Source organism: Pagrus pagrus, assembly GCF_965226575.1.
Source record: "Pagrus pagrus genome assembly, chromosome: 14".
Classification (NCBI taxonomy): Eukaryota; Metazoa; Chordata; class Actinopteri; order Spariformes; family Sparidae; genus Pagrus; species Pagrus pagrus.
In genome coordinates, this window is record NC_140198.1 from 28807231 (window position 1) to 28923962 (window position 116732).

The window sequence follows — 116732 nt, forward strand, 5'->3', positions numbered from 1 at the left end:
CTGGAGTGCAATAGGTCTGTAGCTGCCTGGGTCTGTTTCCTCCCTGCCCTTCTTCAGAATGAGGGAGATATTGGCCTCATAAAGTGTTTTTGGTAAGATTTTGTCTCTCTTAGAACTCACCATCATCCTGAGCAAAAGTGGAGCAAGAATGCCACTGAACTTCTTATAAAATTCGCAGCCGAAGCCGTCAGGCCCGGACGCTTTGCCTGATGGGAAGGACTTAATGGCAGAGACTATTTCTTCCAGTGTAAAATCGGAGTCTAGGTCTTCCTTGGCCGCATCACTAAGTTTAGGTGTTTCAAGAGAGTCAAAAAAGTTGGCCAGGCCAGAGTGGGTGGCATCACATTTAGAAGAGTACAGCTTACTGTAAAATTCTTTGAAACGATCATTTATCTCTTTAGGGTCGGTCAACAGGGTGCCTGCCTCAGATTTGATATTGTGAATCGTCCTGGAAGCCTGCACACCTCTCAGCTGCCGCGACAGGAGCCCCACGGGCTTTTCCCCCAGTTCAAAATGTTTTTGCCTCAGTTTCAGAAGAAGGCTGTTGGTTTGTCCTCCTAGAATGCAGTTATACTCATATTTGAGCTTAACTATCTTATTGTAGTCTTCAGAAGACATTGAGGTTCGATATGTCGCTTCATAGGTGGGGAGAGTATTCCTGATTTCTAACAAACGCTTCTCTCTCTCTTTTTTAATGGCAGATTCATAGGAAATTATGTCTCCACGAATAACGGCCTTTAGAGTTTCCCAAAGAGTAGAATCCGACACCTCACCGTTGTCATTGATTTCTATAAAGGTTTTTAGTTTGGTAGTAATAGCTTCCACAAAGTTACCATCGGAGAGCAGCAAAGGGTTAAAGCGCCAGGAGTAGTTTTGTTTAGGGAGAGAAAGGTTTAAGGACATCGACAGGGGACTGATCCAAAATTAGTATATTGTGGTATTTAGTATTAGTGACAGAAGGAATTAGACGTGAGTCAATCAAGAAATAGTCTATCCTGCTGTAAGATTTGTGGACATGTGAATAAAATGAGTAGTCCCTGTCCGTAGGATGCTGAATCCTCCAAATATCCACTGCATTCCTAGACTTAATCAAATTGTTCAGGACCTGCACTGACGTAATGTTTGGAGGTGGACGTGACGACATTCTGTCCAAATAAGGATCTAAATAACAATTCAGATCACCTCCAATTATTATATTAGAGTTGGTGGCATCTGGCAACAAATCAAAAACTTTTTTGAAAAAATTAGGATCGTCTACATTCGGACCGTAGATATTCAAAAATATTAATGGAAATGAATAAATAGTCCCAGAAACCATAATGTACCTGCCGTTGGGATCTGTATTGAGGGAGGTAAGTTGAAACGGAATATTTTTCTTGAAAAGAATAGCCACCCCACGAGCGTGAGAGGTAAACGACGACAGATAAACCTGAGATATCCAGCTGCACCGAAATCTACGTTGCTCAGTTGCTCTTATATGAGTCTCTTGCAGGAAAATTACATCTGCAGATAAAGATTTAAGATGTCGGAAAACCTTGTCCCTCTTAGTAACATGACCCAGCCCCTTAACATTCCACGAAACCACCGTGACATCCCTGCCTCCTACTGCTACTCTATCTTGGGCCCCCTGCATACATGAGTAATGAAAGGGATGACATAAACGAGCAAAAGCATATTAACCATTGTAACTTGACTGGCTGAATTAGAGAAAAATCACACAGAAAAACAACTAACACTGACATGTCTGAGCCATATACAAAAACATATCCCCCCCACCCCCACCCCGCCTCGTGCCTACCTGAACCTGGCACGTAGCATCCTACCTTCATCCTAACGGGAGCTGCTGGCGAGTACAGTAGACACTACTAACTGTGTTACCGCCATCTCCGCTCTCCGCAACATTATATAAACAACCAACTGTATAATACCGCAATAATTAAGTTATTAGAACAAGGAATATGACTTAAACTAGCACCCCAGAGTGAGAGAACATGACATCACTTTAAATGGGCCTTCGTAATGGCAGATACATGTAAACAATGTACATAGAGAAGTCCCAGTGTTGTGAGCGGTCAAACAGCCGCTTTGAAAAAACAGTTGCCTCACCCCGATGCGGTCATGAGTTGAGTGAAAGATGTTAATGTGGGCTCACTCCCCCTGGCCTGGGTTAGTCCTTCCCAGGGACCGCGCTGCCTCGTCCGGGTCCGCGAAGATCGTGGGCGCCTCACCATCCCGGGAGTAAACGAAGAGCTTGGCCGGGTACCGCAGGGTGTGTTTCACACCTCCGTCACGCAGAGCCTGCATCACATCTCGGAAGGCGCGACGCTGGGTCATCACCTCGCTGGTATAATCCGGAAAGATCAGCACCTTACATCCTTTATACTCCAGTGGCTGCTGTCTGCCACGGCGGAGGATTAGTTCTTTATCCTGAAAATGATGGATACGTGCCAGGATGGTGCGCGGTTTAGCTCCGGTGGCCGGCTTCGGTAGAAGGGAGCGGTGCGCCTGGTCAACTTTAACTGGGTGCGGGAAGTGATCAGCGCCAAGCAGCTTGGGAATTAGCCTGGAGACGAACTCGGTGGGTTTACCCTCTTCTTCGCCCTCTCGTATCCCCACGATTTTGATGTTATGTCTCCGGGAGCGGGCCTCCAGATCCTGCACTTTAGCATGAAGCTGAGTGTTACGCCAGCTCAGAGTGTCTGGCCTCAAGTGTTAGCATGCGTGCATCAAGCTCAGTAACAGCCTCCTCCTGACTAGCCACACGAGCCTGTAGCTCCGCCTGTGAGGCTGCGAGTGCATGGAACTTGGTCTCGAAAGCATCGAAACGCTCGTTAATGCAGCGCAGGACCGATTCGGACATCTCCCTACACATAGCATAAATCTTGTCTGGTGGTGCGTCCGGCTGGATGGGGGAGTCTTTGCTGGCCTCGATGTCAGCACTAGCACTAGCACTAGCTCTCGTTGCGGCGGTTTGTCCCTCCGTGATTTTGGGTCTGCTGGGAATGCTCAGTTTCGGCATGCTGCGTTTTCAGCTCAATAAAGTTCTTAAGGAAACATATATATTCACTTTCACAGCTTGTAAGCAAAAAGATGCGGTATTAAAATAGTTTTTCAAAGTAGCGGTAAGGAGCACATGCGAAACACGTCTACATCCTCCACATGCGCACTAGCGCCCCGCTGCTTTTTTCTTGCCATAATACAAATTCTAACAGTCTATTCAGTAGGACTATCAGCTGTGTATCCACCTGACTTCTGCACAACACAACTGATGGTCCCAACCCCATTTATAAGGCAAGAAATCCCACATATTAAACCTGACAGGGCACACCTGTGAAGTGAAAACCATTTCAGGTGACTACCTCTTGAAGCTCATCAAGAGAATGCAGAGTGTGTGCAAAGCAGTAATCAGAGCAAAAGGTGGCTACTTTGAAGAAACTAGAATATAAGGCGTATTTTCAGTTGTTTTACACTTTTTTGTTAAGTACATATTTCCACATGTGTTAATTCATAGTTTTGATGCCTTCAGTGTGAATCTACAATGTCAATAGTCATGAAAAGAAAGGAAACTCATTGAATGAGAAGGTGTGTCCAAACTTTTGGTCTGTACTGTATATTTCCTATGCACTGTGGAAACGAACTTATAGCTGCTGGCTTCACATTGCTTACTCCATCTGCTACTCTGCTGCTTCAACACTGGCCAGCTACAGCAACCCCAATGGGTCAAAGCTCAAACACAAATTCCCAATGAGTTTAAAAATACAGTCACCACTAGGTGGAGACATTACGTGCCAGGAGAGGGCAGCACAGTATCTTTATGTCCTGTAAATACATTTAGTTCTCCATCCTTATCCAGTTTTCTGTAATTATTATAATTTTTAGCAAAGATGATGACTTTTCAGTCACAGGAGTTGAGGAGTTGGACAAGTAATGTTGTAAAGTAATTTGATATTTCAGGGTCCTTGAAAAGCTGTATTTACTGTCAGATAAGTAATTGTGCTATTCTTTCTACAGGACAATCACTGCTGAAACAGTAGAGGATTGAGGCATCAACAGCCTAACCTGTTGGCCAACACTGTTTATAATCAGTCAAGAAACCTGTGGATGTCCTTCCTGTATATAGTTGTTTATGCTAATTGTACTGTATATTGTCTAAATGATAAAAGGTAGTGTTATTTATTTACATGTGTTCTAAAAGATTCAATAAACAAAAGTCTTTCCTAATTCAGTTGTTATTATTAGTGCATCACGTAAAGTGAAAGAACTGTAATGGGATGGTTGTTTATGCTGGAAGTGTAAAGAAAAGGCATTTATCATTTTCAAGACTTTATTCAAACAAGTTAGAGATAATGCACAACAAGGAGTAAATACAGAACAAGAAGCTCCAAACGTAGTCCTCAAGTTCTGGCCTGTAAAGCAATAGATGAGCAACATGATTAGATATTTTTATGGAATGGCGCTTGACTGTCCTTAAAGATAGGGTGAGGAGTTCAGACATCCGTGGGGAGCTGCTTTGCTTCAACAGGAACCAGCTGAGGTGGTTCGGGCATCTGGTAAGGATGCCTCCTGGGCACCTCCCCTTGGAAGTTTACTAGGCACGACCAACTGAGAGGAGACCTCAGGGCAGACCCAGAACCCACTTGAGGAATTATACTTCTCATCTGGCCTGGGAATGCTTCGGGATCCCCCAGGAGGAACTGGAAAGCATTGCTGGGCAGAAGGATGTCTAGAATGAGCCTGAAGATCCAGGGTGTCACCCGCACAAGGGTGCCAGAACTAGGGAGTCAGGTAGCAAGAAAGTGGCCATTGGCGCCCCATTTTAAGCCCTGGCCAAGATTTGTTGTTTTAAAGCAAGATTAAGAAGTAATTCGTATTTTGTGCAATTTGGTGGCCTGCACAGTTTCTGAGTGCAACACAACTGTTGTAAATATAAATCCGAGGTTTCTGTAACAATTTTCCACATGTAATTAAGCCTGCTAACTACAAACAAAACTCAGGACGCCATAAAATATTTGTCTTGAGATAAACATGCATGCTCAGGCATTTTTTACCAAGTGGCAGTTAATGTTTGTGCAAGCACTGCACAAAACTCTGAACAGTAATAGCATACCAAGCTAACAAAAGATTGCCAAGAGATATTAACAGCTGGCTGTAACATGATATCAGCTAAACTTCAGTCAAAATAGGCTGACATGACTTATGTTCAAAAAGTAGAGAGTTTACAACTTTGCTAACACAGCCAAATGTCAGGCAATGAAGTCAGGGAGAAAAAGAATTATATTATCAACTTAGTAATTTTACTGGGAAAAAGGTTCATTTATAACGCATCCAATACTGAGCTCTAAGATATAAATTAACTAGAAAAAATGTAATTCCTGCAAAAATACAGTGTGAATGCTGACAGCAACTGGTTTTGAAAAAATAGCTGAATATGCAAAAATGTGAAATCAGTTGCAAGGAATATGATAAAACTAAAATGCATTACACTACACTGCAGACAAATCCGACAAATCCTCTAGTCAAAATGCATTACCTTACGAAGGTAAGAGATGAAAAAGCTTTGATAGAAAAGCTGGGAGGTAAATGTAAATGTAATACCGTCAAAGCTAAAGTAGTAGTAGTAGTAGTACAAGTAGTCGTGGTAGAAGAAGTAGTAGCAGTAGTAGTGATAGAAGAAAATAGAAAGGAGTAATAGGAAGAAAAGGTGTTTTTTCCTATTAAGCTGTTTTACCGCTGGATTGGGGGCCAACTCAGAGCCGAGTGGAACCAAGTGGAGACAAGGGGTCTCTTAAGGTTATCACTGCTGGTTGGCTGCTTTTTTTCAGAAATTGTAGCGTAAACAAACTGAATTCACGGTGACAACCGGGTCTTAAGAATAAATATAAAGTGCACTGGGACGAGTGACAAGTAGAACAATGGGAGGTAGCACTTTGAGTTGCCTTGTGTCTGAATTGTGCTATATAAATAAACTTGCCTTGCCTTGCCTTGCCTAGAAGTAGGAGTTGTAGTAGTAGAAGTAGTTGTAGTAGTCGTAGTACAAGTAGCAATAGTAGTAGAAGTAATATAAGTAGTAGTAATAACAGTAGTACTAGTAGTAGTAACAGTAGTAGTAGTAGAAGTAGTAGCAGTTATAGTACAAGTAGTACAATTAGTAGTAGTAACAGTAGTAGTAGTAGAAGTAGTAGCAGTGATAGTACAAGTAGTACAATTAGTAGTAGTAGAAGTAGAATAAGTACTAGTGCTAGTTGCAGTAGTAGTAGAAGTAGTAGTACAAGTAGAAGTAGTAGTAGTAGTAGTAGAAGTAGTAGTACAAGTAGAAGTAGTAGTAGTAGTAGTAGTAGTAGTACAAGTGGTAGTAGTAGTAGTAGTAGTACTAGAAGTAGTAGTACAAGCAGAAGTAGTAGTGGTAGTAGTAGTAAAATGAATAAGATAAAAATGAGTGGAGAAGGAGGAAGAAATGTGTTTGTGAGAGAGAGAGAGACAGACAGAGAGAGAGTTTAAACCTGACAGTTAAGCTCAACAGAAAGAGCAGAACAGACAAACACTGATTGGACGATCAGTCTAACCCATAAATTCCACCAGATCCGTGTTCGGGCCGTCTCCGCTCTGCCACGGCAGCGGAGCTGATAGGTATTACTCTAGTCTATGTGTGTACTTCCACTGGCACCTCTGCGTTGCGTATCTACTCCGTTGCGTATCTACTCCGTTGCAGCCCTTCCATAGCAGATATGCATGGCTTGTATTTCTGCCGGATGCCGGAGCATGGCAAATCAATTCAGCCAAAGTCAGCACAGAGCAGACAGGAAGTCAGACATCTGCAACAACAACATAACATCCAGTTAATTTTCAGAATAAATTTTCAGTTGACACCAACACAAAAATCTCAAAAAAGATTATTTCTTCTGCAGACCTGATTGTCCATTGCAGGCTGTTCCTGTCCTGTTCAGTTACAGATCTGGACCAGACGGTGATGGAGGTGCGGAGCTTCCTGAGTCGATGCAGAAGTGCAACCTATGCTGTGCCTTTTTCCGGACAGTGTCTATGTAGGAGGACCACTTTAGGTCCTGGGAGATTGTGGTTCCCAGGGGTCCAGGGCGGCATTCCGAAGGGCCGCCATCCCGAACATTCACTTTCATGTTTCGGAATGCCAGCCCTTAATTATTTTTGAAAAAAGGTTGCCATTCCGAACCTGAAACCCTAACCTTAACCATAACCCGGTCGGAATGGCGGCCCATTAGAATGGCGGTCCTTCGGAACGGGGGTCGCCCCCTGGTTCCCAGAAACCTGAAGGTGCCCACAGTAGACACTGTGCTGTTGAGGATTGTGAGGGGGAGGGAGCGTAGGGGAGTTTCTACTTAAGTCCACTGTCATCTCCATGGTCTTGACGTGTTCAGCGTCCCAGATGGTTCTGACCACACCAGAGGGCCAGCTGTTCCACCTCCCGTCTGTATGCAGTCTCATACTGGCCAGTGGTGCAGGAAAATGGGTGAGGGGTGTGAAAGATTTCCTTTGTAAATGAAGGAAAAGAGTTGAAAAATGTATGTCATTTATAAAACAATTGTTTGTTTGTTTGTTTTTCTGCTGATAATCATGTGTGGCCTATCATCTTACAGGTCACCATGGTGGAGAGGACTTTGTGTGGTTTGGGCACCACTCGGCCATGCCTCAGCCTGCTCAGTCATCCTTCTGGATCCACATTCTTCACTTATATTTTATAAAATCCACTTGTAACAGATTTTCAGTTAATGAAATTTGTAAGAAAGGTTAATGTCAGAACTGTACCCATGAGGCTAGAATACATGGGTAGGCATTGCTTTTCATGTTGTCATTCATAAATATCTTAGTTATAATTAATTCTCATGGGTTAGTTACAGTTTCATCTGTAAAACAATTTTTTGTGGTCTTATACATGAAGTATAAGACCACAGGTTTGTTCATGAACAGTTAATATTAGCCTGATCGTTCTTCATTCAGTTCAGCATTTGGTACTGAGAATTAGTTTAACATAATTCAGCACTATGTGTTTAATGTTTTGATTCAATTGCCCAATTTGTGGCCCTTTTGCTTAAATGTTTTAGGTCAGTATGGCCCTCTGGAAAAAATGTTGCTAACCCCTGTTTTAGATCAAGGTATGTTTCAGCACAATAATGTTGAAGTAACCTTTTCCAAATCCTGCCTGGGTTTCCATAAGAACTGATGAGTTTGTCCAGACAACCAGGCATTGTGATTACTGTCCTTATTCAACCAATGAACCATAATTATTAAAAACATTAATTTTCCAGTATTAAGTGTGTTACTCCAGGGTGAATGTATTATTATATTTCCTTGACTATTCCTAAATCTATTTTAACAGATGCTGTCAATACTTCAATACTAATTTGACATACAAAGTGGGTGTTTCAGCTCTTTAAATTTAGTCATTAAAAGGGAATGGGCAGTTTGAATCAAATGACTGTACTAGAATTTGAATGAAAGCTACATGCATAAATGTGAGCATTTCTGAGTGTTTCTCGAGTGTTTTGTAATAAAAATTACACTAGAAAAACTCAGTAACAGATCAGGTACTATATACTGTGTCAGCATCAATCCACGGGAGGGCTTACATGTACCACTGGTGAGGAATGTGTGTTCTCTTTATTAGAGCACAAAATGTAAGTGGCATACTGTGTCCGGTATCCTTTCTGAAATGCATCAGAGAATACTGTAAGTAGCAAAAGATAGTTGTTTCAATGTAAAAAGCCATCCTCTGAAACTAATGATTATAGATCTTCACAGTCTTATATTAGCCTCAAGATAGTTATTGCTTGTACGGTAAAACATTTTCATAATTTCAGTCCATGATATGATTATTATTAAGATATTAACCTCACCCTAATCCTAAATCCACATCATATTGTCTTACATGGTCCAAGTTCAAATTAGATAAGAATACCACTGAAAACAAACACTTTATTTAAATATTTAGGCTATTTTGTTACATCAAAATACCCCTGCCTTAGAGTAACCATTTCTAGAATGTTGAAATATTATAACTAGTGACCACAGAAATGCATGGGTAACCATGGTAACCAGTTCTAGAATATTGAAATGTTATAACAAGCGTAACCATGGAAACGCCTGGGCAACCATGGTAACCAGTTCTAGAATGTGGAAATGAAATAACAGGAGTAACCATGGAAATGCGTGGGTAACCATGGTAACCAGTACTGGAATGTTGAAATGTTATAACAATAATAACCATGGAAACGTGTGGGTAACCATGGTAATCAGTTCTAGAATGTTGAAATGTAATAACAATAATAACCATGAAAACGCGTGGGTAACCATGGTAATCAGTTCTAGAATGTTGAAATGTTATAACAAGAGTAACCATGGAAACGTGTGGGTAACCATGGTAACCAGTTCTAGAATGGTGAAATGTTATAACCAGAGTAACCATGTAAACGCGTCAGTACCATGGTTAGCGTCTGGTTACCATGGTTACTGTCTGGTTATGAATTAAATAATTCATTTTGAGCGTCTCTCCGCAACACAAGCGTCTTTTTGCACAGGGAAGCGGATTAAGCTGTATTTCACTGAAAAAAAGGTTTTTCAAGGAAGTTTCCTACCCTGGAATGGATGAAGTTGGATTAATATTGAGGCAAACATGGTTTCAGTTAATTAAAACTTTCCCTTTTGATAAAACTAATAGTTAGGGCCTGCACTGGCTCTTAGCTATGCTGCCATAGGCTTAGACGACTGGGGGATTTCCCATGATGCACTGAGCTCCTCTCTCTTCCTCTCTATGTGTTCACATTCATGTCTCATTACTAACCTGGCTTCTTCCCTGGAGTCTCTGTGCTTTCTCATCTAGCAGGTTCCCATGGATGGTGGTTGGCCCTGTATTTATTCCCTTTCTCTCTCAACCCAGCTGGTTGAGGCAGATGACCGCCCACAATTGAGTCCGGTTCTGCTCTTAGGTTTCTGCCTGTTAAAAGGCAGTTTCTTCTCGCCATTGTTGCAATGTGCTTGCTCATGTGGGAAATGTCGGGTCTCTGTTCATAAACTAATCACAGAGTATGGTTTAGACCTGCTCAATTTGGAAAGTGTCATGAGATAATTTTGTTGTGAATTGGCGCTATACAAATAAAGATTGATTGATTGTGAGGTGGAAACATTGTGCGTATTTGGGTATGTTCTTGTCCGCTGTGCGCTCATTGGCCTTTTAAAGTATGTCTTTTGTGTTACGCTTGGTTGGTAGAGTGTGGACCCAAAAGCGGACAATGAGGCTGGAAGTAGGGTAAGAAGTTATTTATTGATTTTACACGTGGTGAGTTGAGACTCTGGTGAGCACAGGGTAAGGCAGCTGGCTGCAGCGGGGTGGTAGCTCGTGATGGCGCTGGTGGTAGCGTGGTGAGTTGGGACTCAGGTGAGCACAGAGAAAGGCAGCTGGCTGCAGAGGTGTGAAGGGCTGGACGGCTGGAGCTGGAAACACTGGAAGCCAGCGTGCTGGTGAACACTGGTCGTAAAGAGAACACAAGTTTAGATTATAGCTGCTGCGCAGCGATGGGTCGGGTCCGGGCTATTTTTGGCAAATTTAGGCAATTCTGAGCCACAAACAGGAGAATATGAAGACAAGACAGTTGACAACAATGTTCATTTTGGCCCACTTGAGGCTTGAACCCACAACTTCTGGAAGCAAAGACTGTCATCTATCGCTCTGAGCTAATTGGCAAGTAGCAATACAACAGTGGCTTCACAAATTGAGTAAGCCATTCACTGTTGTGCAGGCAGATTTGAAATCACTGTAAAAAATTCAGTTATCAAGACAAAAATCTGAAAATACACATATTGCATCTAGACAGCATGGAGATGTTGGTAATTTTAAAAATGATTGATTTGCTCCATAAGTGAATAACTGATGTTTAGCTATGTCATTATTGCATTGACTCCAATTGTTCACATGAAAGAAAAATTTAAAATGCTGTGAAAAATTCAGTTTTTGAGGCTCAATTTTTGATAAATCAAAGGAGGAGAGAGGAAATAGGTTTAAGAAGTTTTACAGTTTTTGAAAAAAAAACTGAGTGATGTACTTCATAATTTTTAATAGGTTTAAATGTACAAAAGTTTCTTCAACATTGAGGCTACAGTTTGATGAAAGTTCTGAAGCTGTAGCAAGTATGGGTGATTTGTTATGAATTTTCAAAGTTTTGAACTTTAGACGCTTGCTGTAGCACCACCATCAGGACTATTGGCTTGGTTTTACAGCTGAGGTAATCTGGCAAGAGACTGGACCTTTGTGCAAAATTTGGTTAGCTTTCGTCCATGGTCCAGTCCAAGCTATTTGTTTTTATTTAATTTAGAGGCTTGCTGTGATGCCACCATCAGGACAATTGTCTTGTGATTCATGTTGAGAACATCTGACATTTTGATCTGTCGTCGTCGTCGTCGTCATCATCATCATCATCCTTGCTGGGTCTTGAGCCCACAACCCCTGACACCAAGCACCAGCTCCTAACTCACTGAGCTAATTGACTGGAAGTGAGATCTGCTGTGTAGCTTCCTTTGTCGACTCAGGGAGTCACTGTCCGGGCAGCTGTTGTCAAGGCAGATTTCAAAAATGGTCAAAATGTCAGAAATTCTGTTACCTGAACAAAAATCTGATAATACATAAATTGCATCTTGACAGCATGGAAATGTTGGTGATTTGTTTTAACTTAAAGTGTTTTGCTTCATTAGAGAAAATCTGATGTTTAAAAATGCCACTCTTACATTGACTCCAGTTGTTCCCATGAGAGCAGAATTCAAAATGTTCTCAAAAATTCAGTTTTTGAGTTAAAATTCTGATATTTGCCAAACTCCATCAACCATGACTCCAAAATATTCTCAATATTTTCAGGAAGATTGAAAATGTATTTAGCAAGAATTTGATAGTATATGTTTACAGTACTGTTTACAGTCAATCATTTTGATGCACTGTAGGCTTAATTTTTGATAAATCAAAAATCCGAGAAACAAGTTTTGTGGAGGACGGTCTGAAGATGCTCTCTAGCAAGTTTGGTGACAATTGAGCAAAAATTGTGGGAGGAGATAGGTTTTATAAGTTTTACAGGTTTTGAAAAAACCTGAGTGATGGACTTCATAATTTGTAATGAGTTTAAGTGGACTAAAGTTTCAGCAGTATTGGGGCTACAGTTTGGTGAAAGTTTCAAAACTGTAGCATGTACTGTTGATTTTGTAGGTATTTTTAAAGTTTTTAAATTTAAACGCTTATTGTGCCCCCCCCAGGAGGAATGTTGACATGTCCTTGGAATTAAGTAAATCTGGCATGGGGCCGGACATTTCTGTAAAGTTTGGTGAGTTTTCGCCCTTGGGAAGTATGACTTCCTCGGAAGAAAGAAAGAAGAAGAAAGAAAGAATTCCTAGGACTACAACCCTATTTAGATTTCCAACAGAGCAAAGCGAGACAACTAGAAGTCATAGAAAACGACCATCTAACTGGAGCCGTGTACCACATTGAACTGATGAAATCATCTGGCAGCAGGTAGCGTGGAGAGCAGGGTTTTATCAGAAGGCGCTGATTGCCAACCTGCTGCAGATGAGCGTGTGACAGCAGCTCCGGTAGTGGGAAGCTCCGCCCAGCTTCTCCATGCACCTCTGTAAACACAAAAGAAAAAGAAACCACACAAAGCACCAAAATCTCCACCACAGAATCTGACAGGACATGACATTTTGTATGTTTTGATGGATGGTTTGCTGTGTACAATGGGGCCTGGTGGCATACATTTGATTCTTATCATAGTAGCCTATGTTATATGAGAATGTCACATTATGAATGGAATTTTCACAACATAAACCTTCACTAAGACTCATTAAAATCAAGGTATATGTAAGATTAGCCTATTCATTGTGAGCGTACACCCAAAAAAGCACTTAAAACCTCTTCCCATGGCTCTGGTGTGCTCCACAGTCACCAAGAGCCCAAATGCATTTATTCATGGGAAGGCGGCCCTCGAGATCTCCTCTGGTGGAAATGAAGGCAGGTTAATGATTTATGACTATGCAAATGTGTTCATGGCTGATGTTGTGTGCCTCGTGAATTGTGTTATGTAGCCACTGTAGACATATTTCTTTGCTTATATACTGTCTTAGCTTTTTAACCATACAATTAGCCTGTATTCATCCATCACATTATTCAGCCAGTATCATGATGTCTTAAAGTGCCTTTGATAAATCAGATCATGCAGGCATAGAAAAGATTACATGGTACCTAGAAACATAATGAGTGCAAAGGATTCATACATAGATATGGAGACATGCATGTAAACACACAAACCCAGAACGCTGGCTACCACACAGCTAAACTCTGTATAGACAACTCATGACAAATGTGCTTACCATGTGCAAGCATGCAATGTTTTCCTGTGGACAACACCAAAACAGTGGACCTGCAAGTGTGCAGAATGTGAGCAGGTGCAGAGTGGAGTAACGCTGCATTGGAGAAATGGGTCATTGGGAAAAGGCAAAGCGTACCAACATGGGTAGGGGGAGAGTTAGGTGAGTGTAGGTGCTGGAACAGCCAGAGGACAAGGAAAAGAGGGAGGTGCAGAGAAAGGCTAATGAAGGTTTGGAGGCAGGAAAAAGGAGCTGTGACTTCAAGAAGCAGGAGAAGACATCTATGGGTTCGATTTGGCATTGGCCTCTGCTGGCCCTTCTGTTCTCCTTCCAGTGGGCTTATGAAGTGAAATTGTATTGTATAATAAATGGGTCACAATGATGATCCAGAGTCGTGTGGTTTTCAAGCAGGGCTGTCATGTGCGTGTGCATGACTGTGTGTACATCTACTCTGAGGAGGGTTGGTCTCCCACAGGGTCAGGTAAGTGTCCACACTGCTTGTGTATGTCAATGATATTAACAGCAGAACTCTTTGTTCTCATTGGTTGCTGCATTCAACTTTTAGGAAGTTTAACTGTTTCCATTCTGTTTGTTTGGATAATGTTAATGGCACTAAACAAGAGTGTTGTGCCCTGTATTGGTTTTGTCAGTCTAGTTTTTGACAGACTGCTTCTGCTTCACTGAAGACATGTATTGCAGTTTATTGCAGTACATATGAATGAAGTTTATTCTGATTAGTTTGTTTCTGGCTACTGTCTGATTTTGTGCTTCCCACTTGGAATAATCCTGTAAATGTATGTCTCAAGTTTTTTTGTATGTTGGATTGTCAGAGTAGACAATTACAGTGGGAAAGATTTTACTTGCATCAAAAAGGCGAACCTAGGCTACTACACAGTCAACAACATGTACAAACTCAGCATAAAATGCACAGTCTTGACTGCATAGGAAACAGACATCATGCATACCCTTTTAATGAGGGAGCAACAAAAACTTCATGAGTCAAGTTCAACCAATCATGACTCATTCTGAGCATGAACTTTGAATATCAATATGATAGAACATGAATTAACCTGGAGCAGGGATTACATTTTTTCTTTGTCCATATTAATTTTAAAACAAACTCAAATCATTGGTTTGATTTCTGTTTTCCACACATTCAATTCATACATTTTACACAACTCAAATACTCAAACTTGATTAAACTCAAATACCACCCCTGTAAGTCTCCTCCACTAATTATAGAGTACAGCCTCTAACTACATAATTAAAAGAAAAGTGCAGTTAAAATGTTTAGAGAATGTGGGACCTTCAAGAGGAAGAATGGAGGAAACATTAAAAACTACTATTTTAGCAAGATGCACTCTGCTGAACATCACTATCTTATTATGTTTTGAAAAATCTAGCAAATAAGACACAGTGATCTTAATATGCTTGCAAACCTGAGGCTAATCAAGCTAGCTAGCTACATTTTGACTTTACAGTATGTGCTGATCACATCAATTATCTAAAGTATCTAATTAACAATAACAGTTTCTCTGCACATGTAGGCTAATGCATAGCCGAAGTTTATAGTGGACTGTACATATTTGGTCCTGTGTTAAAATCGTGTTCCTGAACCAGCAGCAGCCAGTTTCAGTTGCAGTTTCATCCAAGGTTGTTTTTTTCAAAAACAAATTTCTCTTTTAAAAAGTGATGGGGACAAAACTAGCCATGTCAGAAAGTGGTGGGGACATGGCCCCAGGGTCCCCAGAGCAAATGACACCGATAGGTACATGTATGTCATTTTTTCTTTGTGTCTCTTTGTTCTCTTAAGATATTGACATAAGGAAGACTGCCTGTTAAGTGGAAGATGGCATTCATTTTACCATTTGCCGAACCTGATTACCTTTTTTGTGGTAATAAGTAAAGTAATGCGCTAGTTCTGCAATTCAGGTAATCTGTTATTTTAGATGGAATGGATTCACTGGAATAAATCGTATTTTCCTTTTGTGGCCACAAAAAAAAAATAGCTCCCTGAAGCATTGTCAGCAACAGTTGTGTCAGTGCGTATACGTAGCTAGCTAATTCAATGTAGCGGTATGGCAGAGAGAACAGCTTTAACGTCATGGTAATATTCACATTATTTTGAATTTTTGGGCTAAAAGGACAAGAACAACATCATGGTGAAATGCAAGTTAAATTGTTTGTGTTTAGGAACTTGTTTAGAAAAAAAAGCCCATGCAATTTCATAGTATTTGTGATTTTTATGGTTTCTACAGCCCTTTTCACACAGAGACTCCCATTATCACCGCAAAGAAGGCTCGCCTTTACGCTGTCTGTGTTTGTTCACACAGTACCAAGCAGCTCCTGCATGAAGCTGCTCCAGTGTGTCACTTCATACAGCACACCAGCGCTGCAGAACCAAAAGAGGCGCGATGGTACATATTATGACGTTGACGTCTGCATGGTTTAACGTGTTTCCCCCGGTGTCCGCCTGTTAATCTAAACATGTCCCCGCTGACTGTTTATAAAAATGTGGATAATGTGTTGTGATTGAGATCCTGACCCACCAAACATCCTGGAAAGTGTCAAAGTTATGTTTTTTGCTCTAAATTAGACATAATTACATAATCAACATCAGTAAACAGCGGATTCAGTCTGACTCACGGGGAGGGAGGCTGTTTTCCGGGGACAGTTCACTGAAGTCTCGGTCGGGTGGGCTGACAATGCATGGTGGGTCAGGATCTCAGTCACAACACATTATAACAGCATCCATATGATTGAAATTGAAAAAAAAAAACACACGGATGTCAACGTCATGATGTATATTGTCACGCCTCTTTTTTAGTTCTGCTTGGTTCAGTGTGAATAAAAAATAGTGATGGAAAGGCGAGTCTTCGTGGCGGTAATAATGTGGAATCTCTGTGTTAAGGGGCTTCTGATACTACCTCCAGAGGCGGACCAGAGCCACAGCGAAACTGTCCCCACACTCCGCATCTGAAACTTTCACACAGATGCCGAGGCAAGTATTGGTGCATGATTCCCACACTGAAAGGGCAGTGTGAATGGGGCTTATGTCAGAACTCATAGTTTAGCTACGGGTTAATTTGTGACAACTTTTAACATCATATACTTAGGTGTTAGAGCTGTGTTGTATTGTTTTCATGTAAACAGCTCTGCCTATACTGCCTCTACCCAGTTCACTGTCAGATTGTTAGCTAAATAAAGAGCTGTAAATGTCTGTCATTCTTATTATTAGGCTGTAGAGTTACGGCCTGTGGGCTGTAAAGAAGACTACAAAAACATTAGAGTCAATACATTTAAAGGTACATGTCGGTTGGCTACTTAGATCACCAACATGTGCCAACGAGTCACAAAGGGGTCTTCTGTAAGTTTTTGGAAACTCTAAGGTACTCTACTTGACCCATGCTACACTCTAGTCAATAATTACAAGCAAATACAGAACAAATAGTTAGATACTGGCCATCTGTCTGCTTGCTTTATTTTTAAAGCAGTAAGGATACAGCTAAACTCAAGGACGGAAACTTACAAATGAGGACATTGCTATGGAGCCTTAGTGGGGAAATTCAGGTATATACTTACATGACAAGTAGGATAATGAAATTAGGAAATACCCCTAAAGTGCAAATGAATTACACTTCATGCACGGGCTTAGGACCTCCCATATTTCACCAGGTACTGTATCGGCCTACACTTATATTCCAAGCATTTTAGAGTCTAGCAAGGATTGTAGCCATTTTTTCCTACGACACATGGGTCACAGACCCTTGAATTTAAAAATTAGTCATTGAAAAAGGTTAATTTAACCATTATAGTGCTTTATATCCAGAAAAACCAAATGCACAGGTATTTGTTTACAGGCGAGTCTTGCCCAGTCCAGTATGATGGTGACATTGATGTACAACACAGCGGCCAATGACGATGTACAGTATGTCTATGTCCCTATGCCTCTGACCTATCTGATCTGATCCAGTAGAGGAGAGAATGACATGGAGGGACACAAAAAGAAAACAGTTGCAAAATGTGAGAAGATCACTAAAGTCTTACAGTGTCTGGTAGGAATGGATCTACAGAGCAATCATAAGATCCATAATAAATTATGGATGTATGGCACATGGGCCAGCAGCTCAATCTGTGCTCAAAGAACTGGATGTGGTGCCGGCCGAAGCGCTCAGCATATGTGGCGGGGCTTCTAGAACTACACCCATAAGGGCCATTTGATTGGAATGGGGGAAAGAAGGAGCAAACTGCCCCTGAACTACTGGGATCAGCTACAGAGCTGTGGGCCTCTAACTCCTGCTGCATGTTGGGGCAGCACTGGGAATTACAGGGAAAGGGTGGAAAAGTGAGGAAGGAGAGTCTAGACTAGTACACTCCATGGGGGACAGAGCAGGGGAGGTGGGAATAACAGATGTGTCAGTGGGCCCTGTGGTGTGTTGGCCACCTGTTCCACCATGGCTCCTACCAGAACCGGACATAGATGTTTCCATATTAGATGGAATACAGAATAAGATGCAGGTGACTTAGTTACTTCAGTTGGTAAACATCTGAAAGACAAATGGGCAGGTTTAATGCAGATTTACACTGATGGCTCCAAGAATCTGAATAATGGAAAGGCAATAGGGGTGAGCATACCACATCTACAGATACAGCATGGAAAGTGGATATCAGATTGGGTGGGTAGAGGAAGTCAGACCCAAAGATGTGGTTATATGTTCCGATTCTGCAGCAGCACTCAGGCACAGAAGACTGGGGCCAGACCAGATTTAATAGTAAAAACCCAGATTGTGTTTAACCGAATAATTAAACTGGGTAACACTGTTGGGTGTGTCTGGGTACCAGCGCAGCTAGGAGTACAGGGGAATGAAGAAGCTGACATGGCAACAAAAAGAGCATTCAACAGGAAGAAGTTAGATGTAGAAGTGTGGTATGGAGGAGCTGAATGTTAGTTTAATACGGCAAGGAAAGACAAAGATGTGGAAAAAAGAGAAACAAAGGCAGGTTTTACTTTTCAATACAGACAACAATTAAATATGCATCAAGTATAAGAATGGGAAGGAGGGACAGTGTGGTAATCACTAGGCTGAGACGGGTCACTGTGTGCTAAATCATGTGCTGGCAATGTTGGTAAGTACCCTGATGGAAGATGCACCTGTGGAGAGGCAGAGGCAGTGATTCATGCTTTGACTGCATGCACCAACTATCACACAGAGAATCCTCATGCCAGCAGAACTGGCAGAAACTGGAGTCTGGGACCAGTCAATGAAATCAACTGTCAGCAGGGAGCACTGTGAACCAACAACATGGCACTGGGCTGTATGTAAGGATCTGAAAATAACTTCTGTTAATGACCTGTGGAGGGCAGCAACACACCTTGGCTGCGTCTAGTGTGCCGGAAACATAAAGGAAGAAGAAGAGGACGCTCGCGCCACTATCCGCGCCTGCCCTCCGCGACATAGGCGGCGGTAATGCGCATTAGCCTTTGTAACTACCCGCAATTAAAAAGAAAGATGAAAAGCCTTAGCAGTTAGCTTTAAAGCTAAGTGTGACAGGAGCGTTGTGTCCGCTGTGACACTGTCGGTCTACATGGCAGGAACAGCCGTGATGCCCACCTTCTCGTCTGCTGGTTAAGATGTTAATAACGCTGTGCTACGTCTACTTGTGGGTGCGCTTTCACAAGTGCTACTCGATGCTGATCCGCAACAGCCTGTCCAGACTGAGCAGCAGCAGCTTCGGCTTCAGCTTCAGGGTTTGCTCCAGCTCGGCCTCAGCAGCAGCCACATCACCGCCAACAGGACCCACAGCCGCTCGCAGGCAGCCCTGCCCCGTCCCGCCCGAGGACACCGTCTTCCTCCAGCTGGGAGACAAGGCCGTCTATGTGACAGAGCCTCAGGTTGGATACTGGAGCTAACGTTTAGCATGTTAACATAGTGATATAACATTCATACAGTCACAGCCCTGTTTACATGTGTCGTTTAGCAGCAGATGTAGCCTGCTCTCCAGAGTCAGGTACCAAGAACAAGTCTCAGAGTCTGAGTCTGGTTTCATATGAAAACAGCTCTGGGTAGCTGGAGTGACACACACACACACACACACACACACACACACACACATACACACACATTCTGACTCCATTCACCAACAGTGTTTGAGAAAGTGTGCAGGTCACACATGAGGCAGGAGCAGCAGCTTAGTCTAACATGTAAGGATAACACACACAGCCAAATCTAGACATGACCACTACTAACTGAGCCATATACACACATGAGAACACACTCAATACATACATTATCATAACTGACATTGTTACATGTCAACAACATATGAGCCATATAGAAGTGGGACTGTTTCACTTATGACTTGACAAAAAATGACAAATGCAGCGCAAAATATCATTAAATAACTGGATGAAGATTATTTCATAGCCCCTGCTCATAAAGAATACAGAAAATACTAGTACTGAATGACCAGAACAGAACCACCTGAATGCAGTGTTGGAGTTTGCTGGTGGTTCAACTCCATTTACATTTGCATAGTGATTAAATTACCACTTTGGCTATTTTTTGTGTAGTTAGAACTGGGCCGAATGATTCTAGAGAAAAATAGTTGATCGTTGAATCTCATCCCCACGTCGTGAAATACCAACGACCTTGGGATGACACTTCAATGACACAATCAACTATCTTTCCCCAGAATCACAAACTGCACCTTTAACTACTGAAACTACAAACAATTTTAGGCTACAAGGAAAGGGACGATTTATTTATTTATTTTTACCATTGCCTTTCTACTGTTACGAACCCCCTTTGATCCCTTTAATACTTTCCATACTACATGTACATTGTTAATTTGATCCTTCTTTTTTACACAGTAGTTTGAACTATCTCTATCTCACTAAACCTGTACTTTCACAGTAGCTTCCCCCAAATTGTCATTGTAGCTTGTGTGGCTGCCTGGCTTGACTGAATGACTTTGTGCTCTAGCTGTGACTTTGAGTTTGAGCAGTGTTGTTTATTTCACCCCCACTCATACACTGCCCGGCCAAAAAAAAAAAGTCACACACTAACATTTTGTTGGACTGCATTCAGATTTGATTACACCACACCGCCAGGCATCATTTTGATAAGCTTATGCAATGTCACAACATTAATTTCTGTCCAGAGTTACGTACATTTTTTGCCAAGATCGTGTATTAATGATGGGAGAGTCGGGCTGCTGTCTAAAATCTTCTCCAGCACATCCCAAAGATTGTCAGAGGGGTTCAGGTCTGGACTCTGTGGTGGCCAATCCATGTGTGAAAACGATGTCTCATGCTCCCTGAACCACTCTTTCACAGTTTGAGCCCGATGAATCGTGGCGTTGTCATCTTGAACTATGCCTGCGCCATCAGGGAAGAAAAAATCCATTGATGGAAAAACCTGGTCATTCAGTATATTCACGTAGTCAGCTGACCTAATTTTTTGGGCACATAATGTTGCTGAACCTGGACCTGACCAACTGAATCAACCCCAGATCATAACACTGCCCCCACAGGCTTGTACAGTAGGCACAAGGCATGCTGGGTGCATCACTTTATCAGCCTCTCTTCTTACCCTGATGCGCCTATCACTCTGGAACATGGTAAATCTGGACTCATCAGACCACATGACTTTTTTCCATTGCTCCAGAGTCCAATCTTTATGCTCCCTAGCAAATGGAAGCCTTTTTTTTTCCAGATCCTCCTCACTGATAACTGGTTTTCTTAAGGCTATACAGCTGTTTGGTCCCAATCCCTGGAGTTCTCTTCACATTGCGTGTGTGGAAATGCTCTTACTTTAACTATTGAACAGCCGTGAGTCCTGCTGTTGATTTTTTTTTTTTTACCATTTGATTTCACCAAACATTTAAGTGATGTTTGATCACGATCATTTGAGATTTTTTCTGACCACATTTCTTCCTCGAAGATGATGGTTCACCTCTATCCAACCTATCCTATCAAACCTCTAGTTTTAATAATGCGTTGGACAGTTCTTAACCCAATTTTAGTAGTTTCAGTAATCTAAAAAGTTGTTTTCTTTGCTTGATCCAGGCCAATATTTGGACCCTTTTGGAACAGAGTAACGTCTTTTCCACGACCACAGGATTTGTTTTCTGACATGATTGTTTAAGAAATGAGAAGCTACTCACTGCATCAGTTAGGGTTAAGTAACTTGTTGTTATACTGTATATATCACATATGTATGTACAGTCGCAGTCAATAGTTTACATCCACTCTAAAGAACATGTGTAGCATGGCAGTCTTTACTTCCAATGATTTCTACAGCTCATGTTTCTGTAATGGAATGAGTGGAACATGTAATACTTTCATGAACTTTGGTTCAGTAATGAATTAAAAAACTGAGTTCTTTGGCCACAATGAGCAGCAATATGTTTGGAGGAGAGAAGGTGAGAGTCCGTGTATCATTCGTTCATTCGTTTTTCAAAATAAAACCAAAAATAAAAAAACGAAAAAACGACTCTTATTCTCAGTATTTGTTTTCAAAACCAAAATGAAACAACGGCTGTTTCGGAAAAATATATATCTCCATGGTCCAAATGATAATTTTGACAAAACAGGTGTTGTAGTATGACCATGAGGAGACCCTTGATGTGTGTGGTGATTTTGGAGTCTCAATACTGTATAACAGTGAAGCTATTGATTAATATAGGAAGTTTTTAATGATTAATACCAATAAAAAATCACCAAAATTATGCAAAAGCCTATTTATCCAAAACAGCTGTGCTATGCCACAACAACCTGCTGCTACTAGCTTAAAATGACTGTAAAGACGGCAAACGTAATAACTCAGTAACTCTATAATCAGTCCATGAAAAAAATGTTTTCCACCGAATTAGTTACAACACGATTGAGCTAGCAAAGCAGTTTTGTGTTGCTATGTGTGGTATTTATTCAGCTTTGGGAAATCACGATGTCTAGAAAACTAACGTTAAGCTCAAATTGGCCTGACTGCATCACTGTCGTGACAATAATGACGGTAAAGCACACCCTCGAGTGTAATAATGCTTAAATACATACCTGGAAAATGACACTTATTTTTCCCGTGGTCATGTCTTCTGTCTTTAGCGTGACCCTCTTATTTCCACAGAAAAGGACGTAAACCTCCATTTCAGTCATCTTGGATTGTGCTGTGTCTTCCCCAGCCTCTGATTGGCTCCAATCCTGACAGTCATGCTAACCAATCAAACCCACGACTGACAGCAGGTATTAGCCAATCAGGGGCAGAGTAGGGCCGGTCTCTGGGCGGAGAGGAGTCCATAGCAACCTGATAGCAACGGTCTGGTCAAAAACGGATAACGACCATTATCTAATTTTTCCATGTGAGCACAAAACCGGAAATCGAAAAAACGAGTCGTTATCCGTTTTTTCATTTTGGTTTTGGAAACAAATATTGAGAGTAAGAGTCATTTTTTCGTTTTTTTACTTTTGGTGTTATTTTGAAAAACGAATGAACAAGTGATACACGGATTGGTGAGTCCTTTAACCCCAAGAACACAAAACCTCCTGTCAGGCATGGTGCTGGTAGTATTATGCTGGGGAGCTATTTTGCTGCCAGTGGATCTGCTGCTCTAATGAAAGTAAATGGAATAATGTAGATGGAGGATTATCTCTAGGGCTGGTGCGATGTGTCTACTTAATCGATTACGTAAATACGTCAATTTACGTAACATGTGTACTACCACCAAGCATTTGAAGAGGAAGCATTCCCGGGCAGCTGGATTCACATTGGATCCAGCGGTGTGGGCGTCACTCCATGGTCCATGTGTGTGACACGTTGGGAACCCCCGCTGATCAGTTTGCCGAAAGACGAAGCTGCTATGTTGTTATGCTACTGCCGTGCTGGTCCTACTAGTGATGTTTGTCCTCATCAAGAATAACAGTAAACAGCCAAGATGAGGCAGATCATTACTGCGCTGGGGAGCTAAGCTGGGGGAACTGAACCGAAGTGAAAGTGAAACTTAACGCTACACAGAGAAATGTCTGTTGCATTCCATTTACATTTACGTTTAGGGCATTTAGCAGACACTTTTGTCCAAAGTGACTTACAATAAGTACATTTGTCACAAGGGTGGGGGGGTTGGGAGGGAGTCATGCTATGCGGGGTCGAGGTGAAGTCTGAACAAGTGAGTCTTGAGTCTTTTGCGGAAGATGGCGAGCGATTCTGCTGTCCTGACATTGGTTGGGAGTTCGTTCCACCACTGGGGCGCCAGAACAGAGAAGAGTTGCGACTTCACTGAGCGGCCTTTGTTTGCTCTCAGCGATGGCGGTACCAGCCGGCCAGCTGATGTAGTAGAGCGAAGTGCTCACGTAGGGGTGTGTGGTCTGACCAGTGTTTGGAGGTAGATGGGTGCAGTTCTGCTGACGGCCTTGAAGGCCAGTTCCATCGTCTTGATTCTGATGCGGGCCGCAACAGGAAGCCGATGGAGGTCAAGGAGGAGGGGGGTCACATGGGAGAATTTGGGTAGATTGGAAACAAGGCGCGCTGTAGCGTTTCTGGATACGTTGCAAGGGTTTAGTCGCAGAGGCTGGGAGTCCAGCCAAGAGAGAGTTGCAGTAGTCCAGGCGGGAAATGACCAGCGATTGGACCAGGAGTTACGTTGTGTCCTTTGTGAGGAAAACCGGATCCTGCGGATGTTGTAGAGGGCAAATCTGCAGGATGGGGCCACCGCAGTGATGTTGGAAGTGCAGGATAGTCCGTCGTCGAGGATCACACGCAGGTTTCTTGCAGTCGGTTAAGGCGATCCTGTGACGTTCTCGACAGTGACTGCCAGGTCCATGTGAGGGCAGTCTTTCCCTGGGATAAAGAGGAGTTAAGTTTTACTGAGGTTGAGTTTGAGATGATGCGCAATTGTCCAAGTGGAGATGTCTGCCAGACATTCCGAGATGCGTGTGGCAACATGAGTATTGGAGGATGGGGGAAAGGAGAGGAACAGTTGGGTGTCCTCAGCATAACAGTGGTAAGAAAATCCATGTGATGTGATTGCAGTGCCCAGTGATCGAGTGTATAATGAAAACGGAAACGGTCCGAGTACTGAGCCTTGAGGGACGCCAGTTTCCAGGGAGCAGGTTTGGACAAAATGTGACCTGAAAGGTGCGATTTGTCAGGTATGATGCGAACCAGGTTAGAGAAGAGTCAGCAATGCCAAGTTCAGCCAGAGTGGAGAGGAGGATTTGGTGGTTGACTGTGTCAAACGCAGAGCATAGGTCGAGGAGGATGAGGGCTGACGAGTGGGACGAGGCTCTGGCGGCACGGAGCGACTCAGTCACTGTGAGGAGGGCCGTCTCAGTGGAGTGCGCATTCCTGAAGCCTGACTGATTAGGGTCTAGGAGGTTCTGTGAAAGGTAGGAGGACAGTTGGTTGTAGACAGCACGTTCCAGAGTTTTAGAGAGGAATGAGAGCATTCCCTATGTAGTATTTATCCATGCTAAAAACAATCCCTGCTACTGACCCATTCTGCTCTTTTGTTACAACAAAGAAATAATCTACCAAACTCAAATTTCCTTACTTTTTGTGCTATGTTTATTAGGATTACACAGATTACCAGTTAAGACTGGGCTGTTTTTTGTTGGTGAAAAATGCATGTAAATTTGTTGTCGTATCGAATAAGAAAAATAATAGATTAATCCAAAAAGTTATTAATAGAGTAATCAATAAAAAAAAATCATTGTTAGGTGCAGCTATAATTATCTCCAAATTCTTCAGGAAAACCTAAAATCATCAGTCAGAAGATTGGGTCTTGGGTGCAGGTGGGTGTTCCAACAGGACAGTGATCCCAAACACACATCAAAAGTGGTAAAGGAATGGATAAATCAGGCTAGAACTGAGGTTTTAGAACGGCCTTCCTAAAGTCCTGACATGAACCCCATGGAGAACATGTGGACTGTGCTGAAGAAACAAGTCTGTGCCAGGAAGAGAACACATTTAAGTGAACTTTACAGATTCTGTCAAGAGGAGTGGTTAAAAATTTAGCCGGAGGAAGACCAGAAGCTTGTAGATGGCTATCATAAACACCTAACTGAGGTGAAAATGGCCGTGAGACATTAAACCAAATATTAGAATCACTGTACTGTAAGCACATTTTCAGAAGACCTATAATAAGTTCATTATTGAACCAAACTTCATGAATGTTTTTGTGACAAAGTAGTTTGTGTTCCACTCATTCCATCACAGAAACAAAAGAGTGGTAGGAACTATTGGAAGTGAAGACTGATATACATGCTCTTCACAAGCGTATGTCAACTTTTGACCATAAATGTATGTGTGTATGTATGTGTGTGTTGAAAAGCAAAATAGCTTGTTTTGCAAAATGATAAGATAAGATGTTCCTTTATTGATCCCCCTTGGGAGAAATTTGAAGGTAACGCAGCAGTACAGAGGCAATGTATGTCGGATTTAAACTCAGGTAACCTGATAATGTTAATTAGGGAAAAGGATTGCCTGAATGAGAAGTTGGAGGTTGTGCCGCTGTCTACAAATGCTGAAATGGCCGCTGTTTTGTTCTGTAGATGCATTTTGATGAACATCAGTGGTGCTAACCGAAGACATCGCATACAGTTGCATATGATGGTGTAGTTTGAATTAGTGTGAATCAACAAAAAAACGATAATTAAATAAACATAATTTTGCGGCCGGATTACATTATATTTTTCGCATCAGGTCACGGGCTGGAAACTGGGATTTAACTCTACTGTTACAATGTATCTGCCAGTTTAACTTCTTAACCCACCTTTTTGTTAACAAGTGTCTTGTGTGTGCTAAAGGGTTTGGTCAGATCTGAACCACTCACCCAATAACACAACCATATTAACATATTAACTCCTGTGTTCTGAGCTTAACGTTAGTTAGTATTTAATGTTAGTGCTGGGCGGTATACCGGTTCACACCGAATACCGGTGTATATTTTCGTTATGATATGATTTTTTAATGTACCGCCATACCGGTGTATTTGATTACACAACGTTCGGAACGCTATGCTGCGCTGCGCAACACTGTTTCAGACCGGATCCTTTTCAACGTTGCGCTTGTAAACACGTATGGTGCGACTGCGAGGCGTGGCCTCACCTTACGGTGAAGATGGCTAGGATAGACATTAGCCTCATTCACACTGCCGTTTGTATGTGGGGATCCTGCGCCAATTCTCCGCATCCTCCTTTGTGTGAAAGTTTCAGATGCGGCGAGAGGTGAAATTTCCCTGCGCACTCTAATGGTGTTCACTGTCTGATAGCTGTACAGGTCCTTCACTCAACAAAATATAGATAAATGTCCCACAAAGCAACGTTACATGAACATACAACAGTAACGTAGTAACTGGTCGTGTCTTTGGCAACTTATATGAGGAAAATAATACCGCAGTGTCTGTTTCACCGACTATTTCTGCCCGAGAAACAGCGTCTGTCCCCGACAAAAAGTTTAACTCACCAACTGTTTGTCGCGGTGTCAAAAATCACCATGGTGGTCAGCCCTCCCGACCGAGACTTCAGTGAACTTTCCCCCATAAACGGCCTCCCTCCCCGCGAGTGAAAGAGTCAGACGCCGTTTACTGATGGCGTTTATGTAATTAAGAGAAAAACGTAACTTTGTCATTTTCCAGGGTGTTTGGTGGGTCACGAACCCAATCACAGCACATTATAACAGCATCCATATGATTATAAACAGTCCGCGGGTACATGTTTAGATTAACAGGAGGACACCGGGAAACACCTTGAAAAAAACACATACTACATCATCATGACGTGACCAACACGCCTCCTTTGGAGCTGCAGCCTCTTCACTCAGTCACACTTGTTTTATATTTCCTTTTTTTTTTTTTAGATTTACTTGAATACTGTGTAATGTACCTGTGCTTGAACTTGAAGCAAAAGTATAATTATTGCAAGTTGCACTACTTTTTGTATTGGTTTTATAAAAGATGTTTGTGAAATTTGCACAGTAAAAGTTCTGTATTTTGACTGCACTTGTCTTTGCATTCTGATTCCTCACTTCATTAGAATAATGAGTGGCTCTTCTTTGTAAACAGCATCATTTTCTGGGGCCATGCAAACCTGTATTACTACTAGTGTGGAATTATTCTACAATATTCACTCATCATGACAGTAAAATAGACCTTCCTAAGTCAATCTACTGTAGTAATTCCTCTCTCAACCAGTAGAAAATGCTGTGAACACCTGATTATGCATGAAAAAAAAAATACCGTCATATACCGTGAAACCGTTAGAATTTTGAAAAATACTGTGATATACATTTTTGGTCATACTGCCCAGCACTATTTAACGTTACTTTGGTTAGTGTATCAGCACATGCAATAACTTATCGTCTAAAGTAACTCATTTTGTTGAGGAGCTGGCGTTATTTCTGTCTCACTGTCAGGCAAGGAACTCGTGTTTTTGAAGTGATTTTTACTTACTAATGCAGGCACACCGGGCCATTCTCCTTGTCCAGCCATATTTTCATACTGATGTCTGTCAGGCTCACTAAAATCGATAGCTGCACTCAAGCCATCGAGGCAGAGCCACAGAACAACATTGCCACCTAGTGGTCGAGGTGTGGGCTGGGTGGCACATTGTAGATCAGGAGCTATTTGTGTGTGGATCGCAGAAGAGTGAAGCCAATGTCTCCAAAATGACGTCATTGGCAGAATGAATGAATGAATGCGAGTATCGCTCGATCCACAAATGCAGATTAATGTAAATGCCAACTTACAAGTAACGAGTAAGGAATTTTGTGTTTGTGGATAGCAAAACTCATTTGTAAATCGTGGAATATTTGTGGGTTATGGTTCATGCATTTACAGATACTTTTGAGACATATCTGTCTCCATAAAAGTGCAGCTCATTGTATCAGTACTGCAGAAAATAAGTTTTTAAACCATCTTAAATATTCTGAATTGATATGTATCTATATATTGATATTCCCTGACAACACAACTTTAGAGCAATCTGTAATGGCAGAATGGGTTTAAAGTACAGGATTCAAACCCAGAAGACAGGGATGTGTATCCTGTTTGAACAAATTGTTATTCTGTTCACTAATAATTTTTACATTAAGTTAACTTATTATTTCAGTTGTCAAAGTTTGGTTAGGCTTAGGCAACGAAAATGCTTGGTTAGGTGAAGGATACACGGTGTGGTTTAGATTAGACCCTTTCACAACCTTAACTACGTGTTACAAAGGAGAACTTCTCCTGTGTGCTCTTTTTTTCTGGTCTTTTTTTCTGGTCTTTTTCCCCAAGCTGCAAAACTATGACATTACAAAAAAATGCATTGGTCAAATTTTTCAAATTAACAAGCCGAGCTAGAGGTAGTTTACATGTTGATGCTAGTGGGCTAAAACGATAATATTAGCACCATTATGCTAACAGCAAACTAAAAGAGAAATGATTGTTTTTACGGTAAATACAAATCACAACAAAACAGACAAAAGTTCAACTTGTTCAAGTTGTTATAAAAATAATAGGCTGTGCTCCACATTGGTAAATCTGCATTACTTGCAGAGAAGAGAACAGCAAACAAATTTTCTACTTCCTAACATAGCAAAAATAAATGTAAACTTTAAGTGACCTTTGAATAAGTACTACAAGACTCTGAAAACCTGCAAGAGCCGGAACACTCGCCATCTGACACCAGTGGATGTCACTACTACACTCCAAAACCAATCCCATATTACTTAGTGTCATACAAAAGAAGAACCTTAAATGTCATGGGCCTTCAGTAACTGAATTATCCCTAACTGAATTTATATTCAATCAGATCAAAACGGAAATCGGAAATAATGATGGGACCTGGTGAATTGGAATCAACTCGATCCTGTAATTGGTGGCAATACTACGCTCAAGTACACTTTGTTAATTGTGGTTTACAAAATGAAATAAAAATTTAGTCCTGTGTTGTTGGCACTGTGAAAGAACCAGGTTTGCATACCAAGCCCCAAAACACAAAGCTATAAAGGTTGATGTCAGAGATTTAGGCCCTGTCCACAGGGTCATTTCATGAGCCCTGTCTCTAACTGCTAATCAATGTGTAACAGCCTTGCAGTGTTTGGAGTTACTTTCTGTTCTATCTGTGCTGTCCCCAGGCATGTGATGACCTCAGCAAGTGGACTGTGCTGTTGGGGTCCTCTCTGGTGTGTGGTCCACAACTAGAGAATATTTCATTCATCATTGAAGCTACAGGACAAAGAGTGGGCTGCCATTCTCCTCACACAGCGAATAAGAAAGTAGGCACCACACATGGCTTGACAAGTAATATTCACACGTCAATCTTTCATTTTTAGCAAAACTGGCTTTTAACAGATATATTTTGGCCTTTTGACAACACTGAACGTAATTAATGGGCATTTAATTAGTCACACTCATTGGTGTAGCCTAATGAAGAGAAAAGCACATATACAAAGATAAACTACTTTCTTTTTACATGGACATGACTGATATGGTGATTCAACCACAGACTGTCTTCTGAAGACATGAGCACACCTGCACTTAGTAGACAATCATGTAACATCAAAGCATTATTGTCTTCTAATTAGCCTAAATACATTTTCAGAAAGAGTTATTTTGATGACTACCTTTACCTGAAAATAAGACCTTTAACTCTCGATCATAAGACTACTAACTGAGACTAAATGTATAACAGAAAGGAGTGTGATTTTATTCATTAAACAATAACACAACAGAGTTGGATATTAACAGCTACTGCTTCATCTAAAATGAAAAATTCTGGGTTGCACTAATTTCTAAACACTTGTTACAGCCTGGCCAAGATGAGTCCATCACTGGAGCACAGCAAAGAAAAAAATACAGTCCGACTGCTGTTATTAAGCAGTCTTCAGACAGGACTATCAAATTAGTTTAATTTGTTTGTTTGTTTGTTTTCATCAGTCCTGCATGTGACCTGTGTGAGAGTGCATGTTCACTGTGTACTGCTCAATGCACTACCAAACAAGATGAAACAGCTTTTAGTTTCTATGCACTCCACCTGTGGAACAATCTCCCTGAATACCTGAGGTCTGCCAAAACTCTCAGCTCATTTAAATCAGGGCTTAAAACATAACTGTTTACTTTGGTCAATAAGTTATCTAACTATTTATTTGCTTGCTTTTGTTTTAATTGCCTTTTAAGTGCAATTTATTTACATCTGTTACTACTATTTCCTACTCTTTACTTTGTTTTATTGTCTTTTAAATGCTATTTAAAACAATTTCTAATGTCTTACTTTTAATTTTTAAGCAATTTTGTCTTAGTGGTGCTACAGCGCATTCAGAAAGTATTTAGACCCCTTCACTTTTTTCACATTTTGTTATGTTGCAGCCTAATGCTAAAATCGTTAAAATATTTTTTTCCCCTCATCAATCTACACTTAATACACCACAATGACAAAGCAGAAACAGAATTTTACAAATGTTTGCAAATGTTTTTAAAAAGTTAAAAACTGCCCAGTCTGAGGTCCTGAACGCTCTGGACCAGGTTTTCATTAAGGATATCTCTGTAAGTTGCTCCATTCAGCTTACCCTCAACCCTGACCAGTGGCCCAGTCTCTGCCTCTGAATAACACCCCCAAAACATGATGCTGCCACCACCATGCTTCATCATTGGGATGGTATTGGGCAGGTGATGAGTGGTGCCTGGTTTCCTCCAGACATGACGCTTAGAACTGAGGCCAAACAGTTGAATCCTGGTTCATCAGACCAGAGAAATTTAATCAAAGTCTGAGTGTCCTTAAGGTGCTTTTTTGCAAACTTTCACTGAGAAGAGGTTTTCATCTGGCCACTCTGCCATAAAGCCCAGATTGGTGCAGTGTTGCAGTGATGGTTGTCCTTCTGGAAGTTTCTCCCATCTCCACACAGGATCTCTGGAGCTCAGCCAGAGTGACCATTTGGTTCTTGGTCAACTCTCTTACCCATGGCCCTTCTCCCCCGATTGCTCAGTTTGGCCAGGTGGCCAGCTCTAGGAAGAGTCCTGGTTGTTCTAAACTTCTTCCATTTAAGAATTATTGATGCCACTGTGCTCTTGGGAACCTTCAATGCTACAGAACTTCTTTTGTAGCCTTCCCCAGCTCTGTGCCTCGACACAATCCTGTCTTTGAGCTCTGCAGACAGTTCCTTAGACCTCATGGCTTGGTTTTTGCTCTGATATGCATTGTCAGCTGTGAGACCTTACAGTTAGGTCTGGAAATATTTGGACAGTGACGCAATTTTCATAATTTTGACCGTGTATGCTACCACAATGGATTTGAAATGAAATAATCGAGATGAAGTTGAAGTGCAGACTTTCAGCTTCAATTTGAGGGTATCTACATCAAAATTGGAGGAAGGGTTTAGGAATTGCAAAAATGTTCATACATGGTCCCCTCATTTTAAGGGACCTAAAGTAATTGGACAAATGAGTCAAAATCTATTTCATGAGCAGGTGTGAGCTATTCCCTCAGTTATTTCATGATCAATTAAGCAGGTAAAAGGTCTGGAGTTGACTTCAGGTGTGGCATTTTCATTTGGAAGCTGTTGCTGCGAATCCACAACATGCGGTCTAAGGAGCTCTCAATGCAAGTGAAAAAGGCCATCCTTAGGCTGTGAAAAAAGAAAAAATCCATCAGAGAGATAGCAGAAACATTAGGAGTGGCAAAATCAACAGTTTGGTACATTCTGAGATAAAAGGAACGCACTGGTGAGCTCGGCAATACAAAAAGGCCTGGATGTCCACAGAAGACAACAGCGGTTGATTATCCCAGGATCCTTTCCATGGTAAAGAAGAACCCCTTCACAACATCTAGTGAAGTGAAGAAGACTCTCCAGGAAGTAGGTGTATCATTATCGAAGTCTACCATAAAGAGAAGACTTCACAAGAGCAAATACAGAGGGTTCACCACAAGGTGCAAACCATTCATAAGCCTCAAGAATGGAAAGGCCAGATTACAGTTTGCCAGAACACATTTAAAAAAGCCAGCCCAGTTCAGGAACAGTGTTCTTTGGACAGATGAAACTAAGATCAACCTGTACCAGAATGATGGGAAGAGAAAAGTATGGAGAAGGCTTGGAATGGCTCATGATCCGAAGCACACCACATCATCTGTGAAACATGGTGGAGGCAGTGTAATGGCATGGGCATGCATGGCTTCCAATGGCTCTGGGTCACTAGCGTTTATTGATTATATGACAAAGGCCAGAAGCAGCCACATGTATTCTGAAGTCTATAGGAACATTCTGTCTGCTCACATTCAGCCAAATTCAGCAAAGTTGATTGGACGGCGCTTCACAGTACAGATGGTCAATGCTTAAAGGTCCCATATTATAGTGTTTTTCATTTCAATGAAAAACAGTATGATATGTTTTCAATTTCACACAGCTGTCAGAGGTCCAACAACACTGTATTCGAAATGTATTGCCCCAAACCCATCTGTGGTCCTGAATTTCAGCTGTCTAAAAGTCGCTCAAGTGAGCTCTACTGAGAACAGGCTGTTTCTGTGCCTGCACCTTTAATGCTAATGAGCTCCGTCCTGCTACACGCCCCTCTCAGGGAGAGGATGCCACTTAAGCTAGCGGTAGCTTGTGCTAATGTTTACGGTGGATGTATTGCTATGGCTCGCCGAGATGCTGCCGTTCAACCATACCAGTTTGACCCAGAATCGGACCCAGAAGGAGAGGCTCAGAAAAAGTTTTTATGCCTGTGGCAGCACCATAGACCCTCCATACACCCCAAATCCCAGAAAAAGGGAGTTTTTCATAATATGGGACCTTTAAGACAAAAGTAAAGGAAGAAAGATCTGCAAACAAACAACAACTGAAGACAGCTGCAGTCAAGGTCTGGCAAAGCAACACAAAAGAGGAAACCCAGCAGTCATCGTCTGCAAAGGATTCTAAACAAAGTATTAAGAATGAACATTTTATTTATGATTATATTCATTTGTCCAATTACTTTAGGTCCCATGAAATGAGGGGACTATGTATGAACATTTTTGCAATTCCTAAACCCTTCCTGTTAATACCCTCAAATTAAAGCTGAAAGTCTGCACTTCAATTTCATCTCGATTATTTCATTTCAAATCCATTGTAGTAGCGTACAGGGCCAAAATTATGAAAACTGTGTCACTGTCCAAATATTTCTGGACCTAACTGTATATAGACATGTGTGTGCCTTTCAAAATCCTGTCCAATTGAATTTACCACAGGTGGAGTCAGGGTGGAGAAACATCTCAAAGATGATTAAGAGAAATGGGAGACACCTGAGCTAAATTTCAAGTGTCATAGCAAAGGGTCTGAATACTTATGTCAGTGTAATATTTCAGTTTTTCCTTTTTAATAAATTTGCTAAAATTTCTGAAATTCTGTTACCGCTTTGTCATCATGGTATACTGAGTGTAGATTGATGAGGGAAAAAAATATTTTAACGATTTTAGCAGTTTTAGAGTTTTCTTACATCTAGAGAATAAGATTTGTAGGCCTTCTGCAGCATTGCATGACTTCATTATAATGCTGTTTTGTCACAAATTAATAACAACATTTTATTTTGTACTTTCAAACTTTCTGTAATTTGGATATTGCACTTGGCCATATCGTGATTTTGACAGTTTGATAAATTGTGCTAGGCAGTCAACGCTGAAGACATGTGTCACTGACAGTTACAGACACAAGGCAGAGAAAGGGGAGAAGCTCTGGTGAGCTGACAGAGCTGTATTAGGAGGGTAAAGCAGCAGGTATTTCCAAAGTTAAAAAACATCACAATCCTTTACACTAAAGTTCCAAAAACACCAGTATGAGTAGGCGTTTTTACATGTAACATTAATGTTAGCCGATTAAAAAAACTATGCTAATGTCGACTGTCTTAGAGCAAACTTAAACGTCAACAAGTGCATGCTAGTCCATTATTTCGCCTGTTGATTAGCAAAAGAATGATGGGCTATAACGTTATTTCTTGCACATGCCATGGCCGGTCATACTCTGTCTCAACAAGTTAACTGTAGCAATGTTACTGCAGCGTGTCTTGAAGCTGTCTCTCGCTCTTTCTTGTAACGTTAAAGAGGCGAAACCCCTCCCTACAGACACTCTGCCTGTTCGCTCTCTCTAACCCAGAGACACCACTGTGAGTCTAAGGAGTTGCTGTGTTTAAAGGGGAAAGTAAAGCTGGCAGTCCGCTCACATCGCCAGCAACACAGACACACCAGCACACATGTATGAATGCTCACTGCGACATTGGCCATTTGTGTAGGTTACAGCGTTGACTCTGCGTAGAGAACTGTAAATCAGCCTTTATTATAACACCAGAAGCCAAGCTTGGTGGACGACTTAAAAGTTTCAGATTCTACTGTAGTCCACTCCCTCTTGGACGACAACTGAGTTTGTTTTTTTGTTTTTTAAGTTCAAGTTATTTGTCAAAAATGATAACGCATTGTCAGGAAAGATCCTAAAAATACCTAACACATGGAGTGGGGCTTCAAAACACACCCAGATTGAACGGTTGACAGGAGCACCGGTTTGTGCAACTTATGCAGCAAGGAATCTTGTAACGATCAGAGAACTACAGGCTTAAAATATCCCCTCGTTTTAAAGGTTAGAATCTCCATTTATTCATTGATTCACTCATCTACTAAAATACATTTGCAGTGAAATATTTTTAAATTTTACAGCAAATATCGGCATATGCGATTATCATCACAGCTTGGAATTAATTAGATTAATTTTTTTAATGGCATGACAGTCCTATATACACTGAGCAGAGTTAAGTGAAGCTATCTCTCTCTCTCTCTCTCTCTCTCTCTCTCTCTCTCTCTCTCTCTCTCTCTCTCTCTTTGTGTGTGTGTGTGTGTGTGTGTGTGTGTGTGTCTGTGTGTCTGTGTGTGTGGATCAGTAACGTTTGTCAGCTAACCAGTTGTGTGTGTTGTGTGCAGGTGCTGAAGTGGTCTGACTACTGTCTTCCTCTGGCCTGTAGCCCCGGCCAGCCATTCAGAGCAGTGGCTCAGGCCAGTGTAGATAACTTCAGTCAGCTTGGGGTGGCTTTTATTGAAGATCGGCTTCACCTGGACAATGGACTTCTGCCTTCAAAGATAGTCCGTAGGTTGCCTTCAATAACATTTCATGTTTACCCTTTTTATATTTAATTGTTTTTTCATATTCATGGCCTGTCCTTTCTCCTAATACCAATTTGTAGCACGAGAGGTATTAATCTGATAGCCCCCTGTAGTTTCACCTGTGAGATGTAAAAGCAACCAGTTCACTACACAAAGTAAACAAAATAAACTCACAAAATGTCAAAAAAAGAGATGTATTTACACCCACTTTTCTTAAACAGAAAAATTTCACCAAACAGCATCTGAATTCAAGTTTCTCTCTTTTACCAAACTAAGATGAGCTTAATTGCCTTGTTAACACATCGTAATACACACTTCATTCAAACTCACCGAAACAGTCTTGGTTTTCTCGTCTTTCCACAATCATCTGTGGTTTTGTTGGAATGAATCCTCATTTCAGTAAGAGTAAGATTTAAAAATATTCCAGTAACTTTACACATCCATTGAGGAGGAGTGGACCAAAGTGATCAGCTCTATCCAGTAGAGATGTATCACACTGCATGAGGCAAATGGTTGTTTACATCAGATACTGACGACCATATTGGAGACTGCTTATGGCAGTGAAATGAACATTCAGTTCACGGGCTACAGCTCTGGTGGCTCTGTGGCATTGTGTTATATGATAACACTCGGTTTAGAGTGGCCTCTTATTGAGACCAGTCCAAGGCACACCTGTGCAACAATCATGTTTTTTATTCAGCGTCTTGATATGCCACACCTGTCAGGTGGATAGATTATTATGGCAAAGAAGAAGTGCTCGCAAACAGATTTTAAGAGATTCGTGCTCAAAATTTGAGAGAAACAAGCCTTTTGTGTGTGCAGAAAAAGTCTTAGATCTTCTACTTCAACTCAATAAAAATAGGAGCAAAAACAAAAATGTATTTTTTATTACTGTATTGTCATGCCTTATTTACTATTATCTGCAGTTTATTAAGGCCTTGTTGATATACTTATACATACATATATATATATATATATATATATATATATATATATATATATGTATATGTATGTATATATATACATACATATACATATATATATATTAGGGCCGGGACTTTAACGCGTTAATGTGATTAATTAATTACACAAAAATTAACGCGTTAAAAAAAATTACGCATTTTAACGCACTTATTTTTGCACCGCGGAACGTTTCTCACTGGATGAGTTTCAGGCGGACCGATTATACTGGAGCACCAACTAGCGTTCATGACTTCAGACAACAACAAACCACAGTGAAAATGAACGAAGAAGCTGATGAGACCGATTTGGTTGGCCCCGTGGATGGGAAATTTTGTTATAAAAAACGAACGGATGTAGGTCGATAAGAGCATGGTTGGGTGCAAGCTATGCAACAAGGAATTCGCATATCACCGCAGCACATCGAGCCTCAAGTCTCACCTCAATGTCATTATTCAATGGTATACTAAAAATCCATGTGAAAAAAATTACTTCTCACTGTTCTCAGGTCAAATATTTATATGCGATTAAAATGCGATTAATTTCGATTAATTAATTACAAAGCCTCTAATTAATTAGATTAATTTTTTTAATCGAGTCCCGGCCCTAATATATATATATACACTTTTGTACAAAGTGTAAGACACCTGATTGCACTGACATTTGGCACATTGTATTTTTGTGTTATTTCCATAGCTGTCCTTCTCCAAGAATCCACTCTCAGTGAGCTGTTGAAGAAGCAGTGTCCACAAACACCAAAGACTGAGACGTCTGTATGGCTCTCTGGCACCAAGACTGACGAGGGTGTTGCTGAGCCTTTGCTTTGTAACCTGTCTGCTGACCACCAGCACCAACAGTGCCGTAAAGGCAGCCTTCTCCTCACGCCGGAAGCAAAGAGGAGATTAGAGGAGCGACGAGGGTCAGAGCCGCTCCGTGGCACACAGGATCTCGGACCTGTTTGTGGCGCTGAGGTCCATTCTTTGGGGAATCATCACCACATGGAGGGTCATGGACACCACCTCCATCTTTCCAGCTGCCATGAATGCTTGGAGCTGGAGAACAGCACCATCCTCTCTGTCAGATATGCCTCAGCTGAAAACATTCCAGATCTTCCTGATGATAACTCATTAGGGCTGGATAGTGGGGATGAGACTCTGGATGGAGTTGGACATGATGCCAAAGTGTTTTTTGGTCAAAGTGGCACATTTGGGTATAATAGCAAACCACCAAATGTTCTGGTGTACACGGGTGGTTCCCAGGAGCGTTTTCAAGCAGTTCGTCAGCTTTTATCAGAGTGCATAAACATGGAAGACAACATTATTTATCACCTTTTACCACAGCAGACCTTGACCGATCCTTGGCTGGACAATACCAGGCTCCTAGTTCTGGCAGAGGAGGAAATCCTGAGCCCCCAGCTTCAGACCCGCTTTCTCACCTACCTAAGCCAGGGTGGCAGAGTACTGGGGTTAGCCTCCACCCTTTGCCCTGCAGGACTTTGTTTGGAAGTCAGGGAGAGGCGACGTGGGCAGGTCAGCAGGCTGAGCTTTACCAGGGAGGACAGCACAGAGCTGGAACTGAACTTGTTGGCAAGTGGGAAGGTCTACATAAGGGATACTCAGGGAGGAGGGGAAGTGGAGCTCTGGGGGGAGCTTAAAGGGGATGTCCTTCATCAGAGGGATATGGTTATAGTCAGAGTAACCCACGGACGGGATGGTGGAGAAGCTGTCCTTTGTCAGGTAAAGTCATGTGACATTATTAAAAGTGATAATTGTAGTTGTTCACAAGGTTGATTATTGTTTGAAAAATGTCCATGCAGGCGTGACTACTCCTATTTGACCATGTTGAACTTCTTCTCAGCATCTAATGAATGCAGTGGAAGCAGCATCCTCTCTAATTGACCACATTATATTTATCAGAAGTCGTTTATTATCTGTGTAGTGGCGATCAGTATAAATGATGGGGGGTTGTGCCCCCCCCCACCCCCCTGAGATATACGCCTATGTGATTTGACAGATCAGCTATTATTTTATGTGTGATGCCTGTCGCCCACTATACGATCATTTACATCCACTGGGTGTGGCTAGCTAGCTGTCAGTTATTCTTAAATTAATCATTCTTAACTAGAATGACTTGCGTCATCACAGTGTTGTATTATCAAACAGTGTTAATCTACGTGACTATAACAGTATTTTCAGTGATAAGATAACTTCCATTTATGGCGATCTCTAATGAATCCTGTGTAAATAATCATTAATATCATTGAGGGAATCTGTCAGCTATCTTTGAATGACAGCTGTCATGTTACGGTGCCCTTCACAGAGTCCTCTCTGTTTCTAAGCTTTACTGACAAGTGTGTGAAAGCGCAAAATGATGTAACGTTAGTTGCTGAAGATAGTTGCTATAAGAGGGCGTCCTCTAATCGAAGGTGTGTTGATTGACCTGTAGCTATATGAAGCGTCCGTAACAAGCCTGTAATAAAACGCAGCCCTCTCCACTCCGCTTATCTCTTCCCCTAAACTCTCCTGAAAAAAAAACACAAAAAAAAAATCAGCAGATGCACATAGGGGAAACACTGGTACATATCAAGCATCAGTGGAGCAGGTTCATGAGCAAAGTACTAGTACACTTTGGCCCTAAAGCAATGAGACCCAGGAGCCTTGTCTATGAGTAAGGCTCATAACTTTTTCCACGGTTTCCTCTGTTGTTTTTTGACCATCAAGTATATGTTTCTGTTCAGTCAACAAAGTTTTGAGATCTAAATAACCAAGAAATGTCTAAATCTCTGTCTGCCTTGCCGGTAACTCCAACCCAAAGTATTCCTCATGTAAATAGTACATGTATGTTAGTATTCCCTGTGGGTCCTGTACTGCAGGGATTGTACTGTGTACTGTACTGTGTAACTCTTGCTGTCTGATGCAGCTAGCCAGAATGCCCAGCCTTTTAACCTTCTTTGAAAAAAAGTTCTGCAGTGAAAATTCAACTCTCTGGGCCAGTAACGTATTATACTTACAGTATATTTAAGCTAAAGAGTTTGCACAGGTTATCATCAGACATTTTAGCTTTTTAGGTATTTTTGGCTACTCCTCCCTTTCAAGGTTAAGAAGCTCTGTAGCCTTTCATTTTTGTGTGAGACATAGATCGATCAGCCACAACACTAAAACCACCTGCGTTATATTGTGCAGGTTCCCCTTGTGTTGTCAAAACAGCTCTGACACACGAGACTTCTTGTCTGGGGGGGGTTCTGTGGTGTCTGGCATTGGGACATTGGCCGTGGATCCTTTGGTTCCTGTGGGTTGGGGGGTGGAGTCTCGAGGATCTGACTTTTTCCTGCACATCCTGCAGATGCTTGTCAGATTGGGATCTGGGGATTTTGGGGATCTGATCAACGTTTTGAGCTCATTGTCATGCTCCTTGGGTCATTCCTGAGCAGTTTTATAGTGTGTCAGCCAGGGCACATTGTCCTGCTGGGAGTCCTGTCATTGGGGAGTGTCGTAGCCAGGAGGTTGTTAATGTGGTCTACATTGGTGTTTAGGTGGGTAGTGTGTCAAGTGGCATTCACATGAATGCCAGGACCCAAGGTGCGTCTAGACTTTCAAAATGTTATTGGACCAAATGGCTCAAGTTATGACAGTGAAAGTCATTTCTCAGGGATTGTGACGCTCAAAATAATTTATCCACCATCTTACAGACAATGGGTCTACTCTTGTTTGCTCTTCTGTTACAACTGTTTCCGGCGTTATCGTGATGTGAAATGCGACATCAGTGACGTACAATGTAATGCTTGAGATAAAAATCACAGACGAGCTGGCTTGCCTGAGGGAAGTAGGAATGGGATCAATACCCACTCTTAAAAAACCTGTGAAGACCCACTAATTTTGGTGGGAAAGCGCTATTACTTTCCTGTTCTCAATAACCTGATGTTTAACTGAGAAACAGAGGGGTTTAGTGTATTCAGTGCCATAATCATAATCATGTCTATCTGGATTTCATTTTTGTAACTTCAGTTCTTGATGTTGTTCTTGCTTAGCCAAGATGGATAGTTTTAACCAATGCTCAGCTGGTGACTGAACTGCTGAGATGTTACAAACTTGAATGACCTGACAGATGAACTCTTTCAAACTATGGATTATGCACGTGCATTGTGATTGGTCAGCGACAGACCGCCCCCCCCTACAAGGTTAACAAAACTCCAGCTCCCTCTTTATTCTCCCTCTTCTTCTTCTGGGGCCTCATTTATAAAACTCTGTGGAGAATCCACACTACATACAAATGAGGAAATGTACGTACGCCAAAAAAAAAAAAAAATATCTGAATTATAAAACCATAAAACCAGTGCGCAGTTTCCTTTTATAAATCCCAAATCATCTTGGAAATGTGCCCACTTTGATCAGACTCTTATCCCGCCCTCTCCACACCCCCTTTCAACCATAAATGGTCAATGCAAATTGCCTTATGAATGTTAATGCGTGGAAATGAGCCACTGATCAATAGTTAACATTTTCACATTTTCAGAAGACTTATAATGAATTCATTATTGAACCAAACTTCATAATTGTTTTTTTGTGACAAAGTAGTTTGTTTTCCACTTATTCGTCACAGAAACATGAAAGCTGTAGAAATCAATGAAACTGAAGAGTGCCATGATATTCATGGCTTATAAAAACTAAGGGAACACTTAATCGTCACAGTATAACACCAAGTCAGTTAAACTTCTGGGATATCAATCTGTCCATTTAGGAAGCACAAGTGATTGTGAATCAATTTCTTTGGTGCAAATGAAAGTGACAACAGGTGAAATGTAGAGGCAAAAGCAGGTTTGAATGGTTTTGCAACTGGTGGCCACAGACAATTGCGCTCTCCTCATCCTTCCTGACTGATTCTTTAGTTTTGGGTTCTGCTAGTGTCCTTGTCACTTGATTCACACACATGTCCATGTCTAGTATTTTTTTTTTTTATAAATCCCACTTAATGCTTAGGAAGTGGTGAACGCACATTTCAAGTCCATTTTTGTGCATACGTAAGCATCTTAAATGAGGGCCCTTGTCTCCCACCGGGGCTCTCCTGCCTCTGAGCTCTTTCTCCTGTATTCTCCTGGGCTCAAAAGCTGCTAAGAGCTGCACAGAACTGGCACACAAAAGGTCTCTATACAGCAGGGATGCAAGGTCCTGCTAGAATCCCAGCGCAGTTAGCTCCAGCAGCTGTGACACAAAGCTTGCCAGCTAACTTCACAAGCCAGGGGAACACAAGCAAGTAGGCACAGAGCTGCTACCTCAAAGGAAAGGAGCAACCAGTTACCTTCACCTTCTCGCATCAGACTCTGCACAACAGGAGGGCACCTTTCAACTTTTGAACCGCACCTTTCCTCAGCTTGGCATCAGCAAAGAAAACCACCATTACCTTTTTCTCTAACGACTGGTAACGTTGAACTGGGCCAAGATAGTAGGGATATAAATATTCACTGATAGAATCGGATAGAATTTTTTTAACATTAGAGATACGAGTACGTGGATGTGCTGGCCCTGCACTGATGTGATGTAATGTAATACTAACTGGTCAATGGCCCGATTTTAAACTTAATAATCGGTCCACTGAGGCTGAGCTTGGCAGCTAATCCTGCACAGCATCTCCAAATCTAATTTAAGGGTCGGTTCAGAGCGATACTCCTGCGCACTGCCTCTACTGCCATTGGATCCATGCTTGGGAAGGATAAACAAAAACAACATGTCTAACAACGGTGACATGGTTCACTGTATACTATCAAGTCTAAAGTTCAGAAGACCTTTTGATTAGGGAAAACTGTCATTTGAGAGGTCAGAGATTAAGTTCACCGGTAGCAGGATTGTAACACTCACCTGGAGAGATGATGTGATTAAACGTGTGCGAGCCACGATTATGTGGACGTAGTACAGCTTGCGCGAGCATGAAAACAAGACAAAGACACAGACATCAGATCAATTTCTCCCCCCTAACTAGTGTGAGGAAGTTTATATTCATAATGTCAAATTGTTTGTTCATGCAGCAAGTCTTTTATTGTCTGTCCACTGCAAAAGTCATAATCCCAATCATGATTGGCAACAGCCAGTAAGTAGATGACAGTACTGATGTGGATATCTATGACAGTGCTACCGTTCATTATTGTCATTGCTGACCTCAGGGAGGTTTTCAAAATGTCTTGCATTTTTCCCCATGCCATTAAGTAACAAAAATACTTGTGGTTCCCTGGTCTTTCATGAAGTATTTCAGTCTATACTAGACCAGGGAACCACAAGTGCTACCACTTTTTTAGAAGTAGCTTATTTCGATGACTTCATCAAACCAATAAGAATATTACATAGTATCGCATCTAATCGTACAGAATCGACCTTGATTAAAAATGTATTGTCCCTGAATTGTATCAGAGCCCCTGTATCTAGATATGTATCGGATAATCTAACAGGGGAGAGATGCAGACTCCAACTAGATAACATACAGTATAGCATAGCATAGCGCAGCTGAACACAGGGCTGTTTAACTTTGGTCAGTATTGTGCATGTGTTTAATGTATTTGGCCTATCCACTCTCAAGTGTTTATGTGATCTCTGTGTAGTCAGGTTATTGGTAGTTGTCACACAACTTAATTGATGTTAGTTAAGTTATGCTTCACACAAACTGGTCATTTTTAACCCTAGCCACCATTTTGTTCGGTTCTTGTGAATGAGCGATGCCAACCTCTTCTCTGTAAAGGACTCTGAACTCCTTCAACTTTACTAGCTGGTATTTATTTATACATCTGCCCCAGTAGCTGATGCATGCTCTTAGTTTGAGCAGGAAGTGTGTCCTCAGACTCTGCTGGGGCAGTTGGAGTGAAGGGCCTCAGTGGTGGTAATGCTGGTCCAATGACCATCCGGTCACAAGCCTGCTTCTCCCACCTTTCGGCCAACACTGCGTCATCCTCTCTTGAATTGCATGACCTTATTAAATCCTGCAGAATACATAATCCACCTCTCCTCCTATTATTTGTGCAGTCCTCTCTTAAATAAATAATGCAATGAGAAGGGCGTACGCTGCACACTTGCACAAGGGACATTGAAATGAGGAGTCCAGACAGGCGGACAAAGTCTTATTTTGGTTTGGTTAATGTCAGTGGTTTGTGCACATACGAGTGAAGACTGACTGATGTAACAGTTGATCTTCTTTGAGTTTTGTTAATGTACTGACCTGCTTGGAGCAACAGCACAGACACTGCTCCATTCCATAGCTTTTCTAGGTAGCCCAATAAATAGAATAAGTTTTAGGTATTAACTTAGAACAAGTTTAAATACACTGTAATGGTTAGATTTTAATAGGTGGAGTTTGTTGGATGCCATACACGGGTCGGGAGTGAGTGCTGTGAGTACTTAGCCTCTTTTCGAATATGTTGTAAGGATATTGAGACATTGCAAGTGCAAATAAGGGAACTGTGTGTTAATATTTGCAATAGAAAAAATGCTTACTCCTGCTGGCACTGTCCCTTTACTAAGTCAATGTTTCAAAGCTTGTTAGACATCTCTATGTTCCCCATCTGCAGGTCCACCTGGAAATTGCTCCTGACTCCCAGAATTTGACATCAGAAGATTTTGATGAACTGAAGATCAGCAACGCACTGCGTTATGAAGTCTTGACAGAGATCTTCACCTCTCTGGGCCTTAACTGTGAGCTAAACCAGACTCTAGCCCCGAGTTCAGTCCACCTGCTGGCCACCTCTCAGGTAAGATCCACAGTGCTCATTTGTCAGCACTTCAGTGAAACAAGCTAGATGCTAGTCAAGTCCTGACAGCTAGTGTGATCTTTGCATTATTCATGTAATAAATGTGTCTGTCTCTCCTGGATTCTATTTGTAACGCCTTTTCATCAACACCATAGTCATAGCAAAAGAGTTTGTCCACATTAGACACTGCATAACAGTAACAAGGCCTTTCTGTGCTGAGTTTGCACATTCTCAAACATTTTGCACGTTTCCTTGGGACACTTCAGTTTCCCCCATCGTCAAAACACGCGCACTAGGTTGATGCCCTTTATCAAGGTACCTGCTCAGGACTGGAGTTGATCTGACCCTGTAACACAAAGAAATCATCTGTGATATATCATGATATCTGTAACTGAAGAATAAAGAAAACATGTTTTCTAAAAGCAGGAAATAGTTGGATATTGTACAATGTTTATTAACAGTACATTAATGAAAATAAATGCTGCCAAGTATAAATACCAGAACACTGATAACTTGTTTGTTTAATTCTGAAGTATACTGAGCACAGTCAGGGTAGTGTGGGTAGGGGCCCTCGTGTATGTTGTTCTTTTGAGCACTCTGGTGTAACGGATTGCTGTTCTGGCAGACTCTTATTAGTACAGTTTGGCCTACAGTAGCCTAAGTCGTCTAGTTTGATTTGGAAAACCTGCCCTCTGTCTTGATGCATGCTTAATGTAAATACAAAAAATAATACCTATTTTCTGAGTGAAAGATTTCGGGGGAACGTGATGGTGGGGCTGTGATATTATATAAATTCTTGGGACAATAAAACTACTGTATATGAGCAGATATCAGAAGGTCTGCTACAATATAATTTCGATTGAATTCTGGGGCCTCTGGCAATAGACAAGTTTTCTGCTTCAGTGTATCATTATGAAGTAAATGTTGATTGCACAATGGAATGAATATAGAATAGAATCTTTATTTTGTCAGTTATTTTTACATGCAAACACTCCTGAAACATTGTCCTCTGCATTTGACCCATACCTACCATAGCCCATGGGGGTTTTGGTGCCTTGCTCAAGGGCACCTTGGCAGTGGCTGGTTCAAGTCCAGCTACAGACCACAATATGGAAATGGACTGGTAGCTGAAGAGGTGCCAGTTCACCTCTATATTTGAGCTAATGCCGCCCAATAATGAATGATGAAACCATCAATATTTACACTGGTTCCCTATAAACTTTGCTATCAATATGCAATTTTGTTGGCCACTGGGTATGCGGTCACCCAGGAAAAGGAAGGTTAACTGACGATCAGGTTCTATTATAGCCTAAATCTTCCTGTCTCAAACTATGCATGTTTGCTTTTATCTATTTTAATGCACAATAATGACCTCTGCGCTCTCAAACTCTTGCTGGCTACATGCAAATACATTTATTGAGCACAAAATATATTTTTGTTTGCTCAAATGAAATTATGTTTTGCTTGTGCATAATTTCTCTTCAAAATATAATTTATGTGCTTGCAAGATATATCTTTCTGTGCTCAAAAGCTCCCATTGCTCCTTCATGAATGTGGCACAAATATCAAGCAATAGTTTAAGTGCCAGTTCTAGTGCTACTCCTTTGCACAGTGTGATTGTGGCTGACAAGTCAACAATAAATAATATTCCTATTGGGAATTACTTTGACTCCTGTTTGAACTACATTTAGCTGAATGGGGTTGCCTAATTCTCCTACTGTATTTTTACATGGGTCATAATGGTGGTACTTGGAGAGCCGGATATTTTCTGAGGAGGTACAGGGTGTAAAAAGTTTGAGAACCACTTGACTAAATGATTGAATAAAGACAAACTTTGATTTGTGTTGTTGTTACTTGCAACGTTGAAAAGAAATGGAAACAGTCCAGTTGTCTTTGCAACGTTCACTCTAACAATATTATTATTCTCAACGTCATTTATCGACTAATTCTCGCTGTCAGTGGACGTCCAGATCATGGCCTGGCCCGACGGACATGATATCAACCTGTTTTGGACGTCCACAGACGTTGCCTGCTCAGTGGGTTGTTGTCTTGTTTTAAAGCTGCTTGCTTTTCCCTGTCTGGCACTAGCGCTGTTTAAATGTTAAGGAAGGAAGGAAAAGGTGACATCCCATGCCAGCGGCATTTTAAAATGAAGGCGACCTAAAGATGATGGATTGATGTTTTCACTTGTAATTGATGGTTTCAGATTGTTAATCAGTAAATTGATTTATCTATCCGGTTAAGTCCCTATGTGATGCATTGCCTTTTTTCTGCCATCCCCCAAAATGCAATAAAAATACATTAATAATAAGAGATAATAAACTACGATTAGGTTCCTGTCCACCATACTTTTTGTTGCAGTTTCTATATGCCTGTTATACTGAAACTGCTGATACAATGTCTGGGTTAATATTTTTTAAGTAAGGCAAAATTAACAAAAAGTTAAACAAATCTTTAAATTTTCTCTTCAGAGGAGGCCGGATTCATGCATTTAATCATTAAAATTGACAAAATTTACTTCCAGGGGACATATCATTTGCATGCAATTGCAAAGTACTAGTCGGACACCAGGAGTGAGGAATATAAAAATTAGTTAAGTTGGAGGATGAGAAATCAAATGTCTAGTGTTTAAATTTTGCTGACATTCTGCCCCCTGAGAACAAATGTGTCAATTCACCCATCATCATCATCATTTAACCATCATCTATCATTCATCCATCCATTCATTACTCATTTACTCATACTTGTATGCCATGAGCACCAGATTGTTTCTATTAAAGTTAATCGTATGAGCGGCAACACCAGCTATTCTGCATACTACACATGTGGAGACAATTTGGCCTCCTTAATGTATGCAAATTAATGCAGGGGGCTTACAGCAGGTCTCTGTACAGAGGGCCAATAACTAACATGTGAGGGCAGTAAATCAGTCTTTGATCAGCCATCACAGTTACTGTCCGCAGTGAATGCTGTTCAGTTTGTTTATCATGTGGTTTGATTTTAGGAATAAAATGGAAGTTCAAGCAGTCTAACTAATGAAAAGCTTAAAGAAAATATTTGGAATGGTTGTGATTCAAATTTGGTTTGAATTCATATTTTTATATAGAAGCCAAAAATAGTCAACCCTCCTTTGCAGATGCTCTGCCAACAATAACCAAGTAAGTAAGTAAGGCATGGACAGGCATATGAGGAGTGTCGAGCAGAGAGGGACTGCTGAGGGCTCATTATATCCAGTTTATGTTGAGCGATGCCAATTACATTCTTGGTATTCAGCTGACGGTCTGACGTTATTTTTAAGCAGTCAGAACTGGATCCAACATGGAAAGTAGCGAAATACATTTTCTTTAAAGCTCCTTCAAGAAATTTTGGTTAAATGTCTCTCGGCCATTTTCACCTCAGTTAGGTGTTTATGATATCCATCTACAAGCTTCTGGTCGTCCTCTGGCTAAATGTTTAACCACTCCTTTTGACAGAATCTGTAAAGTTCAACTAAATTTGTTCTCTTCCTGGCACAGACTTGTTTCTTCAGCACAGTCCACATGTTCTCCATGGGGTTCATATCAGGACTTTAGGAAGGCCGTTCTAAAACCTCAGTTCTAGCCTGATTGATCCATTCCTTTACCACTTCTGATGTGTGTTTGGGATCATTGTCCTGTTGGAACACCCACCTGCACCCAAGACCCAATCTTCTGACTGATGATTTTAGGTTTTCCTGAAGAATTTGGAGAGAATCCTCCTTCTTCATTATTCCATTTACTTTCTTTAGAGCAGCAGATCCTCTGGCAGCAAAACAGCCCCACAGCAAAATACTGCCAGCACCATGCCTGACAGTAGGTTTGGTGTTCTTGGGGTTAAAGGCCTCACCTTCTCTCCTCCAAACATATTGCTGCTCATTGTGGTCAAACAACTCAGTTTTTGTTTCCTCTGACCGCAGAGTTTTCCTCCAGAAAGTTTTTTCTTTGTCCATGTGATCAGCAGCAAACTTCAGTTGAGCTTTATGGTGCCTCGTCTGAATCAAGAGCTTCTTTCTTCCACACCAGCCTCTCAGCCCATGTTGATGTAAAACACTGTCACCTTCAAATCATTGGAACTCGAGACTGCCATGATTATACATGTTCTTTACAAGTGTAAACTTGTAAACTTTTCACCATGACAGGTATTTGTACTGTGTTAACTGCAAGGTTTTCTATCTTTGTGTGAACCCTATTGATCCTGTTTTTAATTGGTTCTCGAAATTTGGAAGTTGCGGCTTGTAATGGCTCAGTTTGTAAGACGTCATCTTGTTCCCTGTATCTGGAAGAAATATATATTTTAAGTTTCTTTAGCTAAATACACATAGTCTCCTTAATTTCAATCTATTCTGAACAGATTCCTGACATAGTCAACTGAGCTAAACTTGAAAAATAAATTTTTCTATTAGCGTAGGCGGTCTAACTTCTTCTAGGGTTTTTCCAGTTGTAGCATCATTTCTTTCAAGAAAAATCGATGACATGAGCTGGGAGGTCCCAGGTCAGTTCAAAGTTCCTTGCAGTACATCAAGTACACATTCTTACTGCTAAAGTCTCCATTTAAGTTTCAGGGAATGGGAAATAACTGTTCACTAAATAGGTGTTAATTTTGCTGGTTGTCTTGTCAAAAACAAATATCCATAGCTTTTGTGATGCAGTGATGTAACAGTCGAAAAGCGAAGTTTGAGTTAATGATAGTCAATGCATTGCATTATTTTAACAAATGACTTTTTTGTTTGCCTAAGCCTAGAAGGGATGAACCGTTGTGTCCCTTTTTCCCCCAATTACAGATACTCAAACACTGGGTCTGGATACAGTATGAAATACCAATCCAATATCAATGCTCTTTTTCCTAAATGTAAAGTCTGTAAACCTCTCTGTAACTTTAATAAGCTAATTCTTCTGTGCGTCAGGTGATGTTATGCTGTAACTGTGCAACATTTTTAAATAAATGGAGATTCTCATATAGCAACCTCCTCTTTAGGCTTGTGCAGGATTTAAAGACCCCTCTAAACATGTTTTTTGAGGCGAAAAAAAAAAACTCTTTGGATTAGTAATTTGCATCTGATATTGTCTTTTCCAGAAGAAAAGTTTAAAGTCTACTACTCTTTTTTTCATTGAAGATTCCAGGATCTACGCATATATAAAGGTTTTAAATTCAAAGGTGTAATTGTTGGAAACAAGGTGTCTTCTACTTGTGCACTGGAGTTTTCAAGTTTTCCCATCACACTTGTAAAAGTTAAATGTTGGACATGTCCAGATTTTCAACTGGCTACATGTGTTTCACTCAACAAGGTTTTCTTTTGCAGAATTTTTCTTTTGTGAAATATTTATGGATGCTTAAGACCATGTCAACAATAGCAGCATTACTTTTGCACTGTCTCATAAGATTGAGGGAGTTTAATAGGATTGGAGTGGTCACTGTGGAAGCAAACAACCACTAGGGGGAGTCACAGCTCCAGGTTGAGAAGCAGGAAGGAAGGACTGGAGTTATTCTTCAAAGCAGAAGAAGTCACATTTACAAATTTGACCCCTCCACTTAGGCGGCACTTAGTTAGATGTCCTTTTTAGGCACAAAGCCAGGGCTTCCCATAAAAAACACTGTATTATGGTAATATTTGTAGAAATAACAGAAGTAGTGTGGTTGTTTCTGTCTACATGGTCTAGGCAGATGGTTGCCCACCATTGAGTCCGGTCCTGCTTGAGGTTTCTGCCTGTTAAAAGGCAGTTTTTTTTCTCACCACTGTCGCCAAGTGCTTTGCTCATGGGGGAAATGTCGGGTCTCTGTAAATAAATTAATTCAAAAGTATAGTCTAGACCCTCACTTATTGTAAATAACTTCTGTTGTGAATTGGTGTTATACAAATACAAATCAATGGATTGATTGATTTAAACATTGTTATATGTTTGGATTATTGTGTGACCTTTGACCCTGCTGCCCCAGCCACTTTGTCCCAACAAGGATCTTGCTGATGAAAATTGGGGGCTGCAGAATTGTTTCCAGATTGCAATAGAGTCTTACCAGGAGAAGCGCTGGTAGCTATGTGCCTCAACATGTCTGCACAATGGTCTTTGTGCTCACAATATACTACCTTGGATTGCTTCCATTAGCTTTTATTCAGTCCTCAAGTTGTCAGGATGTTTTGGTCTGGAGGAGATCAGGTTAAATATCCAGACCCCAATCCCAGTGTCTCTCCTAAAGGCGACAAGCCCTGAAACCTCAAAGTCTTATTTGACATCACCTGGGAGGTGCTTGACTGCAAGAGGTGGCAAGGACCCATATTGATCAGCACTTTTCAACGTATCATGTTACCTTGTGGTTTTCAGATTTTCCATTTAACCTCATTGAAATATATCAAAAATAGTAGAAATAAAACAGACAGGAGTACAGATACATGTATACAAAACACATTCAGTTACAGTTTTCAGTTAGATCTTAGGTAGTGAATTATAAAATGTTGTTGTTTGTTAATAAACATTTTACACAGAGTAAGTAAATTATTAAGATATTCAAGAGTGCCATTTTTCTGGATTATTATCGTTTGTTTTTTTGAAATGTTTCAGGGCTTTCCCTGGTAACTCACTCAACACTGTGAACTGCAGGTAATTCCCTTACATAAAATAGGCAAAACGGGCTGGAAATGTCTGCAAGAGTCCTCATGCACTTGACAATTTGACAGTGGGATGGTCCTAAGTTCTTGTAGACTTAACAGGAATGACAGTGCATTTCTGTGGTGTCAGAATAATTGGAAAAACATATTTCCAACTAGGACTATTCAGGTGAACGCCCCCTCAAATGGGAAGAAACTTTTACCAAAGTCATTAATTGTATAGTCATTACATGGTTTCCTTTCTGCTTCTTTGTCACTCAAAGACTGGGACAGCTGTCAACATGTTGTTTAAATGCTCTGAGTGCTAAAATGCAGAACAAACAAATGTTGCTCCCACATTCTAACATGAACACACCAAAGTCAGAAGAACAACTTCTTAACTTGGGAAATGGGACTGTCCGTGGAGCGTGTGAATGCAGCATGAGCCTGACTCTGTGAGGCTGAGTGTGGACATTGGGATTGGGCCAGGGTGTAGGTTTCCGTGAGTGTTTGCTGTCAGGCATTGTTACTTGGGCTACGCAGTTTGGAGGCTGTTTACCTGAATAAGTAGACTGGTTCTGAATGTTTGAGGCATTCAATAAATATGTTCTTCTACACCCGAATCCTTAAGCATTATTTATCTGCCATGTTTTTCGGCCCTTAAGGTCTTCCACATTTCTCATTGTAGAAACGCTGTTCCAACGTCAACATATTCAGCTCAGTTAGTGCAAGATTGCCATTTTGCAGAATTTTGATATCTTTCATAGTTTCAGAAATATTCAACATCTGCTAAATTTTCCCCATTAAAATGAATGGGGAAGAATTAAAAAAATCCCATATTTTCTCACTTTTTCAAGCATTTTCAATTCTTAACTATCCATTTATGCTTTCAGCTAAAAACACCATTCAAACGTTAAAATGTTTCAAATATTCCACATTGTGTCTATATTTTTTCAAAATATTCAACTTTCTTGACAGCTTAGTTGTAATGGATGTCAGTTAGAAATCACTTTAAACCCACTAAGTTCAAAAGCTGCCAGGTAAAATGAGAGCAGAGAGTCATGCCATAGAGATGATATAAAGTCTTGTGTAGTCACATTGGTGTGAACTGGCAGGGTTTCAGAATGTCCGGCAAATTGTAAGAAGTTGCAGGTTTCAACTCCTCTTGCTGCAAATCTTTGGTCTGAACAGGCCTGTATGGAGCTAAGAAAACTTTAACAATGGCACAGAGTTAGCACAGTCCTTAGCCCAGAGTTTGTGGAGCTACAAGTGGCTAAACATGGGACTAAAAAGGTGCCAGGGTGAAACTGGGCTAAATTAAACAGAGCAAACATGTACCATTTTAGAAGGAAAACATTAATTGTAGAGCCATGTTGTCACAACACAAAAAAGCCATTCATCATTTAAGGAAAGTTGAGCATCAAGTGGTTCGCTGAGTAGGCGTGACTCTTTTTTTTTTTTTTGGTCGGATGGAAGTGATACAAATAACTTGCTGTACATGATAAATGTGTGTTGGGTGTTGAATGATGAGTGGTAGACAGTAGACACGAAGACGGCCCAGTTTTAAAAACAAAAAAAAAGTACCAGTGTGTTTAAAATAAAATGTGAATCAAGTTTATCAAATAAATTGACAGTATTAAATTCACACTCATTTAATCACAGTCATTATTCATTAATAGGCATTTTCTTCACTTCCATTTTTGTCAATTATTTTTTGTTACATTCACCCTTAATGCCACTTCCCTTGAAAATGAAAAAAACTTGGCTCTGTTTTCATCATATCTCAACTGGTTTAATCAAATCACTTTGAAATTTATCCAATCACTTGATAATATATCTCACATGCATTTTTACCCCTCTGTTTTTCAATTCAGATGAGTTTTCATCATCTTGATTTTTATCAGTTAACTTTTGGTACTTCCAGCCCTTCTATACATACAAGAAATTGAGTTGAAACAATCTTTGTTATATATCAGAATTACAAAGATGCCCAACACTGGGATCAATCTGTTATGTTCAGCCAATCCAGTGACAGGGTTCGATGAGCCATATTTCTCATCGGACCCTGTCACTGGATTGAACTGAACTGAGTTCATCCATCTGTCAAATGTCGGTATCATTCTGTGTAAATCATATGTTCAATGAAGTGATTGAGAATGAGAGAATAAGGTTAAATCTAATAGGAGAGGTGAAGGAAGTCCATAACAAAATAATATATTGACCATAGAGAGAGAAAACACATTAAGACTACATGTTTTGTGTGTGTGAGGACACAGGAGAGAAAGCTGATTAACGGGAAGTGACGGGAACAGAGTAGACTGGGACTGCTTCTTAATTACACCATATCATTGATTAGCCACACACACTCATTAACTCATTCAGCTCATTAATTTTCACTGTAAAATCCTTTTACATACATGACGAGTCTTATTCCAGACACTTGATTCTGAATATAAAAACTTGGAATAAAATCTCAAATCTCTCTTGAAACTTGAAATTGAAACACTGCTGGGCAGTTTGATATGTGGTTCTACTCATTGCTGTTGTAGAAGATCGATTCAATCAAAAACTAAATGTTCACTATTGTGAGTGTAATGCGTGTGTGGCCAGTTTGATACAACTTAATGTATTCCTCTGAGCCATAGCACTCTATGTAGGAGGATCCAATGGGATTGTAGCTGAGAGAAATTTGTTCTGGGCCATTTGCCCATGTGGCTGCAGCATGGGCGAATGGCCCAGAACAAATTTCCCACATTGTGGGACAATAAAGCTAATCTTAATCTTAATCTTAGCCACGGACAGAGTACGGGAGTCTGAGCATTAAGAGATGGATCAACACATTATTGGCTTTATCAAAAAATAAGACAAATCTCGAATAACATTTTATTTATCCGAAGTTTAACTATGTTTTACTGCCCTAATAGTAGGTGCCAAGGGCATTGTTTAGTGCTGAGTAAGCTGGTCAGTCTGGGAACACAGTTGACAGACAATGCAAGTGTGTATTAGGCAGTAGACAGGGTGTCTGTAGAGAAAGGCTTCAATATTTCATATCAAAGAAGCAACTGATGGTATTATTGTCCCTCTGTGCTCCTCTCTCTTCCAAACAGGAGGCCAAGGTCAGCTTCCTGAAGTTTCTGCAGACACATGCAGATCAAAATGGCCTCCTCACATTGTCCAAGGTCTCCTTCAGGATGACGTCGTGTTCTGAGCTCCAGGATGGTCCGATGCCGCCCGAGGGCCCTCTGGCACTGGTCACCGACTCTGCAGATTCCGAGAGCTGGGCGCAATTCAGTATGGAGACCTATAGCAAGAACCTGAAGACCAGCCTACTGGGGCACACCCTGCTGTACGCTGAGGTCGTCACGTCTACCATGGACCTGTTAGAAGGGTAACACATGTTTCTCTGTGCCTGTTTAATGTTTGAAATATACTGATACCATATGCTGAAGCTGGCAGCAGTGCACTCACACAGGCAGAATAGTGGTTCTATGACTAAAAAGACATGCAGGAGTTGGTTCTGATTGTTGCAGTGTGCACAGGCTAACCAGCTGTAACCTCACACAGCACCTTTTACCACCCTACAATGCAGTTATGTGATGTTTGTGAAATAGACTACTTTAGCTTACTTACTAAAGTAATCCTTGATTGTTTAGAGCTCCTGAGGTCCAGATGAGTTTTTGGCTAGACAGCAGGGTAAGGCTGTCAAGATAACACATTTTCACTACATGATTATCGTGGCCAAACAAATTCACAGTAACAATATTATTGTGTTATCTTTAGATACAGCATCTATCTATAAATCAAGCCTATTTTCAACTTTGTTTACTTTGTGTTTTGTCTCCTTTTTTGGTGAATAAATTACCCTGAAAATAGGGAGGGAGTGTAGGGAGTACTTACAACAATTACAACTTAACTACTCAATTACTTGTGAAAAAGAAACCAGTATGAACAGCTTTGTTGGATTATTAAGACAATATCTTAATTATTAACACGATATCAATTTAGTTTCAGTTATTTAGCTCAGACAGTGTGGTAACTATGATATGGAATATCTGTGGAAGTAATAGTTCATTTATGTGTTGCAAGTACCAAATATTGCAGTTAGCATGTGTTATCGACAAGTGCTTTATATAAAAAAATGATATTGTGGTGCAAAGTAGAGTTCTTGCTGTGGCCCTTGCTCTGGGTGAAGGGAAGGCTGAAGCAAGTATGGAAGGAGGACGGTCTATGAGGGTTTATGAGATTTTTGGGAGTGAGGAAACATCAGCTGTGGATACTCAGAAACCAGCAGTTTTCATTTCTCCTCCATTGTTGACATTGTACAGCACATTTAAGATGTGACGGTTGAGTAGTGCTCAGTGCAGAATAGACAATCAGAGCATGGTCATGTTGCGAGCATTTGTAGTCGTGTGTAAATACGATACAGTTCAAAAATACACTGGAAACAATGCTTTTGTGGACAGAGTTCGGCCTGAGGTTTCCTCTCCTTAAAGGCGAGATTTTCCTTGCTGCTGTTCACAAGTGCTTGCTCATGGGGGAATGTTGGAAAAACTAACAATCTAGACCTCTTTCAAATCAAACATCTGGTTACGCACTTAAACAGTCCAGCATAGAGTAGGAGAGAAAACAGATCTCCAAGAGGCATGAGGGAGAGCTCACATTTAAAGCACCCCAAATAAAAGTCACCGACTTTTAGAGAAACAAGAGAATTTCACAGATAGAAATGAAAGAGATGAAAGAGTGGGGGAACATTAATAGATCATTAGAATACATATGTGTGTGTGTGTGTGTGTGTGTGTGTGTCTATATATCTATATATATATCTATATATCTATATATATATCTATATATATATATATATATATATATATATGTACACACACACACACAATAACAGATAAGATCCTTTCTCTTTCATTCTCTTTTATGGCTTTACAACATGGATCAAAAATCATCTGTCAAAGCCACTCAAAGCCACATTTGAGATGTCACAAGCACTTTTATCAAAACAGACTGATCAAAGTACAATGGAAAGACAGGGATTTACTCCCTCTTTGAAAGTATATAACAACATGTACATAAAAAGTTACATACTTTTTTTTGCAGGGTTTGGTAGTTAGATGAAGACACTAAAAGACAGATACAGAATTTTCGAAATAAACAACACAAGACTCCAATCAGCAGTTGTGGTTCAGAAGTGGTTTAGAAGCTGGTCGAGGAGCAGTTTCTAAAATAATTCTCAGGAGGGGAAACGGGGACATAAACTTGAGGTGGGCTACAAAATACCAGAAATTCACAGTGGATGGTGAAAAAAGTCTATTTATTTATGATAAATCCCAGTGATCGATTAGTGTCAGTAACAGAAGGGTGAATGTAGGTACACGAACAGGAGAGAGAATGATACCACAGTGTTTCAAAGCCACAGTGAAACATGGTGCTGGAAGATTGAAGAATGGGGCTGTTTTCAGACTCATGCACACAACTGACTCCACCCAGACTGAGGAGAAACACCACTCCATTCCCAATTCAATAATTTAGTCTCATAACAAGGTACTTTGGAACTCTGACTAGTAATTAACTTCATGTAATGTCACGTAGATTGGTAAGTGATCTAAGATGTCTCTAGTTCCAATATCGCAATTCAGAATCCTATATCCACTGCATGTGAGGCAGAATATAATGTATGGTATTTGTCACAAGGCTGGATGTCCTTCCAAACTAGGGGCAGACCAATCATCGGCCTGGCTGATTATTGGGCCGGTATCGGGGATTTTTCTGTCAGATTGCCGATAAAATTAACTTATTCAAAAATGTGCTACTTTGGCTCTAATGTCCCGCCCACAACACTATCTGATTGGTAACATGTCACAATTATTAAACACTTAAAAACACTGAATAATCTGAATCTGCAAGGTGACTGAATGTATCAAATAAATGTAGTGGAGAGGAAGCATGAAGTAGCAGAAATGGAAATACTCAAGTGAAGTAGCTAAAAATTGTACTAAAGAACAGTACTTGAGTAAATTGTACTTCTAAACTGTGACACAAAGAGTTTCATTTCGACTGTAAATGAATATCTATCCCACATCTCAGTTTTCAGTCCCCTTGATTTATAATAATCGGTATCGGCCCTGAAGAAGCCACATCGGTCGACCCCTAGTCCAGACTTCCAATAATCCAGCTTCATCTAGACCCCACCTCAGTAATCTAGACTGTGGGGACACATTCCCCTTACTGTTAAATGTATCCCGTTAGCCATTTATTACCGTATTAAGATCTCCTGCACAAATTAACACAAATGTGCCCTGTGATTCTGAAGAATCATATTCATAATATGAATATTAAGGAATCAAATATTTCATATTTGATCAGGTAGATAAACAAAGAAGGGTGGACAAAAGATTTTATTTTGCCTTGCACTAGGATATACCTTCAACTCCTCTTTTGTGTCCAGTTTTAAAGGTGCTGCAAAATAAGTTCTTGTACGAGAATGTTATTTTTCTCATTACTCTACTCCTATTTATTGGATTGTTTAAGCCATTCACTTTCCATGAAGCCAGTATAAAGTTCCTTTACACCATGACAATATTTCACTATACATGTGCTGACAACGTAAACATATGGAAGACATATCACATATAATATTAACGAGAACATTAGGAGCCAGTGTAACATTAACTTCTAACTTCAGGCACTGCCTTGCCTTCTTCAAACCTATCCAGGTACTGGTGGAGAATTAGTCCTACATCATGTAGAAAAGACCCTTTTCTTGTTGAGCAAACTTTTTTTTTTTCAACCTCCTCCCAGTCAGTTTGTTGTTCTTTTTTTAAAGATAGGGATTCAGAGAAAAATAAAATCAGGTTACAAGAAAGATAAATAAAATACAATAACCTGAATAATTAACCAAATAAGTAACTAAAAGAGGGGAGAATAAAGTTCAGGTATATTTAAATGTGATTATCATTATGGAGAAGGAGGGGCAAAATAGTAAGGGGATAAATGTATTGAATATATGTCTGTGTGTTGATACAGCTCAGCAGATGACAGGAATGTATGTGCTCTGTTTACTGCTGGGGCTTTAGTGTAGAACTTTTAACAGTGTGAAAAATTAGGTTCACAATACCTCTTGATTTCTGTTAGTAGTGTTCATACTGGCTGGCGGTGGAAATCTCTGAGCCTCTCAGTCTCCTTTCTTTCTGCTCTAGTGTGCGCCTCTCTGTTCCCAGCTGGTGTCAGGTGTCTTTTCGCCAGGTCCACAGAGAAGCCATTCCTTCTCATGGCCTTGAATGCTTCAGTTGCTGTTACTTTAGTAGAGGCAGGCTCTGTATTTTCCCAGTTAATTCTCATCTTGGCAGGCTATAGTGTTTGGAAATGTATCTGTTTTCCTGTCATGTGCAAACGCGACCACTTTACCCTCGCAGGTGACGTATGTTGTCATGGAGGGAAATTAACCAAAAATCTGTGGAAATTAACCAGAGTGGATCTTTAGATTTCATGGTGAGGTTTAAGGCTGATTGACTGGTGGGCTCTCTGAATTTGGAAGGTCAGCATTCCTGTCGAGTCACAGCTCTGTCTTCAGAAAGTTGTCATTGAATGTTAGCACTGAGCTTCCCTCTATGCCTTCCTGAATGCCGTATATGCTGATGTTATTAGGGTGCGACCTTCCCTCTAGGCCCGTTAACTTGGCTTAAAGTAGTCTCTGTTGTTTTAGAGAGCGTCCCTTAACTCAGTGATTCTGACCAAACTGTAAGAAACAGACTCCATGAGGGTGCCTTGAGGGCCAGTCGTCCTCTAGTAGGACCTGTGCTCAGCCCAGCACCATGCAGCACGATTGGCATGTGCAAGGGAACACCAGAATTGGCAGGTCAGCGATTGGCACCCCGTTCTCTTCACAGATAAAAGCAGGTTCACACTAAGCACTTGTGACAGGCGTGAAAGAGTCGGGAGATGCCATGCTGTATGTTATGCTGCCTGTAACATCATTCAGCATGACCGGTTTGGCGGTGGGTCTGTGATGGTCTGGGGAGGCATATCCTTGGAGGGTCACACAGACCTCCATGTCATAGTCAACGGTACCCTGACTGCTGTTAGGTACTGTGATGAAATCATCAGAGTGACTGTCAGACCTTACACTGCTGCAGTGGACCCAGGGTTCCTCCTGGTGCAGGACAATGCCCGGCCTCATGTGGCCACAGTGTGTAGGCAGTTCCTGGATGATGAAGGCTTTGATGCCATTTACTGGCCCTCCCGTTCCCCTGACCTAAATCCATTTAAGCACTTATGGAACCTTATGTATCGGTGCACCCGACGCCGCCAAGTACTGCCGCAAACTGTGCAGGAGCTCACTGATGCCCTGATCCAGGTCTGGGAGGTGATCCCCCAGGACACTATCTGACGACTCATCAGGAACATGCCCAGACGTTGGCGGGAGTGCTTACAGGCACGCGGGGGCCATACACACTACTGAGTCATATTAGGAATTGCCCTGATAAAATTCAAATAAGTTGGATCAGTCTGTGATTTCAATGTTTTACTTTGATTTTCAGTGTGATTTTGAATCCAGCCCTCAGTGGGTTGATGATTTTGGTTTCTAGTGACCACTGTTGCGTCATTTTGTTCTCAATAAATTACACAATGTACATCAGTAACTTGAATAATTTGTTCATTAAGATCTGATGTGTGATGAAAGTGTTCCCCTAATTTTTTTGAGCAGTGTAGATTTTTATCAAAGTTAAGTGTTCTGTTTTTAACAGGCAGAAATGGGTTTACATAGGAAGGATCATATCAGGCCAATAAACGAGTCATGTATGCTTGAGAGAGAAGTCAGTCTCTTCTTGGTCATTGTTTTCATGCAAGAAAAGTTTCCACCTTTAAAGATTCCAGTAGTCTTTGTGAATTAATTATTTTCACCAGTTTATAGGGCATCCTAATTTTTTGTTTTTGCTCCTTCCTCACACTGAGGAACTCTCTTTCACTGAGGCTCAGGGCCGATGTGGACATTTATAAGTCTTCTTCAGGAACATAAACTTTGTTGATAAGATGATCCCACCAGGGATTTTCTTCTAGAAAAGGGTAACATGATAGGGGCCTTACGAATCAGGGAGGGACACGTCATCACTGATAAGAGCCAATCAGGAAGCAAGTGTGGCTGTCTGTATCATTTTTTCCAAATGGCTCAATTTCTGCCCATTCAGATAAGAACGCAATCCCAGAGCTTTCAAACTACAATGGGGCCAGCAGCGTCTCCAAAAGGCTCCATTGTAGGGGTCCTGAACTGCCGGGGTAGTGTGGATGCCAGGCATAAATGTAGCAAAAATGTGCATTTCAAAATGGAAACTTGCATACCATGCAAAATTAAAGGGTAAGCAGAACAACAACACTGTTAAAGGAGTAGAGCAACAACCACAATAATGAACTAAGAATGAGTTAGAGATGCTCACTCATTAATGAGTCGATTTAAAAAAGGAAGAAAAAGAAGTTGATGTGAGCCAAGTGAAGGGAAGAAAAGAAGGCGATACAGCATAAAAATTCAGCAATATAATAAATTCAGTATTGTGTGTGTCTGTGTGTGTTCCAGCTCACATGCTGAAAGGGAGGGTCGCTGGGCTGGAACTAATTTAATGCCTAAGTGACCTTACTGCAGCAAAGGCAACTTGCACCTAATAGACTTCTTTGTCTGCATCCACACATGTGCGTAAAGTGGCTCTTGAGCAGGTCGATCAGGCAGCAGATGGTAACAATTAAAACTGTCATAAAGTTTGAAAAATGGATTGTGGAGCAGCGCTGAGCTGATTGGAACAGACAGTGTTGTCATTAAGGTTATACAAAAACTAAAGCAGGGTGAATGAGCTGGCCATATAACCCCAAACCTGTTGCTTCAGTTTGATTTCACTGCTAATGTTTGAGTTTCCAGATGTCCCTCTGGAGTACTCTTGATTAATGTTATTATTAAGGAATGCATGCTTTATTTCTTCAAGCATTTGTGTTAAGTATTCAGTGTGATACTGAATACTTTCAGAGAAAACGAACCTTTTTGGTGAAAAGCTTGTGGGAGCTAATGAAGTGAATTCCGTTGAGTTTTTGCTTGGTGCACACTCATGCTTTGGAATTACAGCGTAGAGCATTAAAACATTCTTTTATTCTTATCAGATAATATTCAGTAAATGTTTTTGTTGGACAGCACTCATTTCTAGTCCTGACTAGTGCTACTCAGCATGTGAAAACAGTTGTATAATGTCCTTGTGGCTCTGAAGGAGCTTTGTCATGACTGAGTCACTTAATCATTTCAAGCTTGGGCTCAGATAATACACATTTTAACAGAAACTCTGCATTGCAGGCTCCAGTGTTTTTGGACTTTGACCCATGCTCTGGGCTAAAAGTCAGCATATCTCATTCTCTGCTGCTGCAATTTTCACTGTTCTCTTGCAAGTCCTCTAACTTCATAGATGTGCAATTCTTAATAGCTGGAATACTTCTTTAAGCCAGTGTAAACTTAGACATAGTCTACAATGTATATTAGTTTCGGTCACATTTTAGTAATATGATTGTTGGTTTGGGTGTAGTTTTAGTTATCAGACTATGTTTATGTTTATATATTTATACAATGGACTTGGCAATCACTGTCACTTGGCATAATTGCAGCTTCCTGTGTTTTCCACTGCAGAGCATAAGCTGGAGTCACTGAAGTGTTCACTGAAATTCTGTTCACTCTCTGGATTAAGGTTGAGAAAAGGCAGATAAAATGTATAGTAACACTAAAGCAGTGATATTCCTGTAGCCAACATCGAGATGATTATCATGGCAGATATTCAGCAGTAGGGTTTTTTTGTGTGCAATTGCCGAAACAATAAATCAGTTTCAAAATGTGCTATTTTGGCTCTGATGCAGCATTTTCTCTCTGTCTGCAGACACCACTCTGTGGTCTCACTCAGTATCCCAGCCACAACACCATCGATTTTGTTACATGTCACCAGTAATTGCCTAGCAACACTGAATAATTTAAATCTGCAAAGTATTTCAATCAGCTGGTAGTTGATAGTATATACCAGTGAACGATGGAGAATTTCTCTCCGTTTTGCTGGCACCCAGAGACCCCCACTTTTTTGCTGGCAAAAATGTGTCAACAGCTCTAGGATCCACTATCTGGGCAGTTGCGTAAATTACAGAAGTGGCATCCACAGACACAAAGAGCAAAGTCAGAGGGAGAGACCGCTAGTAGAGCTGCAGCTATCGATTATTTTAGTTTACCACAACAGCTGGTGGAACATGTCAGAAAAACAAAGACATCGCACCAACAATAGCAATAAAGAAGATGACTGCTTTCCAGTGATTATTGATGAAAACAAAGAATGTCTCAAAATTAAAAAAAAAATCAGCTCTGAATAATGTTGACCAAGGAAGGAAAAACATTCACCACACTTGATAGACCTCAAATATACACACAATGCGAAACTTTGTTAAAAAGAAAACTCCTTTAGAGGACACATTTAATGACGATGTGTGGGCATATCAGGACTTTGTGATGATGATAATGCTAATATTGTTAATGACAGAGCGATAGTTGTGTCTCATGTTTCTTTCTACACTACACTCTCGTTAGTTTGTGTAGAGGCTGGTGGATTTCACTTGTGAACAGGGCTGCAGCTATGGATTATTTTAGTAATCCACTATTCTGGCAATTGATCGAGTAATCGGAAACATTGCACGCACAGCCATTTTTTTTCCCAATTACTTTTGCTTTATTTAAGAGCAAAAGTTGTATACAAAAGATAAAATCAGACTCTTAAAGTCTCTTCAATAACTAATTTTTGAAAAATCAACAATTGAATAGCTTAATTGCATTAATATCTGTTTCTGCAGTGTGCACTACAACAGTTACAACAAATCAAATGATGCATCTGAAGAAGCATGCATCTCTGTTGTTTGTAGCGCACCAAATTCACTATAATCTCATCAACATCTCTGGATACAGACGAAAAATGTTGATGACAGAATGACGAACACAGACATCAGTCAGTATAATATCAGTCCTCCTCCTCCTGCTCAGGTACAGCTGGTAGAGGGAGCAGGGGCTGCTTTGACTCAACATTTGTCAAACTCTTGTAAACTTTGCTGCTGGCTAAGATACTGGTATGGGACAAACTCAGCTAAACAGTTACTACAGCACACACTGACTGCTTTCATTTAAATGTACTGCTATGCTGTTTGTAACATTTTGCTATTAGCTGAGCTAGCGCGCTGTCTTGTGTCAAACAGCGGTGGAGGATGAGAGACTGCAGACTGCTGGTTAAAATATCATATCATATACATGTTAACATGTTTGTGCCCGTTGAACAGGTGTATTTATTAAGCACTACCGAGGTCTATTGCTCTTATTGTAAGGAGCGCTGTTGCTATTAACACAAGTAAACTTCAGTGTTCTTCAGCTGGTTCACTTCACTGTCTCCACCGCTGCCTCTCTGCTCTGCTCTGCTCTTCACTGACTGATGTGGAGGAGGAGCTCAGCAGAGGAGAGGCCACAACAATGTGATAACAACTTACACCAAAACATTAAAAAGTACAGATACAGCCCTAGCGCCCTCTATTGACCAGCCAGCGCTAGAAAACTAACTACAGTAGATATTTGTGCCAGAGGTGCAAATAATAAAAAATCAATACACATACACCTTGACAGCACAAAAGTACGTTAGGCAAAAAAAACCAAGATTATTTGTGTATAATGCAAAACCCATTAATGTCTCTGAATGTAAATAGCCATCTGGTAGGGCATTCCAGTTACATTTTCTACTGAGTAGCAAATATAGATATATTCAATACCACTTACTTAATAAAGGCACTATATAAAGATATATACATATGTATGTATGTATGTATGTGTGTGTGTGTGTGTGTGTGTGTGTATATATATGTGTAAATATAAAAAAAAAAATATATATATATATATATATATATATATATATACAGTATATATATATATATATATATATATATATATAAAAATGTGTGTATGTATATATATATGTGTGTGTATATGTGTATAAATATATATGTGTATATGTGTATGTATATATACGTGTATATGTATATACGTGTATATGTATATGTATATATACGTGTATATGTATATGTCTTGCATGTTTTCTTAGCTGTTAGTAGCTGCACATGGTGATGAATAGAACTCTATTATTGTTAAAATTCCTGAGGGTCTTCATTGAATCGTATCTCATTTGAAAGATATGCTTATATTGTTAATCAAATAAGAACATAGTCAAACAGATGATGAATTTTAGACGATTTTCCTTTGAAATGAAAATAAGTGGGCTTTTCTTATATCTGGAGAACAAAGCAAGCATTGGGACAGGGGCTAATGGGCAGAGAGGGAATTGGTTTAAAGACAAAGTGCCAGCAGATCAACTCAGCCTGAAATCGAGGAGCTTATGAAAACCCAGCTTTCGCCTCTTGAGTGCAGGGGCTTGAAGCTAAGGATGAACGGCCGGTAGGCTGTGTGTTTGCTCAGGGTATTAATGCTTTGTTTAGCTGAGGGTGGCTAATAATGACCTGAACTGAGAAACAGGTTAGCGATCTCACAAGGTCACACCAAACTGAAATCTCAATGCTTTTTAGTCAGCAGCTTCATAACTCGGCAGCCCTGGAAAATCGGTACCAGTACCAGCTATAAACAGCGAGTACAGGGTGGCTGTTGTAGTGAGGGCATTTCATTGCAGTCTATGGTGATCTAAATGGAAAAGGTTTAACATTGAAGGGGCTCTATGTAACAATGAATCATTTCTCTGAGGGCCATATGTGAGCCGATTGTAATGTGACGTGAAATGGAGTAGGAAGCTAGCCTGGATTTTGTGTGTGTAATGTTTTCGTGTACAGGTGCATCTCAAAAAAGTAAGAGTATGATTCAAAAGTTTTTGTTTTTTGCATAATTTAATTCAAAAAGTGAAACTTTCATATATTCTACATTCATCACACATAAAGTGAACTATTTCAAGCCTTTTTTGTTTTAATTTTGATGATTACGGCTTACAGCTCATGAAAATCAAAACTCCAGTATCTAAAAATATTAGAATATTACATAAGACAAACAAAAAAAGAGATTTATAATACAGAAATGTCCACCTTCTTAAAAGTATGTTCATTTATGCACTCAGTACTTGGTCGGGGCTCCTTTTGCATGAATTACTGCATCAGTGCAGCGTGGCATGGAGGCCATCGGCCTGTGGCACTGCTGAGGTGTTATGCAAGCCCAGGTTGCTTTGATGGCGGCTTTCAGCTCGGTCTCCGTACTGACCATGGTATTATATTATATTCCAAATGTTTCACTTTTTGAATTGAATAATGGGAAAAAAAGAACTTTTCCATGATATTCTAATTTTGTGAGATGCACCTGTATGTTGTGGTCAGAAGTTTACATACACTTGTGAAGAACATGTATATCATGGCAGTCTTCAGTTCCAATGATTTCTACAGCTCTCATGTTTCTGTGAATTTATTATGTTTTTTCTGAAAACATGACCAAATCTGCTGGATCAAAAATAAACCTACAGTAACTTGAATGATCAATTTAGGTGATTATAGAAGGTTGTGATAATCAAATTTTCTTTGTAGCATCTTAACTTCTTCTGAGTGATTCTGATCGATAACAGCTGGTGGACCTGTTTGATACAGACATTAGACTCAGCCACAAACGCTACAGTGGAAAAGTCTAAGGAGCTCAGCATTGATCTGAAGGAGCACATTCTAAAATTCATGAACAATTTTCGAAGATGAAACTTTTCACTCAGATTGTGAGGCTTATATTATTATTTGAAAAAAAATAGTATTACATTCAAGGCAAATGCAAAATAGAAGTATTTTCACTAGTGGTCTCAGACTGTGTGTGTGTGTGTGTGTGTGTGTGTGTGTGTGTGTGTGTCTGTGTGTGTGTGTCTTATCACATGTATTGCTGTTTTGTTTTACAAATATGAAAATAAGCAAAGAAATTTGTTTGTGTGGATTTGCGAATGTTAAACGATTTAACATTACACAAATTCTATATATGTAATAAGTGAATTAAATTGTTTATATCTCCTGAGAGCTCTAAATCGAATTAATGTTATTTTCCTTTAAATTGATGCAGTTTTACTGTCTGGCTAGTGTATGTGAGTGTCAAATGCTTGGTGTTTCGTAAGGGATAGTGTGTAAGTATTTGTATTTGTGAAAAGTTTGGGATCAGGTTTTCTAACACCACTTGGCTGGTCCAGAGAACATAATGATTCTTTTCCTGCTCTGCTGAACTTGATCCCTGTGCCTGGAGCAATACACTTCCTACTTGTTGACTTTTTCTCGTAAGAGCTTCAGGCTCAGACATGAAAACCCAAGAGCCCACTTTTACTTTTGTATTATTTTTGCCCAGTTTTCCGTCAGAGAAGGAGATGCATAAAGGAAGTGAAGTAGCAGTTGATTTAAATCTAAATCAGATTATTCTCCCTTCTACTTGTGGTACTACAAATTCTGTTTTCCATGCTGTCTGCACAAGTTAAAAGTATTCTTCCTTTATTTTTTTAAACCATCACTTATTTTCATTTTCACGACTGATGCAGTACAGTTACTGCAGCCTAATACCTTCATTCTCCAAATATTTGAATAGAAGAATAAAATTATCAAGTGACTCTACTACTACTTCAACCTTTTCTTGTTATTTGTCAAATTCTGTGGCGATAACTGTTTATTTTGATAAGCAATCCACTATCCCAGCTGACACTGTATGGAATTAGAGTCCCGTTTCCTGTGAAAAGTACAAACCACAGGTCATACACAGGGGGGTTCTGCACAAAAAAAATTAGATTCCTCATAACTGTGGCAATAGGTCTGACCATAAAAATCAAATTGGCCCAATTGACCTTGCATGCTCCACCTGTAATTATTAAAGATTGTAAGCAGATGCCTAAACGTCCTCATTTCATATTCTGGGGAACATATGGTGTAGTGTTTGACTTGAACTTTTTCTATCCAGTGAAAGGTATGTTATACTGCAGAGCCCTGAGCCCTTCGCTTTGATGATGACTCCGACACAGGGAAGGGCCATGTAGCCCTATTACATGGTCCAAAGCCTGCAGACTACAACAAGCTGTCAGCAAGCAGTTTAATCAGTTTAAATCCAAAGGCTACATTTAGTATGAGGAGGAAAACTACTATATAATCTTCCCATTGATTAGGGGGAATTTAAATTTTGACCAAAGCCCAGTTTTACTAGCATATATAAACTGTATTAAAAAATGTATATTCTCATCAACATCTGCTTTAAATAATAACTCCTGTTATCTCCTGCAAGGAAAGGAAAACGTGCTCTCTAGCGGGCTTCCAACAGACGCCATAACATATATCAAAGTGCTGGACTGGGAACTTGAAGGATATGGCGATACACTGTTGGGGTTATAGATGTTTGTGTGGTCTGGCAGCTGGGATTTTGTGATGTGGTTCCCTTGTCCTTCATTGCTAACTCAGTGGATTATATGGAGACAGTTGAGGTGGTTATAGAGATTCTATACCTTGCGGTGCTGTGACCATACCAGAGCATTGCCTGCAAATTATGACTCCTTGTACACTGTCAGGTTTAAACCCAAATAAGTCCCACACACAAAAATGTGCCACTGAAATTTTCCTCAGTGTCCCTCTTTCTGTCTCTAAACTTTCTGGATCTGACTCCTAAGCAGGCTGGCTAATCTGTTTCTGACTGCCTCCTCCCTGCTTTTCCTACATTGTGCCACTGCAGACGCCGTGGCAGGTTACTATAGTAACAGGGACTGACAGCAGAGCGCTGTGATTGAGGAAGAGAGTTGAGACAGGTGATGGAGTTGTATGTGTGAATGTTGAATTAATAGCGTGTTTTGCTTCACACTGTGCAAGTATGACCAATATAGAGACTGGTGCTGTTATGAAGCAAACAAGGCAACACATGAATTCAGTGTGACCTGAATGCATAGGGTAATCACATTTAGAAATGAGATGGCACTGATGTATGAATTAATGAATCGAGATTAATGGTGCAGCCCTTGTATATTGTTTTCATAGGCTATTGTTCAGCTCATACTAACATTGTACTCTACATATTAATTGCAGAGTTACAGGAACGTGATGACATTAATCAAAAAGTCTGGGGAAAAAAACTTAATTGAAACATGTCCCAGACCCTCATGGGCCTGAAAGCCCTAGGAACACCATGATTATACAGTGTGCTATAACATATGGTGCACTTTATAATTGAGATTAGTCATTTTGAGTTAATTTAGAGGAAGGACACAGGGTTTGCATGATTCATTTTTGTTTGGTGGTTTGCTTGGAGCAGCCATGCCCAAACTTAAGAATGACAAAGCACAAAACCTTCTGGGGCCCACACAAACTTTGAATCACTACTCTGATCAACACATGAGACTCAGATAAAATATATCCCTCAAAATAAATGAAGAGTAATATCTGATATAACTTCCTTCTTTTGTCAGTTCTTACATTAGTAAATATTTGATCATAGAAACGTGATGGTAATTTTAAACTTAATTACAAAATTGAAAATTAAAGACTTTAATGTGTTTATTGTAAATGTAGGCCACAGCCCACACGTTGGGAATCACTGTCTTAGAGCATTTGACTTCTTAATAACCTTTCACCTTACATTTTGTAAATGAGCTGTGTAGTCATTTAATTGATTGCAGAAGTATTGGGTAATACACACCAGTAGAGTACCAAATAAACTCTTTTAAAACAATTTTTATAGCAAAAAGGTACAGTGCATTACACTTATTTCGAGGTCTTGTTTTTAGAGTGACAGTGAGTCAAAACCTAGATTTCATTTTTCAGTTTATGTTTTCCTGTATTGTACATACTCCTGTGTGGTCAATTGCTCAAACCCCCAACTCTCAAACATTTCCCACTCCCCCGGGGAGCCGAGAGGTGGGAGGTGCAGGGAAGATGTAGAGGTGGCCACAATATGTTGTCAGTCTCATGCACAGGGCACAAATGTTTAACATGTATTATGCTAAATGTGTAGACAGCATGTTTCTCACTGGAAATCAACATACTGATGACTTCCATTTTGCCAAGAATTAAACATAACATTTTATTAAATCTCTTCCAAGTCTTCACTACATTTATTGGACAAGTCTGGACAGACATGGATGCCCTAAATTTACTAGCAGTCAGAATGAATGTATCGACATGCTAGCCTTATTAGAGGAGGACACTTGCTTTGTCTGAAAAACACACAAACTGAACATTTCAAGGTGTGTAGACCGTCTTATGGATGATTGTGTATTTCTGTATAGAACCTCTGCCAAACCAGACAAGCAGTCGGCAAAGCAAGGTCAGTCATTGGTGCCTCGGCTTTCCTGTGGTGAGGGAGCTGCCCTCTCATTGATCACTTTCAATAGTGCTATTTGGAAACAGGATTAGCTCAATTAATCACATTTACAGATTAGTTTGTCCTCTCTTATTGATCATCCCTTTGATGCAGCTGAATGATCAATGCAAACACGCTTATGCACAGAAAATCCTGTTTCAAAAATCAGCATCGATGGCAGAAATAATCTTTTAATCTGACATATTTTAATCTGGGAAGTGAGAGGGGTTTTTTGAGGGAGTGGTTTGGGAGATAAGTGGCTTTCAAAGAAATTATATTTTAACTGATGACATGAAATCCACCCATTTAAGTAGTTAGATTATGTATATGTTAGGAAATACAATGGTAGAATCAGTTTAATTTAATCTGTGCTGGATAAGACACATTATGGCAGCCTGTGAATATAACTTGAGAGGAACTAACAGATGTATGCCTTAGGAGAATGGCAGCTCTGCTTTCTTTAAAGAAGGCTTTTTATCCACCTCTTTTGGTCTCGTTTCCTGCCCTGTTGCTGTGTGAGTAAAGTGTGTGAGAAAGCGAGTGTTATGACTGTAGCTTATTGTCCCAGGTTCTGCACCTTTTTTCTCTCACAGATGACTTGGTTAGTGGGCGTTTATCCTCCTAATCTGCTGTGTCCGAGAAGGTGACCCTGTGGTTTGTCTGCCCCCTAAAACAAAGAGTGTCTAGCAGAGATTTAGAGGCCCATGCTCTTCCTCAGGAGGACAATTTGTCCTCTCTCTATCTGTCAGAAGTTTTTCAGCATGTTTTACCCCTCAGAAAATGTGATTCTTTTGGAGGAAAAATAATTCATTGGATTTCATTAGGGTCCTCGCACAGTTCGATAAATTTAAAGAGCATTTTTACCTCACAAAAAGTAATGCAGCATAAACGGCGATTCATATTACAATCTTTATTTTATCAATTTGTTTTTGTGGGGTTTTTTTTTCAAGAAACGTGGAGGGCCAAATCCAACCTTATGGTGGGCCAACTTTGGTCTCAGTACAGATACTACTGCGATATAAGAAGCGGCAGTCAACAGTGGACTTACTTGCAATGTTGGGTCCAGCTAGTCTTATTCAAAGTCATTTCCTAAGCTTGAGGACTCAAGAGAGCCAGCTGGGCTCCTGGTCTTGCTCTCCATGGGGGTTGATTGCTGGCAGAGACCCCTTAGTCACGGATCAGGCTGAATCTCCGGTGGTCCTGTCAAACTGAAGCATCCCCTAGTTACAACCCCAGCAGAGACTAACCACCTTCTAACCAGCTCCACCCTCAGCGGGGTCATGCTCCAGCTGATATAGTTTATGTTGAGCTCTGACAGTCAGTGCTGTACAGAGTTCCAACCCCCATCCCAGTTGTGTGTCTGGATTTATCTTTATATCTACTACAGAAAGTTGCACTGCAACATAGTTCATCTCATTGACAAAACACATTTGTAGTATACAAATACGAGATCCACAGCTCCCATGTGAACCTAAAGGAAAGGTTCACATTTTGAAGTAATTTTTTAAAGTCTGTCGTACTACAAAATATTGTCCAAAGTGATGGTAGTTTTAGTATAAACTTCATGTTTACCTGTTGGGCTACAGTGGAGGGAGATTTCCACTGAAAGGCTGTATTTTTCGAAGATATCCACTTGATTTGTCTTACTTAGATGGCAGAATTCTGTTGGCTTCAGATCAATCTTTGAATACATTTTTGCATTGAAGGAGGGCTGGGGATTTTGTTTCCTATTTCTTTCATTGTCAGCAGTGCATTAGGAGGGATGTTTTGATGACCAGTATGAAGCTGTCTGAGCTATCTATCTACCCCTTTAATAAACAGTTCTTAGTGAAGTTTTTTGCAAATCTCTTTCAGGCCCGAGTTGGGACACCCTCATTGTGCTTAAGCTTATTTACCACTGACTAACTTTGCATCACAATAGCAGAAATGCCCTGATCTCTTGCTTTGGCAGCTTCACAATCTTTGTTCACTAGCCAATACAGGGCAGTTGCCTTGGGTCACTGGATCTGCTCTAATTGCATTTGGAGATGAGAGAATGTGCAAACATTTTCTCTTTGGTCTTTTTTTTTCTCTTTTGGTAGTAACACAGCTCCCAGCTCTCAGCATTGATGAAATGCTGAATTTCACTGTGCAACCTTGCAGGATGGTCATGGTAATACAAGTGCTCTTTAAACTGACTTACATTAACGTATAGGTTTTTTCAGTGGCTCAGTTTAAAGGCTGTGATGACAGTTGTAGTTGACATGTTTAGTCACCTGTAGCTGGTAGCTGATTGATGGGTTCCTCATCAAACAAATACCACTCTGAATCATTTTGATGGCTTAGATTGCATTTAAAGAAACAGTGCTTTAAAGTGTTCCTTTGAGAGTGCAACTGATGATCATTTTTAATATGTATCAATCTGTGGATTTTTTTATAATCAATTATCTGATCACTAAAATGAAAATGTTTTCAAAAGCTCAATATTATGTTCTCAACTATCACATTTTTTCAGTTAAATACCCAGATATTCTGTTAACAATGATAAAAACAAAGAGAAGCAACAATTCTTTAAAAAACGAACAATCAGTCATCAAAATAGTTTAGCTGAACCGTCAGTTAATACATGAAACGTGAAGCATTTATTGTTGGTTTCAAATGAAGCTTCTAATGCCTGGCATCACATTTTATGATGTCGTCACATTTTATAGATACAAATAATGACCATAAGAGTGTTACAGCCTAAATTAATTTTTTGTTGTTGTGGTTCTATAAATTTTATGGTGCTATTAGAATACTGCTAAATTGCCCTATGAAAGGTGGAATAAGCAATTCTGGAGAAAAAATGTTGATTTTTAAATTCTTACTCCCAGGTCGTCAAATTCTTTGGGGAGGTAACCTGTAGGTAACCTGCTCTGAGCCAGCATCAATATTTGACAACTTGGGAATCGTTCACTCCTCCTTTATTACAGTTGCATGCCTCCTTTTGTGTGCAGCACACTGCGTTGATGATCTTGAATTATTGGTCAATTAATTTACATATCGATCTGGATTGGTGGATCATTGCACCCCTCGTGGTCTTTTTAAAACACTGGGACTATAGACTGGACTAGTGAGAGGTTGGAATTTTCTGTGAAGACATTCGCTAGTTAATCTGCACACACCTTTAGAGGCTGGCTGGGGATGTCACCAGGTCTAGGTGCCTTGTATGGATTAATCCTTTAATAGGATCTGCACACATCATCCATAGATATTACTAGTGGGCAGGGGGGTCCTGGGCCTTTTTTAACCACTTATCTGGCAAGCTGTGTCAAAATGTGCATTGAGATGCTTCGGCTCATCACGGAGTGATATGGACATCATCTCAGCACTACTGGTTTTCTTTTTGGAATCCTTGATAGTTAGTCTAGACCACATGTTCTAGTGTTGGAGCCCTGGTACTTAGACTGTTTTTGGCACTGTGTCGAGATCTCAAATGTGCATACCTGTATTTCCTGGATTAGTCCAAATCACCAGAGTTTCACACGTCAATCTGATCTTTATGTCTGGCACGGATTTCTCTTTTAACCAAGGGCTTTCAATTTGGAAAAAAATCATTCAGTAGTCCATATCATAGTCCATCATCGTTGTACACTGATCAGCCACAACATTACAACCACCTCCTTAATGTTGTGAAGGTTCCCCTTGTGCAGCCAAAACAGCTCTGACCTGTCAAGACATGGACTTAAGACCTCTGAGGGTGTCCTGTGGTGTCTGGCACCAGGGCGTTTTATAGTGGATCCTCTGGGTCCTGTATGTTGGGGGGTGGGGCCTCCATGCATCAGACCTGCTCCAGCACGTCTCACAGATGCTCGATCAGATTGGGATCTGGGTAATTTGGAGGCCCGGTCAACACCTTGGGCCCTTTATTGTGTTCCTCGAGCTGTTCCTGAGCAGTGTTTGTGTGTGTCAGGGCACATTGTCCTGCTGGGGGGCCACTGCCATCGGGTAGTGTTGTTGTGATGAGGGGGTGTACTTGGTCCACAACAGTGTTTGGATGGGTGGTGCGTGTCAAGTGGCATTCACATGAATGCCAGCACCCAAGGTTTCCCACAGAACATCGCATTGTGATGAGATTATCAATGTTATTCACATCACCTGTCAGTCGTTTTAATGTTGTGGCTGATCAAAGTATTTGGCAGTAGAGCCAATGTTTACATGTGTCAGTATTGTTGTCCTGAAACACATACCACTTCATAGTGGTAAATCAGTTATGAAGGGCAGAGTCTGATTTGTCAGACTCTGGTTGTTTCCTCAACCTGACCAGGACCTTAGCCTGTGAACTTCATTTTCTTTGTTGCCTCCATTTTCCAGGTGCAGCAACAGGAAATCCAAGGCATAGATATTCCTTAGTGCTGACTGATCTCATGTGCAAATAACAACATAATACAAGAGCACACAAAGTTGAGTTGGAGTTGGAGACATGGCAGTCATCCTCGGCGCCATCTTCATTTTCTCCACTAATCATTCTTGTCTCTCTTCAGGCTGACTCTGCACTTGCCGAAGGATGCGGGGTTATTAGCTGTAGCTGCTCAACAAAGCCAGGGCAGAGGTCAGTGCTCCAGCATACCGCGAGCCTGCATACACAATATTCTCACATACCTCACATGGATCAACATACCAAGTTTAACATGCATTCATTTTTGTTCTTATTCAGATTATTTGTCAGATGTATGCTATATGTCTTTGATACCACTTGGCATCCCCTTGTACGTTTCCTGTTTGCTGCTACAACAGGTCGAGGCAAGAATGTCTGGCTCAGCCCTCTGGGTTGTGCCATGTTCACTCTGAGGGTCCAGGTTGAGCTGAGCTCCAGGCTCGGGCAGAGGATTCCCTTCCTGCAGCATTTGGCTGCTCTGGCAGTGGTGGAGGCTGTTCGCACTCTTCCGGGATACCAGGTATGGGCCTACACACTTCCCTGTACCAGCCTCCTCAACACAAAGATATTATCATACTATAATAGCCTACATATTCTGGGCTTCCACCCATACGCTATACATCTAAAAAACTTGTTGTCTATGGTAGCACAATGTCATTTAGTATCAATGGCATATTCTATTACAAAATGATTGTATATTAAAGGTCAGTGCATCCGGTATTAAATTATGTTAATTATTGATTATGTTTGAAAACATTTCAATCTTTGTCAGGACATAGACCTGAGGGTGAAGTGGCCCAATGATATCTACTACAGTAACCTAATGAAGCTCGGGGGAGTACTGGTGACTTCCACTGTGATAGGATCAACCTTTCATCTGCTCATAGGTAACAACTGCCCTTTTTTTACAGCTTTTACTGACAGTTGAACATGAACCTTCCCTTTGGACTCACATACCACTTCTGGGCTCATTAAGTTCTTTGCTATTAATAATAATAATAAAGCGATCATTGTAAATGGGCACAAACCTAATACCTTTTGGTTGATTGGTAAAAGTGAACGTAGTTGTGAATGTGAGTGTGGATGGTGCTTTGTCTCTATGTGGTGGGTGTACCCCACTGCTTGCCCAATGTCGGCTCCAAGCGGCTCCAGTACTCTGCAACCATGCATAGGATAAACGGTAACAGATAATGGATGGATGGACAAACACAATAGGGCTTTGCCCCTCAGGGACTTGAAACCCTGACCAGCACAAACAGAAAAGGGTTTTGCTGGTGGGGCTTGAACCCTAAGTGAAGCTGCAAGCAGCTTTGAACGAACCCTTGGACGTGCAGCCTTGCTCGACACTCACCGGATAACACAGCTCCGAATTTTCTTATGTTTTGGACACTGCACTTCAGTTTCAACAGCTTTCTGCTTCATGGTGAAAATGGAAACTGAAAGCTTTGCAATTTAGCATCCCAAAGGCCCCCCATCACCGTTGCGTCCTAGAGAGCGAAACCTTTTTCAGCAAATCTACTTAATTGTGACAAAAGTTTGCCTGGCTGCCAGTGGTCAATTCAGAAGACAGTCACTCTATTTTAAATATATTCTAAATCAATTAACATCTATATTTCTGCAATTCTTCATTGAAATGCTTCCAAAATAGACACAATCATCCTGTGGAAACTAGAGTTCCCATGTTTCTAATAGAGTTCAGACACGTTAAACTGTTTTACTGTAATTAGTACCGTATGCACAGTATTTTCTATGTCACTAAATGTTCGATCAGACTTTATTTTACAAAATAATCTAAACTATTTGCCAGGAAACCAGCAGAATCATGTGTGAGTTTTAGTCATTTTTTAGGTCAAACAGTCTAAATACTTCAGTTGCCATCACCTCAACTTGTGGGAACTTGTGAGAAGGTGTGTGAAAGACAATGGACTCTTCTTTTTTCTCTTTTTTGTGCCACCTCATCTCCTCCCCTTTGTCCTCCTGCCTGTGAGCTGGAAATTGATTTCACCACATCATCTTGAAGAAGATGAGTCTCAATTCCAAACATGCATCTCAAGGAGAGAGGAAAAGGGGAGAAGGCTGGCTTGCTTTAGGAGCTTTGAGCGAGGCTGCATGGGTGTCTTCTTTGTGTATGTCTTTTCGCCATAACAGTGTTGTGACACACAGCTGGATACAAACCTTGTATTAGTTACTCTCGATTATTTATTTTTACACTTAACCTAACCTATATCTGTCTTGTAGAGCCAGGAAGAATGTTTAACCTCTCTGACAGCCAAGACAGTCAGTGGCCGTCTTTCTGAGCTGTGTCAGTGTGTGGAACAGTGTCAGTGCACAGGGCAGGGCTAGCTTCCCTCCCCTCTGCAGAGGAGGAGATACAAGCATCCTCGCCACTGGTTACAGGTTCAGGATCAGGTTCAGTACTGTAGGTTGGGTGACGCGTTGAAAAACACTGATATTTTTGCCTGGTTTTACCTCTGGGGCAGACTTTCTCTTCTTCTGCTCAATTTGTTTGATTAGGTCCTCTTTAGTTTCCTCAGTAGCCTCCAGGAGTTTATTAGGGACATTAACTGCTTCTTTTTGCCTATCCCCATGTCTGTGCCCAATAGGAATCCAGTATGTGAATGACATGAGGTCGAAACTGCAGTTTTATTTCATTTTTTTATGTCAAAAGTTGTAGTTTGCCATACAGAAGTGTACCAAATGAGTCAGACACTTGTATGTAAATGAATAATTAATTAATTAAATATATAAGCCTAAAGCACATGTCACACCTTAATAACACACGGGGGATCACTGTTCACATTTTACAACTTATTGTGACAAGTGGCTTTATTATTACTGATGATTGTGGTGTGTCATAGTAAAGGGGGCAAATAGCTATATAATCAGTTATTTAGTGTGCCTCAGATTAACATGGTATTATTTACTGAACATGATGTGCCCTGCAGGCTGTGGATTCAATGTGACAAACAGCAACCCAACAGTGTGCATCAATGACCTGATCCAGCAGTACAACAGACAGCATAACTGCAGCCTGCAGCCGCTCAGCTGCGCTCAGCTAATCGCTCGCACTGTCAGCTGCATGGAGGCCCTCATCAGCAGCTTCCAACAGGGAGGCCCAGACGCTGTCCTGCCCACCTACTACAAGAGATGGCTTCACAGGTGAGCACTGCATCTGATCTGATTTCACTGTATGACATCAGATAAGTCTCAATATTCATGAATGTGCACAGAAGGATGCACAAATGCATTTCTTGTATTATATGAAAATGACTGTCCACAGAAACCTTTTTGCTTGGCATAAACTGTGCCCTCAGCTGAAAAGAGACAAAAAAAATGCTTTACATTCCATGACAATAAGGAGACATTCCGTTATTTATTTCAAAAAGCTAAACAATATATCTTTAAACATGTTCTTCACCTAATTATGACATGGTAATTGCATAAATCAGATAAAAATGCATATTATAATATGTATGATAGAGCCCAAACAATACGTTTTTGGCAGTGATCCTTCAAATGTGGTCATCAAACAGTTGTGACAAAGATATGTAACAGACAGGATATTTTACAGTTTAACAATAAACTTTCATCTCTAAAATGACACCAGTGCACTGAAGCAAGAAACTTTTTGGTAAATGCTAAATGGACTTACCAGAATCTTTTTCTGCATGATAACCTCTTCAAATAAATATGTTTCCATATCGTTTTGCATCAGACGACATGTACGTCGATACCGATATATCTGTGATATATCGGCCTATATACCAGGTTATAGTGTGTCGTATTTCACTTTTTACTCTGTTTAATTTGTTCGTATTTAGGCTTTGTAAAATCTTCCACATACATCTGGTCTGTTAAGACATTGGTGCAGGAGGTGGTGGGTCGTGTCAATCCTTAAGGGTCTTAGTCTTGCTGTAAGCTTAGAAGAAAAACCCCTTTCAGTTGCAAACATTTTAAAGTTTCCTTAACACATTGTAATATCTTAAAGCAGAACTGTGACACTGGCTCTCTGTGCTCTGACCTCAGCGGGACTCAGGTGCGTCTCTGGAGTGAGGACGGGCTCGAGGCTGAGGTGGTGGGTCTGGACCACAATGGCTTCCTCAAAGTGTACAGCAAGGAGCAGGGCGTGGTCTCACTGGAGCCTGATGGAAACTCCTTCGACATGCTGAAGAACCTGGTGGTCATCAAGCAGCATTAGGACCAAACTTAACAAAACGGACAATCATTGTCTCTTTCCACACGTTGGACCAATGTGAACCAATTTCTAATGATTAATACATCACTTCACACATGAATTGATTCATAGATGACTAAACATACATTACTTGTTTACAGAGGGAGTATTATCAGCTGACATCATTTTCAACTAGTTGGGGTAATTTGTTGGAAGACCTACAGTGATGACAACTGGGTAAAGGCAGCTACATAAAGTAATATCTGCATCAGTCACTACAACATACATCAGTTTGACCATTGGGACCACCAATTCAAACCACTTGTACTATTTTCTAAGAACAAAAAGTCTTGTACTCATCATCTCAGCTGATTTCACTGTAACATGAGAACAGTGATCATTGCATCTTTTACTGTTGCTAATTTCTGCAAAATAAAGTTCCACTGAAATATATTGTTGACTTCTTATTTCATTATTTGTTTATGAATGTGATACAAAAACACAAACGACACTTTGTTTTCCTACTTTTGATCTTATGCTCGGATCAAAACTAGGGAACTAAAAATCGAGTCAAGTACCAAATTTGATTTTGATATCTCATTTCTCCGATTTGTGTGATCCAGAAGTTATTTATTATGGCTCTATTGACTCACACAGTAGGTCTGGCTCATAAATGACTGTGTTTACAGCGGTTTATGAGCTGCAGCTGTGCGGACAAACACACTGATCTTTTAGGCCCTTCTCCCGGTCTTCTGCTGCTCCTCTCGGGGTCACTCATCCTCCCAAGCCGCTCTTTGCTGCAGCTGCAGTGTCTCTGGGATTGTTGGGTAGTGTGGACAGGCCAGCGGGGCAGCCCACCTCCACCATTCGGTCTGTCCGCTGTGGTGGCGGGGCAACGAACTCATAATCTGCTGCATCAGCTCTGCTGCTGGCTGGTTGTTTTAACAAACCAACCACGAGAACAGCACATGCACAACCCATTAACACCAGACAGCCATTGAACATACAGTTAGGAAATAATATTAACAGATTTTTCTGCATAGCCAGTTTAGGCAAATGCTAGAGGTGCCATCCATTTATTAGGGGGCCACAAATGATTTTTTTTACTAATAATATTTTAAAACTATTATTTCTTAAACTCCACAACAACATAACTACGTGACCTATTATATAGGCCCTATTTTATTTTGAAGTTTCCTGCAGCATCATAATTAGACTTGTCAACACACTTGAGTTACCTGTGACTGAAATGTGACATGAACAACAGCTGATCAGCAATCATGTCAAAAAGACCAAAGCCCTATTGTGCCCAGGGAAGAAAAAGAAGAGGGAAGGAGAAACGGGAAAGAGACTGAGGTAATGTGATAAATTACTCCTACTAAATTACTTACTTACTTGGGAAGGTAGTAAAGTTCGCTAACAGAGTTAACATCAGTTATTCCCACCTTATATTCACGAGGGCATGTATGAAAGACTATTCAGGTGTTTGGGGAATAACCCACAAAATGATTTTGAGAGATACAATTTTCCTTTTAAGTGTGATGCACGAACCATCCACTGTCTGCTCAAGAAACCAGGCAGACACTTCTGTTGACATCTCAGTCAAGTTAGCCAACATTAGTCCTGCTAAGTTAGTCTATCAATCTGTTTTCCTCCCCTGAGCCACAGCCGCCCCTGTTATTGGAAGGTCGGAGGTTCCCCTGGTCTGCATGTTGAAGTGTCCTTGGGCAAGATACTGAACCCCAAACTTCTCCCGATGTGCTGGTTGGCACCTTGCTGTAAGTCGCTTTGGACAGAGAGTCAAAAATGAAAATGCTATCCCTTTAGTTTGAAACCTGCATTTTCATGATAAGTCAAAGCAAACTGCGGGCATCATGTGAGGGTGCAGATCCTCAGCCACCTGCAGACACCTCCACCCCAGCACCTCCCAGTGATGCAGCAGCAAGTGCTCCTGCCCCTCTCACCTGAGACAAGCCCAGCGATGCAGCATCAGCTTTTACAGCCCCTTGCTGATTTCTTTGAGATTATATTTTCGGGCTTAATGCTTGTTTTTCTCATTGATAAACACTCACTGGAGTTGCTCTCTCTAACAAGCCTATGTGGTCGGTTTGTTTACCAGCAAGAAAAACCCAAGCATTAACTCCTGACAACCACTGAACATAGAGTTAGGAAATAGCACGCCTGATGACGGAGGTGGGCTGTCCTGTCTCTGCTCCGCCATCCGGCCTCTCCACTCTACCTAACGAGCCCAGAGACACTGCAGTTTTATTAGTGACCCCGAGAGGAGCAGCAGAAGACCGGGAGAAGGGCCTGCAGGATTTGTGTGTTTATCCGCAAAGCTACAGCTCATAAACTGTAAACAGAGCAAGTTATGAGCCAGACCTACTGTGTCAGTCAATAGAGCCATAATGAATAACTTCCGGGACACACAAATCGGAGAAATTAAATATCAAAATCAAATTCTTAAACTACTAAAAACAAAGCGTTATTTGTTTTTTTTGGTATCACATTCATAAACAATTAATGAAATAACACATTTTTTCAATTTTCAAATTTTTTCATTTTGGATTCTTAGTTGAATATCAAATGAAAGAACAATACAAGGACCTGTTTGTCCCATTATTACAATAAAATGAAAGTCTAATATAAACGTAGAAATAGTAGTTTTTAGTTCTTAACAATAAGGTCAATCCTGACAAAGTCTCACTGTACAAAAAACAGTCCAAATGACAAAAACTGTTAATGTATAATTAAGACACCTGAGCGCTGTTACTAGCGTAATATAATGCAGTCACATTCACCACCAATGCAAACTACAACCTCAATAAAAAGAATATAGCTAAAGTAAAAACCGTGTCATCTTTGGTAGAATCTATGGCTGAGCTGTTGTTTTGGTTAGAATTAGATTTTACAGGTGTATCTAATAAAGTAGACACTAAGTGTATCTGTATTACAGGTTATGGATTCTGAAAACATTTTGTGTAGTGTCCAATTGTATTTGGGTGTGCAGCCACAGCACACCACTGTAGTCCTGCCGTGGATCCACTCCAGACAGCGGAGCTGAGCTCTTCCTCCGCCTGTCAATGGCAGCCCGCTGCTGCTGTGCTCCCCAATCCAGTCTTGCTAACGTCAGTAGTTCAGGGCTGTTACAACAAGATATCCCTTGTGTTGGTCAAGTATCTGCTGCAGGATGAGAACAGGGAAACATACTGTACATCTGAAAAAGGAAAATTGGACTCCACCTGCACCTGCCCACAGTGCCAAATCTACTTGTAACTAGTTTGTTGACCATGGTAGTACTGTGCTCGATTGGCCAGCCTACTGGCATGACCTGAACCCCATAGAGAATCTATGAAGTATTGTCAAGATAAAGATGAGAGACACGAGACCGAGCTGAAAGCCACCATCAAAGCAACCTGGGCTTCCATAACACCTGCGCAGTGCCACAGGCCGATGGCCTCCATGCCACGCTGCACTGGTGCAGTAAGTCATGCAAAAGGAGCCCCGACCAAGTATTGAGTGCATAAATGAACATACTTTTAAGAAGGTGGACATTTCTGTATTATAAATCCCTTTTTTTGTTTGTCTTATGTAATATTCTAATATTGGAGTTTTGATTTTCATGAGCTGTAAGCCGTAATCATCAAAATTAAAACAAAAAAGGCTTGAAATAGTTCACTTTATGTGTGATGAATGTAGAATATATGAAAGTTTCACTTTTGAATTAAATTATGTTTAAAAAAAAATGAACGTTTCAATCATACTGATTTCAACAGCTCTCATGTTTCTGTGATGTATGAGTGGAACACAAAGTACTTTGTCACAAAAACATTCATGAAGTTTGCTTCAGTGATGAATTTATTATAGGTCTTCTGAAAATGTGACTGATTATGCTGTTGCTGCACCTTATCATATACACAGTAATTCTACACAGGGTCCGAGATAGGAGTTGTAAATCTGTTCATATTTGTTTACTGAAAATGTCATGGCTCTTTAGTTTTCAAAAACTAATCAAAATAGGTCAATTTTGAGAGATTTTTAAGTTTATTGGTCTATGCTTTCCATTTCCACGTAACATTGTTTTTTATACAAATCTTATTTCACCTTACAACAATACTGATGCTCACATTCCATCAACAACTTTTCCAAGATAAAGGTTAGGCCCTAAGTTTGGGTTGTGATAAAATAATAATACACCAAAATGTTAATAAAATTCCCGTGAAAGCTGTATTGCAGAAGCATACTATAAACCAAACCACCATGACATGACACTAACAGCAACAGCAGTCACTTCTGGGTAGACAATTGGTCATTGATTTGCATTGTGGAGATATGTGAAATTGGCAAACATGTTTATTTCTGCTGTCATTTAAAGAAGTAGATGTACCGTTTAAAGATATACACTAAAACACGGTCAAACACTGTCATTTTAGTCTGTGGACCAACAGGTGAATTAGGTCAACCAAACGTTAGTGACAGTGTCGTTATGAACAAGATATCTAAACATCCACATGCATTTGTGATGAATGAGATGTATACACTTAGAAATAACATCATGGTAAAGACAGTTAAAGGGGCTCTATGTAACAATTTGTAGTAATTTACATGCATCATCATTTTTTTATTGTCCATATGTGAGCAGATTGCAACATAACGTGGGAAATGAGACCTTCCCTTCCCTCTCTGTTGTCTGTACAAGCCAGTGGATGATTTGTTGAAGTTGTTTAATGCTGCTGGACTGTGGATTCCTTTGTGAAGGACTCAGGTTGGATTTTCTGTGACAGTCCAAAGGATGTGACTTCGTGTACATTTTCAACTGCCTCATCTCAGTGCCTCTGTGCCTCAGTAGTCCACTAATGGATTCTAAAGACTGGCTTCTAGTGCAACACACAAGTTCTGTAAAGCCCTTTTAAATTGTGTATGAGCTACCAAGGGGTTTCCTACCCAAAGTTATTGCAAACAAACATTGTGATTGGTTCATTAGGACTTGTTGAGGTTGATGTTTTATATGATGGCCAACATAAGAGAAAAAAGCTTACCACCATACTGTCCTGTTGTATATCGAACTATCCTGCAAGAGTAAAATGCAAAATGAAAAAGGAGTCTTTAAAGGAGTCAGTTAATGCAGAGAGTCTCCTGAGCATCTGTCCTGGGTCACCTCTCATTTGTGATAATGACAGATGTGCCGATGTAATGTGGGAGCTCTCTGTGGCTCTCGGGGGGCACACTGGAGCTGGGGCTGTTGCAGCTGTGAGAGACTGTGTCCTTATAGTGGTAACTGTGGCCATCTTTAATAGAACTGTGTTTGCTCACGACTTTATCAATGTTGAAAGACATATATGGAGATTTGTTTGGAAGTCCCAGCCCAACCCCCATACCTGTCAACATTCTCCTGTCCTCCTCAGCAGACCCAGGCTGCAGATCTGTGGCAGCTCCACACTGCTGGTGGCCATCAGCAGGTTGAGGATATCCCACAGCTGTGTGGCTGTAGGAGGTGTCCTTCATACACAGCCTTCTCCTCTGCTCTCGTGCCATCTGCACAGGAAGAGGCTGGCCCATGCTGTATAGCAAGCTACTCCGCTCACCTTTACCCAGTATCAGGCCACTAATCAAAGGGCAGGCCAGAACCCGGTCACCCTGGGGTCCCTCAGCACCTCTTACACTTTGCCGGACATACTGACTTAAAGGCTTATTGGTGGCATGAGGACTGGGGTGTAGAAGAACCTCAGACACCTCGCTGTGGACAAATGTGTATTGTTCGTTGGGTTCTTCCTTCAGCCTGCTGGTAAGATGTAGGTTTGTGCCACTGGAACAGTGATGGGAGAGCTCGTCAGGGTACCCACGGCCAGCTGCAAGCATGGGGCCTGATGAGGAAAACAATATTCCGAAGTTGCAATTAAACCAGAACTTGTGCTGAAGGAGTCAGGGGTATACAGTGTTCAAAGAAGTATTTTAAATAAAATTTAAGAATTTGGATGTAAAATAGCTCTGGTATTTCCATTACACAAAGGTAGTGAGACTTGTGACTAGAGCTTTATTAAATCACAATAGGGCTGAGTGCAATATCCAAATAGCAGAAGCTGCAATTTTTTGATAACGGTAAACTGTGTGTCAGAACAGCATCATAATGAAATACAGTAGTCCTGCAGACATGTAGCAAAGGGTCTGTCTAGAACTGAACCCAGGCTGCTGTGGTGAGGACTCAGCCCCAAGTACATGATGCATCTGTTATATGACAAGAGATACCTGGGCACCCCATACTCACGCTTTTAATTTGAGTTTTTTTGTCTTACTTTGATTTTTTATTTTTAATAGGCATTCAAAATTGTGCTCAGCTTTTTTATATATGGCCAAATGCAAAACAGATTTTAGAAAGCTGGATTTTGAGGGCATTTTTCCATAGGTAATGTTACAGGACACAAATCTACAGAATGTGTAATCACCTGTTTATCGTGGAAACTTAAACTTTGTTCAATAAAGAGTGTACCTGTGTATTTGTTGGGTATTGGAGGGCTGCTGATGTTCCATCCAATTGGTGCTTTGCTGTGCAAGGAGCCGATGATCTGCTGAGCCAGCTGAGAGGGGGGGCCTGAGCTGGGCAGCTGACTCTGAGCATCCAGACATCGGTGTTTGAGGGGGAAGTGGTGAGTCAGATTGCAAGTGGTGCTGACGGACCCCTGGAGTGCCTCAGGGCTCAAACTGGAGCTCTTCTCCCTGCAGGGAATCACTGGATGCAGGGATCTCTCCTTCCATAGCCCCCTCTGTGGTGAGCAGCTCGAATAGTCTGGCTGAAAGTGGCTAGTGGCCTGCTGCTATCCATAAACAAACAACCAACAGCATAGAGAAGCGTACTGAAATACACATGTGTAAACTGGTGCAAACAATTTTCTATTCTTTTATTCATGTATTGCTTTGTTTGCAGCAGCAATTTTATATTACCTGTCTTTTTCACTGGATTCTTAATCCATAATATGTCTGGGTGGATAGACTCCCAGTGCCTGTTATATAATGTGCATGCCAACCATGCATAATTACATTTCCATCACTTTCATTTGATAAATTAAACATTAATATCGTGCTATTTTAGCAAACATCATTTTGTTCTTCTGGATTATCCATCTTACTTGATCTTGTCTGATTTCCGTCACTGTATTTGCCAAACTGCCAAACTGTATTTTGTGCCATAAGATGGCAGTAGCTGTTGAAGTACTGTATGGAAACCTAATACATGGTGTACTGCACATTCAGGCAGATGTTTCACAATAAAAGCTTTGAAATTTAGGAATTCTGTTCAGTGCTGTTCAAGTGTTGCGTTAGTATTAACAGAACTTTGCATTTGTATTTCATCAGTGCATATTAACAGCCAGTTTAAACATGTCTCCTGGTTGATAGGAATCCAATTACAATTTTTTACCCAGATACCAACATGTTTTGTTTTGCCCCAGTTCTATTGAATGCTGATCATTTAAATCCCAAACAAACATGAAAACAGATTTTTTTTGCGCCCTTGTTATTTTGCTGAAGAAAATGATTTAATCTTAAGCCTGTATTTAGGATCCTGAGAATTCAACTAAAGGAATATCCTATTCCTGAATTTGAATCCTCAAGATCTTAAATACACGCAGCAAAATAACAGGGGGACAAAACATTTTCCATCAAAACTGTGTGATAACATTCATCTTTCCTTTACTCTGATATACTCTCATTAAGCGGTAACAGTTTAAGTTAATGTAGTAACCATCAACTAACAGGCAATAAAAATGATATATATTATAATAATATAATAATATAATGAGGCCCACTGAGAACACTACCCATCCCACCATTAGTACTGGATGTTAACTGCATGAGATGTCTCAACCTGAGATTATTTCCATTCGCATGAGTGCTTTGGGTCTACACCATACTGTCTAACCAGAGTAATATCTGAGGGGTTACTCTGCCAGCCATATTAATATACAAGAGGTAACCTTCCCTCTGTAAAACATAACGTTCATGTTTTTAGTGGTAGTCATTCAGTGGACCCAGCCTGCAGTAGGCTACATAGCCACGTTATGCTATTGTGCATGTGTTTTTGTATTTGTAGAAAGGAAAAAAAGAATAAAGGACTTGTTTTAAACTTGTGCACCTCTAGAAGTCTTGTGTGCAACATAATGCTTCATAGTGACAGTTACCATAAACTATAAAATTGGTCTCCCTTAAATAAGTCCTCATAAATGCATTACAGTGCTGAAACAGCTTTACTTCACCAAAATTAACTATTTCATAATTTTGTGAAGCTTGTAAATTTAAAGCAATCACACATATTTTAAACGTTTCAGGATTCGTTCTGAATTTAAAAAGATAAAGACTTTATGCTACATGTTCAAAGTAATTATTTTCATTGATACCATTTCACAATTAGGGAAACATGTTTTCACAAAGGTTCATGAAGAGATTTAATAAATGGTTATTTTTGGTTAGGTAATGCTTATTTAATATGCTTGTGCATTTATGATGTGTTTCTTAAAGAATACATGTTTTCAGCTTTACAATAGGGAGGTCACACGGAGCATTCATGAATGGTTAAATATAGTTAAGGGATGCTTATTCAGCACTGTTTGCATTTAAGAAGTCTTAAGTGACGAATGTTTAAACCTTAAAAATAAGGGTCAGAAAGAGCATTCATCAATGTTTAATTATGGTTAAGTAATATCGGGACAGTAGCTGTGGATCTGATGACATACATGTTAGTGAACATCTTTATCAACCATAAACCAATATTAGGTACCTTAAATAAAATGTAAACCCTTACTAAATGTTAACAAGAGACATTTGTTGACAGTAACTTAGGGGTTATTTATGTATTAATAAGGCATTTAATGCTTATTATTGTACTAACTAATGTTTATCTTCATTTTTATAAATTAATTAGTTAACACGAACACCAATAATGAATGATTAACAGACACATGAGTTAACTGAGTGAACTGCTGGTCAATACATTACTTAATTAACATTTCCATTTTATTAACTGTTAATAAAGGCTTTCTTAACTATTATATAAAGTATGAATTAACATGTTAATTAACATGAACACCATTAGTTATAGATAAGTTAACTACTGTCAGTTAATTATTACTCCATTACCTAATGTTTATTTTGGTGACTGTGTTGTTGTTGTCACTGTAAATAATCAATTAAAAATGTATAAATTAACACCTTAATAACAATAACTCCATCAGGAAATGATTACTTGACACATTAGTTAACTATTAATTGACTGTTAGTTAACTAATGTTAATTGATATACCCTTGTTGTAAGGTGTTACCCATTAAGCTAAGTGGAAGTCCCACCTCAGGATAGGGAGCTGCTCTGAGTTTGGTCTTCATCTTGACTGCTTTGGTTCTGAGTTGTTTGTGGTGGTCCTGAGAAGAAGTAAGACTGAAACCAGGCTTGGTGGCTCGACTCTGGTCTTCGGATAACCGCAGCTCCTTGTGCTCGATATTGCTGTGTAAAAACAGACAGGCACACACTGTATCTTTGTACTGGTTCAACTGGAGGTATTACATGAAGAATTACGGGGGCGCTGACTCACGTGAGGACATAGTTAACACTGACAATACAGTGAGGTCTGGAGGAACGGCTGTTGTGGACGATGGTGGCGTAGCTCTGCACCCACACCCAGCCTCCATGCTTTGATAACATACGATAGTACTTAGTTGTGACCTGCCCCTTCACCAGTACTACAAGGGAAACAAAGACCAGGATCAGAGAGGGAAAATGAGAAGATTTAACATCAGCCCCTCAGAACCACACAGGACTCCACACAAAGGAAAGGTCTGTTATAACCAGCATTGTGGATTAGTTAGTCAAAGAAGCAGAAATGCCATAGCCTTAATTTTTTGGGCCATTTGAGGGTAGCAGGAACATGTCATCATGCCTTTCACTGTGAGCTGGAATGCCAAACTTATGTAAAGAGTATGGTCCAGACCTGTTCTAATTGTGTCACGAGATAACATTGGCAATATTAAACAATATTAAACTCTCTGGCCACCTGGCTAATGTAAGCCCATTATTCACTCTCTTAGCTCCGTCTTTTGTCTCTACTAACTCCGGAGAAAAATATCCAGCTCTTTAGCCTCTAAAAGCACCATTGTGTTTGTCAGCTGGTCTCTGACTGAGTCTGTCTGCTGTTTGGTGCTGAGCGGGTAGTACACTTGTTTTTTTCAAGCTTGCTCTCTGAAAACAGCTGCCTGCTGCAGCTGCTGCACTATCAGAGCATAGCCAGACCTATTTCCACAGTACTGGAGAATGGTCTGCCAGCACCAATTCTCGTTCTGGTACAGGGGAAAAAACACTGGGTTATTTGTATTTCTTAACCAATCAAAACTGTCTTGAGCAGCACTTCTCCCAGGATGCAGCAACGGTGCCCCTGCAAAATAGTGTCAGTGTGAACTTGTTTTGTGCTGGGGAGGTGAGCCCTGGCATTAAAAACTCTGTATCCCTGTTAAAGAAAAAGTAAGAGCTGCTAGCTTGTTTTAGTTTCATACCGTTAGCGGCCAGGTTAGGGTTAGGTTCATTGCCATTTTCAGCTTGTAGGTTACTTGATGTAACTACTGTAGACATTGTTTTAAAATGACCAGACCAAGAATTATATAACCTTTGGCACAAGAAAAACATTTGACTCAAATGACAATGTGGATTCAAACATCTGTCACATTTATCCTCTACCTCCAGGTACATTTCAGACGGTCATGACGTAGAAAAGTGGACCCTGTCTATAATCTTACATTAGATGAGTGCAAGACGGGCAGAGACAGTGCATAGCCCACCTACAATCCTCTCCCACCACTCCTCACTAAATTGAATTCCCAGCTCTTCCTCCCAAGACTGCCTTATTTTAGAATTGGACCGATCCAAAATGCGTACAAATGAGTACAAATCAAGAAAACAATGTATACCTTTGTTATGCCACACTGAAAAAGTAGAGTCCAAATATGAGGGAGGAAACAGGTGATTGTTGCATAATGGACCCAAGGGGGATGGTAGCATCAAATTTGAAGTGTTTCCTAAATTGATACCAAATATTTAGATATTAAGCACGACAGGGTTTTTGACATACATGGAAATCCTGGTTGGAATATATTAGAGCAGACATAGAGGATAAAGAGTGGTCAGACTGGTTGATTTTCCTGATCTGTCATAGTGTAAATTGGAAACTCAAACAATGTATTTTGTGAATGTGTGTAGCCCAGTAATGGAATTGAAATTTCCCTTGGAAAGACGGGGGCTGCCACTTAATTTGCATCTTTGAAGTAATGAATTGCGGAACCTTGGAGACTTCCCACCCCAAATAAACAAGCCAATCGTTTTAATTAACGAGTCAAAAAAATATTCTAGTTGCAAACAAAATCAGAAATTTGGTTAACTGAAATGTAGTTTGATACATTTATTGATACATTAATCTTCCCAAATGAAGTTGGATAGGGGCAAATCAGCTTGCTGAAGTTGCGGAGCTGGTGTGTTAATGGGGTAGCATTGACTCATTTTACGATTTCATTTATATCCCGAAAAAGAGCTAAAGTATCCAGAATACACAGAACATGTGGAAGACAGGATGATGGGTCAGTCACATACAGCAACAAGTCATCCATATAAGTTCTTAATGCCAGTGGTTCAATAGCCAAAGTGAAGAGATATGGCGAAAAAGGGCTGCCTTGTCGTGTCCCACGTTTTACTGCAAAATATTCAGAACGCATATCATTTGCTTGACCACTAGCTTATGTTGATGTATAAAGTAATCTCACCCAACTGATAAATTTATCCCAAAAAACACATTTCTTTAATACTGCCAATAGGTACTCCCACTCCACCCTATCAAAGGCTTTCTCAGCATCCATTGTGTTTACAAACTAAATTATTATAATCTGTCGAATGAATTACATTTAAAAGAGAGCAAGTGTTAAAAAAAACCAAACTGCCGTCCTTTAAACAAAACCAAAACATCAGAGATAAGGCCAGGCAAAACCCTCTAAATGAATAGCGATAATTTTGGCCAGGACCTTACATCAGCATTTAGTAAAGACAGGGGTCTATAAGAACCATAGAAGGAGGGGTCCTTATCATTTTTAAAAGACAGGCTATTGAAGCTTGTGTCAGTGTGGGAGGTTACAACCCATTTTCCAAAGATTTACCAAACGTCAACAGATGTACGGGCACCAATTTATCGATAGATCTATTTAAAAACTCTATTGGATACCCATCGGGACCTGGGGCTTATTGGATTGCATTGCTTTAATAGAAAAAAGTAATTCTTCAAGAGAGAGTGGGGCGTCCCATTCCTTTAAACATTCAGAATCATTACAGAAGTTTCAAGATCAGCCAGAAACTGATTCATTTTGGTAGTATATGTAGGGAATTCTGATTTATGCAGAGTAGAGTAAAATGATTTAAATGTGGCATTCATTTTGAGACAATCTGTAACAGTAATGTAAGACTCATTTTGAATTTGAGATACAAGATGTGATGTGTGTTGACATTTCAGCTGGTGTACCTTTCTCACCAGGACCACGAGTTTGTAATAACAGTAGCTCAGCGTTACTTTAAAAATAAAGTCAAACTCCGCCTGAAGATGCTTCTTAAATAATGCTGGAGAAGGATCAGATGTACATTCTTGATCAAGATTACTAAAAGCAGATGTAAGGTCTAATGTTACCCTAACGTTACGTTTGTTAGAATAGGAGTATGAAATCATCTGTATGCTACGAAAAGCTTTTTTTAGGATGTAGAATCATTTTCATTGACAGAAAGACACACATAAAATTTAATTTACAATTAATTCAATTTAAACAGTTATGAGTCGAATCTCAAGAAGAGATGTGTAGATAACTGAACATCCAAAAATAATAAAGCATGATCAGATATGAGAATGCCCAAATGGTTCATGGAAACAACATGTAAGTTGAAACTATTATCTATGAAGAAATAATCTATTTTTGAGTGTGACTGATGTACATGAGAAGACGTTTTAAACTCCAAGTGTCGACCAAACCACTCTCGGTCATGAAATCAGAAATAGCTGATCCGGAGTCTGGCCGGGTAGAAAGGACCATTGCACGCCACACAACTATTGCCCATTGCTCTGGTGCGAGCCAACTTGGCACTATGGTCCAGAAAGACAGAGATCCTCATATCTCTGACTCCTCCACTTCCACCATGGTATTCTAAATTTGGCCAATTTGGCATCCGAAGCAGCTTTATGATTAGCGAGTTGTGTTTTCACTGATCATAGGTCGGATGTGATTGTAGAAAAGTCATCCCCTGAAGCTGCTCCGAGGTTTTGAATATCTCCATTATTGGTGTTCGAAATGTAATACTATCAAGATTGTGGGGATACCAGAGGGTGAAGAGAAGTCACTGGATTAATACCAAAATTACCTTGGGTTAGCAATTTTGCAAAGCCTGTGATTGGGTGATTGGCATATCTTTACCAAAGCCACAGACATGCACGGATTGGCCATCGGGAGCACTGGGCGAATTTGGCAAGCTGATTGGCCTAGAGTGTCTAGCCAGTGCAAAAAATGCCAAATTAAAAATGGGTTCAGCAGAGAGAAAACAACACAGGGCAGCTACTGCCCTCAGAACTGTAGACCATCAGCCCACCTATGTGCTGCCACATCAACACAACAGTGTGTGGAGTGCACATGGCCATGGTGTGGCGAGAAAATCAACCTCCCAGGAGAGAAAGGGAACAAGAGAAAGAGAAAGAGCGCTGACAAGGAGCAAATCAAAAGGAGAAAGCCTAAAAGGAAAGTGCAGCTAAAGCTATAAAATCGAAGATATCTTCACCACTTGTCTGGCACTGGTTCTTGTGCACATTCCGGCCCCATACCTGAAAACCTTCTCTCCAAAAGGGTGGTCTAAAGCTGCTGTGACGGCGGTGTAAACACGTAGATTCCCCAGCGGCGCTCTGAGCAGAGTTAGCTAAAGGCCCCTACACACACAACTAGCTGTGACTGCAAAGACTACAGCTGGCTGCCAACAAGCTCATACTCTGTGCCTGCGTGAAAGGGAAATACCTCTCTGCCAACATACAAACTGTTGTTATGATTAAGCAGCATTTTTGTCAGCACTCATATAGCCGATCCTAATGTAAAATATGTCTGAGAAAAAGTTGCAAATGTCGAAAGGAGGAGAAAAATAATTAGAAACTGCACTAAATGTGTGAAATCATGGATACTCCAGTGACAGACTCAAGGCTCATTTCTACACTGATCCACTTACCTGAACAGCCAATCAGAGTGATTTCTCTCCCCGACAATTTTACATGCTGAATTAACCAAAAAAAAACTGTCCAGTACCAACAATGCAGGAGGCACCACACTAGAGCCCCGGACACTAGTGGTTACCTGCGGGACCCGGGAACCTGTGGGTCAGGCAGGATTGGGTCAGCTTTACCAGAAAATATCACGGGTGAGGGCGGGCGATCAGTGACAGTGTTCAGAGTTGGCCTAAGTGATTAATAATGTACAGCAAACACTTTGCCTTTCCCTCTTTCTGTCACTCTCTCTGTCTCTCAGTCATACACAGACGCACACACAAGCAGATTTATTGTCACGAGGCTCACTGTGAGTTTTTTTCCCCTAAGGAAGTGGTATCCATACTTTTATTTACTGTGGACGAGTGCCAGGAGGACGTCCTTGCCTTTTGGAGGGATCACCGTTTCTGCATACCCTCTCCTCTCCATGCTGGCCCGAGCGCTGCTGTGCATTCCAGCAACAAGTGCATCCAGTGAGCGCGCCTTCAGTTCTGCTGGTCGTGTACTTGAAGCATGTCATAATAGGTTAAATCCTGGGACTGCGGACGCCAGACACTAGGCTAAAACACTGAGTAGTCCGACACATAAGGCTACTGTTTTGGAACAGTTCACCGTCAGGATGTGACGAATGCTTTGTTCATGTGTGAGAGAGGGAAAAAACGCATCCATGTTCAAAGTTTAAACTTGTTGAAATGTTCAGACCTCTTTCGCTGCTTTATTTGATTTGAAATACCAAAGTTTGGAACAATTTGTATATTCCTTAAATTTTTCATTTACTTCATTTAGCTTAGATCGCTCCTCTTCTGAGAGTGCATGACAAAGAGGAAAAGAGAAAAGAGAGACAGCTCTGTTTTGGTCTCATTTGCTCCCAATCTGCACCACGGCATTTCCCCTACTGTTCTGCTCTGGTCCCGTCTCTCCTGGTTTCATCTCCCCATTGTGTCTCTCTGTTTTTTATTCTCCATATGTCATTCCTGTACAATTGCCTTGGATTTGCACTTTGCTTTTGGTTGTACTTTTTTTAATTCTTGTTTCTTGGATTTCTCTGGTTTTGTTTTCTGCTTTGGCCTGCTTTGTGCGGCTGCTTTATTTTTGGATTTGGGAACCCCTGGTCTAGGAGAATGCTGCAACGCTGTTTTACTGTGACGCTCCAGAAAAGTTTTGTGGACTACAAAGCTTCCCCTGACTTTCCATCATTTTTGGGTGTGAAGTGTTCCTCTAAATGTTTGCATGGTCATTAGATTATTGATTGTTAAAATTACAAATTACTAACCAAAACCTAGTTGGATCGAACAGGTATCTTGGCCTGCAGTAGCTACGTAGGTCTTGCCCACCCATCAAAGGTTAAGAAAAAGAATGTTCAACTGATATAAAATAGAACAGAATATACTGGTATCATTTCAAACTAATGATTAGGTGGGCAGCCTATAGCCTGTCTCCAAAGTCGCCCACTGCCTGCCCCCTCTTCTTTTCCTATACAGACATAGTATCATAGCCTGACCTATGAGAGTCACAGCGCTGGAGAAAGATCTGGCTGCATCGATTATCATTCTGGTATAAGAGGGAAAAAAAAGCTCTGGCTCGTTTTGTTTTTTTAAACCAATCACAATCGCTTGGGCGGGGCTAAAGCCAGGGGGACGGACAGAGTAGAATGATCTATTTCATTCCAAACCCTACCCAAAACCCCTCCCAAGCTGTTCCCCACCAATCATTACTATTGTTCACAGAAACCACACACCTATGTTTTGTAAGATATAATTGTATTTGTAATTGTATTGTATTTTTTTCTAAATATTAGCTATGGTGAGAAGTCTCGCCTGCTTAAGTTTTAGTTTCATTTAAAGCTGTAGTATGGAACTTTTGGCTCCCCCCTGTGACAATTAGGTTTCTCTGCCATAAACTCGGCATTGTGAGTTGTTAGCAACTCTGCTTTTTAGTTCTAGACTTTTGACAAAAAATGCAGCTCCAGGTGTGCCAGTGCAGGGGTGTCTCGACAGACACAACTTTTTAAAACTCTGGTATACTGCAAAATACATAAATAATTTATCTGGTGGGTATACGCTACATCAGCAATGTGTGAACTTGTTTGGTAATGACCTGAATATAAAAGACTTTCATTGGTCAAGTTCCATACTCCAGCTTTAAGAACTAAGCTCAGCCATTGAAAACAAATGTTATGGAGTCGATTTTGTTCAAATCTGAATGAAGTAGTTTTTATCTGAAGAAAAATTAATCTACTTTCAAAGTTATTTTCTTTGATACTTCTGGTCTGAGTTCGAATAAGACAACCATCCTTTTTTGTAACTTGGCCTATTATTTTACAACTAAGCTCGTTCTAATGGTGAGAAATGTTATGGAACTGATTATGTTCAAATCTGGATTATAGTCCGGATGATATGTGACAAATTTGAGGTGAATCGTTAAATTTTTATAAAAGCATGAAACTTGGTACACTTGTACAGTTTGGGGTCCTAAACATTTTCAGAGATGGAACCAACCAAAAATGCCACGTGGTGGCCATGGCGGCCATTTTACTTGAATCATGTATTTTGCATCATATCTCCTCCTCCTATGATAAACCGTTCCGGTGAACAGTTAATGCTGAGTTCAGTGACATTATGAGAAGGAAAAAACAGTATCTGAGAAGCTAAGTGAGACGTCTGTTTTTTTCACGTCAGTTGTGAACATGAGTTTTAAAGCTTAATCCTTTTATTCATTAACCCTGTTAACACAGTGACTGTAAAGACTAGAGCACTATATAATATATGCTGTATATTTTTTAACCTTTTTCAGGAATGCCCTGATCACATTCACACAGAATATAATGACATTCGGTAAAACTGGAGACTATCTTGCATCTTGTACAAGATGGTCTCCTGTATGATCTGCTGTGACATGAACAATGCAATGGAATAGATGACACCAGAGAAGGGATTTTGGTGAAATAGGTGATACCTTGTTTAATGTTGTACATTCCTTGTTCTGGTGTGACCCCGTCACAGGATGGTCTCTAGTTGTTTGTGAGAGTTGTAGGATTTTAAAGTGTGTGTGTGGGTGTGTCGTCATATGTAATATGTTGTCCTAGACACCTACTGTAGTGAGAACCAGTCACAGAAGCTGTTTTGAGTACTTTGCCAGGTGATGTCTTTCTGTCTGTTTACACATATTGTCAGTGTCATAGCACCATAACTGTGCAAGATGTGGTCATGAAACTCTACAGGTGAGCAGCTGAGAGCAAAATGAAGGTGGAGTTTGAAGATGGGTGTGGTCTGACCCATGGATACTGAGAACTCATGTAATAATGTAGTAATGACTACTGAGTACTCATGGGTCAACATGTTAATGTTAATCGTGACTGGTTTTGACTGAATTCCCCCCTTACCCCTCCACCTGAGCAATATATTATGTTTATGGCATTATTGTAATCCTTGACCGTAAAAACATCGGGGTAGACATCACCTTTTCTGTGTCATCATGTTTGGTTCAGGAGATATGATGCATAATACATGATTCAGTTATGGCAGAAAGTGAAATGTCCACCACATAGCGTTTTTGCAATGGCTCTATCTCTGAAAATGTTCAGGGCCCCAAACTGTAGTGTACCAAGTTTCATGCTTCTATGAAATAGTGAAGGATTTTTTGGCATGTCTACTGGACTATAAAGGATTTTCATCATCATCATTATCATTATAGGGTAAGTCTGCCCTCCACTGACTCCACTCATACAGTAGGTTAGCAGTCAACTTAAAAAGGCTGCTTCACTAACTACCAGTTTCACATTGTTCTACTAATTAATATAGAATACTACTTCAATAAGCTCGCTGGGGAACTTAATTATCTGCATTTAACCAATATGAACACCCCATACACAAACACACAGCCATAAACCAGAGAGACCTGAGGACCAATGGTAGGATCCTACATCTGATCTAGTTACTGTAGCAGGGCCACTGACAGCAGGGACACACCAGGTCAGTTGTCCCGGGTCCTGGGTCATAAGTGGGCCAAAAAGGGGCTTAAAATAATATCTTACCTTTAAATGAATGGAGGGCCTTTGGAGATCATCTTGTCCTGGGCATGAGCAAGACTATCAGCGGCCCTGTACTGTAGATCTGGGTTTCACTCAATTGATCGTTGCCCTTTGAAAAGAGGTCTGTTGATGATTTCTACCCTCCCACCCACTTGGTCTGACTTAAGTTTTAAAGGACTCACATAAATGGTGAGCATAGCGTAGAGGGAAAACATCACAGGCGTGGACGTGGTGGTACAGTGTCTTCTCTATCAGGTCCTGAGGCTCATAGCCTGTCAGCTCTGCCACCCTGGCTCCAGCACAAAGGAGAGAGGGCACACGCTTAAAGTCAAGGGTTGATTTGGGCATCAGTGTACTCAACAGCAGCACAAAGTTCAATTAATCTAGGTGCTGTATCGTAGGCAACTGGACTTGTTTCAGTTTCTTGAAGATGTTTCACCTCTCATCCAAGAGGCTTCTCCAGTTCTAACTAACTGGGAGTTGCAGGCTTTTAAACTATGTGTGGGAGTGTCCTTACAGAGTCGTTAAGGACACGTGTGAGCTCTGAGTTTCAGAGTCATCAGGGCCACTTGTGGGTCGTTGGTCAAACCGGCCTTCATGTGAGTTTCTAAGGCTAGGTGAGCCTTAGAAACTGTGCAGTACACATTGAAGAAGACAGAAGCCTCAACATTGAGGTGTACAGAAAAACCTACATACACAGATCAGTACTTGCTGATCGACTCTCATCACCTACTGGAGCACAAGCTGGGGGTCATCAGAACCATAAACCATCGGGCTGAGACCGTGCCCACTAAGTCAGAGGGGAAGGAGAAGGAACAGAAGCACATCAGGGGAGCACTTAAAACCTGTGGCTACCCAAACTGGACCTTTGTCAAAACCACTAAAAGATCCAGAGCAGACAGAGAGGAGACGAGAAAACATAACATCATCATTCCTTATGTCGCAAGAACATCTGAGAAACTCAGGAGGATCTTTAATAAACATCATATCCTGGTTCACTTCAAACCTACCAACACACTGAGGCAGAAACTTGTCCATCCTGAAGACAAAACACTCAGGCATTAACAGAGTAATGTAGTTTATGTTGTTCAATGCAGCCAGGACTGCACAGATTTGTACATTGGGGAGACAAAACAACCTCTTCATAAACAAATGGCACAACACAGGAGGGCCAACTCCTCAGGTCAACACTCTGCTGTCCACTTACATCTGAAGGAGACAAATCATTCCTTTGAGGACAACAATGTAAACATCTTGGCCAGAGAAGACAGATGGTTTGAAAGAGGAGTAAAAGAATCCATCTATGTCAAACTGGAACAGCAGTCTTTGAACAGAGGAGGTGGCCTAAGACATTACTTATCACCCACCTACAATGCTGTACTGGGTTCCCTCCCAAGACAGCTTAACAACCTGGGCTCACCTAGCCCTAGCAACCCACATGAAGGCTGGTTGGGTCAACGACCCACAAGTGTCCTTAACAACTCTGTAAGGACACTCCCACACTGAGTTTAAAAGCATGCAACTCCTCTCCAGTTAGTTAGAACTGAGGAAGCCTCATGGATGAGAAGTGAAACGTCTTCAACAAACTGAAACGAGTCCAGTTGCCTACGATACAGCGCCTAGATTTACCATGGCCTGGATGACTGAGAACCTTCATCAACACAAAGTTCAATTAACAATCCAGCAGTCTTTAAAATATAACTATTTCACATTGTGTATATGCATTTATATTTGTATCTATATTTGTATATTGTAATAATGTATTGTCCATCATACTCAAGCAACTATTTGTATTTACAAATACATTTTCTGTTGGTTATTTATGATCGATTTCTGACTTTTTATTCCATGCAGAGATCATCAAGATATATATTGTGGCTTCTATCTGTCCATCCCTCTACTCAGTCAAGCATCTCTCCTACCTTGTGTCCAAGAAAATTAGTTTAAAGTCCAAGCTGGCCCGGAACATGAACATGTTACTGCTAAGTTTGATCTCTGTGATACCACTGGGGGGCAGGGAGTGACCAACTGCCACTAGGCCCACAGTCTGATAGCAGGATTCATACAGCGCCACATCCATCATGTACTGACGCACTTTGAGGTAGCCGCTGCAGTGGATGACCTGGGAAACAACAGCATCAGACCAATGTTGTTACTGTACATGTTTAAGGGCTTGTGACAAACACAACATTTTGGTATTTTCCAAACCAGACAGCACCAAAACAGCAGACTGGGATTAGAACTACGCTACGATTAGAACAAACAAACAAAAACATAGCAACAGTTTGGCAGCTGTATTAAAATACAGCAGTTAGCTTTAATTCTACATGAGATTTGTTAAGGGTTATTTATTTTTATTTTTTTGGCTTTTTAATGTTTAATGTAAAAACAATGAAATTGCACTGCTAAAAACAAATAATTAGGCTTAGAATTGCAGAGGGGTGCTGTTATTCATTGGGTTTTATTATATAATTCATTGTAAATAATCTTGGATATTTCATCAAAGTTTGATCTACATTTAAAGAAATGAACATACAGTACACATTACCAACACTAACAAAAAGTTTAAATTTTGGAACATAAAACAGCAAACTTAACAAACTGCTCTGCACAATGCATGATGGGAAAAGTGCAGACCATCTTCATCAAATGATGATGCATTTGCAATAGTATTTTTGGTCATTTGGTTATTTTTTATGGTCAAAATACAACGGATGTTACTTCAACAAATGAAGGACATTCTTCGAAAAAGCACCTAAGCACTGATCTGACAGCACATCTAGTTTTCTTCAGTGGCACGACGACCATATAGAAATTTTAAGGTTGGCTGAATAGCTGTCAGCCAGAAACCAAAGGAAACCACCAGTCTACAGACACTTCCAGCTGCTGCTGCTGCTTCATAAGGACATATCCTGAGATAAATTAAGTTAGCTGTGATGTTCAGCACCTTGGTTGTTTGAGAATGACCAATTAAGAAATCACTTCATGGAATGAAATCACTCCCAGACCCTGAAGTTATCATAAACATAATCTTGTGTGTGTGTTGGGGTTAATCCAGTGGCTGCACCTACCTTATATCCCCCACATGTAAGTCCTGCATTTCGTTTAGCAAGAACACACTTCATCCTCAGGAAGAAGGAGCGCTCTATTTCATACTCTGTTGCACAAACACACATTACAGAGGCATTACTCATATGTTTCAGGATATCCTGTGTGTACAACAACTCTTCTTACTCTTAATATTATCTCAGATGTATTTGTTTTTACAGACCAGTATAATAAAAATGTGCACCTTACCTAGTACAGCAGTGACTTGTACAAGTGTAATAAGAGGGACCAACAGAGACACTTGAATTACTCTGTTCACTCTGTTGCCACCATAACTCTAACCCAAAAAAAGTGTTTAGAAACAGTCTGCTGCTAACACCTCAAGCACAGTCTGTTGTTTGGAATACAGCTTTAATCCCTTCCAAAGCTTTATCACTTAGGTAGACATGACTGAAAAAATCATAACCCCAACAAATGTACATTTGCATGTATTCAATTGGCAGTTCTTTGTCCAAAGGCATGTACCACATAGGTACAATCCAAGCCAAATGCACACATGGTAGTGCTGTAAAAAGTTACCTAACTGTTTAATGCCAAAGATGGAGACTGTATCTCCTGATGTTGGACAGTTAGCCAGATACTACTTATATTTTGCCTCTTCCATGGCAAAAGCTGACCAGGAAAATTGTATGTGAAACCCTAACCCCAACCCTACAGCCCACCTTTGAAAAATGAAGGCCACCAACTGTCTAATAGAACAAGGACATTGTTTTAAGGTTCAGTAAGGGGTTTGCCAGGGATTTTCAAGACTCATCAGATTAAAAAAGTCAAACACAGTATACACCAAGATCCCATTATGCAGCTCAACAACATCTTTTCTAATGATCCTACCTGGGCTCTCTGTTAACAATGTGCTGTTTTCAAGGCTGAGCTGAGTCTTACCCTAAAGTCAAACGTGACTTGTCTAATCACAGAGACCCATCATCTAAAAAAACAAGAATTACTCACAACATTCAACTGTAGTATACTGGCCCTGTGATGTTGGGCATAGACATGAGCAGTGGCCAACAGAGCCTGCATCAGCAGCAGCAGCTCACTGACTAAAAAGCTTACCACAACGTCTCTCTCCACTGAAGCTGTTGATGAACATGTTTTCATTAGAAATTTCTATGTTGACAAAACTGTAACAATAACCCTGCGGCTGTAAGAAGAGCAAGCAAACAAACAAACAAACAAACAAACAAAAACACGGATTATGTCAATTCTGTTGCAAATAAAGGCTACGTTAAAAAAAAACCAGCATCATCTCCATCAGAACAACAACAGAGATATGTCACTTTCATTCTGTGCTTCTCTTTTTGACAGTAATACTTTTCTAGCCAGAAAACATAAATAAAGTTAAACTCACTAGCTTTTTCAGTGCTTTTTAGATCATCTCACAGAGCAGCAGAATAGTTAGTATGAAATCCAAAATTTTACCAAGATAAGAAGTGCACATACAATACTTAATAACAGTAACCTGGGGACATGAGAAACTAGCTAGTTTCAATAATAAGCCTGGTTCAGATAGAGGTTCTCTATGCTGTTGAGATAAATAATTATCTCGGTCACTATTTGAGAATTTAAAGGTACAATATGTAAAAACTGGCCACCTGTCGAATTTAAACAAATAGGGGGCAGCATATTACCAGAGTAACTGCTAACTGCTGCTAACTGTAAATGCTGTTAGCTAGTTAGCTCAGGCAACCATCCAGCTGCAGTTGTATTAGCCTGGACTGGGAGCTCAGAGAACCAGGGGAGTGTTGGTCCTGTATACTCAGATTATTGTGCCTTGAGGTATAAAGTAGCAAGGGGCTAGCATGCTAACTTCAATAGATATCTCTGCAACACAATACATACACATCTTTAACACAACATCACAACAGTTACTGCTTTTTTTTAAAATTACAATTCTTACACATTGCACCTTTAAAATGTGTGTTGGCGTGTGATATAACATGATGTGTGCACAAGAGCCCAGAGGTTGAGGGTGCTTACCTGGAGAGAAGTGATGGTGTGGGGGCTGGCAAAGACTCAGCACTGCTGTCATCTCATCATGGTCTGATGGGTGAATATACTCAAATATACTGTTTCCTGTTAGCTCCACCTGCAGCACACACATTTTCAGCATGTGCTCATAAATGTGAGTTATGTGATAAGCTCCACCACACCTCATGCAAAATATGTAAGGAGCCCCTTTAACTAAGCTGAAAATGTAATGTTTGACTGATATGCTGAGGTGACAAGGGTCTTACCTGGGACAGGCCGAGGTGGACTGATGCTGTTTCAGAGATGTACATGATTTTGCCATCAGAGGCAACAACAAACACAAAGCCATCCAGAGTCTGAGGGAGTGGTAACAAAGTAGTTACTGTTACACACCAGACAGTACTGTAAATTTTCATTTTTACATTGTTATGTGCCAATACATTTGTCTGTGTGATGTAAGACTGGGCAGTGGCATTATTTTGAGAGTTTCTAGCAAATCTGATTTTAAAAATATTGTTGCCTGTGTAAACACACTTTAATCCAAGGCCTAGTTTTGCCACCATTTCAGAACAGATCTCCATTCATACAACACAACTGAAAACACATAACCCATGGCCATTCATTTACACTGGGCAATTACGTGCCATTGTAAACATGGGCAGGGAGGATTGCCTACCCCTCTGAGTTGGTGCTATCATAATGTCTCCTATCCGTCTCAAAAAATCATACTGCAGTTACAATCTGATTATTCACAGTACCATTCAGATTTGGATGGTAGTGGCAAAACAACTGAAGCTTAGAGCTCTATCCTTCACATCAGCAAATCCATTATTTACTCCTTTGATTATGCATGGAGCCTTTGATCAATGGAAGGATTTAGGATTGTATTGCATTAGGGATTTATACATTCGGGGTACGTTGGCATCGTTTCAGCACCTTCAGGAGAAATATGGCCTGTCAAGGACAGGACTTTAGGTACCTCCAGATCAGGCATTTTGTGAAGGCACATTTGCATAGTTATGCCTCATTTTAGGTACTACACAAACAATAGAAGGAGGAAAAAAGGACAAGATCCCACAAACAACAAAAATAAAGCAGAAAAGCAAATGGTATTATATCATTATTATATTGTAACCCAGAATTCTTAACTCAGCACATAATGCGTAGCTATGCAATCAGTCTGCATCTGCTTGGGTACATTTCTCACAGATTGGTGACTCATACAGGAAGATTTTATGTAACCTTACCTTTGAGTAGAGCAAAATCTTAAACTGAGTCAAACAGTGTCTGGCATTAAGGCAACAGATATTTACATATTTCAGACCTTTGTCCCAAATGTCCTCTGCTACAGTATGTCCTTCCCTAATTCTTTCTCACAGTCTTTTATTATACTGTCCATATATAAATAAGACTGTCTGTCCTTCCAGTATACAGTCTCTGAGACACTGGTCCAGTCTATCATGGTACTGTACCTACTTCATGTGAGTCTGTATTATTACTTTGCACATGCATCAAAATATTTGAAACATTATAGCTAGGTGTTTTAGAGGCTGCGACAATCATAAAAAATCACATTTGTTACTTTCATGCTATTGGTTCGTGACAGGAAGAGTCCATTGTATAAGACTCTTCAGTTTGGTGTAAGATTTTACAGTCTTAGTCTAAGAACAGAAAGACAGAAACTTTATCTTAATGAGGAGGCGGTGTTGAGAAGAAGAAACTCCTCAGGCTCTTAAAAGTCCTGTGGACTCACTTCAATAATGTGCGTCAGGCTATAAAATAGATTCTCATCATAGCTGCAAACTAGTGGGAAATGTTTATTGGATTTCTTTTTTTTTTTGCTCATTAACTGGAAATAATTTGGCAGTGTAAAAACAATACTTGATGCAGAATTACAGGTTACACTGCAAAATGAACTGTTGTGGCAGGAGCTGCAGTAGCTGTTGTCATTCTTTATTTATTTCAGATATCTGATTTGATTTGTCCATAGCAATCACCTGCTCTTCCAACAATGGACTTAAAGAACAATGTTGACTTCAGTGCTGAAACAGACATTATTTTTGTCTGAACTTTTGATTTAAATGACTGTGGGGGAATGTTAAGCACCAAGGACAGTGCTGAAATTATTTTGACCCAGTGAGCACAAACCAGGATTTCAAGAATGATTTCTAGTTGAAACCGGGGTGATTTCCATTTTGAACGTGGTAGAAGGCCTCTTTTTGCCATCTTTTCTACCATCTATAATGCGGTTACAACGTCAATGTACCCACGTTTTCTGTAATTATTTTTATCATTTGTTCATTTGTAGGTTGAAAAAGAGAAGAAAGTGATAAAGGTGAAGGTATGTCTCCAAAGCCATATTGCACTGGCAGGTAAAATGTGGTCTCGACCAGGTGTTCCACACTCAAGATGTCCCAGCTTTGACTGCTCCGCACCATGATTTTCTAAACATCTTTTCAATGGAAACATGCTCACTGGGTACTGTCACCACAGACTGGCGATGGCACTTCAAATGTAAACCACGGATGTATCTTATTTGTATATGTATATTATCTTGTTAGTGCTGCTTCATGCTTCATGCTTCATACGTGGCCTGCCGTGTGGTCGGTCAAACATATATGTATTTCAGGTTGTTCTGTTCGTGTAGTGTAAAAGGGCTGTGTGATTGATCGTGATCTTCCTGTTAAGTGAGGCCAATTTTCCTGATGAATCGCAGACAGTGAATAACTTTTAACTGAGCCCAACTGTAACAGTATTTCATTGTAATACAGCCTTAAGTTGTTATAATCGTGGCTGATTAATGAAGAAGCCCAAAATTATTTGCACTTTAATGCAACACATCATAGTATAGTCATACCACAGAAGAGTGATGCTACAGTGCTAGAACATTGTTGTTTCCTGTACTGACTTGTAAAAGGTGGGAACCCAGGTCTTTAGCCATGCTGTCCAGAGGACTGAACCTTGTTGACTGACCCCATCCATCACCCAGACCTACACAGAGAAACAGACATGGAAGACAGTTAGAGAGACAAAGCCTGACTGTCATACAATAGACACAGTCAATGGGCCTTCACATCAAACATTCAGGTTCAACACTGAGTGCATCATTATTTCCAGCAGAGAGAGCAGTTGTACCCTCTTGAGCACTGGACTCTCATGTGAGCACTGCTTTCATTTCAGAGGTTTTGTGGCAAAAAGGTCAACTAAATTGAGCTTTGACCTCCACGACGTACAGCCAACTACATTCTGGAACTGAGGGCATCGACTTCACTGTAGAAACAAATAGATAAATCATTTCAACAATTTTAAGTTTCTTTGAACTCCAAGAGTTAAGTTTCTCCACTCACTGACACAACCAGGACTTAAATAAATATGCATCAGAATATATTAGGGAGGACCTGATCCCAGATTGGAAGATTATTATTGCAATCTATTCCATATATTCAAATATTGTGCTTAAATTACCGATATGAATAAGCAAACAAATATCAGTCGATCCAGGGCAACAGGTATTCCACACATACAAACATACTATAGAGGGAAACAGATTGATGGGGATTTGTCCATTTTTGCTGAATTATTGCCTAAGGCCAGGCATCCATTAACGACCCCATGCTGACTGAGCTTTCTATTGCCAGAGAATTCATGATATTTTAATTTAATTAAACTTTATTCAACTTCAGTCAGCGCCTGGTTCCATGATTAGCTCAACCATTCACATATACACTCACACACCGATGGGACAGCCATCGGGAGCAATTTGTGGGGTTCTTGCCCAAGGACACTCTGACATGCTGCCGGAGCTGGGGACATCACCGCTGCCTAGCCTCGGATTAGTGGACAGTCAGCTCTACCTCCTGGGCCACAGCCGTATGTGTTTGAAAACAAGGTTCTTAAGATTTGCACAAGGTGTTATCCTTGATGTCCAAGTATCAAAAACCTTATGTTCAGTGGTGAATGAAGCCTGGCCCCGATGTCACAAAATACCCTCAGCTGCTTCAGGCTGTGTGTGTGTGTCCCTCTCACACACTGATTTTCCAAGATTGTGATTATAAAATACATTGATAATTTATAAAATAAATGTATGATGAGTTCACCACATCACATAACAGAATATTATTAGATTATTCTGGACAAATGAATGAGGACTGAGTTTTCAGAGAGGCAGAATCAAAACTTGGAGAAACCTTCATGAGAAACGTGTTCTGACTGAAGTCTGCTTCTCACATCAATCCTCATTTTAGACCAACTCTTGTGTTGTTGTGGCAGATTCAGTCTGGCTAATTCATTAGACTGGTGGATAATTTAAACTACAGCAATACATATTTTCTGAGTGCACAATATATTTTATATTTAAAATATTTGAATACAAATTTAACTCATAACTAAAAGCAGGTAGTTGTTAAACTGGAAATATTGCACAAAGCACCAGTGCCTCTGAACTGTCCAGTGCTCAAGTCAATACTTTACTTTCAATCCATCCAGAAAAACTGTATGAATAATAATATACACACGTTGTTTTATTATGAAATGATATACGACTTGTTCTGTGTTGGTTTCTTCAGCCTGTTGGGAGAGTGACTGTAGTGTACAGCTCTAACAGAGCATCATGAGACAGGACAGGTCAAAGCTTTCCAGACTGCTTGATCACTGAGTCTTTAGCATTAACTTCACTTTACATGAACTCTCATTAACAGTGTCTTTGACAAGTGTTTAACTATAAAGACAAATCAATAATGTAGTCTAAATCTAATAACTCTTATCCAAATCACAGACTGTTCTACCGGCTTCAGACCCTGTGGCAGTAACAGGAGCTAAAAATGACCCATAATCTTTTGTGACCCGGCTGCATTCCCTTCTTCTCAGGATAACTCCAACTAACACCTTAGTCGTTCAGCAAAAGGCCCAATTGTAATAACGTACTAAAATAGAATACCATAAAATAGGAAATGAAATGTAAAAATATGCAGAACGTAAGCCAGTGCAGGCCGCCCATGCTCTCACCTGAGTTAGTGTAGTCTGATTTACTGTTTTGAAGGTGAAAGCGTGAAATAATGAAACGTTTGACAGCCAGCCAGCCGAGCTGAAGCTCAATATCCTTCACTCGTTTTCTCTTGGACAGGCTGATATTCCAGCGGCCGTCCGGAGGGAAGCGTCCTGGATTAACAGAGCAAACAGTGCTGAGGCCAGCTGGATATCACGCGTTCTCCTCTAACACTCATGTGAAGAGAGTTTGCAGCGGGAGGAGATCAGCGGGGATGCGGCTGCTGTGTGACAGCTGCCTGCGGCTCTGCACCGCTCCGCTTCCTCTACAACTCCAGGCTGAGAAGTCTCGTCGTCGGCCTGTTGTTCACGACAGAATCAGTGCTACATTCATGAAAGCCAGGCAGATGTAGAGGTGTGAGGCCGGGCCGCCGGGCCTGCTGCCGCCGGCTGCCGCGGCCCGAGGAGCCGCGTGTGGCTGTGACTTTATGAGTGCTGACAGAGAGGAAGGGCTGTGTTTTCCTGGCCTCATGCTGCTAATCACATCACTGACCCTGATGAATGACTGAGGTGTTTCAAGTGGAGAGCAGCTCTTTATCAGAACCAACAACATTTTTCACTTCCATGACACCCTACTTAACTCAGTTCTCTTTAGAGCCCAGAGATCAGGCGCTGAGTGCGGCCGCGCATCTGCGTTCATTCCTGCTGCTGCGACCACTGTGCAGCTGATGACAGCCTCCGTCTGCACGACGATTAGCTCACTATTATTATTTTTACTATTACTATTATTACTATTATTATTATTGTCATTATTATTGTTGTTATTATTGTTTTTGTTGTTGTTATCATTATTATTATTACTATTATTATTATTATTATTATTATTATTATTATTATTATTTCTATTATTATTATTATTATTATTAGTAGTAGTAGTAGTAGTATCATATGTTCAGACAGAAGTCTTGATGTGGTAGGTTACTCGCAGATTTTTGTCGCATGCTCTTTTAGGAAAGTATTTTAACACTAGTGACATTTTTTTATAATTTTTTTAAGTCAGAACGGGTGTGATTTTGTAATCCATTATAAAGAGATTACACTATGTTATAAGTTATGGCTTCCTAACTAAGGCCCAGTTAATAAGTCACGTACTTTTGAACCTATTAACAAGAAGAACATGAAGGTCGGTAGCATGTGAGGAATCCCTTTGACTGCTGTTTATTCCTTCTATTTATTATTACTAATGATTATTAATGCCCAATTTACGGTATGTTATTAACTCATGACCGTCTTGTTTTCATTTTAATATCAATGAAGAGCATTAGTACATTATTTATTAGCCATTAACAAACTAGTTATTACCTACTTTAGGAAACCCTGTGCTTTATTAAGGCGCTTTAAATAGTGTATCGACCTATTTCTGCCGTACAAACAATTTAAGAGAGCCAATGAAAACTTGTGTCCGTGGACTGACAGTGAGCAGCGCTCCCGCACGGCTGGTCCTCTTCAGGGATTCAATAGTCCGCTTCTTAGTCAGTTTCTTTTGTACATATTAAAAACAATTATTATACATGACTATTTGCAATGTATTGTGGAAATATCAAAATAAAAAATAAATATAGGCTACTGAATGTGTTGTACTTTTCATAAATGATAATGATGATATAAATGTTAAAGTAACGGCTATGAATTATCCAGGGTTATACTGATGATGTGTAGTCTATTATAAAACATATGGAGTCTGTGTTTTCCAGTGTAGGCCTTAAACATTTCAATACTGACTGTATGTTCGTGTATGGTCTGGTGTCCTGCCGGCCGTGGCTCTGCACCTCAGTCCTGAAAACGCGCAGTGTGAATGTCCCCTGAAGGCCTGTATAAATGCAGGGAGCTATCTGTCCCGCTTCCTGGCTGATCCTACCTTCGGGGAAGACTGCCCTCATCTTGAGGTAGCTGCTGGTCAGTCGGATGATGGAGGCCTTATCCAGCTGGGAGGTGATGGCCGCCGGCAGAGGCAGCAGCTTGGCCAGCTCATAAAACTCCCCGTTCTCTTTCTCTCTGCGCGTCTTCGCTGCGTTCTTGCATCTTTCCTTCATTTCTGGAAGTTTCAGCTAAATGATTCCTGCAGAAAAGAAGCCCAAGTCTGAGCTTTGCCTTCTCCCAGAGACGCGTGTAACAAACGCACTTAGTCTGTCATGTAGAGATGAAAAATCAGCCCCAAGCATCCCCAACGTCCAGATTCCTCTAAAACCTTCAAATGCGTAAGAGAGCGCAGGACTCTATGATGTGGACACACACTGATCCCATCAGCCACCCAGGGCACTGAAACATCCCCGGTCAAGCTGTGTCCAACTGTCATGCGTAAGCTGTTCACTGACAACAGCAGACAGACGGACGGACAGAGAGTTGCAGAAAGCCCAGTGCTGAACGCCACGTCCACTTTACGGCGTTTTCACGCTGCTGTCAGTTTCCCCCCATCATATGTCCACACCTCTAGATGTCCTGCTCTCTGGACATGCACAGTCCCGTGCGTGGGAAAGAAAAAGCAACAGAAGACTAACAGAAATGATTAGATGGTGTTGCACCCTTACGCACAATGTAGAGAACAGGGCAGCAGGACTGAGGCTGCGGACAGAACTGGTGTGAACACCTCTTCGATCAGACCCCCCCTCCCCCCCCTCTCTCTCTCTCTCTCTCTCACACACACATACACACACACGCAGAGAGAGAGAGAGAGACTCAGGCTATATTCAGCTGTAGGCCCATTAAAAGATAAATGAAGAAACATTCACTGTATCCTTTAAAAAAAAAAACTACATTTCATCTCTTTATCGCTGCAACATGATTTCTAAAAGTGGTGGGGGGGGTTAGGACGTTACTTCTATTATTAATTTATCATTAGTAAATAATGGGGAGGTCCTATGCAGAGCACCCTAACCCTTAGTTCAAAGGTTGAAGGAAGACTTTGTGGTCATATCATCAGGATTCGAGGTCAGCTGATCATGGCCTGCTGGTAAGTGGGATCAGGTGGTGGGGACAGCTGCTCAACCACAACATGTAGTGAGGGTAGGGCTGGGCAATCTATAGGGTGAATTTGGGTAATGTGGGACACCTAAACTCAAGTGTTACTATTTTCTGTTCTAATAAAATTTGGTCAGCAGGACTTTACTGTAAGTTAAGCATGGATGTCACGTGGGTGAAATCACAGGACTTTATGGGGTGATGTCACAGAAAGGGGCAGGGCTCTTGTCAATCTTGAAAACATCCCTGGGAATTGCATGACAGGGTCATTGACAGGTTTCTGATCGGATTAATGTTAAGGATATAAATCTGTCATAAATAAGAAAATGTTTCTAATTTTTATCAAATTTTATTTGTGATCTGTTCAGGCAACACATTATTTATTAAAATGTTGAAAATGTGTTTAAATCTTTTTTTATTAAATAATTTTATGATATGAGACTATACTGTATATAATTGATGTAACAATATATGGAATTTTGCGATATCCTAAAAAAATGTTGCGATAATGCTGTGGAACTGTGATGATACCTACCAACCTATCATGTGGTTATTTTGCAAAGTTCATGGTTCTATCAAGAGAAATCAGGTTGAATTCTACTATCTCTCCTTTTCAATGTATTGTTCTGTTTGAACAGTAGATCAGCAGATTAATCATACTGCTCAAGACAGCCTCCCAGGATTATGGATCCTACCTGAATTCTCATAAAATCCACCCAACTCTGCCTCTGATTCGTTGGTTGTGTTCTCTATGCTTGACCCAAACTGTTAACTCACACAGTAACTCTGGTAATGTCTGTTTTCGGTGGTGTTTGAGCTGTAGCAACACAGACCTTTTCACACCGACACACCGACGTCTTCAGAATCTCTACCGATCTTCTGCTGCTCCTGTCGGGCTCACTCATCCTCCGGAGCCAGTCTTCGCTGGATGAGTGTCTCTGGGCTTGTTAGGTGGAGCAAACAGGCCAGCTGTCCGCAAGGCTCATTGCCACTGTGCTGCCCTGCCCCTGCTCAGCCACCCAGCCTGTCCGCTGTATCAGCTCGGCCACGGTCCGTTCCTTTTCACAAACCTACTCCGAGAAAAACAAGTTGTCAACCAATTGAGATTTTCGTGGCCCTGGTCATCTTAGCTGTGTCACACCCCCTTGGGTGCCCTGGTAGTCCAGTCATTTCATTCAAGACAATTCATGTCCACTTTTTACACACGTTGAGGTCATGGCCAGCTACTTTTAGAAGAATCTCAAGTAAAAAGTAAAAACAAATTGTATATGAATAATAAATACTGTACATATCAGATTTATTATTAAAGGACATTGTTCAAGTCATTTTTTTCTATTTTTTGATATTGTGATAAATTGTGTATTGCTGACTATTTATCGTGATGATATCGCATCGTGTGGGTTGGTATTATTACATCCCTACTATATATCATCTTGGATGTTGGATATGGTTATGTGGTGATATGTCATAAGTGTTGTCTTCTCCTTCTTTTAAGGAGAAGACAACATTACAGTAATGTGATGTCATTTTCTGAACTTAGCAGACAGTACTTGTTCTAATACTTGTCTTTAAACACTTAGTCATTATATCCACATTAGTGATGATAATTGATCAGAAATCCCATTTTGTTCATATTGTGTGAAAGTACCAATAGTCATCCCTACAATACAGTTGCAACATTGATATCAAAGCATAGGGCCTATTTAGTCAAAATATTGTGATGTCCAATTTGTCGCCCAGTCCTAGCATTAATGAAGTGCTTTTGAGAAGATTTCAAAATCTCAAATGATATATCGCAATATTGCCAGAAAATATAGTGATATTATTTTAAGGGTATAATGCCCAGTCCTAAGTGAGGGTGAACTGGGCCATGTGATCATGGCCATTGTGGAGGCAGCTGCTCAGAGTGGTGGTCAGAGGACTATCGGTCAGGCTGAAGAAGGAGGCCTCTCTGGCCCTGGAGTCCTCTGAAGCAGTGCACAGGTACTGGGGGGCAAGAAATGCTTCAGTTTTGGTGGTTGCCCTGAGAGAAATTCAGGAGGACGGGAAATTGTGTCAAATTTTCTTTTAGAGAGGCGAAGTAGGGCTTCGATCAGGCTGTGTTCAACTGCTGTGAAATGTTTACCCTGAGTGGGGGAATTATTGGGCAGTCTGCATTTTTAAAAAGGTGGATTGGCAGGTGTGATTTAATTATCAGGGTATCACACTTATCATTCTCCCTCAGTGCTTGAAACAAGGCTCCGACCAACAGTCGGACATCAGATTCAGGAGAAGCAATGCAGATTACGTCATTATCATGGAACAATGGACCAGCTCTTCACCATAGCAAGGTTTCTGGAGGGGTCATTGGAGTTTGTTAATCCTGGTGATGTGTGTTGGTGGTCTTCGAGATGGCATATGAACATGCCACATGGGGTGTCTTGTGGTTGGTGCTGTTGTGGTACGGGGCACCAGGCCCATTGCTACAAGCCGTTTGGTCCTTATAGGACCAGAGTAAGAGCTGTGTCCATATTTATGACGTTCATCATGCGCTGGGGCGGTTTGTAGCTAAGGGTGAAGTGGTCAAGATATGTGTCAGCATGGCTGTGGTAATATTGGTATTCCATGGTAATATTCAGTTATTTTAAAACTTACCTTAAATGGACTTTTCCAATTATCAGTATATGTTTGAAAAATATTTAACCAAAAATAATAATACATAATTACTCATAAGTAAGACAGAGAGCAGACAGTTATTTTTAGCATCACATAACTATAACAACTAATTTTCTATCACAGCTGAAAATGCTTCTATGAATTATTAACTTTCTCATAAAATAAAAAAAACTACTCAACACAGAACTACTAAACAATGTCACAAAATAGATGAAAAGTAGAATGGATTGAAGACATTTTGTCTCAATGTGACTGACAATTTAAAACATTTTGTCTCTATTTTTTTTAGAGTGTATGACCTGGATGGTTACTGGAGGAAAAATGTTCCTAACACTCCTGAAGGCAGCTTTCACAAGTGTGAAATCAGGCATTTTATTTGCATTGGCTGTAATAGTCTGGCTATCACTTTCTGCAAGGCTGTCAGCGTTGATGGATGAACATTGCTCTGGCTGTAGAAGGAAAATCTCACCACAGGACTCACTGTGGACTTTTTAATCTGCCCTGGTAGATTCTTTAAATGCTTTCAACAACTGTTTTTTTAGGATATCAGTACTGTACATTCAAGTAACATAAATTTGGTGTTTGCATCTATTAAAGCACCTCTCAATAGAATGTAAATAAATTCAACTGGACCGCATGCTACAGTCTCCAAAATAAGCACCAACACTGGCAATCAACCAACCAAGTTTACTTTGATTAATAAGGTCTGTTATATTGGAATGCACAAATACCCAGTAAACTGGTAACTGTGTGTGAAGGAGAACATTTAAAAAGTGGACGATGGGATGACACGTTTGAGGTGGGTGATCATTTTTTGCCTGTGTTACATGTACAGGGCGAAGATTTCTGTAAGAGAGACCTCCTTGTTTCTGATTGTAAGTTTTGTTGACGTCTCTTTCAAAATTACTTGTTTAAAATGTATAGTCCCCGATGACACAAAAGTAAAAACTGAAGACACAGACAACCATCATATAATTTACAGCTCAGTACAGTGTGTGTAGAAAAGCTGGGCGATATGGCTGAGAATTAATACATCAATACAACATATTATACATAATTCTTATAACAACACACATTTTATACTACAGGACTTAGATATTGATGCATTTATTTAAATCTTTTTTCATTTAGACTAACCAGCCTTTGTGAAACAGTGCCCCTCTAGATTGTGAGCTTTGCTAAATGTCAGCTTGTGTGTGTGATCAAACCCATCCATCCATCCGTCCATCCATTTTCTTCCGCTTATCCGGGGCCGGGTCGCGGGGGCAGCTGCCTGAGCAGGGACACCCAGACTTCCCTCTCTCCGGACACTTCCTCCAGCTCCTCCGGGAGGATCCCAAGGCGTTCCCAGGCCAGCAGGGTGACATAGTCACTCCAGCGTGTCCTGGGTCTTCCTCGGGGTCTCCTCCTTCCGGTGGGGCATGCCTGGAACACCTCCCGAGGGAGGCGTCCAGGGGGCATCCGATACAGATGCCCGAGCCATCAAACCCAAACATCCTCAAAGCCTCACACAAACTGGACACAACATGTCACTGCTCAACATTGCTGTTGCAGCATACCAGCAACAAGTGGACCAGACCTTTGGTTTGGTTTGGGCAAGAAAACTACTTGGTTAGGTTAGAGAACATGGTGGTTGAGGCTTAAATAAGTATGTTATGTGAGTCACTTAGCTTACATTATGTATGTGGTGTAAGTAACTGTCAGTAAGTTCAAATAACTCACCGGTAACTTTTGGTTCCACACTGGTCTCCTGTGTTTGTTTTAGCCGCTCACCCTCCCCAATTCGCTGTCCTATCAGACGTTATTGCTCTGTATACTACTTCACTTGACATCAAATATTACTGCTTCAATAATTACTATAACTGCTGCACAGTTGAGCTATAAAGTAGTTTTCGTAGGTAGTAATTCATAAGTAACATATTTGAAATTTCTTATTATTGAAAATTACACCAACAAGATTTAATAACAGTATTCTGCTATTTTCTAATAAGCAGTTGGTAATTTCTTTCATACATTTCCAGAATACTTCCAAGTAGTATCTGTTTAACTTCTACTGACTCGTGCCATTTTCATTTCTAGTTTCTGTCAAACTTCTTCTCAGCAGGCCACTAAATCAAAATGGGTTGTTGAAGCTTTATTTCCTTAACTTCTACAGGTCAGGAACCTCAACTACACCTTTTAACCATTTACATTCTCACCATTTATACAATCAATCAGGCTCTCTCTCTCTTTCTCTGTCACACACACACACACACACACACACACACACACACACACATACAATTATTATACACTTTATTTTTACATTTTGTTTTTGCCAATGCATTGTCTTGAAATATGAAAAAGAGTGACATTTGGCTGGTGTGGTGGTAGTGGTGTGAAGTTTTCGTTTTTGTATTTGTCGGTAATTAGCAATTTATGATTGCTGATGTTGGCTATAAAAAACTGACAGTTGGGAAAATTGTTCCAAAGTTTGACTGACCTGAAATGTAAATGTTTAAAAATGTACTTCAACTTACTGACCTGCAGAAGTTGGACAGAATCTAGCTGGAAATTAAGCTGCAACAACACACTTCTTCACTTTAGAGGCCTGCTGAGGGGAAGTTAGACAGAAATAAGTTGGAAATTAAAATGGGTTAGGCAGGAACATGTTGGAAGTTTCCTGTAAAATTCAGTACTTAATTGGTGTAGGATACATTGTATCTCCTCTCTCTTTCTGTGTGTTTGCTACCAATTTCTTTCCTGATAGGCTACAGGCTTGTAACTACCAGTGACACACACACACACACACCGACACACACACACACACACATATATATATATATATATATATATATATATATATATATATATATATACAGTATATATAAGGTTTCAAACTAAGGTTCTCCAAACTTTTCATTTCCTGTCAACTATTTGCAGCCTTCTATCAAAGTCTTCTCTTGTGATGTGCTCCATGTTTTTTAATGGATATGGATACCTAGCACATCTACTGGGCCGTCCGGCCATTTTATTATGGGATTACAACAGAGCTAAAACATTTTGCCCTTCAAAGAACTGATTTGTAACACGGTACATTTATCATCCGTGTTATTGAAATAATAGAGAAGTCATTTAGTTTTTCAGCTAATGCTGAAAGAGAAGCAATCTTTGATTTTATTTGGTAACATTTATCATCCACATACATTGATATTTTTGTTTGTAGACCATTCATTTCCAAACCTTCTATTTCATTATTCATTTTTATATTTTGAGCTAGAATCTCTACCACCATAACAAATAAGTATGCAGATGGGCTGGCAGATGCAGTGGACATTCTTGTTTTAAACCCCTACTGGGGGTACTGGGGATGGTTTCAGAAAAAAACGTTATCTTATTAATGTGTTATTCAGTTTTGAATAATAGTTTTAGTTTTAGCACTCAGGAGAAAACCACTTTTCCCTGTGAAAGCCAGATTCATGAGCATGCTGTCTCTCACAGTTAGGGACTCAGAAAGCGGTCATGTGCCAAAACCCAACAAAGGACAGTATAAAGATAGTGCATCTGCAAGCTTGGGACAGATGAACAAGGTGTAGTGGGGCTGCTTGTAGTGAAGAAGGCAAGCAGACCCCCAAAATATATAGACTCTCTATATATTAACTACTCCAATATAGCTGCATATGTATGTAACTATCTAAGCTAACTTTTCATCAGCAAAAGATTAAAGTAGCACCTGCCGAACCTGTGAAATGAAAATAATGAATTTTTTTTCTCGACATGATAGCTAATTATGTCCTGTAAAATTACAGGAGTAAACCAGCAATGTTACATTTATTCACACTAAACTTGTTGAGGACTCGCCACCAGAAAAATGTTTGTGTTTTTACTCTGATTACTACTAAATTAACATTAAAAAAAAAGTTAAAATAAAAGTACAATTGTCTTATAAAAGGATGGGTTCTTATCATTTAAAGTTACAGACTTTGACTGTATTCTACAGCAGATTTATTGAAAAAGGTGATTTTTCTGTATTTCACAGGTATATTGTTATTATGAGAAAGACAGAGAAAAGCTGTATTTATTTAGGCTAAATGTCTGTTTTTTACAGTGATAACAAAGGAGGCTGCAATTGCTTCACAGTCCAACAACACATAGATTACAACATTTAGTTGTAGTTTATTCTTTTGAGAAGGTTATGAATAAAGTTTTGAAGCTTTGATGGTGGTGATTCAACTTTGAGGCCATTTTTGGAGGCTGTTTCTGTTGAATTGTACTGCATTATGTTAAAGGTGTTACTAGTATGTCAGTCTACCTCACAGACCCAAATTAAGTGGACAGAACATTGTCCACATCTCTCTCCATAACATAAGACAGTCAATAGCTAGGAACTGTTGTGCATTTAACAGGGCCAGGGCGTGAGGCCTGTAGGCACACTGTAATGTTGTCCTGAAGAATGATGAGGCAGGCACCAGGTTGTGTGTTTCCTGTTCTTGTTTCAGTCATACAGTACTTAAGACGGGAGATGGATACCAGCCACACCAAGCCCATCTTGCAAGGGAGGTGATGCCCCCTTATGGCGCAAATGGGGACACAGTTCCCAACATTAATGTTCATTAAATGAACTGAATAAGGCTCTAGAATATACACATGAAAACCAGACATAATGTATAATTTAATTACATAATGTGACCACATATTTCTGTGTGTCACACACAGTTGTTTTAATGCTGCATGATTTAGACAGGTGTAATTTACCTTATAAACAGGAAACTGAAGGACAGCAAAAGAAATCATGGGCACATTGTTCATCAGAAAGAACACACATCCCACAAACGGTTCAAACTGAGGGCTGGTTCTGTCAATACGTGATCCTATGCAAAGAAAAGTTAGAGCTTCAGTGGCAAAATAATGGAAAGAAGAGGAAAGAGCCGGACGTTATTTCTCTCTACAGTCATCAGTCAGAAGGAAGAGGCTGCTGCTAAACTTAGGCAGAA

General features: G+C 40.5%; 2 protein-coding genes across 3 annotated transcripts; one reads left to right on the plus strand and one right to left on the minus strand.

Moving 5' to 3' along the window:
- Positions 1 to 18271: 18271 nt before the first annotated feature.
- On the plus strand, positions 18272 to 78150 carry hlcs (holocarboxylase synthetase (biotin-(proprionyl-CoA-carboxylase (ATP-hydrolysing)) ligase)). Of its 2 annotated transcripts, XM_084374156.1 has the most exons (11): positions 18272 to 19264; positions 29481 to 29621; positions 35282 to 35444; positions 37118 to 38157; positions 43968 to 44147; positions 53853 to 54133; positions 73630 to 73697; positions 73883 to 74043; positions 74296 to 74410; positions 76469 to 76682; positions 77550 to 78150. In XM_084374156.1, the coding sequence occupies exons 1-11, from the start codon at positions 19004 to 19006 to the stop codon at positions 77719 to 77721; spliced, it is 2796 nt and encodes a 931-aa protein (XP_084230282.1). In that variant the 5' UTR covers positions 18272 to 19003; the 3' UTR covers positions 77722 to 78150. The 2 variants fall into 2 exon arrangements, with proteins under 2 accessions (XP_084230282.1, XP_084230283.1); XM_084374157.1 differs by lacking the exon at positions 29481 to 29621.
- A 4701-nt stretch (positions 78151 to 82851) lies between these two features.
- sim2 (SIM bHLH transcription factor 2) lies at positions 82852 to 108179 on the minus strand (the record flags this gene model as incomplete). The annotated part of the gene is made up of 11 exons (XM_084373065.1): positions 82852 to 83561; positions 84185 to 84506; positions 87034 to 87187; positions 87276 to 87423; positions 96210 to 96316; positions 97950 to 98149; positions 99099 to 99184; positions 101113 to 101221; positions 101370 to 101459; positions 104012 to 104094; positions 108005 to 108179. 11 exons carry the CDS (start codon positions 108177 to 108179, stop codon positions 82852 to 82854), a joined length of 2184 nt encoding a protein of 727 aa, XP_084229191.1.
- Between the last annotated feature and the right edge of the window lie 8553 nt (positions 108180 to 116732).

What these genes read in the sequence shown, in the direction of transcription:
- hlcs (XM_084374156.1), top strand. Translation starts at nt 19,004, where the DNA reads ATGTTAATAACGCTGTGCTACGTCTACTTGTGGGTGCGCTTTCACAAG. An exon ending in TCAACAAAGCCAGGGCAGAG is followed by an intron (nt 73,698 to 73,882) that starts GTCAGTGCTCCA and finishes CTGCTACAACAG; the next exon opens with GTCGAGGCAAGAATGTCTGG. An exon ending in AACCTTTCATCTGCTCATAG is followed by an intron (nt 74,411 to 76,468) that starts GTAACAACTGCC and finishes TGTGCCCTGCAG; the next exon opens with GCTGTGGATTCAATGTGACA.